This window comes from Hyla sarda, chromosome 6 (genome assembly GCF_029499605.1).
Source record: "Hyla sarda isolate aHylSar1 chromosome 6, aHylSar1.hap1, whole genome shotgun sequence".
In the NCBI taxonomy this organism is placed as follows: Eukaryota; Metazoa; Chordata; class Amphibia; order Anura; family Hylidae; genus Hyla; species Hyla sarda.
The window spans coordinates 246,187,906-246,332,084 of record NC_079194.1 but is presented as its reverse complement, the minus strand read 5'-3'; the positions used below and the strand labels follow the sequence as shown (position 1 = coordinate 246,332,084).

The 144,179-nt window shown below is 41.1% G+C and overlaps 1 protein-coding gene across 1 annotated transcript; it reads right to left on the bottom strand.

Moving 5' to 3' along the window:
• Nucleotides 1-26,025: 26,025 nt before the first annotated feature.
• Nucleotides 26,026-129,683, bottom strand: LOC130277494 (uncharacterized). The gene is made up of 40 exons (XM_056528169.1): nucleotides 129,597-129,683; nucleotides 114,993-115,034; nucleotides 113,485-113,529; nucleotides 107,741-108,002; nucleotides 106,996-107,110; nucleotides 105,394-105,484; nucleotides 103,926-104,032; nucleotides 102,483-102,699; nucleotides 100,836-100,961; nucleotides 99,347-99,464; nucleotides 98,514-98,652; nucleotides 96,778-96,888; nucleotides 94,053-94,122; nucleotides 93,377-93,514; nucleotides 92,821-92,985; nucleotides 90,311-90,405; nucleotides 88,977-89,103; nucleotides 87,142-87,397; nucleotides 83,623-83,672; nucleotides 80,641-80,741; nucleotides 77,182-77,333; nucleotides 75,890-76,028; nucleotides 75,689-75,799; nucleotides 75,394-75,573; nucleotides 72,273-72,512; nucleotides 71,267-71,423; nucleotides 69,975-70,103; nucleotides 68,484-68,634; nucleotides 64,702-64,742; nucleotides 58,849-59,088; nucleotides 44,573-56,713; nucleotides 37,494-37,862; nucleotides 37,277-37,375; nucleotides 37,008-37,048; nucleotides 35,085-35,213; nucleotides 33,194-33,889; nucleotides 32,805-32,933; nucleotides 31,347-31,401; nucleotides 28,664-28,796; nucleotides 26,026-26,581 (listed from the first exon to the last, which is right to left on the bottom strand). The coding sequence occupies exons 2-40, from the start codon at nucleotides 115,027-115,029 to the stop codon at nucleotides 26,410-26,412; spliced, it is 17,874 nt and encodes a 5,957-aa protein (XP_056384144.1). The 5' UTR covers nucleotides 115,030-115,034; nucleotides 129,597-129,683; the 3' UTR covers nucleotides 26,026-26,409.
• Nucleotides 129,684-144,179: the final 14,496 nt, after the last annotated feature.

Sequence of the window (144,179 nt, the reverse complement as noted above, 5' to 3'; positions counted from 1 at the left end):
AATGGTATTGCTCCCAAAAATGTTGTATGTTTTTACAAATCTCCCTCTCAAGATCTCACCAGATAAGATAAAGAAACTACAGTCTATATTATTGAAATTAATTTCCAATAATAAGCCAACTAGAGTAGCAGCTAAAACTCTCTATAGACCTCTAACAGAAGGGGGCCTTGGATGCCCAGAGTTATTAAAATACTACCAAGCTGTCACGATGCCGGCTGGCAGGTAGTGGATCCTCTGTGCCAGAGAGGGATTGGCGTGGACCGTGCTAGTGGACCGGTTCTAAGCCACTACTGGTTTTCACCAGAGCCCGCCGCAAAGCGGGATGGTCTTGCTGCGGCGGTAGTGACCAGGTCGTATCCACTAGCAACGGCTCACCTCTCTGGCTGCTGAAGATAGGCGCGGTACAAGGGAGTAGGCAAAAGCAAGGTCGGACGTAGCAGAAGGTCGGGGCAGGCAGCAAGGATCGTAGTCAGGGGCAACGGCAGAAGGTCTGGAAACACAGGCAAGGAACACACAAGGAACGCTTTCACTGGCACTAAGGCAACAAGATCCGGCAAGGGAGTGCAGGGGAAGTGAGGTGATATAGGGAAGTGCACAGGTGAACACACTGATTGGAACCACTGCGCCAATCAGCGGCGCAGTGGCCCTTTAAATCGCAGAGACCCGGCGCGCGCGCGCCCTAGGGAGCGGGGCCGCGCGCGCCGGGACAGAACAGACGGAGAGCGAGTCAGGTAGGGGAGCCGGGGTGCGCATCGCGAGCGGGCGCTACCCGCATCGCGAATCGCATCCCGGCTGGCAGCGGAATCGCAGCGCCCCGGGTCAGAGGACGTGACCGGAGCGCTGCCGCGGGGAGAGTGAAGCGAGCGCTCCGGGGAGGAGCGGGGACCCGGAGCGCTCGGCGTAACAGTACCCCCCCCCTTGGGTCTCCCCCTCTTCTTAGAGCCTGAGAACCTGAGGAGCAGACTTTTGTCTAGGATGTTGTCCTCAGGTTCCCAGGATCTCTCTTCAGGACCACAACCCTCCCAGTCCACTAAAAAAAAATTTTTCCCTCTGACCTTTTTGGCAGCTAAAATTTCTTTGACCGAGAAGATGTCCGAGGAGCCGGAAACAGGAGTGGGAGGAACAGATTTGGGAGAAAAACGGTTGAGGATGAGTGGTTTGAGAAGAGAGACGTGAAAGGCATTAGGGATACGAAGAGAGGGAGGAAGAAGAAGTTTATAAGAGACAGGATTAATTTGACACAAAATTTTGAAAGGACCAAGATAGCGTGGTCCCAACTTGTAGCTAGGGACACGGAAGCGGACATATTTAGCGGAGAGCCATACCTTGTCTCCAGGGGAAAAAACGGGGGGAGCTCTTCTTTTCTTATCCGCGAACTTCTTCATGCGTGATGAAGCCTGTAAGAGAGAATTTTGGGTCTCTCTCCATATGATGGAAAGGTCACGAGAAATTTCATCCACAGCGGGCAGACCAGAGGGCAAGGGAGTAGGGAGGGGGGGAAGAGGGTGACGGCCGTACACCACGAAAAATGGGGATTTGGAGGAAGACTCAGAGACCCTGAAGTTATACGAGAATTCGGCCCATGGGAGGAGATCTGCCCAGTCATCCTGGCGGGAGGAAACAAAATGTCGCAAATAATCACCCAAGATCTGGTTAATGCTTTCTACTTGTCCATTGGACTGGGGATGATATGCAGAAGAAAAATTTAATTTAATCTTGAGTTGTTTACAGAGAGCCCTCCAGAATTTAGACACGAATTGGACGCCTCTATCCGAGACAATCTGCGTAGGCAACCCGTGAAGACGAAAAATGTGTACAAAAAATTGTTTAGCCAACTGAGGCGCAGAAGGAAGACCAGGAAGAGGGATGAAATGTGCCATTTTGGAGAATCGATCAACGACCACCCAAATAACAGTGTTGCCACGGGAAGGGGGTAAATCAGTAATAAAATCCATACCAATCAGAGACCAAGGCTGTTCGGGGACAGGCAGAGGATGAAGAAAACCAGCGGGCTTCTGGCGAGGAGTCTTATCCCGGGCACAGATAGTGCAGGCTCGCACAAAGTCCACAACATCCGTCTCCAGAGTCGGCCACCAATAGAAGCGGGAGATGAGTTGCACAGATTTCTTGATACCCGCATGACCTGCGAGATGGGAGGAGTGACCCCATTTGAGGATTCCGAGGCGTTGGCGAGGAGAAACAAAGGTCTTTCCTGGAGGAGTCTGCCTGATGGAGGCAGGAGAAGTGGAGATCAGGCAGTCAGGTGGAATGATGTGTTGCGGAGAGAGTTCAACTTCTGAGGCATCCGAGGAACGAGAGAGAGCATCGGCCCTAATGTTCTTATCGGCAGGACGAAAGTGAATCTCAAAATTAAATCGGGCAAAGAACAGAGACCACCGGGCCTGGCGAGGATTCAGCCGTTGGGCAGACTGGAGGTAGGAGAGGTTCTTGTGGTCGGTGTAGATAATAACAGGAGAACTTGATCCCTCCAGCAGATGCCTCCATTCCTCAAGTGCTAATTTAATGGCTAGAAGCTCTCGATCCCCGATGGAGTAGTTCCTCTCCGCTGGAGAGAAGGTCCTAGAGAAAAAACCACAAGTGACAGCATGCCCGGAAGAATTTTTTTGTAGAAGAACAGCTCCAGCTCCCACTGAGGAGGCATCAACCTCCAATAGGAAGGGTTTGGAAGGGTCAGGTCTGGAGAGGACGGGAGCCGAAGAAAAGGCAGACTTGAGTCGTTTAAAGGCGTCTTCTGCTTGAGGGGGCCAGGACTTGGGATCAGCATTTTTTTTGGTTAAAGCCACGATAGGAGCCACAATGGTAGAAAAATGTGGAATAAATTGCCTGTAATAATTGGCGAACCCCAAAAAGCGTTGGATAGCACGGAGTCCGGAGGGGCGTGGCCAATCTAAGACGGCAGAGAGTTTGTCTGGATCCATCTGTAGTCCCTGGCCAGAGACCAAATATCCTAGAAAAGGAAGAGCTTGGCATTCAAACAGACATTTCTCAATTTTGGCATAGAGTTGGTTGTCACGAAGTCTCTGAAGAACCATACGGACATGCTGGCGGTGTTCTTCTAGATTGGCAGAAAAAATTAGGATATCGTCCAGATATACAACAACACAGGAGTATAACAGATCACGAAAAATTTCATTGACAAAGTCTTGGAAGACGGCAGGGGCGTTGCACAGTCCAAAGGGCATGACCAGATACTCAAAGTGTCCATCTCTGGTGTTAAATGCCGTTTTCCACTCGTCCCCCTCTCTGATGCGGATGAGGTTATAGGCGCCTCTTAAGTCCAATTTAGTGAAGATGTGGGCACCTTGGAGGCGATCAAAGAGTTCAGAGATGAGGGGTAAGGGGTAGCGGTTCTTAACCGTGATTTTATTAAGACCGCGGTAGTCAATGCATGGACGTAGGGAGCCATCTTTTTTGGACACAAAGAAAAATCCGGCTCCGGCAGGAGAGGAGGATTTACGGATAAAGCCCTTTTTTAGATTCTCCTGGACGTATTCGGACATGGCAAGAGTCTCTGGGGCAGAGAGAGGATAAATTCTGCCCCGGGGTGGAGTAGTGCCCGGGAGGAGGTCGATAGGGCAATCATAAGGCCTGTGAGGAGGTAGAGTCTCAGCTTGTTTTTTGCAGAAAACATCCGCGAAGTCCATATAGGCCTTAGGGAGACCGGTTACTGGAGGAACCACAGAGTTACGGCAAGGGTTACTGGGAACCGGTTTTAGACAGTTCTTGGAACAAGAGGACCCCCAACTCTTGATCTCCCCAGTGGACCAATCCAGGGTAGGGGAATGAAGTTGAAGCCAGGGAAGTCCAAGGAGAATTTCCGAGGTGCAATTGGGGAGGACCAAAAGTTCAATCCTCTCATGATGAGATCCGATGCTCATAAGAAGGGGCTCCGTGCGGAAACGTATGGTACAGTCCAATCTTTCATTATTTACACAATTGATGTAGAGGGGTCTGGCGAGACTGGTCACCGGGATGTTGAACCTGTTGACGAGAGAGGCCAAAATAAAATTTCCTGCAGATCCAGAGTCCAAGAAGGCCACTGTAGAGAAGGAGAAGGCAGAGGCAGACATCCGCACAGGCACAGTAAGACGTGGAGAAGCAGAGTAGACATCAAGGACTGTCTCATCTTTGTGCGGAGTCAGCGTACGTCTTTCCAGGCGGGGAGGACGGATAGGACAATCTCTCAGGAAGTGTTCGGTACTAGCACAGTACAGGCAGAGGTTCTCCATACGGCGTCGTGTCCTCTCTTGAGGTGTCAGGCGAGACCGGTCGACCTGCATAGCCTCCACGGCGGGAGGCACAGGAACAGATTGCAGGGGACCAGAGGAGAGAGGAGCCGAGGAGAAGAAACGCCTCGTGCGAACAGAGTCCATATCTTGGCGGAGTTCCTGACGCCTTTCGGAAAAACGCATGTCAATGCGAGTGGCTAGGTGAATAAGTTCATGTAGATTAGCAGGAATTTCTCGTGCGGCCAGAACATCTTTAATGTTGCTGGATAGGCCTTTTTTGAAGGTCGCGCAGAGGGCCTCATTATTCCAGGACAATTCTGAAGCAAGAGTACGGAATTGTACGGCATACTCGCCAACGGAAGAATTACCCTGGACCAGGTTCAACAGGGCAGTCTCAGCAGAAGAGGCTCGGGCAGGTTCCTCAAAGACACTTCGGATTTCCGAGAAGAAGGAGTGTACAGAGGCAGTGACGGGGTCATTGCGGTCCCAGAGCGGTGTGGCCCATGACAGGGCTTTTCCGGACAGAAGGCTGACTACGAAAGCCACCTTAGACCTTTCAGTGGGAAACAGGTCCGACATCATCTCCAGATGCAGGGAACATTGGGAAAGAAAGCCACGGCAAAACTTAGAGTCCCCATCAAATTTATCCGGCAAGGATAAGCGTATCCCAGGAGCGGCCACTCGCTGCGGAGGAGGTGCAGGAGCTGGCGGAGGAGATGACTGCTGAAGCTGTGGTAGTAACTGTTGTAGCATAACGGTCAGTTGAGACAGCTGTTGGCCTTGTTGCGCTATCTGTTGTGACTGCTGGGCGACCACCGTGGTGAGGTCAGCGACAACTGGCAGAGGAACTTCAGCGGGATCCATGGCCGGATCTACTGTCACGATGCCGGCTGGCAGGTAGTGGATCCTCTGTGCCAGAGAGGGATTGGCGTGGACCGTGCTAGTGGACCGGTTCTAAGCCACTACTGGTTTTCACCAGAGCCCGCCGCAAAGCGGGATGGTCTTGCTGCGGCGGTAGTGACCAGGTCGTATCCACTAGCAACGGCTCACCTCTCTGGCTGCTGAAGATAGGCGCGGTACAAGGGAGTAGGCAAAAGCAAGGTCGGACGTAGCAGAAGGTCGGGGCAGGCAGCAAGGATCGTAGTCAGGGGCAACGGCAGAAGGTCTGGAAACACAGGCAAGGAACACACAAGGAACGCTTTCACTGGCACTAAGGCAACAAGATCCGGCAAGGGAGTGCAGGGGAAGTGAGGTGATATAGGGAAGTGCACAGGTGAACACACTGATTGGAACCACTGCGCCAATCAGCGGCGCAGTGGCCCTTTAAATCGCAGAGACCCGGCGCGCGCGCGCCCTAGGGAGCGGGGCCGCGCGCGCCGGGACAGAACAGACGGAGAGCGAGTCAGGTAGGGGAGCCGGGGTGCGCATCGCGAGCGGGCGCTACCCGCATCGCGAATCGCATCCCGGCTGGCAGCGGAATCGCAGCGCCCCGGGTCAGAGGACGTGACCGGAGCGCTGCCGCGGGGAGAGTGAAGCGAGCGCTCCGGGGAGGAGCGGGGACCCGGAGCGCTCGGCGTAACACAAGCCACACATCTAAATCAACTCCAAAGATGGTGGCATAACAACTCTAAATTAAAATGGGTTGAGGCGGAGTGTTCTATGTACAAGATGCCATCACTAAATATTGTCCTTTGGGTCGCTTTTCTCCAGGGTAAACCTCCTCCCACGATCAGTCCAATGGCTGCAGCAGGCATAGAGGTATGGTTAAGGTCTAATATTATTGAGACATTGGGATGTCTTAGCTATAAGAAAATCCCAATGGAAGTTATTCAATATTTGCTTCCTGAGACAGATTTCTCGGGCTGGATAGGGAGGGGGATAGAGGTTATGGGGGACATTGCGCAGGGGAACTCCCTAATCCCGTTTGATATAATTTGTGCAAAATATAACCTTTTGAATAAAGATTTTTTTAAGTTTTTACAACTACGCCATCTGGTGGCAAACTTTAAATTTAAGAAGAAAACGGTGAACCCCCGATATGAGAATTTCTTTTCAAATCCGGTCAGGAACAAAGGGGGAACATCGTTATCATATAAAGCTTTGCAAACTATAGAGCAAATAGCATCACCGACATTTATAAAGGATTGGGAACGGGACCTTGGAGTCACTGTCCCCCAGGAGCTTTGGATACCATCTTTTTCCCTCCCCACAATCCTTTCAGGGTGTGTTTCCCATTTTGAACTGGCACATAAATTATTGTATAGGTGGTATTTTACACCTTTGCGAATGGCAGAGTTTGGACCCAGAGTGTCAACTATGTGTTGGAGATGCGGAGGGGAACAATGTTCCCTCCTGCAAATATGGTGGAACTGTAGGATTATTGCCAAGGCATGGCAGAATGTTCTTTTACTACTAAACAAACTGGTAGGGAATATACCTTGGGGACCGGAAGTAGCTTTACTGACACTGGGTCTAAATAGGTTACCATTATCAAAGCGAATAATTGTCTTTCATACAGTATCAGCTACTAGAATAGCGATAGCTAAAAGATGGAAGTCTATAGAGATCCCATCCAACTCACTTAAATCTGTTTACATTATGGAGTCGCTGAGATTGGCCAGAACAATAAATCCTACTAAACATAAAGTAGAATTGCAGATTTGGGAAGATTTCAAACTTAAACTAGAGGAGAATAGGTAGTAGGGAGCTGGGTTAGAAGGGATAGTTGTTTTTTTTCTGTATAACTACAGGGGAAACTACTAGACTAGACCAGAAGTTAGTAGTTAGAATTTTCTTTTCTTTTTCTTTTTTCTTTTCTTTTCTGTTTGTTTCTTTCCCTATTGTATTTTGCATGTATCTGCATATATTGTTAACATGGTGATAATTGTTAAATGGCATTTAACTTAATAAAGTATTTAGAAAAAAAAATTGATGATCTATCTAAAATACGGATTTGGTTAAAAGATTTATCTAAAATACTTTTTGGCTAGTTTTTTTCCCAAGAATTTATCAGTGAGAATTTGTGCTTCTTCTTCAAATTTAGTCTGTGAAGTACAATTTCTTTTTAGCCTGCGGTACTGGCCCATTGGAACATTTAAAAGCCACTGGGGTAGATGGCAACTATTAAAAAGGATAAAACTGTTTTAGCTACAGGCTTGTGGTACGTACTACAGGTTAATTTATATATGTCTATAGTGATTAAAAGATCAAGGAATTCTAAAGTGCCTGTGCTTATATGGGGGGTAACATTTTGATTCAAATTATTAATATTAATTTCTTGGATAAAATCTTCCAACAAGCATTTGGGGCCTTTCCAGATAAAAACAATATCGTCGATGTAGCGCCGCCATAGTACGAGATCCGCGCCAATCCTGGGAGTAATGCATTGTTCCTCCCAGGCTGCCATAAACATATTTGGGTAACTGTGCGCGAATCTCGTACCCATGGCGGTGCCGGTGGCCTGTAGATAAAATGTGTTTTCGAAATAAAAATAATTATGAGTTAAAATGAAATGAATGGCTTGAAGGATAAAACCTATCTGTTCTGGTAAAATGTCTGCTTTAGTAAAAAAATGTTGAACTGCTTCTAGGCCATCAGTATGTTTAATAATTGTGTACAGGGAACTCACATCTAAAGAAACTAGAATGATTTCAGGTTCCAATTTGATGTTTTCTAGTATCTGTATGGCTAGAAAACAGTCAATGAGTTGGGAGAGATTGGATGTTAATGAATTTATCCCTGACACAATGGGGCGACTAGGGGGGTTGATGGGGTCTTTGTGAATTTTGGGGAGACAGTATTCAAAGATTTTTGATTTCGATACTATTATTCCAAGAGGATTAAACGCAGAACTTGAAGTTTCCCGGTTCCTTTGATCTCATCTTGCGGTGTGGCTCTCCCTCACGACCTGTCACTGGCTGGCCGTTTACCGACCCAGTGACGGCTCCTGGGGGTGAGCCTCCACAAGAGCATCTACAGCCTTAGAAGACCATGTCTATGGACCTCTCCTTTGAGTGCCCCCCCAATTTTATTATATTATATTTATTTTACTTTTTATTCTCATTTTTATATACATATATCTATTCCCATTTTCATGAATATTCATAATTTTTATGAATCTTCATATTTTTCATCTTCATGATTCCCACTGCGGTTTAACTTAATACACACTTTTATTTATAGTACATTTACATACATATCTGATGAAACATATACCTCAATCCCATATATCTTTGTGTCACTCACATCATCACCAATACATTATTATATTTTTTATTGCAGTTGTTTTATCTTTATTATTCATCTTTATAAATATTCATAATTTTTATGAATTTGAATACTCATATTCTTCACTCTCATGATTCCCATTGTGGTTCAATTTAATTCACACTATTATCTATAGTACATCTATATACATATCCAATCAATACTTTTTTAATCCCATATATTTTATCTGATACCTATATTTACATACTTAATTCACCATCTTCATCTTCTTTTTTCTTCTATTCCTATCTTCTATTCTTCTTTTCTTCCATTTGGATCCATTACTTATTTTACAACACACCTAAAATTCCCAGTCTCCATATTTTACCTTTTTCCAATCAGCATTACATCACTGTATGGAGACTATATAAAAGTAGACTTCTCATCTTTTATTCATACCCATAGCTACTGAAGAAAAGTACTGTATCTGCTATATTTCATTTGCAACAGCTGGATGCCCGCGATTCCGGGACCACTGCTGCACGCACGCTGTTAGCGCTTCATTCACACGTGCAACCTGCACCACCTGTTTTCCGCATCTACTCACAGCCCTGGTCGGCAGAGTCCTTCCTGGACATCATCTCTTCCAAAGGCCGGACGTTTCCCGTGCCAGCCCAGGACACGCGGAGCCCCCGGGAGACTCAGCCACTCACCCAGCATACCACCCAGGCGGGTATAGCTATCTAAAGTGCCGGACGCAGCCGTGCCAGCCCGGACCTGAGGTTTCAGAAGGAGGGTGAGTGGTGCTGTGCACCGAGACCTTACACTTTCACCGCTGACAGTGTTTGCTACATTGTCTCCAGTATTAACTAAGTTACAACAAAGTGAAAACTTTGACAGGACATGAATCAGAAGCATATAATCGCTATTTATCATTGAACACTTGTCTATGAACTCTCTGATACAATTGGAGACTTGCTACTGTAGATACTGTTGCTACATTTGTTGCTATATTTGACCCAATGAACCTGAATTAATTGGGACTTTTACTCTGGATATACCTGAATTAATTGGGACTTATACTTTGTGGATTTTCTGTGGAATTATCTCTTGGGAGACATTGCCTATGAACTATATAAGGACTGAGAACGATTTCTTTTGATATGTACAGCAGATACTGACTATATATTTTTGGTGCTATTTATTTATTATATTTATTTTATTTTTATTGTGCTATTTATTTATTTTATTGATTTTATATTTTATTAAATACCCACTATATACCTTTCACCCTAAGCAAGGGCCCTGCTAGGTGATTGGCTATATATACCTATTTTCACATAATACCATTAATAAAGACCATTTATTGGATCCTATATTTACTAGTCTTTCTTTTCCTTCCTCCCCTGTGCTTTTGAGGACTGGTTCACATAAATATTCTATATTTATAAATTCTATACATTACTTTAGGCCTTTTGGGTGAAGGCAACACCTTTAACCTCAAGCACATTACTTCTATCCTAAGTGAGCTACACATATTCCATATTTTCTTGGTGGAAATTATAGGCAATTAGCAAGACACTCCCAATAAAGGAGTTGTTCTGCAGGCGGTTACCACAGACCTCTTCTCAGTTCCTATGTTTCCTGGCTGATGTTTTGGTCACTTTTGAATGCTGCCGGTGCTTTCACTCTAGTGGTAGCATGAGACAGAGTCTACAACCCACAAAAGTGGCTCAGGTAGTGCAGCTCATCCAGGATGGCACATCAATGTGAGCTGTGGCAAGAAGGTTTGCTGTGTCTGTCAGCCTGGTGTCCAGAGCATGGAGGCGCTGCCAGGAGACAGGCCAGTACATCAGGAGACGTGGAGGAGGCCATAGGAGGGCAACAACCCAGCAGCAGGACCGCTACCTCCGCCTTTGCGCAAGGAGGAGCAGGAAGAACCCAGCTGGAGCTCTGTGAAACGACCTCCTGCAGGCCACAAATGTGCATGTGTCCGCTCAAACGGTCAGAAACAGACTCCATGAGGGTGGTATGAGGGCCCGATATCCACAGGTGGGGGACATGCTTTCATCTCAACACTGTGCAGGATGTTTGGCAATTGTCAGAGAACACCAAGATTGGCAAATTTGCCACTGGCGCCCTGTGCACTACACAGATGAAAGCAGGTTCACACTGAGCACATGTGACAAATGTGACAGAGTCTGGTAATGCCATGGAGAACGTTCTGCGGCCTGCTACATCCTCCAGCATGATTGGTTTGGCGGTGGGTCAGTAATGGTGTCGGGTGGCATTTCTTTGGGGGGCCACAAAGCCCTCCATGTGCTTGCCAGAGGTAGCTTGACTGCCATTAGATACCGAGTTGAGATCCTCAGCAACCTTGTGAGACCATATGCTGGTGCGGTTGGCTCTGGGTTCCTCCTAATACAAGACAATGCTAGACCTCATGTGGCTGGAGTGTGTCAGCAGTTCCTACAAGAGGAAGGCATTGATGTTATGGACTGGCCTGCCCATTCCCTAGACCTGTTATTCACACAAACCCAGGGCCTAAGCCCGGGGCACTAAATCCCTTTAACTAAACCCCCCAATGATTAAAATATAACTTTTATTCAATGTAAAGTAAAATGATGATATGTCATTTAAAATTCCAGCTTCACAGTTCCAGATATATATTATAAGCTCTGGGATATACCCAGTAGTCTCATATCTTATGGGTCTGCAGTACCCAGATCAATTGGATTGCTGCGAACACTGATTAAAATCAAAACGTTTTGATTTTAATCAGTGTTCACCGCAATCCAATTGATCTGGTTACTGCCGACCCATAAAATATGAGACTACTGGGTATATCCCAGAGCTTATAATATATATCTGGAACTGTGAAGCTGGAATTTTAAATCACATATCATCATTTTACTTTACATTGAATAAAAGTTATATTTTAATCATTGGGGGGTTTAGTTAAAGGGATTTAGTGCCCCAGGCTTAGGCCCTGGGTTTGTGTGAATAATTTACTGGGATCCCTGACCTACCTAGGGGAATCTTTTTGTGATTAACTTCCCTAGACCTGAATCCGATTGAGCACATCTGGGACATCATGTCTCGCTCCATCCACCAATGCACCACAGACTGTCCAGGAGTTGGCGGATGCTTTAGTCCAGGTCTGGGAGGACATCCCTCAGGAGACCATCTGCCACCTCATCAGGAGCATGCCCAGGTGTTGTAGGGAGCTCATACGGGCATGGAGGCCACACACACAACTGAGCCTCATATTGACTTGTTTTAAGAACATTACATCAAGATTGGATCAGCCTGTAGTGTGGTTTTCCACTTTGATTTTGAGTGACTCCATATCCAGACCTCCATGAGTTGATAAATTTGATTTCCATTGAAAATTTTTGTGTGATTTTGTTGTCAGCACATTCAACTATGTAAAGATGAAAGTATTTAATATAATTAGTTCATTCCTTCAGATTTAGGATGTGTTATCTTAGTTTTACCTTTATTTTTTGAGCAGTGTAAATCTTTGTTGAGTCATGCAGCATTTTTTTTTACAAACTCCAAAATATTGTGAACATTTTAAAAAATGTTTTTACGGCATTCACTGTAAGGTAAAAATGTTGCTCTTTCTATTCTGTGTGTCAGTACGGTTATGGCAATTTAGATCTTTTTCCTTTTCTCAACAAAATCCTTTTTTTCCCCTTTTTTGCATTGTCATGTTGCCATAAATTTTTTATTTTTTGTCCAACGCCATCGTGTGAGGGCTGATTTTTTTTGCAGGACAAGCTGTTTTTTTTATTGGTACCATTTTTGTGATTCATGCTACGTTTTTGATCATTTTTATTCCACATTTTGGACCAAAATTTTAGTTTTACGGCTCACTGTACCCCTTGTTACATTCCTTGAGGGGTGTAGTTTCCAAAATAGTAGGCCATGTGGGGGATTTTTTGCTGTTCTGGCGTCATAGGGGCTTCCTAAATGCGACATGCCCCCCAAAAACCACTTCAGCAAAATTTGCTTTCCAAAAGCCAAATGGGACTCCTTTTCCTCTGAGCATTGTAGTGCGCTCGCAGTGCACTTGACGTCCACACATGGGGTATTTCCATACTCAGAAGAGATGGGGTTACAAATTTCGGGGGGCATTTTCACCTATTACCCCTTGCAAAATGTAAAATTTTGGGGAAAACCAGCATTTTAGTGAAAAAAAATTCATTTACATATCCAATTTTAAAGAAAAGTCGTCAAACACCTGTGGGGTGTTAAGGCTCACTGGACCCCTTGTTACGTTCCATGAGGGGTGTAGTTTCTAAAATAGTAGGCCATGTGTTTGTTTGTTTTTTGCTGTTCTGGCACCATAGGGGCTTCTTAAATGTAACATGCCCTTCAAAAACCATTTCAGAAAAACTCACTCTCCAAAATCCCACTGTCACTCCTTCCCTTCTGAGCCCTCTAGTGCACCCACAGAGCACTTGACATACACATATGAGGTATTTCCTTACTCGAGAGAAATTGGGTTACACATTTTTGGAAGATTTCTCTCCTTTTACCCCTTGTAAAAATTCAAAAACTGGGTCTACAAGAACATGCAAGTGTAAAAAGTGAAGATTCTGAATTTTCTCCTTGCTGCTATTCCTGTGAAACACCTAAAGGGTTAACAAGCCCTTCAAATCCACTTTAAAACTGAACTGGTCCCTGAAAAATGTCGATTTTGAAAATTTTGTGAAAAATTGGAAAATTGCTAAATATACAATATGCTAAAGTAGACATATTGTATATGTGAATCAATATATAATTTATTTGGAATATAAATTTTCCTTATTAGCAGAGAGCTTCAAATTTAAAAAAAAAAGCTACATTTTCAATTCTTTCATCAAATCTTGGAATTTTTCACCAAGAAATTATGCAAGTATTCACAAAATGTTACCACTAACATAAAGTAAGATATGTCACGAAAAAACATTCTTGGAATTAGAATAAAAGGTAAAAGCATCCCAGAGTTATTAATGCTTAAAGTGACAGTGGTCAGATGTGCAAAAAATGGCCAGGTCCTACAGTGAAAATTGCCTGGGTCCTTAAGGGGTTAAGGTGAAAATGGCCTGGGTCCTTAAATGGGCACTGTCAGATTTAAAAACTTTTGATATGTTGTAAAGCATGCTAAACCAATAGGTTTTCCAATTGCTTTTATTAGAAAAATTGTCAGTATTTCATACTAAAAAGCCAGTGAAACAACTGCCCCCCTGCCTGCTTGGACACATACTAGTCCTGCTGTGTCCATGGGTCATCACCTATGTCATGGACACACTTCCTTGATTGACAGCTGTGAGTGCAGAGCTCACAGCTGAAGGAAAAATCATCCCACTGTTAGCTTGTGTCCTGCTACTGTCAGTGAGGACAAGCTGGGAGTTGTAGTTTTGCTAATGCTAGGGAAGATTTGAGCAGACAGCATACTGAGGGAGGGGGCGGAGACCTGCACAGTGAGGCCACACCCCCTCCCTTTGAGAGGAATTCAGACTAGTGAGCTAAATTAAAAGTGTAATAAAAATAAATAAAGGTGCTAGACACATAAAAATTAGATGTAAATGGTCAGGATTAGGTACTGAGTGATATATATATATATATAAAAAAAAATGTTGATGGATCTGACGGGTACGCTTTAAGGGGTTAAAGGGGTACTCCACTGGAAAACATTTTTTTTTTAAATCAACTGGTGCCAGAAAGTTAAAGAGATTTGTAAATTACTTCAATAAAAAAAATCTTAATCCTTCCAGTACTTATCAACTGCTGTATACTCCACAAGAAGTTCTTTTCTTTTTAAATTTCCTTTCTGTCTGTCCACAGTTCTCTCTGCTGACAACTCTGTTCATGCCAGGAACTGTCCAGAGCAGGAGCAAATCCCCATAGCAAATAAATCCCATATTGGAGGAAGGAGGTGATGAACAGAGTGACAAATATGGGTAAACTAGCCTAGCGAGACATTTCATAGAAAAAAGACATCAGATCTGTGAATTAAGGTGGCTTGTGCTGGAAGAAATAGAAGGTGATGGTAAAGAACAGGTTAAAAAAGAGGTTTCAACGACTAGGAACGTTAACACTGAATGGCATTAATGAGAACTGTAATTTTAATGTATTTCTGTAGAAAGTTAGTACTATCTTGGTCAGATCTTTGCACTGTGTACACGGATATAAATTTTAGTATATATTATACAATTTTAAAGTTCCAGAAAGGAAGATCTTGCAAGAGTATAAATGTTTATATGTTGGTGATGGGTGCACGGAAGTTAGGTTGAGAAAGGGAGGCAACTCCTGAAACTGTTGATTGCATGCCAGTGAGCGCTTCCATCCAGCCCTCAGGAAGGAGGCTCTCAGCGGCCAGGAACGGACTGCCCCAGAAAGGGATGAAATTGCTTTGTAGATGCCGTGTTGAGCTCACTATCTGCTTTTTTCTGCACCAGGGGAATAGAATGTTCATGTCCTTTACTATTGCACTTTTGTATTAAGTGAATCTAACTTTTGAAAAGTGGACAATCAAATGCAATCCCTGTAGATGTGTCATTTTTCTCATTTGTGGATTGGTCTATGCGGCTTGAGATTATGGAGTCTTGAGCCAGACACAAGGGAGCCACCTGATGGTGCACTACTCCTGTTGTCTGTTGTGGTTTTGATTGTATTGAGTTTTATTATAACATAGCATTTTCCAGAATGTTTAGGAATCGGATAAAAAAAAAATGTTAACCAAAAATTATTTATGGTTAATCCTTTTTAAGACGACAATTCAAATTTGTGCAAAAAATGGTCTTATGAGGGACCTCTTAAAAAAAAGTATACTGACTGCAAGTCAGCAATTAAGTACAATTACAAATTCTGATCCCCAGCATGGTTCCCTGTCTTATTTCTGGTCTTGAGCATAATGTAAATCACCTCTCTATCCTAGTCCTAATTGTAAATCCTCTCTCAATCCTGCCCCCTGAATGGCTTTTCATCTCATATTCCTACTCCCCAGCATGGCTTCCCATTACATTCCTGGCCCCTGAAATGGCTCATGCTTTTGTTGCCAGTTCCCTAGCTTCCAATGGCATTCCTGGAACCCCAGCATGGCTCCCCTCTCAGTAATAGCCCACAACGTGGCTATCTAACTCCACTCTTATTCCTGGCCTCTGGAATAGTTGATGATATCATTCTTAGTCCCCAGCATGGCTCCCCATCACATTTCTGGTCCTCAGCATGGCTCCCATCTTATTCTTGGTCCTCAGCATAGCTACACTCTCATTTCTAGTTCCCAGCATAAGTGCCCTTTTATTCCTGCCCCTAAATGGCATCCATCTCATTCCTAGTCCCTAGCATTGCTCTCTCAATCACACTTCTAGTCCTCTACATTATTTCCCTGTAATTTCTGGTCACCAGTAGTGTTGAGCGTGAATATCCGAATAGCAAATTTTTATCGCGAATATCGTGACTTTGCAATTATTTAGAATATAGCGAAATATATTCATTATGACAAATATTCTTTTTTTGTTGTTGTTTTTTTTTTTTAAGTATGCAAATACTGTTGTCAGAAGTTAGCAACATCCCTAGCAACCAGTAGGAAAGTAGTTGGTTGAAAGATACAAACGCTGTTACATTATGCACTCCAGCCGCACACGCTGGCCGTGAGCGCATGGTCCCATTACTTGCTGCCGGCGGGGCTGGGACTCGCATCGCGGGATGCGCCCGCATGCGAGCCCTAGTCCGTCACTCACCTGGTGCTTCTCCAGCCCCAGCCTCTTTCTCTCTGCTCCAGCACGTGTGTCCCCGTCTCTTAGGGCATGTGGGCGCTGGAGCTTTAAGATTTAAAGGGCCAGTGCGCTCATTAGTGTAATTCACCTGCGGCTCATTGATAAATTCCTCCACCCTTCTCACTTCCCTGCCGGATCTTTGTTACCTTGTGCCTGAGAGAAAGCATTCCTGAGAGTTGCCTTACCATGTTTCTGATCCTTTGCTCTGTGACTTTGACCTTGCTCCTCTGCTGCCTGCCTACTGACCTCCTGCTACTTCCTGACTACGTTTCTTTGCCGCCTGCCTTGACCTTCTGCTATACTGACTACGAGCTGCCTCATCCCTCCTGTGCCTCGCATCTCCTCAGCCGCCTGTGTGGTCGAGCCATGCCAGGAATAGCGACCTGGGTGGCGCCTGCCGCAGCAAGTCCATCCCGCTTTGCGGCGGGCTCTGGTTAAAACCAGCGTCTCCACTCCCTGGTACGGTCCAAATCATCTGCCACACAGGTCCAGCGGATCCACATCCACCGGAGTTCCTGTCTTCTGAAACGTGAGTGTTACAATCGAGCATGCGCATTTTGAGAATTTCATTACGAATTTCACATTGAAAAAAAAAAGTTTACGAATATGTGAAGTCCATGAATATAGGATGAATATTTGTCCATATATTCGCAAAATATTGCAAATTCGAATATGGCCTATACCGCTCATCACTAGTCACCATAACTCATTCCTGGTCTCCAATATGGTTCTCTATCACAATTCTGGTTAGTACCATGGCTCCCCTCTCATTTTTATTTCCCAGCATGGTTCCCTTTCAAGCTTATTCGAGGGTATGACTGCCCTCTCATTCCTGGTTTCCAACATAGCCCCCCTCTCATTTTTAATCTTTAGCATGGCTCCACTCCATAGTGCAGCATGAAGTGGACTGTTCCCTCCCCTTCCTAGAAAGAATTCCTTCTCTTCTCCTGATACTTGAAATGCTTTTCCTCCTGCTTCGAAAATGAAGTGTGACTCTGGCGGCATCTCTCCCCTGATTCCCTTTTGCCAGTCTTCTTCTTGCTCTTGTTTGGAAATCAGGGATGTGCATACATAGGCTCCAAAGGGGGCTTGAGCCCCTGCCCTCTTACTGCACCTGCCCCTTCATTTAGACCTTAAGGACAGGCCAATATTATTTTAGCATTTTCGTTTTTTCCTCCTTGTCTTCTAAAATCCATAACTCTTTTATATTTCCATCTACAGACCCATCTAAGGGCTTGTTTTTTGTGTGACCAATTGTACTTTGTAATGAAAGGTTAATTTTACCAAAATCATGTATGACAAACCCAAAGAATATTTTTTTTAGGGAGGAAATTTAAATGAAAACCACAATTTAGCACACTTTGGACGGTTTCTTTTTCACACTGTACACTTTACGGTAAAAATGACATGTGTTCTTTATTCTGTGGATCAATATGATTAAAATGATACCCATGGCTAGATACTTTTCTATTTTTGTACCGTTTAAAAAAATCTTAAACTTTTTGTACAAAATCAGTAATATAAATTTGCCCTATTTTGACCACCTATAAAACTTTTTAATCTTTCCATATATGGGCGTTATGAGGGCTCCTTTTTTTGTGCCGTCATCTGTACTTTTTATTGATACCACATTTGCATATATAAAACTTTTAGATCACTTTTTATAAAAAAAAAATTTGGAATAAAACCTGACACAAAGCAGCATTTTTGGACTTATTTTATTTTTTACGTTTACGCAGTTCACCTTACGGGATCATTAACATTATATTCATCCTCAGCAAGAAAAAAAGTGCAACGTTTCGGTATTCTCACATCACCATCTTCAGACATAGTGCAATGAACAAACACTAGCTCTTAAATACATCGCTTAATTGGTACACTCAATTAATAAAGTAATAATTTACATAAATTCATAAAGATATAAGTGCATACATATAATCGGAAAGCAATATATAAATAAAAGTGTTCAAATATTACAAATCCTGTCCATAACTTTTTAATTTTTCCGTATATGAGCCAGTATGAGGGCTCCTTTTTTGCGCCATCATCTGTGATACCACATTTGCATACATAAAACTTTTAGATCACTTTTTATTAAAAAAACAAATTTTGGAATAAAATGTGACAAAAAAGCTGCATTTTTGGACTTATTTTATTTTTTACTTTAACGCCTTTCACCGTACGGGATTATTAATATTATATTTTGATAGTTCAGATATTTACGCACACAGCAATATCAAATATATTTATAATAAAATGTTTATGATTTTTGGGGGTAAAATGGGAAAAAGGAACAATTTTCGTTTTTATTGAGGGAAGAGAATTTTTCACTTTTTCTTACTTTTTTTTTTTTACATTTTTGAACTTTTTTTTTTAACACTTTTTATGTCCCCATAGGGGACTATCAATAGCAATCAGTTGATTGCTAATACTGTTCAGTGCTATGCATAGGGCAAAGCACTGATCAGTATTATTGGTCATCTTCTGCTCTGGTTTGCTCAATCTCGGCCTAGAGCAGAAGACGTCATGAAGGAGGCAGGTGAGGGGACCTCCGACCACCATTACAGATGATCAGATCCCCGTGGCAGCGCTGTGGGTGATCCCATCATCTATTTTAACATGCGCATTCCCGCAGATGCTGTGATCTGTATTGATCACGGCATCTGAGGGGTTAATGGCGGACATCTGTGCGATCGCGGATGTCGGTCATTACCGGAGGGTCCCCTGCTGCTGATAGCAGCCGGGATTTGTAGTGTATGACACGAACACCGCTACGATGCTCGCGGTCATACACAGGATGTAAATGTACATCCTGGTGCGCTAAGTACCGCTGCACCAGGATGTACATTTATGTCCATGGTCGTTAAGGGGTTAATGCCCTCAAAAAAGGAGCTGCAGACTCAGGGTGACAGCTGCAGTAAGAGAATCCATTGCTGGGGATTTGTATGTGCATTTAATGGAGGGTGCTGTGCCCTCCAAGAAGGAAGGGGGCACCACTTACACTATCATTACCTGCCATTCTTTTGCTCCTCTCCCCATGGAGGAGACAGGAGCAGAAAAGGCAGAGAGAAGCTCTGCCCATAGTCTGTCCTGGTCAGAAACTTGGATAGGGCCCTTACTGTAAGTGACTATGTGTATATTTGAGTGAATGTATGTCTGCAGGGCTGGCGTTAGGGCAGGGCAATCCCCATGGGGCCCCCCTTGGGCTGCTCAGTGGTGGATCCTCAGTGGTAACTGACCAGCGGCATGTCATGTTCAGTGTTTTGACCACCACTCCTCCGGTCCCGGGACCTACTATACTACACCTAATGTGGGGGGAACTATACTGCACCTAATGTGGGGGGAACTATACTGCACTTAATGTGGGGGAGCTATACTGCATTAATGTGGGGGAACTATACTGCACTTAATGTGGGGGAGCTATGCTGCACCTAATGTGGGGGAACTATACAGCATCTAATGTGGGGGAACTATACTGCACCTAATGTGGGGGAACTATATTGCACCCAACGTGGGGGGAACTATACTGTACCTAATGTGGAAGAACTATACTGCACCTAACGTGGGGGGAACTATACTGCACTTAATGTGGGGGAACTATACTGCACCTAATGTGGGGGAACTACAACCTAATGTGGGGAACTGTACTGTACCTAATGTGGGGGAACTATACTGCACCTAATGTGGCGGAACTATAGTGCACTTAATGTGGGGGAACTATACTGCACCTAATGTGGGGGAACTGTACTGCATGTAATGTGGGGGAACTATACTGCACCTAATGTGGGGAACTGTACTGTACCTAATGTGGGGGAACTACAACCTTAGTTGGGAAACTATACTGCACCTAACGGAGTAACGAATGTGCAGGTAAAAGGACACCTGGGAAATAGTGATCATAATATAATACATTAGAACAATAAACACAAGAGAAAATTCACTTTGGGAGTGGTCTCTAGTTCAAAGCATATATGATGAAGACTCCAATTGGTTTACTAGCAAAAAGACTTACACTTTGTGAGTGGCCAAAGGAGAAATGATCACTCACTGTTATAATCAAGCGTATCTCACTGGAGGTTATTGCGTATCCGCTTTTCTTTCTCCTGGGGAATCCACAGAATTCACCAGCTGGCAAAACTACAAAGAAAAAGAAAAAACTCCGACAGCGGACACACCTCCCTATTCAAAACTGATTGTCCTGGAGGGAAGTTTGAATAGGGAGGTGTGTCCGCTGTCGGAGTTTTTTCTTTTTCTTTGTAATATAATACATTAGAACTTTTTCTTCAATAAGGGAATCTCTCGAGGGGCCACAAAAACAATGAACTTTAGGAAGGTAAAGTTTGATCAGCTCAGAGAAGCCCTTAACAATATAAAATGGGATATTGTCCTCAAAAACAAGAATACTGACACTAAATGGGAGACTTTTAAAGATATCTTAAATTATCACTGTAATAAATATATAACTTATGGGAATAAAAGGGGCAGAAATAAAAGAAAACCAATATGGATGAATAAAAACATTAAAGGGGCAATAAAGGACAAAAATAAAGCATTTAAAATACTAAAACAGGACAGCAGTGAAGAAGCTTTAAAAAGCTAACCTAACTGGGAGGGAACTATACTGAACCTAATGTGAGGGTAACTATACTGCACCTAATGTGGGGGGAACTATACTGCACTTAATGTGGGGGGAGCTATACTGCATTAATGTGGGGGAACTATACTGCACCTAATGTGGGGATACTATACTGCACGTAATGTGGGGGAACTATACTATAGAAGGAAGTTAAGGCCTCAATTGTATAATTGTCTTGAGGATGAAGACACAATTAAAAGGGGCTATGCCCAGGGATTCAGGCCCAAATGGTTACATTGCAATGCTGAAGCAGAGGTTAGGGGCATACTTATACATCATAGGGCCCTAGAGCAAATAGAATTTGGCCTTCCCCAAAAGTATAAAGAATGGAGAACATTTACTACATTTAGATACAAAAGTGTCTAAAGACTATAATAAATGTGGTACAAATCATATACGTAATTTTTTTAAGGTTTTTATTACGCAAATTCCTCCTACTACTGTCAAGTTTCCCATATTCCAATAGTGCCAGACACAATTCCACCCTTTATTTTGTGCTAGCCATGCCGACCAACTAGTGCCATCCAACAGAAGATACAACAACAACAAAAGGAAAGATGACTTACATTGCCCAGCTTTGCTCCTAGCGCTTCCTGATTGGAGCAAAGCTGGGCAATGTAAGGGGCCTGCTATATAGGGGCAAGGTGAGATGACCTGCTATATGGAGTCAATGTGAGCTTGCCTGCTATATGGGTGTCCCTGCTATATGGGGAAATGTAAGGTGGCGCAAAGTGGGCAGCATTACTGTATAGAGTAATAAACATGACTAGTTTGTATAGAGGTGAGAATTGTGCTGGAATGAGGAGTTTAAAATGTTTGTCCAGCACATTTCACGAAGATGGTCGTGGCTGGAGAATTCTTCATGATGCTCTGGGTCAGATGAAGAAGAAAAAGAAAAATGAAATGTCTCCGATCAGAGAACACGTCACCCTTGTCAGCTCTGTTAAACCTACCAGCTCTGAATCAACTGCAAATTAGAGATGAAGCCTGTAGAGAAGAAATCTGCCACAAAAATACCATAAACAAGTTATATATAGTGATTAGCGGCATTGCCCATATTCGAATTCGCGATATTTTGCGAATATATAGACGAATATTCGTCCTATATTCGCAAATTTAGCATATTCGTAATATTCGCATATGTGAATATTCGCATATTCACATATGTAAATATTTGCATATTCGCGTATTCGAGGAAGAAAAAAGTGAGGGGGTGGGCAACTTTACTATTGGTTGCTAGGGATGTTGTTGATAACCTCTGACAAGTGTATTTGCATCATTCTAATTGGCCCACAAGTGAAAAGAAGGAATATGTGAATATTCACATATGCGCATATGCGGAAAAAAGGGTGAATATTCACAATTTCAAATATATAGCGAATATATTCGCAATATTCGCGAATTTGCGATATTCGCGATAAAAATTTTGAAATGCAAATATTCGCGCCCAACACTAGTTATATAATGGCCAGAAATTCTGAGACCCACTCTGATTGCTTTACTCCCTGGATCGGTGCTCAATGCAGGAAATGGGCTTTATAGACTATAACTTACAATTGGTGGGGTTCTCCTGACCTTGGATGATTTTACATTTTGACATGTTTGTGTGACACTTTAGCAAGTGAGCTCATGTTGGTAGGATATGACATCACTGACTGATTGATGGGATTATTTCCCTATAGGGTAGATGGGATTAATTCCCTATGCAGCAGGTTGCCTGTAATTCTAATGTTTGGAAGAAATACCAAAGGAAATCTTGGTCCCTTTGTTTTCTGGATCCCAGGGTTTCAATCCCTAACAATCAAGCAATTTTGTCCTCTTCAGCTATATGTCACCAACAACTGGGAGGTCTAAGTTGAACCCCTTAAGGGCCATAACTCTTTTACTTTTTAAACTACAGAGGGCTTGTTTTTTGCACCACCAATTGTACTTTCTAATGATATCACTCATTTTACAACAAAACCTGGAGTGAAACCCACCCAAAAATGATTTATGAGATGAAATTAAAAATAAGAAAGCTTTAAATGGTCTTTCCAAAATACCTGATAGATAGATTAAATTGAAAATAGCTTTACATGGTCTTTCCAAAATGCCTGATATACACCATTGGGATACATTGGGAGGAAGCTTTTGGAGCATTTCTTCTGTCATCTCAAACCTTTTTTCTGTCTTTGACCTTTAGACACATTTATCTTCAGCTTTTGCACCATTAATTTTTTTGCAACTTTTTCCCATGCATGTCATTTTTGAAAACGTTGTTTAATCTTTAGGTATAGGTAGTTTGAAATCCACATAACAAAGAAGTGCATAAAAAAAAATTTGCTAATTGATCATACATTGCTCTACAATATGATAAATCTTTGGCAACTAAAACTGCCATAAGGAAGAAAGTACAAGCTTGAAAAATGGGGGTGAAAAAGTCGCAAATGATAAATTCCCCCAATGAATATTCATAGACTTTTTTGTCCATGGCAGCGCGAGATGGGCAGGCATATCGGTGTAGAAAGGATGGCGGCAGGAAAGCTGGAAATGCCATGTCCGCCTCAATTACGCAAGATCGGCTATTTCCAGATAAACAATGCCAGCTAATACACCTTGTATCTCCTTAACCGGACCATGGATCCGTGTAAGTGATACTTAATTGTAATAGGGTTTACCTGCACTATAACTGCGTGTACAGTGGTCCCTCAACATATGATGGTAATCCGTTCCAAACGGACCATCGTTTGTTGAAACCATCGCATGTTGAGGGATCCGTGAAATGTAAAGTATAGGACAGTGGTCTACAACCTGCGGTCCTCCAGATGTTGCAAACTACAACACCCAGCATGCCCGGACAGCCAACGGCTGTCCAGGCATGCTGGGAGTTGTAGTTTTGCAACATCTGGAGGGCAGCAGGTTGAAGACCACTGGTAGAGGAAGTTGTACTCACCTGTCCGCGCCGCTCCGGACCGTCACTGCTCGCCACTGCTGCCCGGGATGTCGCCGTCCATCGCCTTCACCGCGTCCCCGAGGTGTCCCCGATGCTCCGGCAAGGCCTCTGCTTCCCCTGCATCCGCGCTCTCCGTCGCCGCCATCACGTCGCTACGCACGCCGCTCCTATTGGATGACGTGATGACGTCGATGTAGAGCGCCGACGATGCAGGGGATCCTGAAGAGGACGCGCCAGATCGTCACCGGGGCACACGGGGCACCGTAAACGGCTATCTGGTGGCAGCTGAAGCAGTCAGCGCTGCCGGATAGCCGTTTATGCGATAGCTCCGACATACAAAAGCATTATATGTTGATGCTGCCTTCAACATGCGATGGCCATCGCATATTGAAATTATCGTATGTTGGGGCCATCGTAGGTCGAGGGGTCACTGTATTGGCTTTCCTTTTAACGCAGAATTACAGTAAGGATTGAAGTAGACACAGAATAAGGTGAGGTGGGTAATATATATTGGTATAAGGATCAGACACTTACTATCTCTATGAAAACTGCTATTGCTTTCATTAGTGGTTGTCATCTGTACTCTTCTAGGAGCCCAAATATCTTAAAAATATTTCAAGGCAATGCCTGCATTTTATTGGGACACACATTTTAAGGTGCATATCTATTGAACAGGTTGTAATTAACTATTTAAGAACCTATTTTATATAAGGAATTGCTTTAAACTGAATGACCCTAAGTTTGTTAACTTGTCTTGGTACTTCAGTACCCGCTCCAGTTTAGCCTAAGTTAGTTAAGTCCTTCTTATATACAGGTGCCCAAAATTCGACACAATATTTCTTGTGAGGTCTTAGTAGTGTGAGTTGGACAGAGATAAAACTATTGTAACACCGAGCGCTCCGGGTCCCGCTGTCCCTCCGGATCGCTGTGTCCGTGCCGGTGGGGAAGCGATCCGCGTGGCGGATTATGTCCGCTCTCGGATCGCGCCCCATTCTACTCACCCTCCTCCGGTGTCAGTCTCGTCCCAGCGCGCGCGGCCCCGCTCCCTAGGGTGCGCGCGCACCGGCTTTCTAAGATTTAAAGGGCCAGTGCACCGTTAATTGGTGTCTGGCCCAATCAGTGTAATCACCACCAAGCGGTACATAAACCCACTTTCCCTTCCTGTCCACGCCGGATCTTGTTGCCTTGTGCCCTGAGAAAGCGTTTAGTGTGTTCCCTTGCCTGTGTATCCAGATCTTCTGCCGTTGCCCCTGACTACGAACCTTGCCGCCTGCCCTGACCTTCTGCTACGTTTGACCTAGCCTCTGTCTAGTCCTTGGCGGGATCTGGTGAATACCAGTAACTACTTAGAACCGATCCCCCAATACGACACACGCCATCGCCTCTCTGGTCCAGAGGATCCACCTCCAGTGTCTTCACTAGTGTTGCTCGCGAATATTCGCAATTCGAATATTATTCGCGAATATCGCATATTCGCGAATTCGCGAATTTCGCGAATATAGCGCTATATATTCGTAATTACGAATATTCGTTTTTTTTTTTCTCTTCACAGTACACATCACCGTGATCACCCCTCTCTGCTTCCAGCTTGTGTGGTGTAAAGAAGGCTGTAATACTACTGTGTGAGACTGGCGTGCGAAAATTCGCATATGTGAAAATTAGCATATGCTAATTTTCGCATATGCGAATTTTGTATTTGCTAATATTTACATACGCTAATTTTCGCATACGCGAATATTCGCATATGCGAAATAAAACGAGAATATAACGAATATGCGAATATTCGCGAATATATGACGAATATTCGTCCATATATTCGCGAATATTCGCGAATTCGAATATGGCCTATGCCGCTCAACACTAGTCTTCACCAGCTGCCAGTCCGGATCCTGACAACTATGTTCTTGTCCGGAGCATCTATGCCTCTGTTTCTCATGTTTTTATTTGCCTTGGCACTGGTTAATAAAATTAAGTTACTGTTTACCAATGTTTTATCCAGTGTTTTACTATTCACTAAATAATTGTAAATAATTGCAGCACTTGTTTTCTCGGCCCAAGTACATTACCTTACTCTTATCCAGATGATACTTACTGTAATTTGCTAATGATTGCTAAAGGTACCCTAATAGGGTGTGTGAAAATGGGTTTTCTAAAACAGACCACCCCTTTAAATCCCTTTATATCTTATTATTTTTCAGTAAAATGAATGAGTCATGTAGACATAAATGCTTTTCACTCTGAAGTTTATTACTCTCTATAATAACAATTAAAAAAATTACAAAATGTGGCAACATTCACTAAATATTCATCTGCATTAACATGCCAGTGAAAAATTGTTTGCACAGTATCAGCAAGAGTCCGGGGCTTTGGGACACTATGCCTGAAATGAGTGTACCATACTGTTGATACAGTTGTGTTCGTGTTGTGCCCAGTGATTCTCCCTCTAATGACTAAACGCTATTCTAAAGTCAAGTCTGAGACTAAAATTACTATTTATAATTAGCTGACATGGACTACAACATAAATACTTAGCGAAGTCCACAATTATACATTTAGACAGTTGAGTATGTGACTTTGTATTAGCTTTTCTGTTGGCTTATAGTACATTCTTCCTTATTACACAGATGGCTGGCAGAATGCTCCAACACAACCACAGCTGATCGCGTCGATGTAGGTATAGCTCTTGTATGTGCCATCTTTGCACAACAGTTGGACAGTCTTTTTCTGTGCTTCCACCTCTGAGCAGCATGTACATTTATGATTCATTGCTTGTAGTCCCATGGAATACCTGGAAAGAATGACACACTAACATCAGAATCATACGGCTATTTAAATTGGTGTATAGCTCTACTAAAAGCAATTCCATCGTAGAGGCACTTTTACATTGATGCAGTAGATAGATACTTGCAGGAGTTCCAGACAGAAAGGAAGCCACAATACTTGGCATGTGCCACATTTTCAGAGGCTCTTGTGTGATTGACAAGAAAGATGCACATGACAAGTAATTTGGTTCCCTTTCTGAGGCTCCTGTAAGGATTGGCAGCAGAAAAGATGTCAACTCTACAATTTTTTCACTTGAACAGTATAAAAGATTACAGCAAAAAACAGCAGCATTAGTAAAATTATAAAGTCTTTTTTAACTTATCCATACAATGTTGAGCATAGGAATGTTCTCGATGAGGAAAGGTGAACAAGCCAATGTCATACACCTCTGTATGTTGCTAAGCCTCTGTAAGAGTAAAGGATCCAACATGTTGAAATGCCAGTGTTTATCTGAAGTGTCTACAAACCATTGGATATATTAAATATAAAACCTTTATGAAATGTCACATTGTGGCTTGTGTGATGTGTCCTTGATAGATATTGCCCTCAAACAGCAACGTATAAGCCAGGGCCTTTTTGAGAAACCTTAGGGTTAATCTGGTCAGATGAGAAGTTTGTCAAATAGGGTCCATACCCCTTCTATAAGTGTTAGTAGTTGTTTCAAAATCTACTGTACTCCTACAGGCCCACCCATGTGTATGCATGTGCTTTCAGTGGGGAGTGGGGAATAAGAGATGATCCTTTTTTTCCTCATCATCATTGGGACAGTTGGGATGCTCAAATACACATAGGTTAGTTTGTAGGTCCTGCCACAATCAGTAGGCTTATTGATGTTTCTTTCATTTATATCAACAGTATTGATGAGCAAATTGTTTGAGTGGATTGAATTTGTCCAAAATTTACAGAAAAAAGAGTCAGAATTAGAATTTTAAATCAGTCAAAATTTGCCAGAATCTGAACTTGTTAGTATTTTCTTTGTGTTTCACTAAGTTGGCCAAGTATTCACTGTAGCCCTGCCTTCCAAGCCTTAGGTGGTGCGGTGTGCACTTTAATATACTTACTGGCTTCTCGCTTTTGTCTATAGCCTTGCCAAACTGGAGTCTTCCTCTTTGGGCTCTCATCATTTAGTGATCGCTTAGTAAGCACTAGAGACTGTAGAGTTCGCCTCTGCAGCACTTTAGTGACCTTTAAAGACTAAATGAAAACGTGGTCCAGGCCTGAACACAGGTAAGTATGTTTACTGTACCCAGCAAAGAAGTGGGTACTCCTGACATTTTGACAGGTGTCTCCATTTCTCTACATTAAGCAGAGATGCTATGCAACTGTGTTGAGTGTTTTTAGTAGGAGATAAGTGACAAAGCTATTCAGCACCACTTAACTCCTTACAGTGAGCTGGAGGTAAACAGCATATGTCTTCTTTTCAGTATGCAGTTTCCGTGGTGCCCTAGCTTAGTGTGCCGTTAAAGCTACATACAAGAGCCTTCTTTTGTTATTTTCACAATATTCCCTGGTCTTATATAGTTAAGAGCTCTATGGTAAGTAGCAATGCCAGGCCTTGCTACTTAACTGATGAAAGCCTATGGACCAGACACTGGTGAAACCTTACCCAGTGTGTGTAGGGCCAACACTAAATTTGTTGTCAAAGAATTTGACAGCCAATTCTACTGTAGTAAAACCTCTAGGGATCTTTGCTTATCATTGATCAATGGATATCTTCTAATAGCATTGACAATCTAGTCTTTCGCTTTGTCCATTGTCTATTTTGGTACCAGTCCTTGGTACCAGCAAGAGTGGCAGCATTTCCAGAAGCCTTTGTATAGATCCATTATGCAATCTGCTCCACAAAACAATACAATTATCTCATCATCAGTCATTTCGCACTAAGCAATTCCAGACGTGTCAATAAAAATACACATTTCAGGCTGCTTGGTTACATGTCCTCAGCTACAAAAGTTTTAAAGATTCTTTACAAAATAGGAAAAATATTTTTGCCATCTTTCATTTTCCACTCTAGATTTGTATTCTTTTAAGATAGTCAGTGACTTACACAGAAGATCCCATGCATGGCCCTCCGCAGTATGTAAGTTCCACAAGCAGTTCGCAGTCTTCATCCTTCAAGACTGTCTCATTCTTTTGAGCTTTGCAATTGTCTACTACAGTGGTTACGTTTACTACTTTAACTGCACAGATAAAAAAAAAGGTAAAATATTGAAAATATAAAATATGTAGTTGCATTTGAAATTAAAAGTTAATTACAGATATAATTCAGAACTCAAATTAGTTTCTTGCATTGGATGGATCCTACAATTTCAATTCTTTACCTAAAACTCCTTAAAGGGGTACTCCGGCGCTAAGACATCTTATCCCCGATCCAAAGTATCGGGGATAAGATGCCTGATCGCGGGGGTCCCGCCGCTGGGGACCCCCGTGATCTTCCACACCGCAACCCGTTAGCACCAGCCCCCGGAGCGTGCTCGCCCCGGGTCTGATTACTAGCGATCACAGGGACGTGACTCCCCCTCCGTAGGCTTGCATTGAGGGGGCGTAGTGTGACGTCACACGGGGCGGGAGCTGTGATGTCACTATGCTCCGTCCCTGTGATCGCTAGTAATCAGACCCGGAGCGGCGTGGAAGATCCCGGGGGTCCCCAGAGGTGGGACCCCCGTGGTCAGCCATCTTATCCCCTATCCTTTGGATAGGGGATAAGATGTCTTAGTGCCGGAGAACCCCTTTAATATAATAGTTTAAATGCAAATGAATACATTTGTAAAAAGCAACAGAATAAATCCAGAAAACCTCTATATACAGATGACGTGTGAGGAGTTGTATGGATTGGCTAAATAATCACATTTTCCACTAAGGAGATTAAGGGAACTAAATAGTTGATGAGTTGTCAGAAATTATTCAACCAGAACTGTTTAATTTGGCAAATGTGTTAAAGGGGTACTCCAGGGAAATGTGATATATATATATATATATATATATATATAGAGAGAGAGAGAGAGAGAGAGAGAGAGAGAGAGAGAGAGAGAGAGAGAGAGAGAGAGAGAGAGAGAGAGAAAAGTCCAATGGCGCAGCACTCCAATAAAAAAGGTACAAATTTATTCACATATATCTCATAACAGCAACGTTTCTGCTCCTATGGAGCCATTTTCAAGCCTAGGCTTGAAAATGGCTCCATAGGAGCAGAAACGTTGCTGTTATGAGATATATGTGAATAAATTTGCACCTTTTTTATTGGAGTGCAGCGCCATTGGACTTTTTTCTATAGTATTGAAGCCCTGATCAAGCTTTTTGGTCGCTGGCACCACCGTTTGTGGAATAGAGCTGTGCTGCAATCTTCTTCCATTTATATATATATATATATATATATATATATATATATATATATAAAAGCTCCAAAGCCATTACACTACCTGGATATGTTCTCTGTAAACCAACCTGCCTGATATGCATGGCTCCTGTGGCCTCTGTTGTCTTCTCGCGTAATATTCTTTGCTATCCTTTTCTTCCCTTGCCTAAATCTCCCAGCAATCAATGCAGTTCTGCTCTGTCAGCCAGCTTACTCTCCGAAAGAAGCCCCCACCCTCCTGATTTGAGCAGCAGAGAGAGCTTCAGTGTCTGATTGGCTGAAGCTGCACACACCTCACAGTTCTCAGCACTAAATGAAGCATGACTCATCAGTGCAGGGCAGAAACCATGTGGTCTCTCAGGAGGGTGGCGGCGGCTTTCAGAGAGGGATTTGGACAGAGTGGATACCTGGATGATGTCATTTCCTTACTTAATGCATGTAAGTGGCAACCAAAGAGGGCAAACTGCTCTACATAGCTAATTAATTATAATTAGACAATTAAATAGGTTGATGAGAAGGAAAGGACTGACTATAGGTTTAGTTCCCCGCAGTACCCTTTTAAGTTAAACCCAGTAAGTTTATTGAATTTATTAAGATTTATTATCACATTTGCCTTCTTTGATACACAACATGTCACTGTCTAAAAAAGGTATTTTTCAAATCAACTGGCAACAGAAAGATATAAAAATTAGCAAAATAATTTAATTAACAAAATCTTAAGCTTTCCAGTACTTGTCAGCGGCTATATACACTGGAGGAAGTTGTGTAGTCTTTCCAACCAGTCATGCTGCAGCTCTGTCCGTGTCAGGAACTGTCCAGACCAGGATAAGTTTGCTATTGGGATGTGCACCTGCTCTGGACAGTTCTTGACAAGGACAGAGGTGGCAGCAGAGAGCAATGTGTATGACTAAAAAAAAACTACACAACTTCCTCCATGGCATACAGCAGCTATTAAGTACTGGAAGGCTTAAGGTTTTTTTTAATCACATCATATTCACCCCACTTTAAAAAACTTAGGTAAATGGTGTAAATGATTTATAAATATATTTCCATTTTGAAGTAAAAACACATAACAAAGCTACAAAGTTGACACAAACTTTCTGCCTGTCTATCATGGCTCTCTCACTTAGCAGTCACTCTACATAGAAATTCAAGAACTTCTCAGTAATGTTTGTGAAATGTAATGTTATGTACTGCCAGTAATGGAAGTCAAATTATTAAGATTGTAGTTTTTTTTATTTATTTCCATTTGTATAATTATAAAAATAACAATAATGATGATAATAACAACAACATAACTATTATTATTAGTAGTATTAGTAGTAGTAGTACTTTTTATTATTATTATTTTTTATATAGGGGAATATTGTATTCTTACCTTGCTTGGGAGTACATGTTTGACAACATCCATCAGCTTCAAATGTAACAGTACCCTGTAAAAGATAGTCTATGCATTAAAGTGGAGTATAGTATAATGTTACACCAGATATATTACATAACAGTAAACTTTTCATTAAAGGAAATTGAATAAAAAAAAGGGAAAAAAATGTTCTGCTTTTTTCTCCAGCAACAGTGCCACAGACTGTTCCTGGTACTGACTTCAATGAAGTTGAGCCAAAATACCACACACAGGCCCAGGTGTAGCACTGTTGCTACAGAGCTACAGACAGTGGGACAGATTGACTATTGCAAATGAGCTAGAATTCTCACACAATTTTCACAGAAAAAAGCTGGAATGCATGCCCTGCACCCCATTTACCATATGTTTTTAAGACAAAGATATGTGATTTTGCTCCTAGACAAGGAAATGGCTTGTTGTGTACAGGCATGGTTTGGTTTAAATTTTGGGCTAGATTAAAGGGGTTATCCACCATAAGGTGATTTTAGTACGTGCCTGTGTAATGGACATGCTTAGGAAGGATCTGTGCTTGTCTTGGGGCTAAATGGCTATGTTGAGAGATTACCATAACACTGTGGCTAGCTTTTTGTGAACTGGTATTTCCTGTTGGGGTTTTCTTCTTTTGCCTACAAATCCCATAATTCCATTTTCCTCTCTCCTACACATCAGCCACCCCACCCATTGAAACATAAATGAGCTGCATCCATTCAAATCAGTGTGGTTTTCAATCAGGGTGCCTACAGCTGTTGCAGATTGATCTCTCTCCCACCAAGCAATTCCTCCACCCGTTGAAGCAGACAGGCTCCCTGTCATCAGCTGACTACTGAGGTCAGGTCTCGGCCGCATTGCAAGCTGGGAAAAATCTGAGACAACAGTCATTTTGTATGCTGGTAAAAATAAATATTGGAGTGAAAATCACAGAAGAATTGTGAGAAAACTGTCACACACAGGTACAGACACTATATTCTGAACTAAACTAACTTTACAGCCCCTGTAAAAAAAAAAATCCTGGATTACCCCTTTAAGCCAACTAGTAGGAGGTATACATTTAGACACCAGTATCTAAAGATGCCCCAATTTTAACAAACAAACTGAGCCACTGTTAAAGTTTACATTACGTATTGAACCATTTCGTACATTTGCTTCAGTGTTTTCTTTGTTTTGGTTTTACAGTTTTTTTGGTCTCTTACTTGCTAATGCCTCAAAATTTCAGGACAGACCTTTAGTCAGTAAGTTATACATTTACTTTTTCCTCAGCAGTTTCTGTCCAGAGTTGTCAATGTTTGCAACAGTCTTACCATCTTCACAAAGTGAAGATCTTCACCTCTGACACCATTTCTACACTCAGCTAAAAGAATGCTAGTTTCTTAAGATTGTAACCCCTTGAATAAGTTTGTATGTAAGTGAATGGATAAGTATGCATTAAAAAAAACATACCGGTTCACAAGTAGTTAGATCCAGTGTCTGGCAGACTTTCTGAACTTTGGTCAATACAGGCACTCCATTTTCCTCATTGCATTCGTAGTAGACACAGGTGTTGTTCGGCACATGATAAATAGTTCCAACCTATAAAATGCAAAACGCAAAACTGTAACACAACATTTTGATTTTTAGTAGATTTCTTTTAGCTGTCCAAGATAAATGATAGTTATACAGTATGTCCATTGTGGCACCTAAGGTAAATCCATTTCTGACACTTCAGTACATTAATATACTACAGTATAGTACATTTACTGTGAATTAGATTGTTTAGTAGTTGCTACAATTAGCAATTTTATTATGACTTTGTATTCAGTAGGCTGCTATCTATACTGTGGTTTACTTACTGGAATGGTAATGGTGCTCTCAGGTGGAGTGCTAGTTGAGCTTCCTGATGTGTTGCTGCTTGAACCACCAGTTGATCCACTTGATGAGCCACTAGTTGATCCACTTGATGAGCCACCAGTTGATCCACTTGATGAGCCATTAGTTGATCCATTTGATGAGCCACTTGATGAATTACTTGGTGATCCACTTGATGAGCCACTTGTTGATCCACTTGATGAGCCACTTGATGAATTACTTGGTGATCCACTTGATATGTTACTTGGACTGGATGCTGAGCCACTTGATGAATTACTTGGTGATCCATTTTCAGAGCCACTTGCTGAACTACTTGGACTGGATGTTGAGGTACTTTGTGAATTAACTTCAAATCCACTTGTAGAACCATTTGGACTGGGTGTTGAGTCACTTGTTAACTCACTTGGTGATCCACCTGATGAACCACTTGTTGAGCCACCAGATGAGCCACTTGTTGAGCCACCAGATGAACCACTTGGTGATCCACCCGATGAACCACTTGTTGAGCCACCGGATGAACCACTTGTTGAGCCACCTGATGATCCACTTGTTGAGCCACCCGTTGAACTGTCTGTGGAGCCACTTGTTGATCCTTGACTGCTACTGCTTATGGTCATAGTGCACTGTAGTGGAACACATTCTCCACAGCATTCTCCATCTCTTGCCTTATACATGTATCCCTAAATTGAAATATGAATTACTGTATAGCTTCTAAATACTGCAAACTGTATTCAATAAGATATATTGTTCACATCTTCTTATGTAATGCATAGGCTAATATGAAAACAATTATGTGCAGTTTTAGTTAGTTTATAGGAAATTCAGATAGATAGGGGGGACAGAATAATAAAAGCAGTGATGTGGCAGCTGGGGGAGGTTCAGTACAGAAGAAACACAAACAAAATCTACAGTTCAATCATATGTGCCTCCACTTCAGCCCACCCAAAAATAGCTCCCGTTTGACGTGGAAAAAAAGTATGAAATACCAGAAAAATCTAGAATCTGACAAATAAAAGATAGGAAACATTGTCAATGCAGATTTATCAAGCTTTCAAAACACAATGGCCCAGATTTATCAAACTGTGTGAGAGAAAAAGTGGAGGGATTTTTCCACAGAAACCAGTGAAAGCTGAGCTATGATTGGTTGCTGTGGAAAAATCCCTTCACTTTTTCTCTCACACAGTTTGATATATCTGGGCCAATGTCCACAATGGCCCTGATTTGCTAAGAGTGGAGTGGAGTTTTCTTTTTTGGGTATTTTTCCATGGTATTTACTAAGGTTTCCCTACATTTTGCACTTTTCCCTACATGCTCTGATCTGTATAGTTTTCCTGAGTTCAAATCCACAAATTTTTTTGTGGAAACCTTAGTAAATATGTTGGGAATTTTTGCAAAATGTGGGGACATGCCCCCTTTTTGGTGACTACACCCCTTTCCCCTGCAGCCACCCCCCTTTTCCAGGTTTTCTCAGTAAAATGGACAGTTGGTCAGGTTTAAAAATTTTTTGCTCAAAGTCTGGCGCAGACACAATTTGTGGCACAATGCAGTGAATTTAGGCGCACAAACTGACAAAACATGTTAGGTTTACAATAGCAAATCAAGGCCAATGGCTTTACATTTATTGGACAACTTTCATTGATCTAAGATTTAACCCTTTATTAATTATTATAAAAACTCAGACTGTGGCCTCTGTGTAGGAGGACCTACTGTCAAAAACGGTTACTCTGAGGGCCGTTATATATATATATATATATATATATATATATATATATATATATATATTATTGTTTTTTAATCAATTTTGTTTTGCAGTGAGACTGTGAGACTGGCTCTTGAGACATTGTTTAACACCATTGAGAAAGGCAATATACTTACACTCTGACAAGTTGTCTGACATACGATTGGCTCACAATTAACAGCATAAAACTGGGAATTGCTGTCCATGTTGTAAGAACATCTGCATCTCTGGCAGGAACCTTTCGGTTGTGGAATAACTGAGCCACGCTAAGGAGAGAAATCATTATAATATTATTAGGCTGCTGCATGGTATTCTTTCATTTAATCATTATATTGTGTGTATGGGACCAGTCTGGCAAAGCAGTATATAAATATATATCTTCTAATACTGTGATATACAACTAATTTACTTATAAAGAGCTTATGTTTTGTGAGTGATGTATCAGTATATATAGGACATTGGTTCCTATCGTTGGTGCCCTAGACATGGCCCGGATTACAGGCCCGCATGACACAGGGCCATTCATCATTCTGTGAAGTAGTTGGCTCAGTCTATTAGGGGGTGGAAGCACCTTGCCAATCAGCTGCAGTTTACTAGATAAGTAGCCCCTTGCTTTTGGTCTAATTTTGCACTGGACTGCCCTCTCCATTTTTTACTTTCTGCCTTGCCCCTGGTTAACTCTTTGTCTGCTGATTTTGTGCTGTTCTGCCAGTCTATTTGTGTATTTCTAACCTGGCCTTGTACCCTTAGTCCAGTGTAGGCCCTGTTTCCCAGTTAGGGTCTACTCTTTAGGGCAGAGCATCCCAGTAGGAAGACACAGTGGTTTGGGGCAAGCTCAGATCTGCACTTCTCTGTACCTGGCATAACACATATGCTCCTTATACTTCAACCTTAGCATAATGCCATTCCGTCCACTATTTAAAAGAACATATTGCCAAATGAAGATAATTCAGTTCGTGTTATTTGTAAACATAGCGAAAAAACCTATAGGTAGGTTGGTAGGTAGGTAGGTAGATGTAATGACTGGATCTGTTTGCACCCGTAGGGTTAATTCTGCATAGCTCTGTTGTTTATGTTGGTTACTGGGACAATGCCCTGAGTAGTGTTGAGCGGAATAGCCCATATTCGAATTTGCGATATTTTGCCAATATATGGACGAATATATTAGCATATGCGAAAATTAGCATATAAAAAAATTTGCATAAGCGAAGATTTGCATATGCTAATTTCCGCATATGCAAAAATTCGCACACCAGTCTCACACAGTAGTATTAGAGCCTTCTTTACACCACACAAGCTGGAAGCAGAGAGGGGTGATCACTGTGATGTGTACTGTGAAAAAAATATATATATTCGTAATTACGAATATACAGTGCTATATTCGCGAATATTCACAAATTCACGAATATGCGATATTCGCGAATAAAATTTGCATTGCGAATATTCGCGAGCAACACTAGCCCTGAGCTGCTTTGGTGTGGATGGAGTATTTTTTCCAGTCTTTCTGTACTTGTAATCAGGATTCTCATTTCACTTACACTCTCATATATAAGGAAGTCACTTTCTCTTGTGCTTTGCTTGTGAAAGTTACCTGTTGACTAAAACTAGCACTCCTTATAACTCTATTGTCCATTTTGGTACTCTGATCTTTTGGCTTGGTTCTTGACTCCTTTTCTGGAATTTGCATTGTTACTTCGCTATCTCTTGGCTAGACTGACTACGTTTTGATTGTGTGTTTGTCTTAGTGTATCTTTGTTAGTTTGTGTGCCTCCTGCTGTTCCCGACTCCTACTGTTTTTGTAGTTTATTATTTTGACTCTGTCTGTCCCTGCAAGTGGTAGGAAGGGAACCTCCTCGTGGTTGTGGACCCGTTGTTTAGGAGAGGTACGCAAGTAGGCAGGGACAGAGGGTGTGGGAAAGATTAGGGCTCAACTCAATCCCTGCCCAACATGAAATTGATACTTGCAGGAGTTCCATACAGAAAGGAAGGCCCAATACTTGAAATGATAGATAACATATAGATAGATAGATAGATATAGATTTCAAGCACAGAAATATTACCTGATACACATCATTTCCTACCACGCAAACAGATTCAGGGACTAAAAGAAAAAACATACGTGTATTACTTACAAGATGCATTAGCAAATTTGTATAGCTAAATTTACTTTGTTGCAACTATTCACAATAATTGAGTTTGTAAGTGTTTGTATAAGTATTTTTTTAGTTTAATGAATGAATGCATTAATTACATATTTTAATCATTTTAGTTTCTTGTTACTCAAAGTTTTGCATGACATAAAAGCCATTGATAAATAAATTGTCCTTACCGCAAGTGATGTTTGGACAGCAGGCACCTGGTGGGGTAAAGGTAGCCACTTTAAAACCTGGCTCACATTTGGGCATTTGGCACTCACATATTCCACATGCTGTTGAAAAGAAAGGATAGCTTTAATTGATGTGCTGTAGGTTTTTCCATTACTTTACTCTTTATAATTATTATATAGCAGTGTCTTATATTTCCTGACTTGAATGAATTAAACCTACGTGTGGTGCTGGAAATATTTAAAGTTGTTGATGGGATTGAAGTAGACACAATTGTTGACAGAGTAGTTCCAGTTGTTGTCGTTTCAGTGGAAACCAGGGTTGTAAGGTTTACAGTTATTGGTGATGATGGTGTTGGAGATGTTCCTGTTGTTGAAGACAATGTAAACGGAGTGGATCCAGAAGTTGTTGTGGTTGCTGGGGTTGTTGAAGTGGTTTCTGAGATAGGTGTAGTCGTTGTGGTATTGGAAGATGTTGTTGGGCTATAAGGTGTTGAACAAGGTCCAGCATATCTTTCTGTGACACATGCAGCATTGCAGAGGGCGTAATATTCACATCCATCAGCATCCTCAGTTCTATAGATAATTTGACCTGGAGTTTAAGGTATAATATTTAGAACAATTAATAATACGATAATTTGGTCATGATCTCTGTAGGTTACATTATAAGAAAAATATCTTATGTAGAAAACACATTGCAATTTATTGCCACATTTTCTGAATAGGCATGGCTTCACATTAAGGGATGTGGCTTCATCAGAAGGGGCGTAGTCACCCAGCTAGTGGAATTTATGGCAGTTTACCTTTGCTTGCAAAGGTAAACTGCAGATGAAATCTCTACCAGCAAGCTGGCAGAGATTTCTGGTAGAAAGCACAGGCAGCCTCCGATGCACAGGTATTTATGTAGAAACGTGATATTTATAATATATACTGTCCTATGAAATAAATATTTGAAATGGGAAATAATAAGCAAAAAAATGGGAGACTTGTTCTAGGGTCTAAAGACATTATGTATTTTATTTTCTTATTCAAAGAATAAGTGGGGGGTGAGCGTAGGATGCTTTCAATTAAAATGATCAGAAAATTTCAGCAATTTTCATTTTAGATGCATTCAGGCAATGAAAGCAATTGTTTAAAGATTACATAACATAAAGCTATTGTTTGCTTGCATTTTCTAAACTATTAACCTCTTAAGGATGCAGCCCATTTTGCACAAAAAAACCTTCACCAATGCCACCACAGGGGAACAATTCCACCTAAAAAACTTTCATGAACCGTCACTTGAGCTCTGTGGTACACTTAATCCAATGCCTATACGGTAAACAATATGTGGGACATACCACACAGGAGCTGCATTTCAGACTCAACAAGCACAGAAATATAATCAAGAAGGGCTTAAGATTGCACAGTGTGTCTAGACACTGTTACAAAAACCCTCTCAACATACCATAACCATTTGCTTGATTGATCACATCCCAAACCCTGTCTTTGTTGTTCCATATCCCAAACCCTGCCACTAAGGTTTAAAACACTCAAAAAATGAGAAATGTTTTGGATTTATCATTTGGGTACATTGCCGCTGACTGTGCTAAACAAGGCTGACTGTGCTAAACAAGGCCACATAAACTGATCATTTACTCCCTAGGCTCAACCTAAATAGTAGATTACATTATCCACAGCACTCGGAGGTGTATGTTGCTGGTAACACAGTTCCTTTATTGCTCCATATCAGAATAATACAGCAGGATTGCTATGAAACAATAAAGAAATAGTTGCCTCCCAGTGCGCTGCGTTCTTTGGAAGTAAGTGTCCTGCATTTCTGTCTTTGTGCTCTCACGTGGCAACGGAGGATTTTGCTACAGTGTTTGGTGTCTGTCTCTGCATTACCTCCTGGAGAGATTGCTGTCAGCATGGCGCAGATCATGTCTCTGTGTTTCTAGATATAATTGTATTATCATAACTTTTGCTACAACTTACAGAATCTACACCCAAGTTATGGTGGATTTTACACACCAAGTTGTACTACTATTACCCATCCCCTATTGCCATCTATTGATCCACGTAAGCAACTTAAATACAGTAAAAATGCTGAGTTAAGTCCTCTGTTGGTTTTCTCCTGTGTAATCACAACTGTCTGTCTATTTATTGCCAATTGACCTACTTTCTTTCATCACCCCAACCACCAATTAACCAAGACGTGTCAATCTCTCTACCCCGCTAAGAATTGAACTCAGGACTGTCCCATGCAGTCTCCCATACACCACCTTACCTAATTCTTGCCTACTGATCTTCATTACTGCCCTTGAGCACTTCCTCATACACTTTGCTGGGCTAATGCTTTTCAGTTGTCGAAATTTTGCATATCTATGTAACCACCACCTACATCTTTGCACTGAGCACCTCCTTGAACTGTCATCACGATCTGCAGCACTACTAGTACTACACTACACTAATCTCTACACTGACATTGCAGGTATCCACACCTCCCTCGACACACCATAATGACGATGTGCCCTACACAGAAGCTTATCCCTGAGCTTCCACATAGGTCCATATAATCCTATTTGAAAAACTTTGCAACCCCTTTCGATATCCCATATCCATTCTATCTTCCAAGTAAAAGTATGGTTCAACAATCCTGCATACAAACTAATGTAAAAGGACACCAGAGCTAGATTGTGAAGTCATCCCGCTCCAACTAAAAGTCTGCTGCAGCAATCGCTACTGCAAGGCTATTAACCCTTTAGATCCCACAACCAAAGGTGATGAATAATTACAGGACCTTACTGGTTTGTTGCTAAGGGTGACAGCCTCCGTGCTGTCTGATCTTCTTTATGCTGCTCTAGCATTTAGCCTTTTGGAGGCTTGAGCAACAGAGCACAGATAACATTGATCAGTGCTGTGAAATAACACAGCATTGAATAGTGTTAAGAATCGAAAGATTCCATATAATAGTCCCCTATATGGACTACAAAATTGTAAAAAAATTACATAATAATAAGTAATAAATGTATATAACCCCTCCCCCTAATACAAGTTTGAATAACCCATTCTCAAAAGTAAACATAAGCGCTATTGTTGCATTAAATGTCCGAGCTATTTAAATATAACTTTAAAATTAACCACGCAATGGTGTAAATGTAAAAAATGGTGTAAAAGTCCAAAAGTGCTCATATTTTGGTCACTTCATATAGCAGAAAAAGTTAATAAAAAGTGAGCAAAAAGTCCCATGAAAACAAAAATGGTACCGCTGAAAACTACAGATCACAGGCCAAAAATGAGCCCTCATAAAGCTCAGAAGAGGACAATTTTAAGCATACTCATTTTCTTACATAGTTTAAAAAAAATTCAACTAGTAAAATAAAACAAAACCTATATAAATTGGGTATAATTGTAATCGTATGAACCTATAGAATAAAGATATGGTGCAAAGAAAGAAAAATTGTCCGCACTCACCATGCCAATCAGATGTGTTCACTTTATTGAGAACTTGCAGGTTCCATAAAAAGCCAATATCAAAAGACACCCGAGTGTAGGGAGGGGGAGCTGCTCCGGGCAAGGAGTCTAGGAGCGGCTGTCAGGAACAACACCGCTGTTTCACGTTATCCACGCATCTTCCGGTTCCTCGGTTCCTTGAGGAACCGGAAGATGCGTGGATAACGTGAAACAGTGCTGTTGTTCCTGACAGCCGCTCCTAGACTCCTTGCCCGGAGCAGCTCCCCCTCCCTACACTCGGGTGTCTTTTGATATTGGCTTTTTATGGAACCTGCAAGTTCTCAATAAAGCGAACACGTCTGATTGGCATGGTGAGTGCGGACAATTTTTCTTTCTTTGCACCATATATACAAGAGACTGTCTTTCCTGCATGTCCAGCACCGCCTATCAAGCCGCACACCCGAGACTGCAACATTGTGTCAGCCGTATAGTGGTTCTCTAGCAGTGCCCACCCTATTTTTCTCTCCAGATATATATAGAATAAAGATGTTTAATTACTGCAGAACAGGGGTCTCAAACTCCTGGCCCGCGGGCCATTTGCAGCCCATGGAACGAAAGTTTGTGGCCCGCACCAGGTAATTTGTATTGCCCGATGCCTGGGACATGCAGTTCCGGGAGACGGGCCGGTAACTTCTTCAGGCATTTAGCCCTGCTTCGGGCAAGCAGCGCTAAATGCCAGAAGGCTTTACTTACCCCGCCCTCCTCCCCCGCATCTCCGGTTGGCCGGCCAGCCCGAGTCTGATGAGGGACATCGCGCATGTGACGTCCCTCCGCAGACCCGCACAGGAAGACGTCAGTGGCGCCACTCGTCAGGCCGCCGCTGGAGAGGAGAAGCGCAGCGCAGGACAGGTAAGTGTGTCTATGTGTGTGTGCATGTTTGAGTGTCTGTCGGGGGGAGGGGGAAACGGCAATGCTACTTAATGTGGGGAACCTGCTACTACCTAATGTGGGGAACCTGCTACTACCTAATCCTAATGTGAGGAACCTGCTTCTACCAAATGTGGGGAAGCTGCTGCTACCTAATGTGGGGAACCTGCTGCCTACCTAATATGGAGAACTTGCTTCCTACCCAATGTGGGGAACCTGTTTCTACCTAATGTGTGGAACCTGCTACTACCTAATGTGGTGAACCTGCTTCTACCTAATGTGGGGAACCTGCTGCTACCCAATGTGGGGAACCTGCTACTACCTAATGTGGGAAACCTGCTACTACCTAATGTGGGGAACCTGCTTCTACCTAATATGGGGAACTTGCTGCCTACCCAATGTGGGGAACCTGCTACTACCTAACGTGGGGAACCTGCTACTACCTAATGCGGAGAACCTGCTACTACCTAATGTGGAGAACCTGCTACTACCTAATGTGGGGAACCTGCTACTAACTCATGTGAGGAACCTGCTACTACCTAATGTGGGGAACCTGCTACTACCTAATGTGGGGAACCTGCTACTACCTCATGTGAGGAACCTGCTACTACTTAATGTGGGGAACCTGCTGCCTAACTAATATGGAGAACTTGCTGCCTACCTAATGTGGGGAACCTGCTTCTACCTAATGTGGAGAACCTGATTCTACCTAATGTGGGGAACCTGCTTCTACCTAATGTGGGGAACTTGCTACTACCTAATGTGGGGAACCTGCTTCTACCTAATGTGGGGAACCTGTTTCTACCTAATGTGGGGAACCTGCTACTACCTAATGTGGGGAACCTGCTTCTACCTAATGTGGGGAACTTGCTACTACCCAATGTGGGGAACCTGCTACTACCTAATGTGGGGAACCTGTTACTATCTAATGTGGGGAACCTACTTCTACCTAATTTGGGGAACCTGCTACTACCCAATGTGGGGAACCTGCTACTACCTAATGTGGAGAACCTGCTTCTACCTAATGTAGGGAACCTGCCACTACCTAATGTGGGGAACCTGCTACTACCTAATGTGGGGAACCTGCTGCCTACCTAATATGGAGAACTTGCTGCCTACCTAATGTGGGGAACCTGCTTCTACCTAATGTGGGGAACCTGATTCTACCTAATGTGTGGAACCTGCTACTACCTAATGTGAGGAACCTGCTTCTACCTAATGTGGGGAACCTGCTTCTACCTAATGTGGGGAACTTGCTACTACATAATGTGGGGAACCTGCTTCTACCTAATGTGGGGAACCTGTTTCTACCTAATGTGGGGAACCTGCTACTACTCAATGTGGGGAACCTGCTTCTACCTAATGTGGGGAACTTGCTACTACCCAATGTGGGGAACCTGCTACTACCTAATGTGGGGAACCTGCTACTACCTAATGTGGGGAACCTACTTCTACCTAATTTGGGGAACCTGCTACTACCCAATGTGGGGAACCTGCTACTACCTAATGTGGGGAACCTGCTACTACCTAATGTGGGGCACCTGCTACTACCTAATGTGGGGAACCTGCCGCCTACCTAATATGGAGAACTTGCTGCCTACCTAATATGGAGAACTTGCTGCCCACCTAATGTGGGGAACCTGCTGTCTACCTAATGTGAGGAAACCCCAGAAGTAGCACCCCCATCATCCGTCAGCCCATGCTATTACCACACGGGGTAGGGGGAATGGGGGGTGTTGCTGGTGGGTGATGGAGGTGCTACTGCTGGTGGGGGGTGTTGCTGGTGGATGATGAGGGGCACATGATGGGGGGCATTATATGTAAGGGGCGCATGTAGCCCAGCCTCACCCAGCTGCTACCTCCAGTGGCCCCCAGATAATTTGAGTTTGAGACCCCTGGCATAGAAAGTACACCCACTAACATTTGTATAGCAATAGTTTTGTCAATTTCACCTCAGAATTTTCTTTTTTTGCCTTTACCTTAGATTTTGTGGTAAAATTGGTAATATTACAAAGAACAACTAGTTCCGCAAACAACAAGCCCTATAGATGAAAAATTTATTGAAAATTGGGTGTGTTATGGATTTTAAAGGCGAGGAAAAATAAAAAATGAAAAATAAAAAAATTGCTGTGTCATTAGGGGTTCATTTTTTTTATTAGGAGAGGGGTTTATTCACATTAAATATTTTATTATTATGCCTACAGGGGACTTTTCACTGCAAAGCATTGGTATAGCATTGATCAGTGATCTTAGCAATCCACTTGTACAGCCTGCCAGAAGGACGACCATACAAGTGGATGGCAGTAGAGTGTCACAGATCAAGTAACGAGACCTCAGGCTGCCATCTTGAATCACAGAACCCCGCAAACGCATGGCTGGTGGTTTGATCCATCAAACAAAGCCCCCATAATGCTTAAGATGCCATGATCAGTATTGATCACTACATCTGAAGTGTTAATGGTAGGCATCAGCATGATCACTGATAACAGCCCGAATCCTCTATCTATGAAGCTAGCACAACCCCCACGCATGCTTTTTAGCTCAAACACGCTGCAGGGTGTAAAGTTATGTTTTAGTGAGCTAAGTGCTAGGAAGCAAGGGAGTACAGTTATGCCTTGCATCATCTAGAAGTTAAAAAGGCTATAAATGCAGTTTTCTTAAAAACAGTGTCACACTTATCTAAAGTTTTATGCGGTATAGCAGTTCAGCCCAATTCATGGCAGTGGTGTTGAGCTGCAATAGCAGACAGAGGATGTCGATAGTTGGAATGCTGATTCTGGGCCTGCATTGAATTTTCCTAATCGTGTCTAACATTTTTTTAAATCACTAATTAAGGACTTTTAGTGTACCTGTATCTTCCTACTTATTGGGTTTACATTAAACCTTTACTGCGTACATTTTGGCAAATGTTACTTGTTTATAGATTAAGTCTCTACTTACCAGGAGTGAATAGCTGATCGTTCACTTTACAGAAACAGGATGTAGTGCTGGTTGTGGAAGTTTCTGATAAAGTTGAAGATGAAGGTGTTGTGGTTTCAGTTGGTGGAGAAACGGTTGTTGTCAGTGTTGTGCTGCTTGTAGTCGCTGATGTAGAAGATGTTAAAATTGTTTTAGTAGGAGTTATTGATACTGTAGTTCCAGATGTTGATGTAACAGTAACAGTATAAGTAGATGTTATAGTAGCAGAAGTAGTAATAGCAGTGTCGGTAGAAGTTTTTTCGGTCACAGTATATGGAGTAGATGTTGATGTAGTAGTTGAGACAGTGGTGGTGGGAGTAGTTGTCTCTGTTACAGTCTGAGTGGTTGACATAGAGCTAGTAGGAGTTTTAGTTTCGGTTACAGTATATGGAGTAGATGTTGAAGTAGTTGTCTCTGTTACAGTCTGAGTTGTTGATACCGAGCTAGTAGGAGTTTTAGTTTCAGTCACAGTATATGGAGTACTTGTTGAAGTAGTTGAGCCAGTGGTGGTGGGAGTACTTTTCTCCGTCACAGTCTGAGTTGTTGACACGGAGCTAGTAGGAGTTTTAGTTTCGGTCAAAGTATAAGGAGTAGTTGTTGAAAAAGTTGAGACAGTGGAGGTTGGAGTAGTTGTCTCTGTTACAGTCTGAGTTGTTGACACAGAGCTAGTAGGAGTTTTAGTTTCGGTTACGGTATATGGAGTAGATGTTGAAGTAGTTGTCTCTGTTACAGTCTGAGTTGTTGACACAGAGCTAGTAGGAGTTCTAGTTTCAGTCACAGTATAAGGAGTAGTTGTTGAAGAAGTTGAGACAGTGGAGGTTGGAGTAGTTGTCTCTGTTACAGTCTGAGTTGTTGATACCGAGCTAGTAGGAGTTTTAGTTTCTGTTACAGTATATGGAGTAGATGTTGAAGAAGTTGTCTCTGTTACAGTCTGAGTTGTTGACACAGAGCTAGTAGGAGTTTTAGTTTCGGTTACGGTATATGGAGTAGATGTTGAAGTAGTTGTCTCTGTTACAGTCTGAGTTGTTGACACAGAGCTAGTAGGAGTTCTAGTTTCAGTCACAGTATAAGGAGTAGTTGTTGAAGAAAGTGAGACAGTGGAGGTTGGAGTAGTTGTCTCTGTTACAGTCTGAGTTGTTGATACCGAGCTAGTAGGAGTTTTAGTTTCAGTCACAGTATAAGGAGTAGTTGTTGAAGTAGTTGAGACAGTGGTGGTGGGAGTAGTTGTCTCTGTTATAGTCTGAGTTGTTGAAACAGAGCTTGTAGGAGTTTCAGTTTCGGTCAGAGTAAATGGAGTACTTGTTGAAGTAGTTGAGACAGTGGTGGTGGGAGTAGTTGTCTCTGTTAGTGTCTGGGTTGTTGATACAGAGCTAGTGGGAGTTTTAGTTTCGGTCACAGTATATGGAGTTGTTAAAGTAGTTGAGACAATGGTGGTGGGAGTAGTTGTCTCTGTGACAGTCTGAGTTGTTGAAACAGAGCTAGTAGGAGTTTTAGTTTCGGTTACAGTATATGGAGTAGATGTTGAAGTAGTTGTCTCTGTTACAGTCTGAGTTGTTGATACCGAGCTAGTAGGAGTTTTAGTTTCTGTTACAGTAAATGGAGTAGATGTTGATGTAGTAGTTGTCTCTGTTACAGTCTGAGTTGTTGACACGGAGCTAGTAGGAGTTTTAGTTTCGGTCACAGTATAAGGAGTAGTTGTTGAAGAAGTTGAGACAGTGGAGGTTGGAGTATTTGTCTCTGTTACAGTCTGAGTTGTTGACGCAGAGCTAGTAGGAGTTTTAGTTTCGGTTACAGTATATGGAGTAGATGTTGAAGTAGTTGTCTCTGTTACAGTCTGAGTTGTTGATACCGAGCTAGTAGGAGTTTTAGTTTCTGTTACAGTATATTGAGTAGATGTTGAAGTAGTTGTCTCTGTTGCAGTCTGAGTTGTTGACACAGAGCTAGTAGGAGTTTTAGTTTCAGTCACAGTGTAAGGAGTAGTTGTTGAAGTAGTTGAGACAGTGGTGGTGGGAGTAGTTGTCTCTGTTATAGTCTGAGTTGTTGAAACAGAGCTAGTAGGAGTTTCACTTTCGGTCACAGTAAATGGAGTACTGGTTGAAGATGTTGAGAAAGTGGTGATGGGAGTAGTTGTCTCTGTTAGTGTCTGGGTTGTTGATACAGAGCTAGTGGGAGTTTTAGTTTCGGTCACAGTATGTGGAGTTGTTGAAGTAGTTGAGACAATGGTGGTGGGAGTAGTTGTCTCTGTTACAGTCTGAGTTGTTGACACAGAGCTAGTAGGAGTTTTAATTTCGGTTACAGTATATGGAGTAGATGTTGAAGTAGTTGTCTCTGTTACAGTCTGAGTTGTTGACACAGAGCTAGTAGGAGTTTTAGTTTCTGTTACAGTATATGGAGTAGATGTTGATGTAGAAGTTGTCTCTGTTACAGTCTGAGTTGTTGACACAGAGCTAGTAGGAGTTTTAGTTTCGGTCACAGTATATAGAGTACTTGTTGAAGTAGTTGAGCCAGTGGTGGTGGGAGTAGTTGTCTCCGTTACAGTCTGAGTTGTTGACACGGAGCTAGTAGGAGTTTTAGTTTCGGTCACAGTATAAGGAGTAGTTGTTGAAGAAGTTGAGACAGTGGAGGATGGAGTAGTTGCCTCTGTTACAGTCTGAGTTGTTGACACAGAGCTAGTAGGAGTTTCAGTTTCGGTCACAGTATATAGAGTACTTGTTGAAGTAGTTGAGCCAGTGGTGGTGGGAGAAATTGTCTCCGTTACAGTCTGAGTTGTTGACACAGAGCTAGTAGGAGTTTTAGTTTCGGTCACAGTATAAGGAGTAGTTGTTGAAGAAGTTGAGACAGTGGAGAATGGAGTAGTTGCCTCTGTTACAGTCTGAGATGTTGACACAGAGCTAGTGGGAGTTTTAGTTTCAGTTACAGTATATGGAGTAGATGTTGATGTAGTAGTTGTCTCTGTTACAGTCTGAGTTGTTGACACAGAGCTAGTAGGAGTTTTAGTTTCGGTCACAGTATATGGAGTACTTGTTGAAGTAGTTGAGCCAGTGGTGGTGGGAGTACCTGTCTCCGTTACAGTCTGAGTGGTTGACACGGAGCTAGAAGGAGTTTTAGTTTCAGTCACAGTATAAGGAGTAGTGGTTGAAGAAGTTGAGACAGTGGAGGTTGGAGTAGTTGTCTCTGTTACAGTCTGAGTTGTTGACACAGAGCTAGTAGGAGTTTTAGTTTCTGTTACAGTATATGGAGTAGATGTTGAAGTAGTTGTCTCTGTTACAGTCTGAGTTGTTGACACAGAGCTAGTAGGAGTTTTAGTTTCAGTCACAGTATATGGAGTACTTGTTGAAGTAGTTGAGCCAGTGGTGGTGGGAGTACCTGTCTCCGTTACAGTCTGAGTTGTTGACACGGAGCTAGTAGGAGTTTTAGTTTCGGTCACAGTATAAGGAGTAGTTGTTGAAGAAGTTGAGACAGTGGAGGTTGGAGTAGTTGTCTCTGTTACAGTCTGAGTTGTTGACACAGAGCTAGTAGGAGTTTTAGTTTCGGTTACAGTATATGGAGTAGATGTTGAAGTAGTTGTCTCTGTTACAGTCTGAGTTGTTGACACAGAGCTAGTGGGAGTTTTTGTTTCAGTTACAGTATATGGAGTTGTTGTTGAAGAAGTTAAGACAGTGGTTGTGGGAGTAATTGTCTCTGTTACAGTCTGAGTTGTTGACACAGAGCTGGTAGGAGTTTTAGTTTCTGTTACAGTATATGGAGTAGATGTTGAAGTAGTTGTCTCTGTTACAGTCTGAGTTGTTGACACAGAGCTAGTGGGAGTTTTTGTTTCAGTTACAGTATATGGAGTAGTTGTTGAAGAAGTTAAGACAGTGGTTGTGGGAGTAATTGTCTCTGTTATAGTCTGAGTTGTTGACACAAAGCTAGTAGGAGTTTTAGTTTCGGTCACAGTATATGGAGTACTTGTTGAAGTAGTTGAGACAGTGCTTGTGGGAGTGGTTGTCGCTGTTACTGTCTGAGTTGTTGACAAAGAGCTAGGAGGTGTTTTAGTTTCGGTCACAGTATATGGAGTAGTTGTTGATGTAGTAGTTGAAACAGTGGTGGTGGGAGTAGTTGTCTCTGTTACAGTCTGAGTTGTTGACACAGAGCTAGTAGGAGTTTTAGTTTCGGTCAAAGTATAAGGAGTAGTTGTTGAAGAAGTTGAGACAGTGGAGGTTGGAGTAGTTGTCTCTGTTACAGTCTGAGTTGTTGACACAGAGCTAGTAGGAGTTTTAGTTTCTGTCACAGTGTATGGAGTAGAAGTTGGAGAGGTTGAAACAGTGGTGGAGGGAGTAGTTGTCTCTGTTACAGTCTGAGTTGTTGAAACAGAGCTTGTAGGAATTTCAGTTTCGGTCACTGTAAATGGAGTAGTTGAAGTAGTTGAGACAGTGCTTGTGGGAGTAGTTGTCTCTGTTACAGTATGAGTTGTTGACACAGAGCTAGTAGGAGTTTTAGTTTCAGTCACAGTATATTGAGTAGTTGTTGAGAAAGTTGGGGTGGGAGTAGTTGTCTCTGTTATAGTCTGAGTTGTTGACACAGAGCTAGTAGGAGTTTCGGTCACAGTATATGGAGTAGAAGTTGAAGTGGTTGTCTCTGTTACAGTCTGAGTTGTTGACACAGAGCTAGTAGGAGTTTTAGTTTCGGTCACAGTATATGGAGTAGAAGTTGAAGTGGTCGAGACAGTGGTGGTTGGAGTAGTTGTCTCTGTTACAGTCTGAGTTGTTGACACAGAGCTAGAAGAAGTTCTAGTTTCGGTTACTGTATATGGAGTAGTTGTTGAAGAAGTGGAGACGGTGGTGGTGGGAGTAGTTGTCTCTGTTACAGTCTGAGTTGTTGATACAGAGCTAGTAGGAGTTCTAGTTTCGGTTACTGTATATGGAGTAGTTGTTGATGTAGTAGTTGATACGGTGGTGGTGGGAGTAGTTGTCTCTGTTAAAGTCTGAGTTGTTGACACAGAGCTAGTAGGAGTTCTAGTTTCGGTTACTGTATACGGAGTAGTTGTTGAAGAAGTTGAGATTGGGGTGGTGGGAGTAGTTGTCTCTGTTACAGTCTTAATTGTTGACAAAGAGCTAGTAGGAGTTTTAGATTCAGTCGCAGTATATGGAGTAGTTGTTGAAGCAGTTGATAAAGTGGTGGTGGAAGAAGTTGTCTCTGTTACAGTCTGAGTTGTTGACACGGAACTAGTAGGAGTTATAGTTTCGGTTACAGTATAAGGAGTGGATGTTGAAGAAGTTGAGACTGCGATGGTGGGAGTAGTTGTCTCTGTGACAGTCTGAGTTGTTGACACAGAGCTTGTAGGAGTTTTAGTTTCAGTTACAGTATATGGAGTAGTTGTTGATCTAGTTGAGACAGTAGTGGTGGGAGTTGTTGTCTCTGTTACAGTCTGAGTTGTTGACACAGAGCTAGTAGGAGTTTTAGTTTCTGTTACTGTATATGGAGGTGAAGTTGAAATGGTTGAGACAGTGGTTGTGGGAGTAGTTGTCTCTGTTACAGTCTGAGTTGTTGACACAAAGCTAGTAGGAGTTTTAGTTTCGGTTACAGTATATGGAGTAGATGTTGAAGCAGTTGATACAGTGGTGGTGGGAGTAGTTGTCTCTGTTACAGTCTGAGTTGTTGTCACAGAGCTAGTAGGAGTTTTAGTTTCGGTTACAGTATATGGAGTAGTTGTTGAAGAAGTTGAGACAGTGGAGGTTGGAGTAGTTGTCTCTGTTACAGTCTGAGTTGTTGACACAGAGCTAGTAGGAGTTTTAGTTTCTGTTACAGTATATGGAGTAGTTGTTGAAGACGTTGATACAGTGGTGGTGGGAGTAGTTGTCTCTGTTACAGTCTGAGTTGTTGACACGGAGCTAGTAGGAGTTTTAGTTTCTGTTACAGTATATGGAGTAGTTGTTGAAGACGTTGATACAGTGGTGGTGGGAGTAGTTGTCTCTGTTACAGTCTGAGTTGTTGACACGGAGCTAGTAGGAGTTTTAGTTTCGGTTACAGTATATGGAGTAGATGTTGAAGCGGTTGATACAGTGGTGGTGGGAGTAGTTGTCTCTGTTACAGTCTGAGTTGTTGTCACAGAGCTAGTAGGAGTTTTAGTTTCGGTTACAGTATATGGAGTAGTTGTTGAAGAAGTTGAGACAGTGGAGGTTGGAGTAGTTGTCCCTGTTACAGTCTGAGTTGTTGACACAGAGCTAGTAGGAGTTTTAGTTTCTGTTACAGTATATGGAGTAGTTGTTGAAGACGTTGATACAGTGGTGGTGGGAGTAGTTGTCTCTGTTACAGTCTGAGTTGTTGACACAGAGCTAGTAGGAGTTTTAGTTTCAGTCACAGTATATGGAGTAGTTGTTGAAGAAGTTGAGACAGTGGAGGTTGGAGTAGTTGTCTCTGTTACAGTCTGAGTTGTTGACACAGAGCTAGTAGGAGTTTTAGTTTCGGTTACAGTATATGGAGTAGATGTTGAAGCGGTTGATACAGTGGTGGTGGGAGTAGTTGTCTCTGTTACAGTCTGAGTTGTTGTCACAGAGCTAGTAGGAGTTTTAGTTTCGGTTACAGTATATGGAGTAGATGTTGAAGCGGTTGATACAGTGGTGGTGGGAGTAGTTGTCTCTGTTACAGTCTGAGTTGTTGTCACAGAGCTAGTAGGAGTTTTAGTTTCGGTTACAGTATATGGAGTAGTTGTTAAAGAAGTTGAGACAGTGGAGGTTGGAGTAGTTGTCTCTGTTACAGTCTGAGTTGTTGACACAGAGCTAGTAGAAGTTTTAGTTTCTGTTACAGTATATGGAGTAGTTGTTGAAGACGTTGATACAGTGGTGGTGGGAGTACTTGTCTCTGTTACAGTCTGAGTTGTTGACACGGAGCTAGTAGGAGTTCTTGATTCGGTTACCGTATATGGAGTAGTTGTTGAAGAAGTTGAGACTGTGGTGGTGGGAGTAGTTGTCTCTGTTACAGTCTGAGTTGTTGACACAGAGCTAGTAGGAGTTTTAGTTTCGGTTACAGTATATGGAGTAGATGTTGAAGCGGTTGATACAGTGGTGGTGGGAGTAGTTGTCTCTGTTACAGTCTGAGTTGTTGTCACAGAGCTAGTAGGAGATTTAGTTTCGGTTACAGTATATGGAGTAGTTGTTGAAGAAGTTGAGACAGTGGAGGTTGGAGTAGTTGTCTCTGTTACAGTCTGAGTTGTTGACACAGAGCTAGTAGGAGTTTTAGTTTCTGTAACAGTATATGGAGTAGTTGTTGAAGAAGTTGATACAGTGGTGGTGGGAGTAGTTGTCTCTGTTATAGTCTGAGTTGTTGACACAGAGCTAGTAGGAGTTTTAGTTTCGGTTACGGTATATGGAGTAGATGTTGAAGCGGTTGAGACAGTAGTGGTGAGAGTAGATGTCTCTGTTACAGTCTGAGTTGTTGACACAGAGCTAGTAGGAGTTTTAGTTTCGGTTACAGTATATGGAGTAGATGTTGAAGCGGTTGATACAGTGGTGGTGGGAGTAGTTGTCTCTGTTACAGTCTGAGTTGTTGTCACAGAGCTAGTAGGAGTTTTAGTTTCGGTTACAGTATATGGAGTAGTTGTTGAAGAAGTTGAGACAGTGGAGGTTGGAGTAGTTGTCTCTGTTACAGTCTGAGTTGTTGACACAGAGCTAGTAGGAGTTTTAGTTTCTGTTACAGTATATGGAGTAGTTGTTGAAGACGTTGATACAGTGGTGGTGGGAGTAGTTGTCTCTGTTACAGTCTGAGTTGTTGACACAGAGCTAGTAGGAGTTTTAGTTTCGGTTACAGTATATGGAGTAGATGTTGAAGCGGTTGAGACAGTAGTGGTGAGAGTAGATGTCTCTGTTACAGTCTGAGTTGTTGACACAGAGCTAGTAGGAGTTTTAGTTTCGGTTACAGTATATGGAGTAGATGTTGAAGCAGTTGATACAGTGGTGGTGGGAGTAGTTGTCTCTGTTACAGTCTGAGTTGTTGTCACAGAGCTAGTAGGAGTTTTAGTTTCGGTTACAGTATATGGAGTAGTTGTTGAAGAAGTTGAGACAGTGGAGGTTGGAGTAGTTGTCTCTGTTACAGTCTGAGTTGTTGACACAGAGCTAGTAGGAGTTTTAGTTTCTGTTACAGTATATGGAGTAGTTGTTGAAGACGTTGATACAGTGGTGGTGGGAGTATTTGTCTCTGTTACAGTCTGAGTTGTTGACACGGAGCTAGTAGGAGTTTTAGTTTCGGTTACAGTATATGGAGTAGGTGTTGAAGCGGTTGATACAGTGGTGGTGGGAGTAGTTGGCTCTGTTACAGTCTGAGTTGTTGACACAGAGCTAGTAGGAGTTTTAGTTTCGGTTACAGTATATGGAGTAGTTGTTGAAGAAGTTGAGACAGTGGAGGTTGGAGTAGTTGTCTCTGTTACAGTCTGAGTTGTTGACACAGAGCTAGTAGGAGTTTTAGTTTCTGTTACAGTATATGGAGTAGTTGTTGAAGACGTTGATACAGTGGTGGTGGGAGTAGTTGTCTCTGTTACAGTCTGAGTTGTTGACACAGAGCTAGTAGGAGTTTTAGTTTCAGTCACAGTATATGGAGTAGTTGTTGAAGAAGTTGAGACAGTGGAGGTTGGAGTAGTTGTCTCTGTTACAGTCTGAGTTGTTGACACAGAGCTAGTAGGAGTTTTAGTTTCGGTTACAGTATATGGAGTAGATGTTGAAGCGGTTGATACAGTGGTGGTGGGAGTAGTTGTCTCTGTTACAGTCTGAGTTGTTGTCACAGAGCTAGTAGGAGTTTTAGTTTCGGTTACAGTATATGGAGTAGATGTTGAAGCGGTTGAGACAGTAGTGGTGAGAGTAGATGTCTCTGTTACAGTCTGAGTTGTTGACACAGAGCTAGTAGGAGTTTTAGTTTCGGTTACAGTATCTGGAGTAGATGTTGAAGCGGTTGATACAGTGGTGGTGGGAGTAGTTGTCTCTGTTACAGTCTGAGTTGTTGTCACAGAGCTAGTAGGAGTTTTAGTTTCGGTTACAGTATATGGAGTAGTTGTTGAAGAAGTTGAGACAGTGGAGGTTGGAGTAGTTGTCTCTGTTACAGTCTGAGTTGTTGACACAGAGCTAGTAGGAGTTTTAGTTTCTGTTACAGTATATGGAGTAGTTGTTGAAGACGTTGATACAGTGGTGGTGGGAGTACTTGTCTCTGTTACAGTCTGAGTTGTTGACACGGAGCTAGTAGGAGTTCTTGATTCGGTTACCGTATATGGAGTAGTTGTTGAAGAAGTTGAGACTGTGGTGGTGGGAGTAGTTGTCTCTGTTACAGTCTGAGTTGTTGACACAGAGCTAGTAGGAGTTTTAGTTTCGGTTACAGTATATGGAGTAGATGTTGAAGCGGTTGATACAGTGGTGGTGGGAGTAGTTGTCTCTGTTACAGTCTGAGTTGTTGTCACAGAGCTAGTAGGAGATTTAGTTTCGGTTACAGTATATGGAGTAGTTGTTGAAGAAGTTGAGACAGTGGAGGTTGGAGTAGTTGTCTCTGTTACAGTCTGAGTTGTTGACACAGAGCTAGTAGGAGTTTTAGTTTCTGTTACAGTATATGGAGTAGTTGTTGAAGACGTTGATACAGTGGTGGTGGGAGTACTTGTCTCTGTTACAGTCTGAGTTGTTGACACAGAGCTAGTAGGAGTTTCAGTTTGGGTCACAGTATATGGAGTAGTTGTTGAAGAAGTTGTCTCTGTTACAGTCTGAGTTGTTGACACAAAGCTAGTAGGAGTTTTAGTTTCAGTCACAGTATATGGAGTATTTGTTAAAGAAGTTGAGACAGTGGATGTTGGAGTAATTGTCTCTGTTACAGTCTGAGTTGTTGACACAGAGCTAGTAGGAGATTTAGTTTCTGTTGCAGTATATAGAGTAGTTGTTGAAGACGTTGATACAGTGGTGGTGGGAGTAGTTGTCTCTGTTACAGTCTGAGTTGTTGACACAGAGCTAGTAGGAGTTTCAGTTTCGGTCACAGTATATGGAGTAGTTGTTGAAGAAGTTGGGACAGTGGAGGTTGGAGTAGTTGTCTCTGTTACAGTCTGAGTTGTTGACACAGAGCTAGTAGGAGTTTTAGTTTCGGTTACAGTATATGGAGTAGATGTTGAAGCGGTTGATATAGTGGTGGTGGGAGTAGTTGTCTCTGTTACAGTCTGAGTTGTTGACACAGAGCTTGTAGGAGTTTTACTTTCGGTCACAGTATATGGAGTAGTTGTTGAAGAAGTTGAGACAGTGGTGGTGGGAGTAGTTGTCTCTGTTACAGTCTGAGTTGTTGACACAGAGCTAGTAGGAGTTTTAGTTTCAGTCACATTATATGGAGTAGTTGTTGAAGAAGTTGAGACAGTGGAGGTTGGAGTAGTTGTCTCTGTTACAGTCTGAGTTGTTGACACAGAGCTAGTAGGAGTTTTAGTTTCTGTTACAGTATATGGAGTAGTTGTTGAAGACGTTGATACAGTGGTGGTGGGAGTAGTTGTCTCTGTTACAGTCTGAGTTGTTGACACAGAGCTAGTAGGAGTTTTAGTTTCAGTCACATTATATGGAGTAGTTGTTGAAGAAGTTGAGACAGTGGAGGTTGGAGTAGTTGTCTCTGTTACAGTCTGAGTTGTTGACACAGAGCTTGTAGGAGTTTCAGTTTCGGTCACAGTATATGGAGTAGTTGTTGAAGAAGTTGGGACTGTGGAGGTTGGAGTAGTTGTCTCTGTTACAGTCTGAGTTGTTGACACAGAGCTAGTAGGAGTTTTAGTTTCTGTTACAGTATATGGAGTAGTTGTTGAAGACGTTGATACAGTGGTGGTGGGAGTAGTTGTCTCTGTTACAGTCTGAGTTGTTGACACAGAGCTAGTAGGAGTTTCAGTTTCGGTCACAGTATATGGAGTAGTTGTTGAAGAAGTTGGGACAGTGGAGGTTGGAGTAGTTGTCTCTGTTACAGTCTGAGTTGTTGACACAGAGCTTGTAGGAGTTTCAGTTTCGGTCACAGTATATGGAGTAGTTGTTGAAGAAGTTGGGACTGTGGAGGTTGGAGTAGTTGTCTCTGTTACAGTCTGAGTTGTTGACACAGAGCTTGTAGGAGTTTTAGTTTCGGTCACAGTATATGGAGTAGTTGTTGAAGAAGTTGAGACAGTAGTGGTGGGAGTACTTGTCTCTGTTACAGTCTGAGTTGTTGACACAGAGCTAGTAGGAGTTTTAGTTTCAGTCACAGTATATGGAGTAGATGTTGAAGTGCTTGAAAAAGTACTGGTGCCTGTAGATGTCTCTGTTACGGTCTGAGTTGTTGATACAGAGCTAGTAGGAGTTTTTGTTTCGGTCACTGTTAATGGAGTGGATGTTGATGGAGTAGTTGAGACTGTGCTGGTGGGAGAAGTTGTTGTCTCTGTTCCAGTAGTTGTTATTGTCGAAGTGGTTGTGTATGGAGTTGTCTTTTCACAAAACCTTGAACAACACTCAAACTGAACTCTGTAATTGTAGCAAATTTGCGATCCAGTTTGGTTAGAATTGTTACATATTAGACCATGTTCAAGGTCACATTGATATGTTTGGTTTGATGCATTACTGTTTGCTCCCCCATATACTATAGCCTCGCACTGGATGTTTGTTACAATTTCATCAGTGCTGCAAACCTGATAACCTTTTGACTTAATTTCTTGCAGGCTTTCCTTATCACCATCATTAATATTTGAGGTCGGTGCATGCAAATCAAACCATTGGGTGTATCTACATTGCATTTTTGTGCACTGGGGAGCTGATGGTGGTGGTGTAGATATTTCAGGAGTTGAGGTAGAAAGGCTGGTTGTTGGACTTTGTGTAGTTGTGGTACCGCATGTTGTTAAAGAATCACAGCATTGGATACTTATCTCATAGTTGTAGCAAACTGGGAAGTTATACGAGTTATAGCATAATAAACCAATATCCTTGCTGCAGGTTACATTTTGTCGTAATTCTTGAAGATCACTGTCTGGAAATGCTTTTGCACGACATCTGACATTGAGTGGTGATTCACATACGCTATATCCAGCTTTTCTGATGTTATCAAAGGTTTCAAAGTCCCCAGTGTCAGTTTTGCCTGGATGATACACTGGATATGAAACATCATACCACTGTGACCACGTGCATTTTGCACACACTGAAAAGAAAAATAATCAGTTAGAAAATTGTATAGAAATTATCTAAAAAAAAATGGTATAAAAAAATTATAGATTTATTATTAAAAGTGAACCTACACTTTCAATACCAGTTGGCTGAATGTTCATGCGCTGACAGTTATCTCTCCTGACTTCCCCATACACATGAATGTTTGCAACAGCTGAGGGGAGAGGTGAACTGCAACCAGACTGTTCTGATGCTGGCTTATCCCACCCAGAATAATAGGGCGAGGCATTAAAATTCCAACCTGCCCGACCCTTCTCTTCACTGATATAATCTGTCAGTGGAGGTCAGTAGGCGACCATACACCTTAGTCAGTTGGCCACACTCACTGGCAGCAGGTTCAACCGACTCTAATCTAAGGTGTATGGGTACCTTTAGGCTGGGTTCACACAACAGAATTTCCGCCTGCAATTCTGCTTTGAAATTGCAGGTGGAAATTCCGCTTACTAAAATGTATAGTATAGTGAATGGGTTTCCGTACACAAATTCACACTTCGATGCTCATTCTTCAGGCAGAAATACTCACGGAACACATGGCAGTCTATTGGAGACTGCAGTGTCCGCGCGGTCCAAGCGCCGACTGTTTCAGTCGGCTCTGGCCGCACTCAGAATCTCCAGGCAGAAATTTTCTGCCCGGAGATTTTGCAGTGTGACCCTAGCCTTACTCTTAAATACTGAGAAAAGGAGAAGGTGATCCGAAATAATTCAGCAGGGAAAGCTATTTTCTTTAATAGAAAAAGCATCAAATTCCCTGCATATAGATATTTTTACATACAGTATCAGGAACATGCAGCAACCACCATGAGGGGGTGGGGTCTTAGTAGCTCTCTGCATACATTCTTATGCATTGAACTTTATAATAAAACAAATTGTAGTATTTTCACAAATTCCTTCACGCTACGATCAAAGTCTAAAATTGCACATTTTTGGTCACTTCATAAACCATAAATATTTTTTTATAAAAAAGCGCTCAAAAAGTCCTGTCAAAACAAAAATGGTACTGATAAAAACTACAGACCAATAATGAGCCCTCATATAGCCCCGTGTGCGGAAAAATAAAAAAGTTAGAGGGGTCAGAAAGGACAATTTTAAACATACTAATTTTGGTGCATGTAGTTATAATCCTTGTTAAGTAGTAAATTAAAATAAAACCTACATAGGTGTCCTTTTTACTGAAAAGTGCACTGCGTAGAAACTGGAGCCCCCAAATTTACAAAATGGCTTTGTTTGTTTCGATGCAGATTTTGTGATAAAATCAACTAAATTATGTTACTATAAAGTACGATTGGTGGCTCAAAAAACAAGCCCTTATACGGGTCTGTAGGTGCAAAATTTAAAGTGTAAAAAAATTGGGCAGGTCTTTAAGGCCAAAATGAGCTGAGTCCTTAAGGGGTTAGGGGAGCCACAGAATCAAGGAAGATAGGACGATCCTCTAAATAGGAATCTCTGAGATTATGCAGAATGGAGGTACTGAGTAACAAAGTAGACTTGGTCTACATGAATTTCAATGTACAGTAAACTCCAAGATATGATTACCTCAACCCAGAGACAAATCAGGCAGCTGCCTAAGGCCTCATGCTTGAGGGGGGGGGGGGGCTCACAACCACCTAACTCACCTCCTTAAGTTAGTGGCAATGCGTACAATGTTGGATCTTTTTCTATTAAATATCAGTCGTTGCCCCCCCCCCCCCCCCACACACACAAAAATAAATAAATAAATCCTTTTTATTGTGCTCTCCACAATAATGACAAGTTATCACCTAACCACAGGATAGGTGATGGATGTCTATTTAGTGGGTGTATGAGATATGGGACCCCACACTCACACACACAAAAATGGGGGTCCTGAGTGCAACCATACTCTTGATCAGTGGAGGTCCCAGAGGTCAGATACCCCCTAGTTAGACACCTATCTGGTGGTTAAGTGATAAGCTGTCATAAGAAAACATTTGTAGTGCAATTTACACACAGTTATAGAGAAACATTATCCTTCAATGGGCTTGTAACATAAAATAGTTTCAACATACAATGGTTTTCCTAGAACCAATCAATATTATATTTTGAAGGACTACTATACAGTAAATCCAACACATTAAAGAAAGCATAACGTACCTGTTGTCACTGTGGTGGTACTCAGGGTGGTAACTGTTGGGGTAGTAGAACTGACTGTAGTGACTGGTGATGTAGTTGAGAAATGGAAAGTTGTAGTAGGTGGTGTTGTACTACAAGGCTCATTTATTCTTGTGATATTTCCATTGTAACATATGGCTGTGATGCAACCTCCAATGCCATCAGTAGTGTTGTAGATTGTGTCTGTATTTTTAAACATCTTTCCAGAATACATGCAGCAATCTGTTGACAAATAGATACATGTTTTAATCATCCTGAGTAACATTATGTTTTTAAAAAAAAATGTAATACTGTCCTCCAGAAGGAAGCTAGTGAAATACTTGTGTAACTTCTAGTGCTACTGCCATTACTTTAAGCAACAGGCAGAAGGACCAGTCTTGTATTTTCTTCTATATTACAACCTTAGAGAAAGCCCAATGGAGTCTATACTACAGATACAGACACTTAATTGATGGACATTAAGAGGAAAAAATACTTCATAACCATAGTTCAATTGCTGTGACCCACAACATTGTTAACAATCTGTAAAGACCAAGAGAGCATTTATCATGGCTGCACTTGGAGAAAAATGTCAAAAGTCACATCATTTTTTGGCAAGCACCCATTTGACTTTTTGACATTCTCCTATGCACTTTCTGAGTGGGTGGGGAATGCAAAAGATGGGGCGTAATTTAACATAAGGAAGCGTGGTCTCTAGCCTAGATTTATATTATGAATTAATCTTGAAATCTTGCAGTTGCCAGTCAGCCACTAGGCCTAATATTCAGTTTGATACATATTGGTCATCACAGACAGGAGCAAAATGAAAGGTGACAGCAGTCATAAGACAAAGCATAACACAATAGCTCATGAGAGCAGGCTCTTTTCCCTGTTAAATGACCTCTGCAAAGTACACACAGCATGCCCAGAATCCTTTCCCATTCATGTGATTAGGGTCTGGGCTCGTCTATTGTGTCTACGTCCATGGGGCTGTAAAATGTACCGTATTTTTCGCCGTATAAGAAGCACTTTTTCTTCCCCAAAACTGGGGGGAAAAAGTTGGTGCGTTTTATACGGCGAATACACCCCTATCGCGGCGGTCCCTGCGGCCATCAACGGCCGGGACCCGCGGCTAATACAGGACATCACTGATCGAGGTTGATGCCCTGTATTAACCCTTCAGACGCGGCGATCAAAGCTGACTGCCGCGTCTGAAGGGAAAGTGACACTAACCCGGCTGTTCAGTCGGGCTGTTCGGGACCGCCGCGATTTCACCGCGACAGTCCCGAACAGCCCGACTGAGTAGCCGGGTTAGTGCTTATAGGACACCGGGAGGGACCTTACCTGCCTCCTCGGTGTCTTCTCTATTCAGGGATCCCCTGTATGGCCGACGCTCTCCTTCCTCGTCATCACGTCGTTGCGTATGTACGTCGTGCGACGTGATGACGGCAACGGAGAGCGAGGATACCCGGCCGGCAGCAGAGACATTCCGGAGCGGCGGGGACACGGCGACAGTGATGGAGCGACATCCAGGGCAGCGGTGACGGGTCCGGAACGGCGGGGACACGTGAGTATTACCTCCTATGCAGTGGTCTTCAATCTGCGGACCTCAAGATGTTGCAAAACTACAACTCCCAGCATGCCCGGACAGCCAACGGCTGTCCGGGCATGCTGGGAGTTGTAGTTCTGCAACATCTGGAGGTCCACAGGTTGAAGACCACTATTGGGTTCAAAATCTTAAATTTTTTTAGATTTTTTTTAGAATTCGTCCTATAGGGCGAAAAATACGGTAAATTCTCTAAATGCTGGTAAAAAAAGCAAACAGCTCTGGTAAAAATGAAATCAAAATTACAGAAAATAGAAACAAGTCAGAAAAAAGAAAATGTTTTGGTATCTGGCTGTAACCAGTACATTAAATAAATAAACAAATAAGGAAACACAGTCCCTAAAGGGAATGTATCACCTACATTTTTTTTTTTTTTTTGATGAATAAAGAAAGATATTGAAAACTGTTCATTTTTCCCTTTTTACTTTCCATATTCTGATTTTATTTCCTATACATTATTATGAAAGCTGCCATCTTACCTGAGCAATTTTTAACAAAATTTAGATATATGCTTTACAGCAGGACCCATGGACATAATTCTATTAGACCCTATTAGGGTACCCTATTAATTTCAATAGGATAATTTTCTAGGCATGCTCTTTGATATTGTGCAGGGAAGGTGGAGGCTGATCTCTGACCGTCTTTTATGAATGTTTCCATCTTATCTATATACAATCCTGCCTGTGATGAAATAGAGGAAACTGCCTAAAGGTTTTCCCTACAGAACAGGAAGTAGTCAGATTATTATTTGGTTTAGAGGCCACAATGAAAACTGCAACATTTTAACAGTATCTTATAATATAGATAGTAAAACAATTCTGTGTCAAACATGACAGGAAGCGGTTGTCAACACGCTCCCTCCCTGCATCTTTATTGGAGAGCTGGAGATACACAAACGCTGTATCTCTGGCTCTCACATTGAGATGCATGATGGGGGGGTGTAAGCCACAGCTGCATGCTGTAGTCGACACAAGAGAGCTGGGGCAACAGGCAGGAGATCGCGGGGGGTCCCAGCAGTCGGACCCTCCGCGATCTGACATTTAACCCTTAACCTGTGGTATGGGATACATTTTTTGATAGTGGATAACTCCTTTAATTAACATTCCAAAAAGAAGCAGCACATCCAGTTAAATAAGACAAATGTGTAGGGGTGCCAGCATATCCGGAACCTGGGTCCACCGACTCCACAATCCAAACAGACAAAATAGATGCAGCACACCACGGAGTAGAATAAAGTAGTGGATTTATTCCAAAATGTGCAGACTACGTTTCACCAGTCTCACACTGGCTTTCTCAATCCAGTGTGAGACTGGTGAAATGTAGTCTGCCCATTTTGGAAAAAATCCACTACTTTATTCTACTGCATCTATTTTATCTATCTATCTATATTTGATGGTGAACATCTAGTCCAATACAGGTCTGGATAGTGATCCGTCCCTAGTGCTGCAAGGTATAACCTGATATATGTGATGACCATTGTGGGTCGTGAGCTTTATCCCCCTGAATTTCGCTACCTTTTTTTACTTTACTTTTTTTTATTTTATTTTCATTTTTAAATGTATTTACATAATTTTTGTTTTCATTGTTATTTCATTAATATTCTTATTTTTTATTACCATGTTCTAATTTTTTTTTTCTTTTTGTTTTTTCTTTCTCTACCTGCTCTTCCCTACCGGTGTAGGAAGGGGTTAAATGGTGACATCTCTATTGGGTTATCTTACACATGCCAATGTTCAGTTACTGTTCACATTCTGCGGTTATATTGAGCTGAGACTCAGTTCACAGCTTTATTTGTAATTATCTGAGGTTTGGGGGCTCCTTGTGCATCCTACCCTCCCATGCCTCGCCGCACTTTTGGCATCGGTGGTTGCCGGGGTGACTGGACGGGTGCACGCGGGTGCCGCTTGTCTCCTCTCTGAGACACGGTTTTGATTTCACAGTGTGCCCTTGTTCAGATTACGTGCGGTTCCATGCGCGTCCTGCCCTGGGATCCCCGGGCACTACCTCACTTGATACGTTCAATGTAGCAGAGGTGGATGGTGCACAGTGATATATCCTTTAAAGGTGGTGGGTGCCAGACCTCAAGCTCGGCCACGGCTGATAATCCAATATAAACACATAGGAAGACGGCACTCCGACTGATGTCCAAAATAAGTGGGTTTTATTAGTCCCAAAACATACAATACATGCATCACTTGTATGTTTTGGGACTAATAAAACCCACTTATTTTGGACACCAGTCGGAGTGCCGTCTTCCTATGTGTTTATATCGCTTGATACGTTGGTGGTTGCCACTGTGATGGGTCAGGTGCGCATCGGAGTCACATGACTCTGATCATGTTCCCAGAAGTTCACATGTGAAGTTTGAATAGGTATGCATTGCTAGGTATTTGCCCACGTTCACAGCGCCATTACATAGAGGTATGTGGTGTCTCCTTTCTTACCCATAAGTATTTAATGTTTTCTAATTAATCCAGGTACACATGTGTTTACAATATGTAATATTGGAGTAATTAATGTACTTTATATTTTTCAAGCAAGTTTTTAATCTTTGTATGAATTTTTCACATCTATGCACTACCTCACTTTCACAACATTGAAGCACTTTATTTTTTATACGGATACACTACAGTATTTACACTGAATTATTTGAATTTTGTTAATTGTCACAATGTGAATTGATGTTTGCACTTAAAGAGATGTATGGGCATATAAGCCCTCTTTGCTGTGGGTGTCACTATGCTTGAAATGGCTTCAGGAGTAGTTGAAACGTTGTAATGCGCCCTGTTCTGGCTTTGGATGAACTTTGATCGAGTCTCTTTGAGCGCTGGCACCAGCCATACCTTCAATGGATAAGTAGTGCTGCATTTTCTTTTTTGGTTTACTATATATATATATATATATATATATATATATATATATATATCCATCTTTAACATACAGTAATCCCCGGTGAGTACATTCTGCCATCACCATTGCCCTCCTCATGCATTATTATATTTAATTACTAATTGAGCATAATCTGATGTTTTTAACCTTGCACTTGGTTTGTCACATTTGTACTTTTAACACCTTAATTATTGGCAATCTGCCTTGCCTCCTATTGTATGCACTTTAATATCTATGCATTTATAACCAATTTTTACTGTATTTTCAATTAATTGTATTGGCTGACATATTTATACCACTGAATTTGGTCACTTTGCATGATTGAGAAAGTCTGGATACGGAATAAAGCTACCTGATTTTTTTTTCCACAAGTTCTAAGTGCTGCGGTCAATTGCTTTCTATATATATATGTATACATATATATATATATATATATATATATATATATATATATATATATACATATTTTCATATATACAGATGGTCATTTTGGGTAAGCAGTCTTCAGTTCGTCATGCTGATCATGATAGTTCCTGCTGTTGGAAGCATTATTTTTGCTGAGAACCAAAATCACAGTAAAAATTGCACATTTTACAGATATCAGCAATATTTGTATAATAGCTGTGAAACATGTTATTTTACCGAATGCAGCAAAAAAGACGCAGTAATTAGCTTGGGCAGCTGCAGCGTGTAAACATTGCCTCACGATTAGCTCGCACTAATATAATGTTTCCAGATCCATCTAATAGAATGACTGAGACCTATTGTTTAAGGAGTTTTTCTCTCATGGATCTGGTTATAGAAGTTTGAGCTTGGCATACATTATCCAAATGTAGTATTACCTGCAAATAAATAGTAGGCATTGTAAGGCCAGGTTCACACTTCAGAAGCTCCAGACGTAAAATTTCCGACCGGAGCTTTCAAGCGCGGCCAGGACCGACTGAGTCAGTTGGCGCTAGAACCACACAGACACTGCCGTCTCCATAGCCGGCAATGTCTGTGGAGCAGATCCTGACAGAACATTGAGCAGGTTCAATGTTCTGTTAGAATATTTTGATCAGAATCTTCTCTCCGAAATTCCAACCAGAAGATTCTGAGCAGAATTCCGGTCTGAAATTCGGTCTAATACTGGCAATACTACATGGCCCACATGTTGCATTTGGAAAAGGGATGTCTAACCAGCCATCTGCTGATCACAAGCTTGGCATTTCCGACCTGCATGTAACAACTGACAAATGATTGTCTATGCAATACAAGAATGAATCGAGTATGGGAGCAGCATCTCTTATAGACTCAGCATTTATAAAGTATACTAACAGAGTTGTTAGAAAATCTGTAAGATGCTATAAATGTCTTCTTACCATTGATTTCATAACATGTTTTGCCTTCAGTTGTACAGTTGCTGGATAAGAAAGAAAATGAAAAAAAAAAAAAAAAATGAATTATAAACCAGATTGAAAGTGGTATGTTTTTATGCAGGACTTGATTAATAATGAAATACATAAAGCCTTAGCACTAAACTATCCTAAGCATTTTATGTCATTGCAAGTTAAATCTACTACTACTACAAAAAGATTTGACCTAGTCATTTTTGGAAACACTAACGTTATGGTCAGTAGTTCCTAAAAATCTCCAAATATATGTAAGTAAATAGGTAAGTTAAACACAAAACCATCACCGCCAGTATCAGCTTTATACCCCAAAGCCATTAGGCTCAGACTGTCTGGCATCTTAGACCTAGCACACCTAATAGTGCACAAAGGGGTTATCCAGGAAAAAAAAAAACGTTTTTATATATATCAACTGGCTCCGAAAAGTTAAACATATTTGTAAATTACTTCTATTAAAAAATCTTAATCCTTTCAGTATTTATGAGCTTCTGAAGTTAAGGTTGTTCTTTTCTGTCTAAATCCTCTCTGATGACACCTGTCTCGGGAAACGCCCAGTGTAGAAGCAAATCCCCATAGCAAACCTCTTCTAAACTGGGCGTTTCCCGAGACAGGTGTCATCAGAGAGGATTTAGACAGAAAAGAACAACCTTAACTTCAGAAGCTCATAAGTACTGAAAGGATTAAGATTTTTTAATAGAAGTAATTTACAAATCCGGTCCCGGTCAATAAAGTCAACCTGCATTCAAGGTCTGGTGAGTGCTCCGCTTCTTTCTCCTATTGGATATCAATTTACAAATCTGTTTAACTTTCTGGAGCCAGTTGATATATATAAAAATGTTTTTTCCTGGAATATCCCTTTAAGGTCAAGTATGGCATGAAAAGTCTGCTGAGCATTGGGCTGCATTTCTTGCAACGTTTAGCACCCTTTGTAGCATTTTCTATGTTCCTCCATGTGTTTCCTCCTCTGATCCGTACAGCACTGTGACTGCATAACATATTCCTATTCACTGTAATAGTGTATACATTTCTTTGTGAGCATGCTCCTAACTCAGGGCCACTCATAGACACAGGCCTAAAGTTCTGGTAGTTAAAGGAGAACTATCGTGCATAAAAATGGATTGTCTATCCAAAGGATAGGGAATAAGATTAAGATCATGGGTGTTCGACTGCTGGGACTCCCCGCATTCTCCTGCATGGGACCCCAGCTCTCTCCGGGAATGAAGCATGTCGACCCCCGCTCAAAGCCCCCTCCATGCATCTCTAAGGGAGAGCCAGAGATAACTGAACTCTGTATCTCAAAGCTGGCGTCCCGTGCAGGAGATCACGGGGGGGGGGGGGGGGTTCAGCCTTTGGATAAGGGATACATTTCTGTGCACAATAGCTCTCCTTTGCAGCTTTCGCCACAACTCACATTATTAAAAAGTCACTAAGTAGTCACATCATAGTTCTTCTTGTTTTATTATGCAGTTAAAGGGGTACTCCGGTGGTCAACGTGTTTTTCCATTTTTGACTTACCCTATTTGTTTTGTTTCATTTCTATTCTTGTTGTTTAGCCTACTCTATTTCCGTTCTTTGTTGTCTTTTTATCCCCCACTTTGTTTTCCTATCTTTGCTTCTATTTCCTGTTTCTTGCTGTGCTGAAAACTACAAAGCCCAGCATGTCACATGCCTTGCTGGTTTGGGGCAGCTCCTTTTTTTTCGTTTGTTTGTTCCGCCCTTTACCCATCCTTCTATTTTCCCGGGTCAGCCCCCTTATACACAGCACACTAATATAATCAGCCCTGTTTGGGATACACTGTCATACACACACACAAAAGGGACTACAACTCCCAGCATGTGTCATTCAGGAGTCTTCAGTCTGTGGTATAACACCAGCTTGCTGTCTCTGTAGTCTCCTGGGGGTTGTAGTTCACCACACCTCTGTAGGGCATACACCAGTGTTTCCCAACCAGGGTGCCTCCAGGTGTTGCAAAACTACAACTCCCAGCATGCCCTGACAGCCTTTGAGCATGCTAGGAGTTGTAGTTTTGCAACAGCTGGAGGCACACTGGTTGGGAAACACTGGTGTTACATGATGTGTATGCTGAATAGGCTAGAACAGTGTTTCCCAACCAGTGTACCTCCAGCTGTTGCAAATCTACAACTCCCAGCATGCCCAAAGTCTGTCAAGGCACACTGGAGGCACACTGGTTTGTAAACACTAGCATACACACACACAACAGGGACTACAACTCCCAGCATGTGTCATTCAGGAATCCCCCCTCCCCCTTCACATATAGGGGGAGATTTATCAAAACCTGTGCAGAGGAAAACTTGCCCAGTTGCCCATAGCAACCAATCAGCTTGCTGCTTACATTTTTATTAAGGCCTGTGAAAAATGAAAGAAGCGATCTGATTGGTTGCTATGGGCAACTGGGCAAGTTTTCCTCTGCACAGGTTTTGATAAATCTCCCCCATAGAGATCATTCCCAGTATGAGATTTATTCTCCTGCAGTCCATACATCCCCAGCCCGTGCACCTTCTCATCCTCCCCTTCAGATAACACTTATCTTCTCTGTGAGGTCCTACTCTTGTGCAGACCTGCGTCCTTAGAATACAGAGCATGGGGAGGGGAGGAGCTGTGTACTCAGCTGGATGCGATAAGGGGGCGTGGCTTATTTATCCTCATGCAGACAGAGAGAGAGAGAAAAAAAAAAGATGTGACATCTTGTCCACAACAGACTCAGAACTGTGGACAACAGTAAAAGAAAACCCTCTGAACTACAGAACTTCCTGCCCAACTAACAGGTAAGAAAAACACACACATGCTGCCAAAACATATAACACATGTATATTGCAAAAAAACTAAACTTACAAAGAAGATGCCATATAGTCCAAAACATTTACCACCGGAGTACCCCTTTAAACTTCATCCATACAGATCTAGGCAAGGGTCTCAGAAAAAGGAAATTCTGGCATTTAGAGCAGATGTAGAAGAACTCACTGGGCATATAAGGGTATCCAAACCCTTTTTGTTGTTATTAGGATGTGAAACAAAGTGCTGGCTAGACTTCCTCGAAAAGAACTGTGGTTGCTGCACATTTGTAAAAGGGCGTTCCCAGGGCAAAATAGCAGTTTCAGCAGATTTTGGGGACTTCATGGACCCTGACACATGGACATAAATCTATGATACAATGCAGAGACCTGTCCGAAAGCAGAAGTTCTCTCCTGTAGTTTGGCCCTGAGCTGAACTCCCCATTTTTACAGCCACCTCCTAATAAATCCTTCCTCTAAACACTCTAGCGGCAGTGCTGGAATTCATTAGTAGTGTTGCTCTCGAATATTCGCAATGCAAATTTTATTCGCGAATATCGCATATTCGCGAATTCGCGAATATTCGCGAATATAGCACTATATATTCGTAATTACGAATATTCTTTTTTTTTTCACAGTACACATCACAGTGATCATCCCTCTCTGCTTCCAGCTTGTGTGATGTAAAGAAGGCTCTAATACTACTGTGTGAGACTGGCGTACGAATTTTCGCATATGTGAAAATTTGCATATGCTAATTTTACGCGAATATATGACGAATATTCGTCCATATATTCGCGAAATATCTCGAATTTGAATATGGCCTTTGCCGCTCAACACTATTCATTAGAAGGTCTTGCCTTACTCTAGGCTCATCATTCTTTTAACTAATTGTCTGTTCCTATCATCAAGCTTCTATGTGTAAACCAAAAAATGTCCTGCACATGCAGAATACTCACCAGACTGTGCAAGTTGTATTATCATTAGATGGCATAATAGATCCTATGATATATTTGTTGTCATAGTCATCATAACAGTCACAAGCCGGCACACATTTCCTTGTCTCTTCATCGTAGTACGGAGCTTCTGTAGGACAACTAGGATAACATCCTATGCAGATGGAAAATAGACAAATTCAGCAGTCGAAATATACATTTTGTATCACAGACAATGTCATCTGTTATGGGTATATTTTTATTATAAGTGTATTTTATACAATTTGTTTAGCAATAGTACAGTTTTTAGCGCAAACAATTGCCAAGGCATGTTATTGTTTTACCACAGCTGGAGAATGGCAGGTTACAGATGTCAGATTGATAGTATAAAAGTATAGCTGACAATTATCTTTACATGCAACTTCTGCATATTAAAAGTGCTTAAGTAAATATTGTATGATTCAGTAGGGGAAGTATTTCTTCATGTCTTATGTTCCTGGTGACATACTACAGAGGAAGCAGGTCAAGAATACCCCCAAAATCTCCACACTATGGTTGATCAACTATCACCATATCTTTATTCTGTAATATGTCTGGAAGTCTTTATGGTTAAAGGGGTATTCCAGGCAAAAACATTTTATCCCCTATCCAAAGGATAGGGGATAAGATGTCTGATTGCAGGGGGCCCGCTGCTAACCCTCCCTGCAGCACCCACATTCTATGCAGGTGCTGAATCTCCATTTTCGGAAACCTCCGGGTTTCCGGGACTGGGGACGTGACGTCACGCCATGCCCCCTCCATTCATGTCTATGGGAGGGGGCGTGACAGCCGTCACGCCCCCTCCCATAGACATGAATGGAGGGGGCGTGGCGTGACGTAACATCCCCAGTCCCGGAAACCCAGAGGTTTCTGGAGATTCAGCACCCGCATAGAATGCGGTTGCTGAAGGGTGATCGCGAGGGGTCTCAGCAGCGGGCTCCCCGCGATCAGACATCTTATTCCCTATCCAAAGGATAAAATGCTTTTGCCTGGAATACCCCTTTAAAGACCATTGGGGGAAAGTTATCAAATTGTTTACACTGATTTTTTTTGTCTGAATTTGTTGCATAAACTGTCGTAGCTGTTCCAGAACAACTTTTTATTTAGTGCGTTTTAGAACCATAACGTGCTGTGGACTGCTTTAGAAGAGCTTTTGCAGTGGTTAGTGATTTAACAAGTGCAACTTTTTGCAAAAAAGTCGCAAATTTGTCGCACATGGCTTCTTTTACACACAAACTCAGACTAACTCCCACCAGCCCTATAAAAGGATCTAAACAGAATTATGAAGTGCCTTGCAACATTTGATGAAGTTGTCCCATGCAGGTCAAAATCACTGCAACATTGGTGTTCTAAATCCCTTTTATGTGGACTTTACATTACCAATTACACCAAAATAGCCACTGTCATATTTAACCATGTAAATACTATCATAAATACCAAATAAATTTTCAACTCATATTTAGGTCAATTTCTCACCTTCTAAGCCAGCAAGATTGTGGTAACAGACTCCATTTGGGTTCCTGCAGGTTTTCATACAATGAGCACCGCAGGCTTTGTAGTGCCACTCACAGTGCCCTTCTTGGTTGTAGAAATCACAGAACAGTGCTGTTTTGAGAATGATATTGAAAATCATTAACAACAGGAAGCAGGTGGCCACTTATGGTATGGCACCATCACTCACATCTGCCTTACTGACACCTTAAGGGGATAGTACTTGATGTAAATGGTATAACAAATGTATTACAAATAAGAAAACCAAGAGATTGGCTAAAAAGGGGGGACAGCAGAAAGTAATTAAATTAATAAGTATCTATCACATCAAACTTTAAGCCAACAGGCTTCACGACTGTATGGTGGCTTCACGACTCTCCTCCCAACAGATTATGTCTAGGATCTCTCCCTAGATAGCTGATGGATGTGTATGGACAGTTTTCAGGATTAAAGGGGTACTCTGGTGGAAAACATTTTTTTTTTAAAATGAACTGGTGCCAGAAAGTTAAACAGATTTGTAAATTACTTCTATTACAAAATCTTAATTATTTCGGTACTTTTTAGCAGCTGTCTACTACAGAGGAAAATCGTTATTTTTTTAATTACTTTTTTGTGTTGTCCACAGTGCTCTCTGCTGACACCTGATGGTCATATCAGGAACTGTCCAGAGCAGGAGAAAATCCCCATAGCAAACCTATGCTGCTCTGAAAAGTTCCTGACACAGACAGAGGTGTCAGCAGAGAGCACTGTGGACAACACAAAAAAGAAATTCAAAAAGTAAAGAATTTCCTCTGTAGCATACAGCTGCTAAAAAGAACTAAAAAGATTAAGATTTTTTAATAGAAGTCATTTACAAATCTGTTTACCTTTCTGGCACCAGTTCATTTGAAAAAAAAGTTTTCCACCGGAGTACCCCTTTAAGGCTGGAGTGAAGCATATCTTGAAACCTCTTCAAAGGCATTAAGACAGTCAGTCCCATGCCTTATTATTTTTAACTTTTATCATTATTATTATTAAAGGAACAGTCTCAGGAGGACCTTTTTTGTAATGAAAGCAACCCAGCAATCAGCTGACCCCCAATTATTTGGATTCTAAAGCCAGTCGCTGTAGGGAGCATAAATGTAAAAGTAAAGACGTAAGAACATATTTTAGGCTCGTTATCTTCTACATGTCCTAATAGCACAAATTGGAAATGGTTGTTCTATTAAGAAAATCTGTTAATTCTAATGAACTTTAATCTTTGCAGGTGACCTACAAAAGGGAGAGATAAAACTCACGGCACAATGTTGGGGTTCTCCAGCTTGTACAAATTCCAGCATCACTACAAGCTTGGGCATATGATGCCACTGCAGTACAGAAGCACTCACAATCTCCACCAGTGTCACAAGCGCAAGCATCACTGACACAAGCGTCATAATACTTCACAGGATCCACCTAAAACAAAGAAAATGATGGAAGGGAAAGAGGAAGAGGCTCTTATGAAATGTTTTAATAGTGGACACGACCTCATCCCGTCAACAAAAAATCAAGAATTCTTTCACAAATAAGGAGTAAGATATCTCATAATGGCGACTACATTTTGGTTTAAAGTTTATGTTTTATCTGTTTTTTTCTATTTTGTAGGAGGCTGTAGCTAAGACTTTTGTTACTTTTAGTATAGAAGGTGTCATTTTTATATTTTACAAGAGGCAAGTGCATTTTTCTGTCCAGTTAGGACCCCTGTCATGTTGATCATACGGCAATGGATATTTGGCTTCAGAAGAATCCGTCTCACGGCGCTGATCAACTAAAAAAGGTAGATTGACTAAAAGAGGATTTATTGATCAAAATGCAACGCGTTTCGCTGCGCATGCGCAGCGAAACGCATTGCATTCTGGTCAATAAATCCTCTTTTAGTCAATCTACCTGTTTGGTCGATCAGCGCCGTGAGAAGGATTATTCTGAAGCCAAATATCCATTGCCGTATATATCCCGGAGGGCAGCAGACGACCTACTTTATACACCTTTTCCATTGTTGTGTATGGGACTTCACAACCACCCAGGGTGAGCAGTTAATTTATATGTCCATCTCACTCTTTGGGTCTAAACAATATTATTCTATGGAGCGCTTACTTCCTTATCTCTAATGTTGATCATGCGGTCTACCTGGGAATAATGTTATTGGGAAAGACTAATATAAAGCTTTTTAGTGGACTCTAAAGACAAATATTTTTACAGTTTTACATACCCTTTGTTACTATTCAATTGTTTTTTATCGAAAAAATTTACTTCTGAAAGACTTACCAGAGCATGACATGAACTAAATGTGGAGCTAGTGATGATGCTACATTGTCTTTGTGCCCAGGATTTCCTGTAGGGGTTCAGGGAACAAGGATCCTTGAGTGTAGCTGCATCTAGGCAGCTTGGAGATAGCTTCCAGCTGTTTCCAAACTCAACCACGCTTCCTACCACTGACAGACTTCTAGTGGTGAAATCATTTACTGCATTCCCATCATAGTTACCACACAATCCGCACACTGCACCCTATGGAAAATACAAGTGATGTCATGAATCTCCAACAACTGAAATCATTTTATTATGATACCTACATTTGTCATTATGTCTCTGGTTTTGCAAAGTAAGAGGGTGGAGTCTCATCACTGCAGTTCACCTAATGAGATTACCTGATGATTTATTCACCTGACTGAACTCCAGCAGCCAGCAGCCTCAATTGCCAAAACGCATAACTGGGTTTGGTTCAGTTCACATTAGGGGAAGTATCAATGTGTTTTCTTATTTAAAGTGTGTATTTAACCGGTTGCCATCTAAGGACAAGCCGGCTCGTTCTGAGACAGCAAGCGGTGTATGGCACGGGCTCCTTACTCGAGCCTGCACCATACTGGATGGCCCCCAGCTTATTCTTGTAGCTATGGGCCGCAGTTAAAGGAAAACGGTCACATGTTCACCCGCACTATAACCTGATACACCAGGTTATATTGCGAGTGAACAGGAGACCGATGTGGGGTCTTGGACTGCTATACCTACCTGCAGTCAGAAACCCTGATTCTCCAAATGTCCCCCTCTTTCAGCGCTGACGTGCGCTCTGGAGGCGGGCCCGCCAGCTGGATTTAAACATTCCTAAGCGCTGGTCCCGTGAGCGCTCGTGCTTCCATATTAAAAGTTTGAATCACCCCTCTTTTCCCAAATTCCATATAAAGAATATGTAAATATAATAAAAATAAACATATGTGGTACTGCCGCATGCATAAATGTCAAACTATAAAAATATAATGTTAATTAAATCGCACAGTCAATGGCGTACACGTAAAAAAAAAAATTATATGTATAAAAAGAGACAAAACAAAAATGGTACTGATAAAAAACTTCAGATCACGGCGCCAAAAATTAGCCCTCAAACATCCCTGTATATGGAAAAATAAAAAAAATGTATAGGGTCAGAAGATGACAATTTTACACATACTAATTTTGGTGCATGTAATTTTTTTAAGTAGTAAAATAAAATAAAACCTATATAAATTAGGTATTCTTGTAACCGTATGGACCTACAGAATAAAGAGATGGTGTCATGTTTACTGAAAAGTGTACTGCATAGAATAGGAAGCCCCCAAAAGTTACAAAATGTATGCGTTTTTTTTTCCAATTTTGCCCCGCAAATATTTTTTTCTGGTTTCGCCGTAAATTTTGTGGTGAAATGATTGATGTCAATATAAAGTACAATTGGTGGCGCAAAAAAAAAAAAAAAAGTCTTCATATCAGTCTGTATGTGCAAAATTAAAAGCATTATGATTTTTAGAAGGTGATGAGGAAAAAAACAAAAGTGAAAAAACTGAAAAACCCTGCGTCCTTAAGGGGTCAAATGGGCACTTTCAGATCCAAAAACTTTTTATATGTTGTTAAAGATGAAAAATGTAATACCTGTTGTAATATGTTTTTTTTTTTTGAGTTTCATGGATTTCTATCTTTAGTCTAGATAATAATGGGGATGCACCTACATTTATTCAGAACCCTGCGATAATTGTATTTTCCTTGGTTTCTTCTTTGTCACCTGTTTCATTCTGACTGTTTTGTTAAACAACATATAATTTTGTCTAAATGCATATGTTGGGGATTCACCCATTCAAATGTCTTTTTGTATTATGTTACTAAAAAATAATAAAAAGGCTCCTGAAAATCCACCACTAGGGGTCCCCATACCTACTGGGACTCTAACCAGTTCTGCAGCAGCATCAGCTTTTCCGTGAGTCGTGGACAAAAGATGACTCATGGACAAGGCTACATGAGCAGACACATCGATCACCTCCCACCACCACAAAGGGGGACACGCTGCCTTCCCCTGAGTGGATTTTTTAACACTGTGAGGTATTTTATAACAAATATATAAGATAGAGACATAACAATTATATTTACATGATCAAGATTAGGTACTGAGTAACATATCATTTTTTTTATTTGTTGTGGGATCTGCCATGAAGCGAAAGGGATTTGACCTATAATCCCGATTGAGAGATTTTACGAACATCTAAAGTCGTCAGGTCATGTTCACACGTTGAATCTAGAGATGAGCGAATTTACAGTAAATTCGATTTGTCACAAACTTCTCGGCTCGGCAGTTGATGACTTTTCCTGCATAAATTAGTTCAGCTTTCAGGTGCTCCTGTGGGATGGAAAAGGTGGATACATTCCTAGGAAAATCTTTCCTAGTACTGTATCCACCTTTTCCAGCCCTCCGGAGCACCTGAAAGCTGAACTAATTTATGCAGGATAAGTCATCAACTGCCGAGCCGAGAAGTTCGTGAAGAATCGAATTTACTGTAAATTCACTCATCTCTAGTTGCATCTTTTTTTTTTTTTTTTTACCTTTTTTGCTGTGTTTTTCCTGCAATGTTCGAAAATGCCAATATTAATTACTAATTATTAATATTAATGAATTTATATTAAAAATTATTAACTTATAATTTGGGGAGAAAACCAGCAAAAACACAACACGTGAACTTGTGAACTTAGTCTCAGTAGAAATTGTATAACCTCTAGAAATCCTGATCCCGAAGAGATAGCAGCAGCAGCATACAGATCTGATGGGGGGGGGGGGGGGGGGCGCTTTGTGAGCAGCCAGAAGAGATCTGATAGGTGATGATGACATCATATAGTTCAGGGGAAGTCAGCTGACCTAAGGACAGACCACTTGCTCTGACACTGTGATTTTTTGTGGGTCTGACTGCTGATCACATGACCCAGGTACAGCAATGAAATGTGTGGCTGCAGCTGTGGTGGAATAAAACAGATGGACAGATGGCACTGTAGGACTAATGACCGAAAGTTTGAATAAAATGGGTGGGAAAAAACTGGAGTTCTTCTTTTAGTCTGACATGCTGCTTTTACATTTTACAATGGTCTTGTGAAATACCTGAAAAGTTGGTTCCAACTTGACAAAAATGGTGGTCTTTGTATCCCATATTAAAACCAATCCATTGAGGGCTTCAATGACCATGTAGATGCCCATCTGCCGCACCTTGTATGGGACATACACTCCAACATCAAGCTTTACAACCTCAAATTTCTCATTGCTCAATATAAGTTGATAATTCTAAAGAAACAAGAAATAAGGTTACAGAAGACATTTTAACTTCAACCCAGTTATCTTGCACCTAAAATGAATTCCACAAGATGTGACCAACTCAATGTATAAAAGTGTCACTTACGCCAAGGAAGACCTTGATGGATTTGGAGCAGGTAGTACCTGTGGATCCACATGGCACATTCTCAGTGATAATACGGAATGTTCCATTGGAGGGGTCACTGCTACAGTAGTCCTGGATTATTAATAAAAGAAAAGTCAGTCATAAGTACCATATTATGAGATGGACTATTTTGCATATATATAGCATTTAGGGATTATTTACTTGAGCCAATGTGTATCCACAGTCTCCACTAAAGCTGTATCTCTTGGTGTCAAAGGTGATGTAGTTACCATCGCCATATACAGTGCAGGTTCCCATACATTGCTCACTAGTGCATTGCCAGTTTCTGTTTACACAAGTACTGCAGGGAAACATAGTAAGTGGCATTAGAACTATATTAAGCATCAACTTGAAACAAGAAATATAGAAGTCATGTACTGTAGATAGTAAATTGTATGCGTGTTATCAATTGTGTACTTATCAATGGCATACACAGAGTGGAGAGAAAATAAAATAGGTGCCCCTGCTGGTACTGAATCGTACTAAAAGTCTGAGACAAGAGGGTGTTGCTAAATATTGGGACATGGTTATAACGAAAAAACTGTTATACATAATGTATCTGGTATCAAGGCATCATTGGATGACCAGGTGGTACCTCTCTAGGTTCCGCTGGGGACCCCCGCAAAATAGCATGCGGCACCCGCTTGTTTCTGCTCCGGAAGCGCTGGAGGGTCTGGGTCCCGACCCCCGGAACGGAAGTCTGTGGCATCACGACTCCGCCCCCGTGGGACATCACGCCCCATCCCCTCAATGCAAGTCTATGGGAGGGGGCGTGACGGCCGTGCCTCATGCTATATTGTGGGGGTCCTCAGTGGCGGGACCCCCGCTATCAGACATCTTATCCCCTATCCAAATGATAGGGGATAAGATGTCTAGGGGTGGAGTACCCCTTTAAGAATTACAGGAAATGTTATAGAAACCACAAAAAGAAAAGCTTCTTAATATATAAAACAGACAGTAAAGAGTTACATTGTCAATGTCATTGTCAAGACTTACTATCCAAAATATATAAAAGGTCAATGCCATTATTCACATTGAGAAAGATGTGTACATGTATTAAGAGATTGGCTGTAAATGTTGCAAAAATGATATAGTGTTATAGCAGAGATTCTGGCTTGGCATATAATCCCCAGTCATGTTTCAAGGCTCTTTGAGAGTCAAACATTTATTTAAGGAAATTCTACCTCCAATATGTGGCAGTGAGAAGCAAACTCTTATCTGGAGGAGAGCTACTTTGCATATATTTCCCATAAAGTACTGCCTGGCTTATAAGAATTTGTTGACCTGTTTAGTGGTCTCATCAAAAAAAACACAGTACCCCCTCAGTCCCTCAATTTTATCAGTTTACTTCAACATAACTAATATATGCTTTACTTCAGCATAACTAATCTATGGAGAAAATCATATTAACATTTGCTTTCCTAACATTTTCATGAAAGGTTAGAAGCACTCACCAGGTGTTGCAGAGCACTTTAATATTTGAGCCTGGAGTGTAGACTTTATTGTTGTGTATACATGGACACTCCTCTTCTGTTACACATCTTCCATTTCCATCAGATATAAGTCCATAAGGACAAACACAGCCAGATATACACTGTGTGCTGTACTGTAAAAGACATGCAGAAGAAATAAGGTAAAATTATATTTATAGTCACAAGTAAAATTTAGCTGTACATCAAACTTTAAAGATCCTACTGTTTCCCAACTCTACATGAAACAGCAAAAATGTCATAATAGTACAAGCAGACAAATGAGAAAAATGTCCAGCGCTGACTCTTGAATAAGGAACTTCTTTATTGAATAAAACATCATGGTTGCCATGGGATACAGCAAGGGATCATGTAGTGTGACACGTTTCGGCCCGTAGGGCCGAAACGCGACACGCTACATGAACCCTTGCTGTATCCCATGGCAAACCATGATGTTTTAATCAATAAAGAAGTTCCTTGTTCAAGAGTCAGCGCTGGATATTTTTCTCTTTTGTCTGCTGTTCACGTGGATTTGTCCAAATCCAGTCCGGGCGCACGCAACAGGAGCGAGCTGGTATCCCTTGTTCTTTGGATAATAGTACAAGCTAGCAGAGAGAAGAAGAGCATTCAAGCTGAACTGTTATGGGTATTTACCATCTACTGTACAAACAATTTTTTGAGTATCTATGAGTGATCCTTAGGCCATCCATGTAGACATAAGAAAAGGAGATTTGCAAATGGAAATATTATACTTCATCAAGTGTTGATTCTAAAGTAAGCATTCAAGGGGAAAAAAATGTCTGCAGCATGGTGCTTCTTTAGTGACACCTTGGGGTGCTTAAAGGGGTTATCCAGGAAAAAAACTTTTTTTTATATATCAACTGGCTCCAGAAAGTTAAACAGATTTGTAAATTGCTTCTATTAAAAAATCTTAATCCTTTCAGTACTTATGAGCTTCTGAAGTTAAGGTTATTCTTTTCTGTCTAAGTACTCTCTGATGAAACATGTCTCGGGAACCGTCCAGTTATGAAGAGGTTTGCTATGGGGATTTGCTTCTAAACTGGGCGGTTCCCGAGACACGTGTCATCAGAGAGCACTTAGGCAGAAATGAACAACCTTAACTTCAGAAGCTCATAAGAACTGAAAGGATTAAAAAATTTTAATAGAAGTAATTTTCAAATCTGTTTAACTTTCTGGAGCCAGTTGATATATAAAAATAGTTTTTTCCTGGAATACCCCTTTAAATAGTATCAACCACTAAAAAAACTATAGTTGTATTTATTTTTCACCAGCACAGAATTGAAGAACATACTCACATTAACCTTTTTACTGACAAAATGTGTGGCAAAGATAAAGATTAATTGCACAAAAAACAACATAGGCACAAGAAAAGTACCACTATGGGCATCACAACTACAATTATTCTAACTATGTCCACAATCAAAAGTACCACCAGTTCATACGTGATCACCAATCCAACTACAAGTCTCACAACAAAAGTTCATAGTTGACAACAGAACAACAAAACTACTACAACTATGTCAATTACAAACAAAAGATAGAAAATAAACAAATAAAAACAGGCAGTTTAGACTACAACAAAAAACTGTTATTTCAGGCACAACTGCACAAAAGTGTATGATAACATTATATATGACTTCCACAAACTAACTCAGACCTACCCTCTACCCTATCATCACCTAATAGTCATCAAGACTATACAAATACTAATGGAAGAAAAAACATTCCATCAACATCATCTACAATAAAAGTAAAGGTTCATACTGTATATGATCCCTGCTTAACTATATCATTACATACAAGAATGGAATAAACGCAGCCACTTTGTAATCAGTTTTTCGTTGCATTTTATATAATTCATGGGTAAAAAACAACATTTTTCTATTGGTTTTATGTAAAAAAAAAAAGTTAACACTTTCTTTTCCTGCAGCTTGCATATATTCAATCACATTGTAAGATGCTCATTGCCACTTGCCAGTGGCAATTCTATCGGACAGACTCTATATGTACAATACAATTCCTATAAATTACCCACCTATACAGTTATGCTACCAAGCAATATGAAAATCCTATAAAAACATGGTAGACTTAGGTGCCACAAAATTACATTAAATCTTTATTTAATACATATGAAACAAAGACATGCCTTAAAAAACTTCATTAAATATAGGAATGCACAAAGAACAGCAAGGAGGATCACACAAAGTAGTTCATGTTAGAATCCCAGTAAACAACCAAAAAAAGTTTTGAGCTGCAGCAAATAAATAAATTTGTATAAGGGAGATTAAAAAGTGTATGTATCAAAATTATATAAGGATTAAGGTGCTAATACAATAGATACAAAAACAAATAAAGGAAATGGAGTAAAAAAGTAGCAGCTACAATAAATATTGCACATAAAGAAAAAAAGTGTCCTCCAATTCCCTGCATAAATAAAGCTACATATACAGCACATTCCGTGGACCTTAAAAAGTATAGAGCCCACACATTAAAGCGTACCTCTCATCAAAAAAACTTTTGATATATTATAGATTAATGTATGCAGAATAATTTTACAATTGCATGTTATTAAAAAAATATGCTTCTTTCTATTTAATTTTCCACTTTGAAGAAATTACCACTAGGGGTCTCCCTACCAGTCCTGGCAGCAAGCATTTCAGACTCATGCTGGAGTCCTAAACACTACGAGCTGCCAGGCTGCTTTGTTCACAAAGGAGAACACTCAGAGTTACCAGCCTGCTTTGTTCACAGCCTGTTTGGCTGTGAACAAAGCAGGCTGGCAGCTCTGAGTATTTAGGACTCCAGCATGAGTCAGAAATGCTTGCTGACAGGACTGATCGGGAAAAATACAATAGAAAGAAGCATATTTTTCATTAACATGCTATTGGAAAGTTATTCAACATTCATTAATCTAAAATATATCAAAAGTTTATTTGATGAGAGGTACCCTTTAAGCTTAATAGCCCACCGGGACCCAATGAATTACCTGTGGCTGATACTTATCACCTCCCTAATCTGCGTTTCGCATTCGCTGGGTCACAACCAGTTCTCAAAGTACTAGAAGCAGAACTAAATACATAGGACTTTCTTGTTTACTCCCACAACTAAAACAATTGTAGCCAACAGGATGGAATCACATATTGGTTGCAATTGTTGATGACATTTTTGGGGCCAAACACAAGAATGGATACCAAAGACAATCAAGGTTATAGTAGGATAGGTTTCCACAAAGGTTAGTTTTCAGTTTGTTTTTTTTTTGTTTTTTTTAAACTGCATTAACCTGTGAGGAAACCTAGGCTTAGACATACCTGATTTTAATGACTGCACAACAGCCAAGTCAAGTCAATAAGGGATTGAGGTTTTTACAGCAATTTAAATTTTAGATTGTTTAGCACATTATTATTTAAAATAAAAATAACTTACACACTGCATGTCTAAAGTCTGACAACTTTTCTGACATTCTACCCCCGTAGTGCTTGCTGTCTTGTTTCTACAGTCAAAGTATACCTGAGGAGCAGTACACACTATAACACATAAAAAATATATATATTAGTTTGTGAAAAACAGCCAACAATTGTAAGAATAGAAACTGGATTTTAATACATATTAATTTTTAATTAAAGGTTATTAGATCCAAATCTAGGACCTTAACAAGTAGATATGAGTAATAGCTTGAGTTGGTTGGGAGCCTCCTTTGATGATTTATGCTCTGCACATTTTCCCTGCAAGTCTATGTCCTGAGAGTCTATACTGCTAAGTGGCAATACAGTAAGGTTATGTTCACACATGTGTTTATAGCCTTATGAACTTCAATCGGACTCCGCAGTTCCCATCAAACTGCAGAATTTACACATCATTAGTGTGGCCCTCTACTTCTTTAACCCCTTCATGATCAAACATGTTTTGGGCTTTCATGACAAAAATAGGAATTCACATTTTGGAACGCTGCCTTCGAATAGTTTCTTTTTTATTTTTAGTTAGACACATTGGGCTTTCTAAGTGTTTAAAGGGGTATTCCAGGCCAAAACTTTTTTTTATATATCAACTGGCTCCGGAAAGTTAAACAGATTTGTAAATTACTTCTATTAAAAAATCTTAATCCTTCCAATAGTTATTAGCTTCTGAAGTTGAGTTGTTGTTTTCTGTCTAACTGCTCTCTGATGACTCACGTCCCAGGAGCTGTGCAGTTCCTATGGGGATATTCTCCCATCACGCACAGCTCCCGGGACGTGACATTATCATTGAGCAGTTAGACAGAAAACTTCAGAAGCTAATAACTATTGGAAGGATTAAGATTTTTTAATAGAAGTAATTTACAAATCTGTTTAACTTTCCGGAGCCAGTTGATATATATAAAAAAAGGTTTTGCCTGGAATACCCCTTTATCATTAGAACAGATATCAAGTCATTTTGAATTTTTTATAGGGAAAAAAAGATCAAATACAATTTTTCCAGATGTTTTAATGCAGTCTATTAATTTAATAATATTTACCCCAAAAATTAATTGTCTACTTCTCCTGTCTAAAGTGATGCCAAATATGTGTACATTGTACAATGTATAACATCATTATAGCTCCAATAAAAAGGCCCTATATTAGCATTAAAAGCAACCTCTGTACATGGGTGATATTCACCAGGTAATGAACATTTTTAACAAAAGTGCAAAAGCAGGATCGGGAAAGAATAAACTGAATTTGTCAGCCGGGGATGATGATTTTATTTTTCACATAGTGTGCATCCTGCGTGACATGAAGGAAATCAATGCCTCAGCACCTTAAGCCCATGCAAAATGCGTTTGTATTGTGCAGTATGATGAAAATTGCTGCATGTGCAGTTCAACAACAAGAAGAAAAAACGTGGTCTCAAAAAGCAGGAGGTGCTCAACCCTAAATGCAGTTGTGTATTTATGTTGGGGGAGCAGATCCTGTGCTTGTGGTCCATTGCTAAGGGTGGTCCCCAGCATAAAAATGCATACAATGGGGGATGCCTGCAACAGACTACAAGTGCCACAATGGCATCCTACACCCAATGAAAAGTGTGAATGTGTAACATAGAATAATAAATACATTTTAATTTAGGTGCACTACTGTGGTAGATGTAAACAGTGACATATGGCTAACCCTAAAACAGATGTTAAAATTGAGGCATTAGCCAGTATATCCCTGTATGAAGGACATACCTGAGCCCGCACACCAACGCCAAGGTTTCTCAAGTGGCACAGAACCTAACACTAACCTACCTGTGCCGTATGGGTAATACCAGGGGCCAGTGGGCAATTACTGCAGCATTAGGTCCGACGCACTGGAGTGAACTGGGAGAAGGCTGTGAGTTGGACCTAATGCCGTTGTAATTGCCCACTGGCCCCTGGTATTGCCCATATGGCACAGGTAGGTTTAGTGTTAGGTCCCGTGCCACTTGAGAAACCTTGGCATTGGTGTGCGGGCTCAGGTATGTCCTTCATATAATGATATATTGGCTAATGTCTCAATTTTAACATCATTTTGATGGTTAGCCATATGTCATTGTTACATCTACCACAGTAGTGCACTTAAACTTATGCATTACTGCATGTGCAGTTGCAAAAGTTTATACTATCTCTGGGGGGGGGATTTATTTTTATTTTTTGTACTTTTTTGTTTTTATTAGTTTCTTATTGTAATATTTTATTTATTTATTTTAACATTTTTATCAGTACATTTTATTTTATTTTATTCATTTATTATGGGGGACAGGTTAGCCAGGAACCTGTGTTCTATGTATTCCCCGCTGTCCCATGTACAGATGATAACAAGGATCTAATGATAACAGCCCATTATATGACTATTACCAGGGATCTCTACAGGTAGGTATAGAAAGAAAAGACGCAGATGGCTTCTTCTCTGCATGCTCCTGGGTAATCATCTACTTTGAGGCATGTCACCAACGCTGTAGTTCAGCAATCCTTTAGGTCATTAACAAAAAAACAAAAAAATGTTGTGGATAAATTGAAAGGCAGCAAGAGTTTTTGTGATATTCATTCCCGTTACAGTAGAAGCCTAAGCTAAACTTCACTCTCACCTAATATAAAGGCAAGACCACCAAGCCCTGTCAAATTGTAAAAAGCAATGTTAATAGGATCCTTCTCTATACTGAAGTAGTGCCTGACAATCTACAATTGGGATTGAGTGCACATTCCTAATATATGGTATACCCCTAAAAAAAAGTAGGTTATGCACTTCTTGGCATAATGTATGAGTATTTTGATGGATTTTTTTTATAGTACATTTATTTTTTATTCCACTTTCAGCCTCTGGGACCCTATTTCATTCTGCTGTAGAATGAATATACATTCCTTCGACCTCTCTTTAACACTAAAGTCTTCTGTTTATTTTTCACTCTTTCTAGGAAACAAATGAGAATACACACCTGTTGTGTCTACTTTTCCAATGCAGTCTAATTTTCCAGAAGAGCAGGTGCTGAAAAATAATAAGTAAACATGAGTATGCAACAAGTCGTCTAAAGGACAATGCAGACCTAGAGGCTGGGATCACACGAACTGACCTTTATTTTGTTGCGTGGCAAATTTCCACAGTTTTGTGGGGTATTTTTGACTGCACCAACCGCAAACCAACAGATGAATATAAAAGAAGGAACACCCACGACAACCATATTGTGTATGTCATTTTGAATAGAGTTAGGCAAACTTACAGTAAATTGGCTAATAGCGAACCTTGTGGCTCGGCCATCGATTACTTTAGTCTGCATAAATTAGTTCAGCTTGCTCTGGTTGCCTGGAAAAGGTGGATACAGTCCTAGAAGACCTAACACTGTCATCCTGGACTTTTTCAGGCAACCAGAGAACTTGGAAAGCTGAACTAATTTATGCAGACTAAAATAATCAACGGCCGAGCCAATTTACTGTAAGTTCTCTCAACTTTAATTTTGAGCATAAAAAAATTACTGTAACCAAATTTCCAGCCTTTTAGCCTTGCAAATAAAATACTGCATGTACCAAACTGGTTACTAAAAAAAGACTTTCAGGGTGGCATAGGAGGACATTATGTCATCAAAGACCAACTGAATTGTACCATTAAAGGAGTCGTGTATTGTCTGAAAGACCAGTATCTATGTGCAATAATAGAATAACAGGATAACATTTGCCTTAGCAATACATATTATGGGGGGAGATTTATCAAAACCTGGCCAGAAGAAACATTGCTGAGTTGCCCATAGCAACCAATAAGATTGCTTCTTTCATTTTGCAGAGGCCTTGTTAAAAATGAAAGAAGCAATCTGATTGGTTGCTAAGGGTAACTGGGCAACTTTTCCTTTGCACAGGTTTTGATAAATCTCCTTCAAGCATTAATGCTAGTTTGGTGATGTTTTGGTACAATTTCTAACTTTGTCTATAGTGTCAGTTTTGTGTCCATTTCTGTAACCTTAATGGCACCATGTGGAGTATATAAGGATATACACCATTAAACTTATTTTCTCGAACACAGAATCAACAACTGTTCTTGATAGGTTTAGGACTCAAACTAGCTATGACCCAATATAACCCACCTAGGCATGGATGGACATTGATCCAGGAAGAAGTTGGCTAGTCTAGTGAAATACATGTATTTGTCCTAAGCCCTTGTTTAGTTGCCCACTGCCTGTGAGTAGTGATATAAGCCTCTAAGTAGTAAATACTTGGTCAGGCAGAGAAGGCAAAGTAATAATACCTCAGTCTCTATATATACAGCCAGACACTGCACAATCTTACAATTACAAGGGAATTGCAGCCCAGACTTAAAGGGTTACTCCGCTATCCAGCGTCCAGAATATTGAGTTCCAAACGCTGTGTGCGGGCTTCCCTGTTCATGCCTGCCCCCTCGTGACGTCACGCCCCATCATGTGACGTCACGTCCCGCCCCCTCAATGCAAGTCTATAGACTTTCATTGAGGAGGCAGGCCGTGATGTCACGAGAGGGCGGGCATGAACACGGAAGCCCGCACACCTTGTTTGGAACTCAATGTTCTGGATGCTGGAGAACAGAGTAACCCTTTAATGCCTAGCTGAATAGGCTCCTATTCTCGTGCCTAAGATCACCAATATTTTTTGGCTCTCATGTGCTGTATAGTCCCACTGGTGCCCAGCATACACAACTATGCACATGGTTCTCAGAGCCCAGTGTAACCTGTAATACTGACAGTGCTGTGTATCTTGATAACCAGGGTAAGAAGTGGTGGCAAATATGACAGCAGCCATTAGAATCCTTTTGACAGGTCCTGCAATTCTTATAATTTGCCGTGTGCTATCAACAGTGCATCCCTGTCCAGCAGAGATTTCCAATGTGCAACCATTAAAGCTGGCATTATAGAGCTAAAATTGATGTGAACAGGGAATCACTATTGAGTAGGGGTACCTGATAGCTCTGCAGAGCTGTTGATAGCATGCGGTCATATGGTGCTGCTGCCAGGACTCATATACCATGCCCTCTGTATGTAAATCACCACCCCCAGCATTCTCAGTACACACATATTGTAATGAATAATTATAATGATTCCCTAAATCATCAGACAAGCAGACAAAAACATAATATCCGGGAACCGGTATTGATAAACTGTAAACACCGCTAAACACATGTTTTCATATGCGGTACTTATTTAAAGCTCTGTCTATTTTCACTGCACTGGATATAATACTAGGTGCATGCCCCACTGGAAATCCAGCAGATCTGTGGTTGCCCCCTTGGTGTCTCATAAATCCTATATTTTTGCACAAGAATTTTTTCATGAAATATTCCACCCGTGCAGCTTAGTAAATCTCACCCAATATATTTGGAGAGTCTACAGGTCTTCTTTAACCTACACAATGGTACACAAAATTTTGGGTTGTGTTTGACCAGATACCATGTCTGAAGAAATAACAGCACGGAATGAGTACACCTTTTTGCATACACCAGGCTTAGTTACATTGCTTGTACTAAATATGCTACTGCCCACTGGTGTCACTTTTCTGCTGCCTGGGGACAAGATAAATGATGCAACAGACAAGGTGCATAAAGTAAAGGACCAGATGACATGATTTTAATGCAATCTATTGTAAAAATTAATACAACACTTCTTAACCTATGAAAGTAAATGTTAAGGGGGAAATTTATCAAACCTTGTGCAGATTCCAAATGTTGTTTTGAAAAAGGCCTTGGAAAAATGAAAGCTGGTATCTGATTGGTTTCTATGGACAACTGCACCACTGTTCCTCTGCACAAGTTGTGATAAATCTTCTCCTACATTTAAAGTAAATCTCACTCCTTTTCCCTATCTCTCCCTCCACTCCAAGTATAAAATTTAAGACCGAGCAAGCAACACTTAGGCCATGTTCACACGGACCGGTTGCCCGTGAGTTTTCCACCAGGGGTTTGAACCAAGGGGGATTTTCCGCAGTAGAATTTCCGCTCTGGAAAATCCACTGCAGTTCTAACCTGCAAATGGTAATTCACCAGTGTGAATGTACCCCTAGTAAGGTTTTTACTAACAAATTTGCCACACTACTGCTGCATGGGAACACAAGAAAAAGGGTTGTGCAGTAGTTCAAAAAGAGACATCTGCTTTTATTGTCAGAAAACAGCTTCATGCATGAATTGTGTTTGGTATTACAGAACACCGTAGCCGCAATAACTAGAATAAGGCAGAGCTGCAACAACGGATGCAGCCCAACAAGCAGAGCTTGTTTTACAAAAGCCTTTTATAAAGCTTAAATAACAGTTCACAGCATTGTGTTTTTTGTTATTTTTTTTTATTTAGTGATGATGTAATTTTGGGTAACACACCTTCATAGATTTCTTCATACATACCATCGAGCCAGCTGGAGAAATGCATAAGACTAAACTGCACTCAGAGGATGTCTTGTGCATCATGATAGCATTTTTACTTATTTAAAAAAAAAAAAAAGGCACTTACCATATAGCACCATTGTCATGAACTACTTCTCCAGGTGGCACTGCTGTACCCTTGTGGTAGCAAGAACAGGAAGATGGAAGAACACATCTACCACTGTCATCCAGGTAGGTTCCATTCTGACAAATACATCCATCAACCGGGACAAAGGCGATATCACAAGTAATGTCATGGCTACTGAGAGATCGGCAAGTGGGTTGACAGGTGCTTACTGAATAACTGTATGTCAAGGATGCAGGACAAGTGGTTGTATATGAACCTGGGGTATCAATAAAGACAATGTCACCAAATCTTTTAAGGATAATTCTAATAGGACAAAGAAAATGTATAGTGCTCTCCAATCTCTAAAGACTATATAACACAGCTCAACCTCTTCCTGATATCTGCCCCCTGAGGAAGCCATGTTGCGAAAAGTACGTAGGGGTTGGTGGTGCTGCAATCCAGATGGCATGCATGTTAGTTGGTGTTATTTATTGTATGTTCATTCATTTTTTTCATGCTTATGCTTTGTGGCTAGCCTAGCCTATATGTGGGATTATCCCTATGCTGCTATGGTTTATGCTTTCATGTGATTCTTTTCTCTCTGACACATCATGCATATTGTCTCCTTGACGCCATTTTATATGTAGATGTGACAGCATCTCCTCTTTTCTATGTCTGTATAATCTTAGTACTATCCTCTCTTATTTTCTCATGCAATTTGTCTGTTTTTATTACTGTATATACAAGATTATAAGCCGACCCGAATATAAGCCGAGGCCCCTAATTTCACCTCAAAAACCCAGGAAAAGTTATTGACTCGACTATAAGCCTAGGGTGGGAAATACATCATCTCCCCCATGTCATCATCCAGACCCCCGTCATTTTCACCCCCGTCATCATCACCCTGTCATCATCCCCCTCGTCATCATCACCCTGTCATCATCCCCCTCGTCATCATCCCCCCCCCTTCATCCTCACCGCCTGTCAATCCCTTCATCAGTGGTCTTCAACCTGTGGACCCCGGACTAGTGACGTTGCCTTGACGACGACGCACAGGGACGTTCATGCACAGGGATATCTGCTGCGCACGGACGTCCCTGTGCGTCGTCATCACGTCACTAGGCCAGGGCCGGCCCGGAGCGGAGAAGAGGGCCCCCCTGTGAAAATGGACAGCCCAGAACGACTAACCCTCCCCACCGGACGGTCCCTCCAGCATAGATGGCCCAGACCAGCTCACCCTTCCTTCCCACCGAGGGGAGGTGAGTAGAAAACTAAAGGGGGGGTCTGGATGATGACGAAGGCCGCAGTGGTCTTCAACCTGCGAACCTCCAGATGTTTCAAAACTACAACTCCCAGCATGCCCGGACAGCCTATGGCTGTCCGGGCATGCTGGGAGTTGTGGTTTTGCAACATCTGGAGGTCTGCAGGTTGAAGACCACTGAGAAGGAATTAACAGGCGGAGAGTTCACTCGAGTATAAGCCGAGGGGGGTATTTTCAGCAGGAAAAATTGTGCTGAAAAACTCAGCTTATACTCGAGTATATACGGTAATATTGTAAACAATAAAGCATTAATATCCTTTCTAATAGTGACTGGTGAACTGGTGAACTGTTGTAACAGGTAGCAGAAAGCTAGGCTGGAAATCCAGTAGATACTTTCAATCTCTCTATGATTTGTTTACAGCATGGATCTAAATGTGTGTTAAATCACAGTTATAAGTTTACTTTATGTAAAAAAGTTGTTCGTTCATTAAGCAGCTGTTTTTATAAAATGTTTTACTGAAATGGTAATGGAATTAATCATGTAAATATTGTATACTTGTCTTTATGTGATGTGTGGGGACAGCAGTTCACTTACTGCAGACACTTTGACGCCAGCCCTTTAGAATGATTCCCTTCAATGCACAGGCGTGCACGTAGGAGGACAGCGCGGCACACATGCACTCCTCACTCTTGGCACAGTTACATGAATCAAACATACAGTTCTAGAGAAAATATGAGAGAAATAAAAAAAGACTGTGAACAATACAGAACCTTTTCAATCTGCAGCATATAATCAATACACCATTTTCCTTATGTCGATTTAGTACTAATTATATTTTGTATGGTTCTCACGTCTTCATCATGCCAAGTGTAATGGCTGCTGCACAGTAAGATTACTCATGTCAAGCAGTCATTGCTAATCTTACTAGCAGGAGGCAGAACCCCCTTCCTGCATAAACATAGAAGCGGTAACTTAACACTAAAGCTGTGATAGGGAACCCTTAGGCTGGGTTCACACCACGTTTTGTTAACTACGGTTCCCGTATACGGCTGGGAGGAGGGGGCGGGGCTTAATCGCGGCTCCCGCACTCAGCCGTATTCCGGGACCTTATTTAATGCATGTCTATGAGCCGACCGGAGTGAGCCGCAGCCTCCGGCCGTTTTCGGCTTCGGCCGTATGCGGTTTCCCGACCGCAAGCAAAAACGCGGTCGACCACATTTTTGCCTGCGGTCAGGAAACCGCATATGGCCGAAAACGAAGCCGAATGGAGGCTGCGGTTCACTCCGGTCGGCTCATAGACATGCATTAAATACGGTTCCCGAATAAGGCTGAGTGCGGGCGCCGTGATTAAGCCACGCCCCCCTCCTCCCAGCCGTATACGGGAACCGTAGTTAACAAAACGTGGTGTGAACCCAGCCTTACAGAGGTGTGATGTGGCACTAAACAGTGCAAATATGACACTCAGTGGGCACTGCTGGCACTATCTGACTCTGTGTGGGCACACAATGATGCTATATGGGCACTGAGGGTGTCTATGCATCCAAAATAACTATCTAGTCACACTTATACAATACATTAGGTCTCGTTTAAATGGCTATTCCGCCCCTAGACATCATATCCCCTATCCATAGGATTGGGGATAAGATGTCTGATCGTGGGGGTCTCCCGTGATCTCGGCTGCGGCACCCCAGAAATCTGGTGCACAGAGCGAGCTTTGCTCTGTGCCGGATGACTGGTGATATGGGGTCAGGACCCCCGTGATCAGACATCTTATAAGGGATAAGATGACTAGGGGAGTACCCCTTTAAGGCTTGACAATGCATGATTGTGTAATGCACGGACCCCACAGCTCATGCACAAGGTATAGTTCAACTTAGATTTTATGTCTGGTTTACATGAATATTCTATTGGTAATGAATGAATTCTACCTGGGTGTAAACATCTGGATTAACTTTAGAGTTACATTCTGCAAACGGTCCTGCAGGATCAGTTAGCATTGAGCACCAATGTTTAGCGTACAGTTCTAGGAAAGAAAATATATTTTGTCACAACTGAGCCAATGTACTGATCTATGGACACATATATGGAAATTAAATCATGAATATATATATAGAAACAGGGTATATATAAGGGTATATATAAGAAAAAAATAGTGGGTTTTCTTTAATCAACTTAAAGTCTTCAGTATTCACAACAAAGTCATCACATGGTAAATAGTAAATAGTACCTTTATACCCCAGTTTCAAATTCTAAATCTAAAAATTCTGCTGTTCACTTTTTGTTTTTGTGTGTGTGTGTGTTTTTTTAATGCAAAAATATGATTAAAGCAATGCTGCCGTCTAGTGGTCAGCTGGAAAATTGCCTTTTCTCCAAAACTTTGTATAAGGCTAGGATTCCACTGTCAGGATTTCACTGTGCAATTTCCTGCGTCTGACGTTTTTTTCTGGCTTGTTTGCATTTCAGAATTTGAGTTGAAATTGCATTTTTGGCCCCTTTGGCATTTTTTTCAAAATGTGTTGGGTACCAAAAAAAAATTAATGAGGATGCAGTAGGGATGGGAAGAAATTTATTTAAGGAAATTTTTATTTTTTATAATGAACTTTTAATTAATTTTTAATAAATTGTGTATGTGTGTTTCATTTTTTTCTCTCTATTTTTTTCTTAAATTTTTTAGGTAGTACTACTACTCCCAGCATGGAACCGATGGTACAGGATCTGTACTAATGGACATATCGCCCCGGGTGCTAATCCTGACACCCGATGTGACAGTCCATAATATAGCAGAGATGCGGAGCGGCTCTATACAGCGCTCGCATCTCTGCACTATACTCCGGCCAGTGATGTGAATGAAACATCACTCATTCATATTTCTGCCCAGATTGGGGATTGGCCGGATGGTGGCATGAATGAACGATGTTCTATTCACATTACTGGCCGGGAGTATAGTGCAGAGATGCGAGCGCTGTATAGAGCCATTCCGCATCTCCACAATAGATAGGAAGATTGCAGCGGGTGTCAGGAGTGACACCCACTGTCATCTGTCCTTAACTGCAGGCACTAATATTCCCAACATGGAGCACACTCTACAGGTTAAGGAAATATCACAGCGAATGTCACTCCTGACACCCGCTGTGATCTTCCTGTATAATGTATAGATGTGGCCGGCTGCTCTTCTATGGTCCCCTGCACTGCCGTAAAGATACACCTATTCATATTTCCCACAGGGAGTTGTGATTGGCTGCAACCATCTATCCAATCTTAGCTCTCTGCGGGAAATATGAATATGTGTATATATACGTCAGTGCAGGGTATCCATAGAAGAGCAGCCGCCGCATCTATACATTATACAGGAGAATAGCAACGGACACGGGGTGATCTGTCAATTTGTACAGGTACTACTACTCCCATTATGGAACAGTGTGTATTCCATGCTGGGAGTAGTAGTACCACCTAAAAAATAAAGAATAAAAAGTGAAAAACACACACACACTAAATTTTTATTATTGTCGGTGACATTTTTAGTGCCCTGCCCGCACACATAAATTGATCCCTGTTTAAAAATTAATAAAAGTGTTTTTTATATATATTTTTTTAAGGGTACCCTACGAAATTTTATTTAAAAAAATGCATCTCCATCACTTTTTTGGATAGCTAAAGTCCAAAAAAAGAATAAAAATCGCCGGCAAAAACGCCAATGTTAAAACCCACATGGCTTATTAATTGGCGTTTTTATACTCTCATAGACTTCTATGGACGAAAAACACCACAATTTCAGGGAAAAAACACCATAGGATTCAACTTGCTGCGATTTTGCAAAATCGCCAAGGAGCTGCAAAACGCCAAAAAAGAGTGAAAAAACACCAAAAGGATAAAACAAAACGCCAAACTGAAAAACACCGAGTGGAAAAAGAATTTTGCGATTTCTCATTGATTTACAGCTATCATCTGGCCGCAGCATTTTTTGGCCGAAAAAACGCCATGCGACAGAATTGGCGTTTTTCTTGGTATTTTACCCAAAAAAAAAAACAAGTGGAATTCCAGCCTAAGTGTATGGTTACATGTGACTGATAAGATGCTGCAGATTTGTTGTGGATTTTGATGGTCTAAAGAAATAGGAGAAAAAATGTTGACTACATTGTTGTATAAGTTACTCTTATACATTTTCATTCTTTTCATTTTATATGTCCTAGTATTGGAATATATATTTATTTATACACACACACACACATATATATGTATATATATATATATGTATATATATATATTTTTTTTATGTGTATATATACCGTATATATATATATATATATATTTTATGTGTGTCTATGTGTGTATATATATATATATATATATATATATATATATATATTACTAAATTACTTTGCCAGCTCCAAAGCTTTACATTCCCGCACTCTAGCTCTCTTGGCCGTGAGTACCTTACCATTTTCAATGCTGAGGGCACAAGGATCCTCAAAGCTGTTTGAAACAATGGGGCAGTCAGCCTGAGTCATCCAAGTGTTGGCAAAAGAAGAGGCTGTTCCTTCAATGACACCACTCAGAACTTTGAAGTCGTCGGCCTGTATGTTGTTAAAGTTTCCACAAAGGCCTGTGAATCAGATATTCAGGGAGAAAATGTTATTTTCTTCTTGCAGCTAAAATTGCTTATGTTAGAGGATAAGACAGTAAGAAATGATCAGCATGAACAAACAAAAACAAACAAACAAAAAAACAAAACAGAACTAAAACTCAAAAGTTTATCCAAAAAGGAAGCAATGGGCTACACATCCAAATGTAAATAATAAAGTAGGTACCTTTGTAAGAATGGTAGAAAGAAGGTCAAACAGTGAAGACTATAGGATGATTCACAGAATATAATTAGAAAATAGATGGGGAGCTGCACACTATAAGTGTATATATAAGTAATGTTCCCATGCATGAACAATTTAAATCTTTTCATTGCCTTTAGGAATTGCATAGAATACTTCACAAATATTTACCACAAAGTTTATTTGCATAAGATGGATCCAAATTAATGTAGAGCTGCATAGTGGGCACCAGCTGGATCTGTAATTGTAACCCAAATGTGGTCTGCACAATGATGAAGAATGAGGAAGGCTTGAAGATGGTAACACTGGCTGCGGATTAAACAAATACAAATTTTTGTTAATATGGTAACCGGATTATACACCATCCATAGTGTGCTGTGATGGAATAGCATACACGGTAGAGGATTCATTACAATGAAAGACATGGACATCAGCAGCACCTACTGGAACTATACGGTACTGTGAAAGCTGTACTTCTGTTTTACTGAAATAAATAGCTATAATTCTTTAAAATGGTAGTGACTGGACCTACAGAATGCTGGATTATTCAACCCAAAGTGCTAATAGAAAAAAAATTAAAATTTGTGCCAAATGAAAAATCTAAAATATCCCTGAAAACGATTGGCTCAGGACGTGTGTTGCAAGAAGTCCAGCCATTGAGAATCTGACTTCTGATGATCATAAGGCCAACTGAAAAATGCCATGCAGAGCCAACAGGAGATTTATAAAAAAAAAAAAATGATATATATATATTGTTCTACTTTCTTTTAGCTATCAATGGGGGTTACAGTGTTTGCCCCCTGCCTGACACTATGATACCTTACATTGAGGAAGATGCCCAACTTACCTGATGAGACTGGCACCTGGGTGTAGAGTGAATTCACATATATACTGCCACAAGGTTTCACAAAGATCAACTGTAACAACAGAATATCAAGGTTAATGCAAAAAATATATACTTAATAACAACCTTGGGGCAGTTCATATAGTTTTTTTGGCATTCATATTATTTGTACCTTCATGGCATGGATCCAGTAGGAGAAGCTCCAAATTGTGTGCAGACAAATCTTGGCCAGGAGAGTGTTTTCTCCTTGATACATCATAACTGGTATCTGTACAAGCCTCACTAAAATACCATGATGATAGTATTGTAACAAATGTCAAAACCCACTCTGGACATTTTGGAATCCGGTCACATCAGTTTGAACTGCCTCGATCATAGGGCAGAGTCAAAAACGCTGAGCAAACGCCTCCTCTGCTATGCGTCAAGCATGAGGAAGAGCAGATGTGACATAACCACTCACAGGAGCGGATACGACGGCAGACGCCGATCGTGATGGTCAGCGAGCCAGTTGATATATATAAAAAAGGTTTTGCCTGGAATACCCCTTTAATTGAGGAGCCCAGGAACCTGCCGTCTAGGCTCCCTGCTAGACGGCAGGTTCCTGGGCTCCTCAATTAAAGGGGTATTCCAGGCAAAACCTTTTTTATATATATCAACTGGCTCCGGATAGTTAAACAGATTGGTAAATTACTTCTATTAAAAAATCTTAATCCTTCCAATAGTTATTAGCTTCTGAAGTTTTCTGTCTAACTGCTCAATGATGATGTCACATCCCGGGAGCTGTGCATGATGGGAGAATATCCCCATAGGAACTGCACAGCTCCCGGGACGTCAATCATCAGAGAGCAGTTAGACAGAAAACATCACCTCAACTTCAGAAACTAATAACTATTGGAAGGATTTAGATTTTTTTTAATAGAAGTAGTTTACAAATCTGTTTAACCATCTGGAGCCAGTTGATATCTAAAAAAAAGTTTTGACCTGGAATATCCGTTTAATGCTGTGTAACAATTGCTTGATCATCTAACAGTGAGTACTGGCATAGCCAGAAATGGTATAGCCGCCAATCCGGGGATGAAGAATAGCCAAATGGCCATTGTTACTTTGTTCTAGGTGAACCTATGGATGATCGGGCAGAGTGGTTTATTTATAGCCTATTAAACCTTTTAAAATAATATTAAGGGTTTTGTATATGGAGGTTTTTCTCTTTTATGTGTAGAATGATGTAATATGTGATCCAACTGCTATGCCCCACTGATGAAGTTGCTATATACTGGGCAATAGAAACGCGTATGGTGCAATAGTTGGTCTCCTACCCTCAATATACTGTTTGTTGCAATATATTTCCACATAACCTTACAAACTCCTTTTGAGCTAAGCACATTTAGTGTGCAGATACTCGAGGTTCAATCGGTTCTATTTGTAGGTTACTCCTACTATAGAAAATATTTTAACACACAATTTTCACATATTTTTAGATGATCTAATAAAAGCTATATTTTAAAGTAAGGCACATATCCTAGCACTTATTCTTTGTAATAGTGATAATAATTTTCCCAGAAGAGTTCCCGCTCCTATTCAATCCAATGACCCATATGAAGTCCCCTAGATTGAAAATGTTTTCAGTCTGAGCCGAAAGTCGGATACGGTCAAAAACAGGAACCAAACAGAGCCACTAGGGGACTCAGTTTGGGTCATTGGGGGAGATTAACAATACATGTGTGTAGGTGGAGTGGAACAGTTGTCCATAGCAACCAATCAGATTGCTTCTTTAATTTTTCAGAGGCCTTTTTAAAAATGAAAGTAGGAATCTTCCTGGCTGCCATGGGCAATGGCACCACTCTTCCTCAACACAGGTTTTGTTAAATATTCCCCACTGAGTTGAATGGTCAGCACAGACACGTCGATGGGCAGTTTTGAGTTTCTCCTGCAGGATTTGTGTCACGGAGACACAAAACATGGTAGGAATCCACTCTAACGTATACGTCACATATCTTGCATATACTGTACATCATATCTACTACACACATGTTAGACTTAGCCTGTGATGGATGTCTAGCAGTGGGATTTATCATCCATAGACTTGTATAGTAGGGGATCCATTTAATTGATATATTGTGAGTTTATCATGGCATATCTGTTAAATAGGGGCCATTAGATGCCATTAAATAGATGCCATTGAATCTATCACCCATAAGATATAATGGCATTTAACAAATATATCATGCCACAGCTGCTAAAAAGCACACAACAAATGTGATGACTGAAGCAAAATACATAAATAAATAAATAAATAAATAAATACAAAAGTGTTAATGTTATTGACTCATTAGAACTACATTAAAATCAATGTTTTGGGCTTTTAAATATCATTCCGTGACTTATTTCTAGTGTTTTTAAACTGTATACTGATTCTTTTTAATGTCATGTTCTTATGGATAAATGTAATATTAAGGGTGTACTGGATTCCAGTTCTGTTTTTTGTTTATTGAACTCCTGTGACAGGCATTGTCCACAGGCTAATATAGTATTAGAATTTTTTGTTAAACCTCCATTTTTGTGTTATATTGATGTATACCGTCCAGTGGCCAATAGAGTGTCCTAAGGAAATGCAAGTCTATATACGTGTTGAGTAATGTACATCAATAGCATTCTTCATATACAGCACAAACATGATGACATTCACTGTGAATTTGAGCTATTATTATAGAGAGCAGCTAAAACTTACATCTTTCCCATCATTTAAGACAAGGGTCACACTCTTCAGGCAGGTCTCCGTGCTTGTCAAACCACATCGGCGGAGTTCTCCCAGCACGCTGAATGTGGTGTTATAACATGTCTAGTGAAAGAGAAATATACAAAGCATTGAAGGCAAAGAAATAGAGAAAATAGACAAGAATTTGGTCACTAACAATAATTCATTGTCTGGAAAAATGTTTTTCCCGAAACATTTGTCGGGTCAAGTGCGCCTTTGGCTTCCCGATACTGGTATACAGTGATCCCTCAACTTACAATGGCCTCAACATACTATAGTTTCAACATACAATGGTCTTTTCTGGACCATTGTAAGTTGAAACCAGACTCAACATACAATGACAATCTGCACTGACTGATGTCTGGTAGCGCCCCCTACAGTACAGAGAGGTATTACATATTCTGTACTTCTCTTTACCTGTATTACTGAAGTGTATGCACTGACTGATGTCTGGTAGCGCCCCCTACAGTACAGAGAGGTATTACATGTTCTGCACTACTCTTTACCTGTATTACTGAAGTGTATGCACTGACTGATGTCTGGTAGCTCCCCTTACAGTACAGAGAGGTACTACATGTTCTGTACTACTCTTTACCTGTATTACTGAAGTGTATGCACTAACTGATGTCTGGTAGCGCCCCCTACAGTACAGAGAGGTACTACATGTTCTGTACTACTCTTTACCTGTATTACTGAAGTGTATGCACTGACTGATGTCTGGTAGCGCCCCCCTACAGTACAGAGAGGTATTACCTGTTCTGTACTACTCTTTACCTGTATTACTGAAGTGTATGCACTAACAGATGTCTGGTAGCGCCCCCTACAGTACAGGGAGGTATTACATGTTCTGTACTCTTTACCTGTACCAGGGTTACCTGCTCCTTTGGACACCAGGTGAGGGCGGCTTCATGTTACTTTTTTAGGAAATTGCGTGTTCTATACAGGACCCTGAAGAAGCTCCTGTCCTCTACATAGACCAGTGTTTCCCAAGCAGGGTGCCCCCAGCTGTTGCAAAACTACAACTCCCAGCTTACCCGGACAGCCTTTGGCTGTTCGGGCATGCTGGGAGTTGTAGTTTTGCAACAGCTGGAGACTCCCTGCTTGGAAAATACTGACATAGACAGTGATTTACAGCTCCCAGCAGATCTTTCTTACTTTTATATGTAAGGACTTGCTTTATCTATCTTAGTTATCTACTTATTATTTTTTTTTATTCTAACTTTTTCCTATTTTTTGGATGACATATTGGGGCTTTAGAACCAATTACCAGGTTTCCATAGAGTTCTGGTCTCAACATACAATGGTTTCAACATACAATGGTTGTCCCGGAACCAATTAATATTGTAACTTGAGGGACCACTGTACATTGTAATGCATTATTATGTTCCCTGTTATGTTATATTCTTGCTCTTACCTATTATGTTGTCAGTAGGGAGTTGTGCAATAGTCTAGATAAGTGTACTGAATACTATCTGTTTGCTCTACAGGATACCTTGGTATACAGTATTTACTGTGTATACATTTTTCCCATACTATTTGTTTGATGCCTCTGGGTGCCTCCTCTGCCAATTGCTGATATCTGTCCAATTTTTATGCCAGTGTGTGAACTTCCATACGTTACATACTCATACACATTCATAGATCACAAGGAAAAACGGTTTTCAATGACAGCAATGCAGTTACTCGAATATAGATGATTTTGTATATACCTTTGACAGGACATAGCTGCAGTCTCCATGGAATGTGTAACGTGTTAGATCAAAGGAGGTGATATGAGATCCTCCCTCAATAGCACAGGATCCTGGACAAGCCTGATCTACACAGCTCCATTTACCAGATGAACAAGTGCTGATGGAAAAGGGGCATCGTTTATACATTGAACTGAAATTTAACACCCTAAAGGTGAATGTCCACCTTTTTTTTTATTATTTCAATTTTAGAGAATTCTGCATTGAGCCCATTTTTTATCTATAATATACAGTAAAAAGATTTGAAAGAAAATCTGGTCATTACCTACAACAACCACTAGAGGGAGAAGTGCAATATATAACAGTATGTTGGAAACTCCCTCTAGTGGTAGCTGCAGGTTGTCAGGAAATTTTGAGGGAAATTTTGAGCTCTGTATTACAAAAGCTAAGCTCTAGCAGCCGAAAAGATAAAAAAAAAAAAAAATTATTCAGCACAATATTTTTTTACTTATTTTACAAAAAAATAAATTCAAGGATGAATAATATTCACTTAAAAAAGAAATAAATATTAATAATAATGATGTTAGTTTCTTGAAAAATAGTTTCTCCAAAACACGAGCGACTGAGGATGCAAAGTTACTAGCTAGGTAAAAATCTGTACATTATTACTAATAATATTATTACAATTTTTTTTTCTTATTTGAGCAATATGCAGTTGCCATTAGTGGACAGGTTGTTACCCAGCTATTTAAGAGACAACCTTGATTCATGGGTGAAAGACAACAGTGGGAATCAAAAATGGGTCTATACTTTAATGAAGATGATGGGACGACATTTACCCAAAGCTGACTTACCAAGTGCCACAGTGGGCTGAGTATCCAGTGCCAGGGGTGTAAACCTGCCCATTGTAAGTACAGGAACATTGCTGTACAGGAACACATCCAGAGTTGTTGATGTCATCAAAAACAGTCCCTTCAACAGAAGATCAAGATTTGATTTGCTTGAGCATTTTAGAATTTCAATGGGGGACATTTATCAAAGCATTTAGTAGTTTTTTTTTTTGCTTAAAATTGTCGCAAAATTGTCACACGTGCATCTACTCTCTTTTTTCTGCGACTTTTTGCTTGTTCAGTGTCCTAAGTAAAAAATAAAAATCTTGCTTACCAAAGCAAAAAGTGATTTTTGACTTGCAGTGGTCAGAGATTTATCAAGTGCGACAGTCGCACAAAAAAGCATCGCATGAAAAAAGCCACTAAATTTACTCCAGCTCAGACATGGAGCAGAAAAAGCCACTACCAAAGCAAAAAAAGAAAAATTGCTTACGTGAAAGAAATTTATCAACAGGATGAAAGCAGTTGATAAATATGTCTCACATAAGCAAAAAAATTGTAAGAAAAAAATAACTAAAAAAAAGGACTACATAAGCAAACATTGATAAATGTCCCCCAATATTCACAGACTAGAAAAAGGTCTTAAAGAATTAGTTGGGACTTTGATGGCCTATTCATAGATTTTTGGGATTCTACTTTCCACACTCCCACCAATCAGTTGTACAAAGAGGCTTAAATTGATGAAACTGTAGTAAGCTTAAATACCAGGCCTAGCCGCTACTAAGAATACAGAGCTGGGCCTAGTGCATTTGTAGCTGGAGCACCCCAAGTCCTTCTGATGCACATAGTTGTCGAGAGTGGGACCCCATATTTGAAATGGGTACTCTCATAAAAAAAAAGTTTTATTAAATAGATCATGTAAAAACAAAAATGTTTCTAATATATTTTATTTAAAAAAAATTATGTTATATGTGATTTTTTTTTTACATTTCAAAACCTGGCCACCAGGTGTCACCCTATATGGCTCAGGATTACTTTCCCCCCCCTGACGTTCAGCACGTTTGGACCAACGCTGGCCGGGCAGCGTGGCACAGCGGGGTCCAGAATATATGTATAATGTATAGGAAACAGGCAGAGAGCGAGCACAGCGCTTGTGCGCGTGCGGCGCACAAAATTTAAATTTCCCTGCCCCCTCCCTCTCCTCATTCATTGCAGTGCGCGAGCTGCAGTCTCAGGAGAGAGAGGAGACGGGCACACGCAGCATACAGGAAGACGGGCGGAAGCGAGCCCCGGCCAGGCTTCAGATGACGTTGCCCACTTCCTGCCCTCACCAGAGAGCTCTGAGCTCCTGCAGAAGTTAAAAAAATGTATTTTTATGGGGATTTGGGGAGAAATAAAGACAGGGATAGATGTAGTTAGTGTCAGGGACAGATGGGGAGGGGGAATAGGGAAATTTAATTTACTGATAGCTACTCTTTAATAGTAAATCCCTTAAAATCAAATGTGAATATACCTGCTGGGCAGAAGCATCCATCTGTACAATGACTGTCACAAACCAATGACCGGTCAGGATTGGTGCAAGTATTAGGGCAGGCACTTCCACATTCCTTGTACTCCATGTTGTAGGAACAGGACAATGCTGTGAGAAAAAATTATAATCAGATTGAATGATATTCATCATGATAAAGCTTAATTCCTCCCAAAAAAACTTTCTCTATCTAAGAATCCCCCTTAACCGAATGCCATTCACTAGTCTATGCCATTATTACTGCCTGTGTTTTGGACTTGTGTATCTTTGGAGTATAGACAAAGACATTTTTTTCAATGGCATATTTCATGAGCTCCAACTATTGTGTTCTTTCTTAGTTGTATTTTTTGTGGCATCACCATTGTTTGAATTTTAGCTCTTTAGCTTGTTGTAAAATAAAAAGTTAACATTATAACAAAATCAATAAGTTAACTTTACTGTACAGATTGTCTGCACTGTACGAAATCATGAATTTATTTATTCCTTATTTAATTTTCACATGCTGCTTTGAAGTACATAGCATCTCAAGGCATTTTAGCATTTTGCCTGTTAGTGTTACAATGCTTAACAGGCAGATTCTCATGGCAAACCTGGGGTCCTCTGTTAGGCTGCCATAGTATTTATTTCCAGTAACCGCATTATGGGCCACTAATGGGCTGAAAGAAGGAGTCCCCTCCCTCTGTCAAAAACCTCTGATCACCAATTACTGCCCAGTCTAAGCATCAAGATTGTCCAGCACATGGAGCTACAATTTGTGTCTGAATGCTGCTGTATCATGATGAGTCCCCTAAATTAAGGGATAAAGGCGTACTCTTGTTTGTAAAACCTATGTGTGTGATAGCAGTGGGTCCAACTGCTGGGAACCTCTGTGATTTCCAATCCAGCCCCCACCTTTCAAGACAAACTGGTCTTGGGAGTGATGGCCGATCACTGACTAAGGTGGGACATTGCGGCAGCCGGTGATTAACGGAGCGGGCCATCACTTTAAGAGCAGTTTGTCTCAGAGGTTGAGGCCAGAGCACTTCAAAGTAAGAGACAGGCCCTGTTCTGACCGCAGGGGTTCCCATTGGTCAAACCCCCCACAATCACACATTTATTGCCTATCCTGTGGATAGGGGATAAGTTCAACAAAACTTCCCTGCCTTATACCTGTTATAATTATTTACTGTGGCCATAAGAGTAGGTTCTTTCAGGAGCTGGGGCTGTTGCATGACATTTTATATCTGTTCTCAATTTTTTATAGCCATAAACAAATACTAATATTCGTAATGCTTCTCCTTTAAATTGACTTTATATCTAGAGCAGTGGTTCTCATCTAGTGGTTTGGAAGTACCTTTGGCTTGTGGCCTCCATTTGTGTGCCTCAATATCAAAACCCAGCACAATTAACCATATTTATTGGTTACACTACAGCATCTACATTGGTTATATTGCAGTATTATTCTAACTTCTGAACTATTAATTTAAATTATACAAATAATATCAGTTTTAAATTATGTCATCACTTATTGTTTCTCTATGCTTAAAATATCTCTTTTTGTCTTTTTTTTTTTAATGGATTGCGGCCCCTGACCCTCACTCAAAGAATACACAATTACGGACCTTTGATTTAGAGAATGCATATGGCACTTACGACAAAGTTGAGAAGTTCTCCAGTTTTCTGGAATTCCACCGGCATGAGTACATTGGCGAGAATACTCAGTAAAGGTGTTGCACAAGCAAAAGCCTATGGCATCTTTTCCACATCTACACAGGTCTTGGACGCAGGCATTGATATACTGAGCTGGATCCACCAAAGTGTTACATTGTGAAAAGGCTCTGCCCGTCAAGACCAACTCACATATTTTATTCTGTTGAAAACAATAGAGATACAATTAGATCATTTTTAACAGGTACAATATAATACTTTTTTTTTCCTGTACAATCTAGTCACTGTGACTCCATATTCCTAAAATGGTCTTTAGTTATTCCTCAGCACTATGTGGAAACGATGAGATGGGTTTTATAGAAGTATAATATTGTCTGGAGATATGTCCCCCCAAAGATCCTTTGCCGGCTTAATTTACATATTCATTGCCTGTGACTCCATGTCCTAGTGACACACATGAGCGCTGCAAAGAGCAGAGTGCCCATGTGACCAGAGAGTCTCAGATAATGAATATGTAAATAAAGCCAGCAGGGCCCCACCTCCAGTGCGCAAGTCTCGGAATATAGAAGAGGATCTTCAGGGGAACTAAAGTACGCATTTTAGTCAGACTCCTGTTTACCCACACTATAACCCAATGTATTGGGTTTAGAGTGGGCTAACAGGCTGACAGTTTTCCTTTAAAGGGGTACTCCGGTGGAAAACTTTTTTTTTTTATCAACTGGTGCCAGAAAGTTAAGCAGATTTGTAAATTACTGTAAATTTAGGGGGCAATTATTATTTTTTTTTTTTTACATAGGGCCACTGAGGTTGTGAACTTTTTTCCCATAAGAAATTAAATGATTACTTGAAAAATGCATTTTGTGTTTACTTGGGTTATCTATGTATAATATTAACATTTGTTTGATCTTAAACATTTCAGTGTGACAAATAAAATATATATAATAAAAAAAACAAGAATGGGGAAATTGATGTTTGTTGTTTAAAAAAAGAAAAAAAGAAAGTTAAAAAAGAAAAAAAGAAAAAAAACTCTCCCTTTTCTCTCCCCTTCTGTCTGTATGTTATGTTGTCAGCCATCTGCTGGTGAGAAGTGAATATCCCACATGTAATATTCACCTTTCTCCAATAGATGGCAGATGATATTACATACAGGCTATCTCAGTGTTTCCTAATCGGTGTGTCTCCAGCTGTTGCAAATGTACAACTTTCAGCAGGCCCGCTCCCAGCTGGGAGATGTAGTTTTGAAAGCTGGAGCCACACCGGTTGGGAAACACTGGTCTATTTAACTTACAATAGCTTTACTTGGGGGGGGGGGGGGAGGGGTCAGGTGGATGATACCAGAAGAATGAGGCGGAGGCACAACAAAGTGGGTTTAACCCCATAATTCCACCTTGTTTATCAGGGATGACACATTCAGTTGTGTTTACTTACAGCGTCTGTGCAGTTGCTCAAAGCAATTTCTGTGACATCTTGGCACATTTCCTTTGGTCCGTTTAGCTTCTGCATATTTCCATACTGATTTGGAGACACTTGTACATCTGTAAAGTAGTTTTGAAACAGTGGAGGAGATTTATCAAAGGATACATGAGTTAACAAAGTGGTTAAAATGTGCAAATATATCAAATTGTTGCACATTCATTCATTCCTTATAACACCTCAACGCTAGTATACACGAACGCCAATATTGTGTCCCTTAAAGGGGTACTCCGCCCCTAGACATCTTATCCCCTATCCAAAGGTGTTCGTTTAGAGCGTCAGGTGCAGCGTCGGAGGCTTGTGACATCACGCCCTCCCCCATAGACTTGCATAGAGCGGGCGTGGCCATGATGTCACAAGCGGGGTGTTGCCGTGACATCAAAAGCCTCCGGCGCTGCACCTGTCGATCTAAACAAACACCAGGTGCAGCAGGGAGACATTGAATAGGGGATAAGATGTCTAGGGGCGGAATACCTTGAGGTTTTTCTTTTTTTGCCTCCTTGGCTTTCAAAGTACAATTTTGAAAACTTTACTTGTATAATTTATTTTAATACTTAGTTATTGCAGTCAACTGTCAAACTTCTTTTTAAAGCCTGCTTATGGCCTTCAGAAGGCCTCCTGCTGCCATGATAAGTGATCGACACCCTATCAATGCATTTCCATGAAGGGAAGTGATAGGACCACACAAGTAAGACTTCTTTCACACTGCCATTGTGCCCCGTCATGAACGGTCATCAAACTCTCTTTTTTTTCTGTTTGACGGCCGTCATTTCAACAGGGCGCAATGGGCAACAGCGGGTCCTGATGGACCCCATTATAGGCAGCGGGGAATCGGGAGAAAAAAATGTTGCAAGCTGTATTTTTTCTCCCGGCCATCACACTACTGTTTTACAATGGTTGTGTGAAAGAGGCCTAATTGGCATGCAACTTCAAACTCCCAAGATGCTGCCATCGCTGACTTTAAGGGGGTTATATGACTGACATTGGTGACCACAGTGCACAGCTGCAAATAACAGCTGGCAGCCACAGGGTATTTTGTGTATAAGGGCTCGTTCACACAGGAGGATTTAATTGCAAATATGCAGCGTGTCTCCTGTTGTGAGTTTAAATAGTGGTAAAAAATCTGCTGTGAACAATGCACCACGGACCCCATTGATTTTAATTGTGATGCAGTGGATTTTCTGCTGTGGAAATTTTGTTGCAGAAAATCTAGCCTAGATACAAACTCTCAGCAGGAAACTTGCTGCGAGTTTGCAATAAAATCCTCCCATGTGAACAAGCCGTAAGAGTACATTCACATGGGAGGATGCTTTACAAGTTTTTAGCTGGTGACAGTTTTCTGGAGCAGAAATTTTTCTCTGTAAATATCCCTCAATGTTTGGTTGACACAATTTATCTAACCTGTTAGCTACTGATTACTTACTATTGGTGATGAACTCATTATAAATTGGAATTCCATTAAAATCTCCACAAAGACCACATGTCTGGTTGGCGAATTTTGGATCCAGTTCCAACTACAAAAAAAAGTTGAATTTAACAAAATCATTTAATAAAATTACATTTTAGGCTGACTGTTTCTCTGGAGAATATAAACATAGAACAGGTTCTGGGACCTTTCTTAAGAATTCCACTGACAGTCTGATAGTGGCATTGTTCAAGAACACCAGAGGCAAAAACAAAATTTATAAGGAGGGGGGTTTCTGAATGTGTAGATGCCTTTGACAAAATAGCAAAGTTCACTTTCTTCCTCTATTATCTCTAACTATATTCACTTTTACCAGGGGTAAATTACATTTCTCTTATACAGAGCTTCAAGCCCTTGCTTCCTTGCACACAAACCAGTTCAATGATATAGAAGGTTTATATTTCTGACTAGCAGAGTAATCGGTATTGCCCGGTCTTCCTACCTAAACCTTGTGGGAGAGGAAAAGCAACAACTACGCTTTCGTCCTCATATGCCCCTCATCTGCACCTGCCTGCCAGACAGTTAAATCATACTTTACAATCACGTTGGCAGATAGTCGTGGGCAATTTCTGCAGGCAGAGAATAACACAATCAGGAAATGTACCGAAAGTCCCATACACTTGAATCACCCCCACATTCGCATAGAGGAGTTGGTTAAGGTTGATTTAACTCCTCTATTTTTAGTGGTCATATAACTAATATGTGTACCAAGTTTTATCAAAATATCTCTAGCCATTTGGAAATTATGTTGGAACATGCATACATACATTACGTTTTATATAAAGGTAGAGATTGAGCTCAACAATAAACATGTATGTGCAGTGAGTTCCCCCCTTAAGCTCACTAAATGTTTTTCTCAGCTGCTCAGGTAGTAGGAATTCCCCTTATGTTTGCCTGGAAAACAAATCTTATCACTGACATCCCTTATCACTGATCTCCTGCACAATCACAGCCAGGGTCCCGCCGCAGCTACCGTGATTGGGATTGAGCTGGTCTAAGCAGCACTAACCCCATTGATGCCGTGATCGGTGCTACAGTTATTGCCTGTGTGTCTCTTTGAGAAGACCAAATACAAGTGTCGGTACTTGTACTCAGTGTACAGAGCCCTGCTTGTCCTCAGTGTACAGAGCCCTGCTTGTCCTCAGTGTACAGAGCCCTGCTTGTCCTCAGTGTACAGAGCCCTGCTTGTCCTCAGTGTACAGAGCCCTGCTTGTCCTCAGTGTACAGAGCCCTGCTTGTCCTCAGTGTACAGAGCCCTGCTTGTCCTCAGTGTACAGAGCCCTGCTTGTCCTCAGTGTACAGAGCCCTGCTTGTCCTGTCCTCACTTCCTGTATTTGGTCTCCTCACAGAGACACACAGGCAATAGCTGCAGGGACTAAAATATACACATTTATTAACCTATGTATATTAAAAATATACATATAAAGTTATTTTATCTACATTATATAAAATGTTTTTGCCAATGACAGGTAGACTTTAAAATCATTGGGCAATGCACGGATAACTTTTATTATAAGCCTATCTGTATCTGTTGTATTAAATTTATTTTTAGAAAATTACCAAGAGAGCATCATCTTCATTCCACATAAACTGGAGACCTAAACGTGCAACAATCTTAATATACATCCCGGACCTGCCGACCTGAACTCCAGAATAGCTGTAGGGAATTTCCACCCTGTACAAGACATAAATTATAAGTTATTAAATGCATAATTTGAAGAATACATCACTAAAGAATATACCTTACCCTTCCCTGACTTATAGGAGTTGTGTGTTTGTATATATATATATATATATATATATATATATATATATATACATTTTAATAAAGATTGTTTGAAAATAAATTTGCATTGTAATATAAAAATAGATTAATTTACCGGTACTTTAATTTACATTTAATTTATTGAATATAAAATAATTGTTTTAATAAAAACAAATTTTTAAATGCCCTTAAGTTTTTTGTTTTCTGTAATTGAAAAACAAAAAAACAGTAATATACAACAATGAATTGACACACACACCATTCCTTGCAGGCATAGCTGCCACACAAAAAAAGAAACATAACAGATTGAAATAAACGGCTCCTTTGTACAATGAGGAAACAATTTGTGTAAAAGATCAACTTAGATCCTTCTTTAAACCCTATATCCTATACAACAGAGTAGAAATAAACTGAATCACAGATTCTTTTTACATAGAAAACACATATGAGATTTTATCTTTAGAGTATGTCAAAGGATCTTAAAAACAGGTTAAACAGGTTTGTAAAACTGTATAATAAAATATGAGTTAAATAACTCACGATTGTCCATTAAATGTTATTGTGCCACTCTGTAATTCTATGTAAACTCCATCGAGCTTTACGGTGATGTGGCTGATAGATGGCAGGTTATTTACAATGGACCGCCTTATCTGAATGTTAAAGTCTTCATAGTTGCTCTTGCAATCTGATGCATACAGATAGTTGCACGTTCCAGGGAAATAGAATATATCATTGTCAAAGGTCTTGAAGTAGTAATTGCCCCAAGTGCTGCAAACTTGTCCATTGTGAGCTGAAACAGCACCTGTTAAAGATACAATAAATAATCTTCATCTGACATTTACTGTATATGGATATACTGCACTGTACAACCATTTTATAATGAATCAACATAGTTTCCTAAAAGTATAATCTAAAGAATCAAAGGTTTGATTAAATTGTATATAAATAAGTGAACAACTGCTTGTTTTTTTCCATTCCAACAATGCTATGATATATTTAAATAGCAAGACTACTATCATCTGCATCACCAATGTGATTCGTCAAGATTCATTGTGACTTAAAATAACACTATGATACCGGTTACAACACCACAATGACACCATGATTGTATTGTGACCGAAACTACATCATATTACTTAAAGCATAGCTCTAGTCACAGTCCGGCAGCAGGATATCTGTTTTAATTTTTACAGAAGTTTTTTGGCCGAAGTCCGTCGAATTCACATCTTGTAACTATAGTCCTCCTGACCTTGAAAAGTTTAAACAGATATCCAGGTGCCAGAACATGACATGAGTTAGACTTTATGCTTTCCTAAGGTCTTTTTTTTTGCTCTATAATCATTGTAATTGTCTTGATTTTAAAGAGTTAGAGATTTTAAAGCAAATTGTGCAAAATAATTTAAGACATAATTTTGAATCACATTTCTACAATAAATAACATGGCGGGCAGGCACCAAAAATTGAAAACATCTTTTTATGTTCTATTGGAATCAATTAGTGTAATAATTGCTCTAATGTAGTCACATCCAGGATATACCTGTCCCTTTGCATTGTGTAAGTACATGTATATTTCTAAATATTAATCTTTGACTCTGTTTAAGTGTTTACATTTCATTGTTTTTTATTACATATTCTTTTCATTGTTTATTGGGTTGTTTCTTGTTTTTTCTTGGTTTCCTTTTTTTGTTTTAACTGCTTTGCCTTTCATCAACAGTACATGTGTTGTTGTATAATGTGCTTTATATTTACTTATCAGTTTGGATTTGGGGACCTTCTATGAATCTTTGAATTTTATGTTTGATTGGAAACCCTAAAATGTATACATAGTGGCAAACAATTACTTTTGTCCTGCTTCTAATCCTCCCATGTGTAATATTATTTTTTGTTTTAGAGAGGACATTATGTTCTCTGTCTTTAAATAATAATAACAAAATGTATTATTATTATTATTATTAATATTATTATTAAAGGGGTAGTCCAGTGGTGAAAAACTTATCCCCTATCCTAAGGATAGGGGATAAGTTTGAGATCGCGGGGGGTCCGACCGCTGGGGCCCCCTGCGATCTCTCTATACGGGGCCCCGGCTCTCTGCCGAGATAGCGGGTGTCGACCCCCGCACGAGGCGGCGGCCGACACGCCCCCTCAATACATCTCTATGGCAGAGCCGGAGATTGCCGAAGGCAGCGCTTCGGCTCTGCCATAGAGTTGTATTGAGGGGGCGTGTCGGCCGCCGCCTCGTGCGGAGGTCGACACGCCCCCTTCCAGCGGGCTGTCGGGGCTCCGTACAGGAGATCGCGGGGGGCCCCAGGGGTCGGACCCCCCGCGATCTGCAACTTATCCCCTATCCTTAGGATAGGGGATAAGTTGCTCACCACTGAATCACCACTGGACTACTCCTTTAATAATAATACCATATAAATATGACAAAAATATGCAAAATCTTAAAAGAAAACAACTGTTTCTCAGAATCTACCCCAATATTTTAGGCTTGTAGAATTCTATACATAATTATTTCCGTTTTCTTACTTAATCGTATATATCCCATATTTACAGTTGTCTTAAAACCTTCACAGTTAGTATAGGGCTTTAGGCTGAGATAGCAATACAATATTTAAATTTCCTAAAAAAAATTCCAGAAATCAAACTTGACATTCTAAAAATTAAATGAAAAAAAAACCTTAACTAAAGAAATTTTTTATCTGAGTTTGATATTGTGCATATAACAAAAACAAAAAACAAAAACACTGTATACCTATTTATTACAAGCCTAAAGTGAACCAGTACCTCAGAGCCTTTAATGATATAGATGATTTTGGTATATTTGTGCTCAGTGGGATGTAAAGGTTAGAATTTGATGCAACATTTTAAAGTATTTGTTACTTAAAATAATTTTGAATATAAGAGTGTTGTCTCAAGAAGAATATTATTTTAATCTACACTTATTCCAGATGCAAACATTTATTAACCCCTTAAGGACTCAGCGTTTTTCCGTTTTTGCATTTTCATTTTTTCCTCATCACCTTCTAAAAATCATAATTCTTTCAATTTTGCACATAAAATTCCATATGATGGCTTATTTTTTGCACCACCAATTTTAATTTGTAATGAGATCAGTCATTTTACCCAAAAATCTACAACGAAACAGAAAAAAATATATAATTGTGCGACACAATTTAAGAAAAAACGCCATTTTGTAAATTTTGGGGGCTTACGTTTCTATTTTTCAGTAAAAATAACACCTTAACTTTATTCTGTAGGTCCAGACGATTAAAATTAAAATGATACCCTATTTATATAGGTTTGATTTTGATGTACTTCTGGAAAAAAATCATAACTACATGAAAGAAAATTTATATGTTTAAAATTGTCATCTTCTGACCCCTATAACTTTTTATTTTACCATGTATGGGGCGGTATGAGGGCTCATTTTTTGCGCCATGATCTGAAGTTTTTAGCGATACTATGTTTGTATTGATCGGACTTTTTGACAGCTTTTTATTCATTTTTTCATGATATAAAAAGTGACCAAAAATACTCTATTCTGGACTTTGGAATTTTTTGTGCGCACGCCATTGACCATGTGGTTTAATTAATGATATATTTTTATAATTCAGAAATTTCTGCACACAGCGATACACCATATGTTTATTTTTATTTTAATTTACACTGGGTTTTTTTTAATGGGAAAAGGGGGGGTGATTCAAACTTTTAGTAGGGAAGGGGTTAAATGATCTTTATTCACTTTTTTTTCACTTTTTTTTTTGAGGTTATAGCCCCCTCTAGTGGCTACAAAACTGCATGCCCTGATCTCTTACATTGTTCAATGGTTTCTAATAGGAAACCATTGATCAATGATTCTGCCGCTTGACTGCTCATGTCTGGATATCAGGCACTGAGCAGTCATTCAGCTATCGGACACCAGGAGGCAAGGTAGGAGACCCTCCTCGTGTCTTACAGCTGTTCGGGATGCCACGATTTTGCAGCTGCGATCCGGGACAGCCCCCTGAGCTAACTGGCAACATTTTAATTTCACTTTAGACGCGGCATTCAACTTTGCTGTGGCCCCGCATTATAGAACGGGAGCGGACTGAGGATGTACAGGTACGCCCTGAGTCCTTAAGGGGAGTACCTGTCACCCAAAAAACTTTACATATACAACTTTCTAATACCATGTGACTAATAAACATGTATCTTTATATATTTTTTACTTTGAAAAACTGACCACTAGTGGTCTCCCTACATGTCCCGGCCTAGTGATTTCAGACTCATGCCAGCCTGGCTGCATGAGTCCGGTCTCGCAGTGCAGCCGGGACACTAAAAAGCACAGTGCAGCTCCCCGCCTTATTAATCAGACAAGCGGGAGCAGCATTGTGCATGGCAGGCAGGACGCAGAGCCTGTCAGCCCCCCCCCCCCCTCCCCGGGATTATAAACACAGCAGCAACAGGATTATGGTGCTGAAAGCACCCCCCCCCCCTCTTACTGGATTACAAGCAGGATCCAGATTAAAAGCAGGCCGCAGAAGATGGGAGGAAGTGAGAAAAAAAAGGTAGAATTAGAGTCAGGAAGAGTCAGGGAAAGATGGGGGGAGGAATTAGGGACAGATGAGTTCATGATAGGTACTCTTCAAGGGGTTAAAGGGGTGGAAAACTATTTTTTTTAATATCAAGTGGCTCCAGGAAGTTAAACAGATTTGTAAGTGACTTCTATTAAAATATCTTAATCTTTCCAGTACTTATTAGCTGCTGTATACTACAGAGGAAGTTAAGTTGTTCTTTTCTGTGTGACCACAGTGATCACTGCTGACACCTTTGTCCATGTCAGGAACTGGCCAGAGTAGGAGCAAATCCCCATAGCAAACCTTTCCTGCTCTGGACGGTTACTGAAATGGACAGAGGTGTCAGCAGAGGGCACTGTGGTCAGACTGAAAAGAACCACTCAACTTCCTCTGTAGTATACAGCAGCTGATAAGTACTGGAAGGATTACAATTTTTTTAATAGAATTGTTTTCCACCAGAGAACCCCTTTAAGCAGACATGTACGCATAGTGCTCTATTACACTGACTGATTTCCACCGAACAGGCTGATATTGTCCTGTGTAATAGGGTGAGCTATCAGCCAACCAACAAGCAATTGCTTGTTCTTCTGCTAATCGTATTGTTTTCCCCTTCTTAAAAATCCTGATTCGTCAGCTGACATCTTCTTGTGTACTAGAGAATGTGTGGGTGATGAATAATGGAAGCAAACGGCTGAACAAAAGATCCAATGATTGTTCATGTGTCCCTCCTAGCACAATAGTCAGGCCTATTAATAGAATCAACGCTTATTTACAGAATATGTCAGGGCATTTAATATAGCCCATAGTCTCGCTTTTCTATATTTTCTTAGTGTTTGCCTCAGAAGTTGCAGCATCTTCTCTGCTTGGCAGAGGAGATGGCAAGCAAGCACATTTGCAATCTTTTCCTCTGCCCAGCAGGATGATGCTGCAGCAGATCAAACCAGAGATTCTCTATAAACCCAGTGGAGAAGAGAAAAAAACAATTCTATGCATTTGTGTCAGGCTCAGTACATTGAATGAGGTTAACACAGTGAAGATATTAATAAAAATAAAAAAAACAGGTTGAGCTATATTAACATTATTACTATGAAAACTTGTGAAATTCCTATGGAATTTTTATTATTATTATTATTATTATTTATAATTATTATTTACAGATATCCAGAAAATTCAGCGGATGATTAAAGAATTGATTTTCAATAACTTTTTTTCAAAAAATGTATTGTCCAAAATAAACAGTTTTTTCAGGATCAATCGATCTCCGAAAATGCATTTATGTTGGACAATAAATTTTTGCTGTACATTTTATCACATTCCATGTTTGGGGTTCAATTTGGTGCAATTAGGAGATATAATTTTGGTTTTTATTTGCCATTATTATGTTTACATCCATTTTTGCATGGAAGTTGCAAGGTGTCGAACCCTCTTCCTCCCCCCGTAGTTGAATTGATAAATTTTTATCGGTGTTGTGGCTTCTCCACAACCCTTCCATATGAGCACCCTGTTGCTATATGACTGATCTAGATTTATGACTGCTTTTACAGTATTACCCCATGGGGGTGCTCTGTATTTTCACTATATTACACTTATTTGGAATATAAGAAATAAAAAGAATGTCTTCTGAATTGTCAAGACCATTTTGTTTGCTTTATATATGTTGCTTCTTTCTTTAGTTGTATATTTAGTAAAACAAATTTTAACATATTTAATTAGGCATTGTGCACTTACTTCTTATAATCGGAGTTGGAGTTCCAATGAAAGTCAGTTGGGAGTCTACAGAAAGTAGAAGACATTACTTAGAATTATAAACTAACAAAGACTAGTATCCCACATATGATATAATTTAATAGAAATCTAAGAAAGAAATCAGAAAATAAAAATCCATTGATCTGAAATCTTCTAAATTTAAAATATTCAATGATGATGTTTTGTATACGTATAGTAAGGATATGGTCCAATTTTTATCTAGAAGATCCTTTAAGATTTCTCATATTTTTGGTACCAAAAATAGTGCCATCTGAAGAGCTATTCTTGCCATAAACAAAATATTGGAACTCTTATCTTGTTCCCTTATCTAAAAAATCTGGAAAATGAATCTGGCATAGCTGTCATGGCCCTATTATAACTGATCAGGATGAACATTATGATTTTTATTACTGATCAATATATATAAAAAATAGATGTATAGGCTAATGTTAATCAAGTGCTGCAGAAAAACATTATCCTTATGAGACATATCAGCTTGCTATTTGCTTGTAACTAAGATGAAGACCTTGGGACAATGCCCAAAGATGCAAGGTAAAGAAGATTTACAATATCCAAAAAAAAGAAGTTGGAAAGAACATCTAAGAAATATATGCAGACATCTGTAATTTTCTGTTATAAAACTTACTCATTATACAGACACACATACTTAAATGACCAATCACAAAATAACACGATGATTTTGATGTGATAACTAACTTCCCCTGTTTGTCAACTGTAAAAAAACAATGTATTTCCGTAAAATAAACAGAATTCCATAGGACAGCTCCTGAGCCAGTGTGAGATAATCTTCTGCTGAGAAGGAGATTTATACCAACTCTTTGTCTGGTGTTTATTTCTTGTGTGGACACTCAGCAGATACTAATTTGGACAGCGGCAGTCACACACACTTCAAGGCCTCACCAGCAGCCAACCCTTAACATAAGCAGAAGCCTTAACAGTTTATTGGATACATTTTGGAAAAAAATTTGGGAGAAAATAAGGTGACTTTCTAGAATTTGTAAATAGTTTTTATTTCCAAAAGAGAATCAACCCAAAATTGAGAATAAGAATTAGTTACAACTTATGAATAGTGGACTGTTAGAGTACAATGTCAATAAGCTATAATTTGTTATCTTTATTGTAAACACTTTGTTTTGTCAGCATAGAGCTGTGTGAACCGAAGTGTTCTGTATACTTCTACTGTTATGTTTTGTTGAATCAGGGATGTTGAACTAAGTAAGTTGATATTTGTTCTTTCTTTGGAATGTCAATAAGAGCTACAGTACATATTTTTTTGTATGAAATATGAGGCAATAACTTGAGTTCGATTAATAGCTTTGCATAAAACATTATAAAAGCCCATTATAATCAACTGGATTTGATAATTATTGTCAATACATTTTTGTGAATTTTCTAAGTAGACGCCATGTCAACTATGTCAGACTTTGGGAATTATATTTATATCATTTTCTTTGTAAAAATATTCTTACCAGATATCTGTTGTGTTGAATAGTCAGATGACATCATATTTGCTAAAAAAATAAAGAATTATTTCAAACAATTGAAAAAGTATTTAAAAATTAATCATAATGACAAAATACATATTTAACCATTGAATATTTATCTTTTTTATTATCTAGTTTATTTTTATTTTTTTACATACTAACAATCGCTGAGCATGTTTTGAAAATAACTTATGTATACAAATGGTCAATGTCATCCTGAATTTTTAACCAAACTTGAAGCTAGGAGGGCAGGCAAGTGCACAGTGCCAATAAGCCCCTCTGCCTTGGCTAGGATATAATTATTCATAACTAGCACACTGTTTTATCTTGGGTTAAGAAAGGCCTATACTAGTCTAGCTTTCCTTTACCTGGAACCTAAATGGCAATATATATATATATACTCACCTTGCACACTAAAATGAGCTAGCAATGCTAAGATGGAGCAAGTTGCTAACCCCTTATCCCTCCAAGTACCCATTGCTGTTGAGTTCAGTCACCTCACCACCTTAGGCACTTGACTATATTCAGAGGCGGTGACGCTCCTCAATGCCTAGCTGTGCCTTTTATAGAAAAAAAAATACTCCAGCCTATCTCAAGTTTACATCACAGAGGATGTGAAAACATTGTGGGTGGAATTTTGTGTGGACGAAGATGATTAAACTTGTTTCTCACCCTATGTGAACATGGAGAATTCTGATCCAGGATGTTTGCTTTTTGGCGGGTGGATGAAGTTTACTTTCACAAGGAAAGTCATGGAGGTGATAGTGGGTCAGTGAGATTGTTCAAGACAAGCATAACAAATGTCCACCCTATGTTTAGCTTCCCTTTTGTAAAAATCCCAATTCTTTTTTTTTTTTTTAACCAGCTTTTAGAAGTGATTAAAGTCAATAAATAGTCAATAAATAAGAGGTTCTAGGGCTATCCACATAACATGAGTTGTGAATACCTCTTTGTGACTAGTATATTTATTAAAATTAGGAGTTGGTTTAATTAGTGGCCAAGATTTTGGACAGTGTTTATCCCTATCACACTGAGAAACCACTGGGAGGAATTTTCAAAGACTTGTGAAATCAGTGCTGTTTTATTAGCACCACTAATTAGTGGTTTTTAGTGCCACATAATTTAATACCAGGTTAACTTGGTATTCACTGTGACATTTTTATACATCAGAAGTGGTGCTAAACCTTAGAAAATATGATGAGAATGGCACACAAAGCCTAGTCAAGAATTGGCTAACAGGGTGCTAAATCTGGTATAACATCTAGATATGTGATGATAATAGTGTGCACCATATTTTAAGCAAATGTAGCACAGCTAAAGCAGAATTGGCGCTAAATTCTTGGAATATCCCCCCACTGTTTAAACATTTCTCAGTGTAATAGTAGAAGACTTCTAAGGTTCCTTTTAACCTATCTACCTGAATTGTTTTTCCCCCCAATATACTGTTGTAATGATTATACGAGTGTACAAATGTATCTTTTCTATTTTAGATTACATGATAACATCATCCCGTGGATTTCCTGGTATAATTTTAATTTAATGTCTTTCACCCTTGTCACCACTATTCATTGTATCTATGGACTGGGCCACAAACAGCCCCTGATATTCACTCTGTTCTGTTCACTGCTAAATGCTTTTTTATGTTTCCATGCCTTTAATGTAGGACAAGCAGTCATTAAACCTTGACAATTCCTATATTGTTAATTTTTAGTTCTTTCTTTTTAAAGATTTTAATTAAGGTTTTATATAAACATCAAAATACAGAACATGGACAGTAGTTTGTGGTGAAACAAAGTACAATCTAAATTCAAGATCAAAAAGAGAGGTAGTAATCAGGAGGGAATCAAAGTCCCTGAGCAATCATCATAAAAACAACAAAAGGGCCACCCCCGGGTCCAGAGATTGTAGCATCAAAATATATCAGAGTAAGATAATGATGCCTCTAGGTTTGGTGATTAAAGAGCAAAAACAAAAGTTCAATAAAACCATCAAGCAAAGTGCATTTAGGAAATGTAGACTCCCGGGTATTCTAGGAGAAAGCAAGACAAACAAAGACCAACAAATAAGGGAGGGGGAGAAGTAAAGGTCCTAAAATTGTGATAAGTCAATATCAGATTAAGAGAGAAGCAGGGCCTAAGCAGAAATTCTTACAGTGGGGAGAACCAGTATTTGATACAGTGCCGATTTTGCAGGTTTTCCTACTTACAAAGCATGCAGAGGTCTGTAATTTTTATCATAGATACTCTTCAATTGTAAGAGATTGAATCTAAAGCAAAAATTAAGAAAATCACATTGTATGATTTAAAAAATATATATTTTTACATTTTATTGCATGACATACCGTATTTATCGGCGTATAACACGCACTTTTTAGGCTAAAATTTTTAGCCTAAAGTCTGTGTGCGTGTTATACGCCGATACACCCCCAGGAAAGGCAGGGGGAGAGAGGCCGTCGCTGCCCGCTTCTCTCCCCCTGCCTTTCCTGGGGTCTAGAGCGCTGCTGTCAGCCCTTTTCACCCCCTGGATAGCCAGGGAGAGAGAAGCGGCGCCGACAGCCAGGTGGAGAGAAGGGGCAGCGGCACCCATTGCCGGCGCCGCTGCCTGTTGCCTCCCCCCATCCCCGGTGGCATAATTACCTGAGTCGGGTCCGCGCTGCTCCAGGCCTCCGTCATGCGTCCCCGGCGTCGTTGCTATGCGCTGAACGGCGCGGCGCATGACGTCAGAGCGCCGCGCCGTGCATAGCAACGACGCTGGGAACGCACGACGGAGGCCCGGAGCAGCGCGGATCCGACTCAGGTAATTATGCCACCGGGGATGGGGGGAGGCAACGGGGCAGCGGCGCCGGCAATGGGTGCCGCTGCCCCCTCTCTCCCCCTGGCTGTCGGCGCCGCTTCTCTCCCCCTGGCTATCGGCGCCGGCACCGATAGTCAGGGGGACAGAACGGGCAGTGGTGCCGATAACCAGGGGGTGAAAAGGGCCGACAGCAGCGCTCTAGACCCCAGGAAAGGCAGGGGGAGAGAAGCGGGCAGCGACGGCCTCTCTCCCCCTGCCTTTCCTGGGGGTATATCGGGGTATACACGTGCACACACGCACCCTCATTTTATCATGGATATTTGGGTAAAAAACTTTTTTACCCAAATATCCTTGGTAAAATGAGGGTACGTGTTATAGGCCGGTGCGTGGTATACCCCGATAAATACGGTAAGTATTTGATACATCAGAAAAGCATAACTTAATATTTGGTACAGAAATCTTTCTTTGCAATTACAGGGATCAAACGTTTCCTGTAGTTCTTGACCAGGTTTGCACACACTGCAGCAGGGATTTTGGCCCTCTCCTCCATACAGACCTTCTCCAGATCCTTCAGGTTTCGGGCTGTTGCTGGCCAATACAGACTTTCAGCTCCCTTCAAAGGTTTGTTTTTGGGTTCAGGTCTGTGTGTTTCGAGTCATTGTCATGCTTGAAGATCTAGCCACAACCCATCTTCAATGCTCTTACTGAGGGAAGGAGGTCGTTGGCCAATATCTCATGATACATGGCCCCATCCATCCTCCCCTCAATATGGTGCAGTCGTCCTGTACGCTTTGCAGAAAAGCTGCCCAAAGAATGATTTTTTCTCTTCTATGCTTCATGGTTGGGATTGTGTTCTTGGGTTGTACTCATCCTTCTTCCTCCTCCAAACATAGCGAGTGGAGTTTAGACCAGAAAGCTCTCTTTTTGTCTCATCAGACCACATAACTGTCTCCCATTCCTCCACTGGATCATCAAGATGGTCATTGGCAAACTTTAGACGGGCCTGGACATGCACTGGCTTGAGCAGGGGGACCTTGCATTATGACATAGTGTGTTACTAATTGTTTTCTTGGAGACTGTGGTCCTAGCTTTCTTCAGGTCATTGACCAGGTGCTGCCATGTAGTTCTGGGTTGATCCCTCACCTTCCTCATGATCATTGATGCCCCAGGAGGAGAATCTTGCATGAAGCCCCAGTCCAAGGGAGATTGACCGTCATCTTAAACGTCTTCCATTTTCTAATAATTGCTCCAAGAGTTGTTGCCTTTCCACCAAGCTGCTTGCCTATTATCCTGTAGCCCATCTCAGCCTTGTGCTGTGGACAGGTGATTTTTATACAGGTAACGAGTTCAAACAGGTGCAGTTAATACAGGAATGAGTGGAGAACAGGAGGGCTTCTTAAAGAAAAAAATAACAGGCCTGTGAGAGACAGAATTCTTACTGATTGGTAGGTTATCAAATACTTATGTAATTAAATAAAATGCAAATTCATAAAAAAAAAAATCATACATTGTGATTTTCTGGATTTTTGCTTTAGATTCCGTCTCTCACAGTTTAAGAGTAGCTATGATAAAAATTACAGACCTCTACATGCTTTGTAAGTAGGAAAACCTGCAAAATTGTCAGTGTATCAAATACTTGTTCTCCCCACTGTAAATACTCCATCCACGGCTGCCAGGTGGCACCAAAATCCAGGAGGATGCTTGTCTATTTGTCATTGGCTATAATCCAATTTCATTTGGAGATAACCAGCTGTTGCAATTTTGGCAGCAAGAAAGATGAGGTAGATAAGTTTCTGCTTTATCTATGGGATATCAGGTATTGGGGCATTCAATAAAGCCTGTTCCAGGCTCTTCCAAAAATGTACTTCCGTAACAGAGAAAATGAGGGGGTATATGCGGATCAAAAACGCCTTACTTGAGGGCACTCCCACCCAATATTAAACATAGTGCCTCAATACTGGCATTTGCGAAAACACAGAGGAGAGGCTGAGGGAAACATATTGGTAATCCTCGGTGGGACAATGTACCATCTCAATAATACCTTCCAGCCTGCCTCCTGCAAGGCAACATTAATAGAGAGTTTAGCGGTAACTGCTGCCTTTTAACCCCATTCCCTAGACTTGAACAGCCCAGGTCCTTTTCCCAGGTCACAACTTTTAGTTTTTTTTAAACATTATCATAAATTGTTTGGTCTCTAGGAGACAACCTACTCCACCTGACCCTTTCCCTTCTCTACAACATACCAACCTTAAAAAATCTGCCCTGGTGTCCTGGAACAGCATTTTGTCCATAGCAGCCATAGAGAGTACAATCAGGTGATGTTTCCATGCTATTTTATTTCACTTTTTAATAGTCCAACAAGGGGACGTTGACAAGTGATCTCCTGATTGCTGGTATAATCAACTACATTACTTCTTTAGTGAAGTGTATCATGCTTGTTTTTATAAGGGTGCATGCACACCACGTTTTTGCAATACATTTCCTGTATCAAGTTTTTGATGAAAAACGGATTTCTCAAAACCTGACTAAACTGTATCAAAACATGTGTACAAATGCAACTGGAAAAATTATGTCCAGTTGCATCCATTTTTTAAGAAAAAAAAGTATACGTTTTTAACTTTTTACTCCATTTTGAATAAAGTTTTGCTTGTTTGATTGAAATTCCAAGAAAAAAAAATGGTGCAAAATCAAACACCGTATGGTGAAAATCGGATGGAACCGTACACACATACGGTTCTGCATGGTTCCCATTGACTCCCATGTTAAAAAAAACGGTTTAATACGGTTTTTCCCTCGGACCAAAAAACGTGGTAAACTACGGTTTTGGGTATGGGTAAAAAAACAGACAAAACCGTATAAGACGCAAAAAGGACTAAACCGGATGATGTGTTTGACATACGGTTTACAATGCTAAGTCAATGCATTCGGTTTTCTATACGGTTCCGTACGGTTTTTAACTTGAAACCATATACGGGAACTGTATAGCAAAAATGTAGCGTGCATGCACCCTAACACTGACAGGCAAGCTCCTCAGCCATGCTGTACTCACACTTCTATGGCAGGTCTGGGGACATTCATGGGGACCATGTAAACCTATTTGCACCCAGTGATGAGAGAGCTACTGAAACTGCTTACATGGTGCCTTCAAGATTTGAACACAGAATTTAAGGGGTTAAAGTATCAGTAGTGTTTCATGCTGCCCCCAGTTTGGGTGGCATAATACAGGTGACGGGTTCCTTTTACAGACTAAAAATGAAATGATGTGAAATTACATAAAATCACATTATATATCAATGTGGTTGTGTTTGCCACCTCTATGAAATGCTGCTCATACATAGGACAGCATAATCCTGCAGACCGACCCCCTTTAATGACAGACTGCTTTTCCGTTTCTCACTATAAGTTTACACTGTTGGAAACCATCCAAGGCAAATCATAGAGATGCTATCTTTCCATAAACAAACTATTCTTGCACGAAATGAGAAATTTTCCACTGGAATATAGTTAACATGAGACAGCATAAAATCTTTAAAGCTTTAGTCTGGTGCCTTTATATAGCCTTTTAGTCAATACCATCTTTCACCAAGGGCAGTGATTCTTGGTGATGGTATTACTTTCCAATTTGTTTAAAGGAGGCATACAGGAACTGTGCTTCTGAAAATAAAGGACAGACCATCAATATCTGATCAGTGGGATACAATGATACAACAACCGATCAGCCTACTGAACAGAGTTGAGCAAACCTTTCAAAACTTTGGCTCGCCAAACTTTTCAAGAAAGTTCAATTTGTGGCAAACAGGTTCTCCACAAACCAGCAATGAAATAAGCCTTGTAACAAGTGTATAACACTGCCGAAGAGCTCTAAAGCAGAGCATAAGGGCTAGAGTATAATACTAGTAAAATAAAAACAGCAAAAAAATTGCGTGCAGCTCACAACAAAAGTATAAAAGATTAACTGTTGACACCAAACCCCCCCAAAAAGTGTAACAATGTGAAAATCAAAGAAAGAAGATATATTCACAGTTCTCAGTACACCCTCCAATCCATAGATCGGTTGTATATGGATATTATGGTCAATCAATTCAGATACAGGTGTAAGATCTCTAAAATAATAAAAATGTATTAACCCCTTTCTGACCCATGACATACATGTATGTCATGGGTCAGGTGAGTGGACATGATGGGAGTATGTGGGTCTTGTCCATGTCATAACAGGGAGATGCTGGCTGCTAGCTGCAGCTGACATCTGCTGGTAATGACGAGCATTGAAGATCATTCCGATGTCCATCATTAAACTGATCTATACAGATCAATGTCAATATTCCCTGAAGTCTAGTTGTCCCAGAGAAGCCTGAGGCTTTATCTTGTCCTCGGCATCTTCCCTGGCTCTGAGATTGCTTAGGGCTCCCTTTGGCAGCCCTTTGCAATCGAATACAGATTTCATGGATCAATGTAATGCAAAGCATTACATTGATCTATGTAAGCCATCTAATGATGGCTTATTATAGGCCCCTAGGGGGATCAAAAACAAAAAAAAAGTAAAAAAAAATAAAAAATGATTCTAATCACCCCCCCTTTTCTCATTTTTTAAATAAAACACTGTACAAAAAAGAAAAAATACACATATTTTGTGTTGTCGTGATTATAATTGTCTAAAATATTTCATTATTATGTTTCTGATCCTGTGCAGTGAACAACGTAAATGTAAAAAAATTTCAAATGTCAAAATTGCGGATTTTTGGTTACATTACATCCCCCCCCCCCCCCAAAAAAAAAAAAAAAAAAAAATTAAAAGTGATCAAAAAACCAGAACTACACCAAAGTAGTACAGTTAAAAACTACAGCTCATGGCACAATAATCAAACCCAAAAGCTCCATAGGTGGAAAAATAAAAAAGTTATATGGGTGAGAACATGGTAATGAACAAAGTTTTTTTTTCTTTTTTAAAGTTTTTAATTCTTTTTTAACCATAAAACAAAACAATAGTTATTCGAGTTTGGTATCAAGATGAACAAGATACAGGACAGCACAGGACCAACCACCGTGCCTGTGGTCATCCGGAGAGCCACTCCTGCATCACCGAAATAACCAAGTAACAGGCCACAGCACCAAAAGGATGGAAGACTCCTCACATTCATATAAGAGCAGTGATTTCTTGGTTCCCATATGCAACATTTCAGCTCAATGTTAGCTTGAGATGCTTGAGAAAGGCCAATATTGAGCCGAAACTGTGCATATGGGGAACCAAGAAAGCACTGCTCTTATATGAATGCGAGGAGTCTTCCATCCTTTTGATGCTGTGGCCTGTTATAAGTTTGGTATCAGGTATCAGGTATGATACCCATAGAATAAAGATAGCATGTCAAATTTACCATATTTTTAACTCCAGAAAAATATTTTGCCCTACTTAATTGTCCAATTTCATATTTTTTTTTATTTTTTCTTTTGCCCTACATATAATTTTTTTCTGGCTTTGTAATACCTTGTATGATAAAAAAAAAAAAGAGTATCAGTGGAAAGTAGCGTTCCTCTGACAGGAGGGATCACAACTAGCATGAAATTGAGTACCACAAATTTCGGCTTGATTCAATATCGGTATATAATGCTTGGTGTGAACATGGATCACAAGGTGTGATTTTGGCAGAATGGCATTAAATAGCGCTGTCTGCATCATGTGCTCTGGCCAGGCCTGAATAGAAGAGGCCAGAGCAACGGAGCAGCGTGGGACCTCAGACAAGGTGCCAGTGAGTACAGTAATTGTATTCCCCCACACCTGTGACTCTCCATTTGTATTACTACAACTCCCATCATGGTCTTCTGTCTGTGCATGATGGGAGTTGTAGTTTGCAACAGCTGGAGAGTCACAGTGGCAAAGTTCATGTGGGGGCACAGTGGCATCATTAATTGTGGGGGACGGTGGCATCATTAATTGTGGGGGACAGTGGCATCATTAATTGTGGGGGACAGTGGCATCATTAATCCTGGGGGCACAGGGGGATAATTAATTCTGGAGCACAGCTGCATCATTAATTCTGGGGGCACAGCGGTATCATTAATTCTGGGGGCACAGCGGCATTGTCAATTCTGGGGGCACAGCAGCATTGTTAATTCTGGGGGACAGTGGCATAATTAATTCTGGGGGCACAGCAGAATAATTAATTCTGGGGGCACAACGGCATAATTCATTCTGGGGCATAGCGGCATCATTAATTCTGCCGGCACAGCGGCATCATTAATTCTGGGGCACAGTGGCATCATTAATTCTGGGAGCACGGTGGCAGCAATAATTCTTTCAGGCACAATTAGTCGGTACAGGGCACAGTGTGGCATGGGGCAGTAATATTGCAGAGGAATAGCGTGTTGCAGTAATATACCAGGGACATAGTATGTGGCAGTAATATACCAAGGGCCCAGTGTGTGGCAGTATTATATTCAGGGAGTACAGTGTGTGGCAGAATTATTTTTAGGGGCACAGTGGGTGGCAGTAATATATTCAGGGGTACAGTACAGCAGTATACCAGGGGCACAGTGTGTGCCAGTTTTATATTCACTGCCACAGTGCGTGGTAGTATTATATTCAGGGATACAGTGTGTGGCAGTATTATATTTAGGGTGTACAGTGTGTGGTAGAATTATATTTAGGGGCACAGTGTGTGGCAATATCATATTCAGTGGGTACAGTGTGTGGCAGTATTATATTCAGTGGGTAAAGTGTGTGGTAGTATTATATTCAGGGGTACAGTGTGCGGCAGTATTATATTCAGGGGTACAGTGTGTGGCAGTATTATATTCAGGGGTACAGTGTGCGTCAGTACAGTGATTCCTCAACATACGATGGTAATTCGTTTTAAATGAACCATCGTTACTTGAATCCATCGTATGTTGAGGGATCCGTGCATTAATAATATAGAAAGTTATACTCACGTGTCCCCGCCACTCCAGACCGTCACAGCTGCCTTGGATTGCTGCTCTCCATCACAGTCATCACGTCCCCGGAGTGTCCTCGCCGCTCTGGACCGTCACCGCTGCCCTGGATCATTGCTCTCCATCGCCGTCATCACGTCCCAGGGGTGTCCCCACCGCTCCAGACCGTCACTGCTGCCCTGGATTGTCGCTCTCCATCGCAGTCATCATGTCGCTGTGCATGCCGATTCTATTGGATAAGGGACGGCGTGTGCTGCAATGTGATGACGGCGAAGGAGAGCGACGGCCATGCAGCGGAGCATAAAGAGAACGGTCTGGATCGTCGGGGACAGGTGAGAGACACTCACTGGAGCACAAGGGGTACATTAAATGGCTATCTGGTGGCAGCTGAAGCAGTCTGCGCTGCTGGATAGCCGTTTATGTGATGGCCCCGACATATAAAAGCATTGTATGTTGATGATGACATCAACATACAATGGCCTCTGAGAGGCCATGGTATGTTGAAATTATCATATGTTGGGGCCATTGTAAGTCGGGGGATCACTGTATTATATTCAGGGGTACAGTGTGTGGCAGTATTATATTTAGGGGTACAGTGTGGCAGTATTCGGGTTATACATCCTCCACACTTCAGTCGCTTGTTTGCTATTTCCTTCATGGCACTGAGGCCGCTAGGTGTGAACCAGGCCTTAGCGTTCAGCTCGGACCTTAACCGGATGGCAGACCTGGATAAGCAGACCCTCACTAAAAATAGTTGAGTAGAGTACCCCTGGTATAGTGTATACTTCGCCACTCACCAGGGAGCATGCTGAATTGTATCATAGGTAGGGGTTTAAATAAAAGAAAAACTCCACACCAGGACAACCTATTACTACTGCAATGGCCAAATAATACCATCAAACTGTTAAAATAAGAGCCACCATACAGAGACCAATATCACCAGTAACACCACTACACAATGAATAAATAACTCTGCCAACCCATAACCATTACCATAGTGACTGGATAATACAACCATACTGATACAGAATAAGAACCACTATACAATCATTAATAACACCACTATACAAGAGACAAATAATTTTGCCACACTATGACCACGTCATTTACACTGCATATTGAATGGATAATATCACTATACTGATGATGAATAAAAAACATTGTACACAGACTAATATCCCCTAACTGTGCCCATATAGTGACACTGCAGACTGTTTAAAAGGGGGTAAATAAAGATTAACAAATAATAATCAACAAAAATTATACAAATCCTATTTACTCTCTCACTGATCATGCAATGAGACTGGGCCCTCTGCATTCTCCGTTTAGGGTTCTGTCCCTCGGAGGAGCCTAAGAACATTTCCTGCAGGCTGCGCGTGGTGACATGATGTCATTGCACGTGGCCTGAAGCATAAGCCTGCACCTCGGTGACCACATATTTACACAGAAAACACACACTAGATAGCTATAACATGCATAAAGTCACATATATGCACATTCCTACCGAAAGAAATAGCTACTTATTTTGCTGCTGCTGAAGCCTGGAAAACACATGAAGTAACATGACAGGGAGCAGGTGTGGAGATCACTTCATCTTTATGTAAGGACCTGTCCCTGTGTAGATCATGGCAATGCATGGGGATGCAGGATAGTATTGGGTTAACTTCTCCCATCCATTCATACTCCTCACTTATAGTTTCTGCTGCAGTCAGGACTGACACGATGAGGATTTTATCACCGGTAATTGTTGGCCAGAAGGGAGTCACAATGCTGGTGCTGCCCACCTCACTGATGTACACTTACTGGGGGAAGTGGAGTCAGTGCAGCCAGGCATCCAGCACTACTAGAGAGGCAGGCATTCTCTAGTGCCTGAGGTTTGACTGTGCTGACTTCTCCCCCTCAGTAAGTGTAGGCAGCACAACAGTGAGTACAGGATGTTAGTGTAGGCAGCACAGCAGAGAGTACAGGCTGTAAGTGTAGGCAGCACAGCAGTGAGTACAGCAGAGAATACAGACTGTAAGTGCAGACAGTACAGCAGAAAATACAGGATGTAAGTGCAGGCAGCACAGCATAGAGTACTGATTGTAAGTGCAGATAGTACAGCAGAAAATACAGGATGTAAGTGCAGGCAGCACAGCAGAGAGTACTGATTGTAAGTGCAGACAGTACAGCAGAGAATACAGGATGTAAGTGTAGGCAGCACAACAGAGAGTACAGACTGTAAGTGCAGACAGTACAGCAGAGAATACAGGATGTAAGTGTAGGCAGCACAACAGAGAGTACAGACTGTAAGTGCAGACAGTACAGCAGAGAATACAGACTGTAAGTGTGGGCTGTAAGTCTAAGCAGTACAGCAGTGAGTACTGGTGGTAAGTGTATGTTAGTGCAGTGGCCCTGTACAGTACAGCATGACTTAAACTTACAGTAAGTTACATGACTAGGGGAGAGTAAAGGTAAGCTTCCCTTGTACCCTGCTCCACTTTAATATCCCTCCCAAGAAACACAGACTCCTTAGTATGGTGCAAAGGCCAAAGTGGACCAACATTTTATTATCAAACAAGTAACAAAATATAACATCTTAAATTCTCTCTTTATAAATAATATAACCAAAATATAAATAACAAAATATAACAATTATAACCATTATTCAGGGGTAACATAACCTTCCCTTTAAATAACCTTTGCATAGTGCAAATGACCCTACTCCTTGCTAGCAACAGGCTGGAAGGGGACCTGAAGGCCCCTTCTTGTCCTGACTCTCTCTCCTACTTTGCCCTTGGTCAACCATCACCTGACCCAAGGGCACCACCTTCGGAGACCACTCTGTCCCTTCCGTTAGGGACCCCCATAAATAGCTGGCTACCAACCCAGCTCCCCCTGTGGCCATAATGACCAGGCCTCTACCGTCCTTCCAGCATGCCTCCAAATCCCCCTCCAGCTCCCGCCGCTGTGACAAAAAACACTACAACCAATCCCACCCAAAGTCCCCAGCAGCACACCTGATTCCTAGGGCGGGCGGGACACGCTTTCTCCACGCCGAATGGCTCCTCCCCTTCCTGTTCCACTGCTTCCCGTCTCTCTGACGGCCTCCTCGCTCCTCCCCTCTCTTAAACCCTTGCTACCCTTTACATACCCTACATGATTTAACCCTTTATGCCCGCTTCCTACACCCCTATCATGTGCCCCCTCTCATGCTGTCAACTCTGGGGGCTTTCTGAGCTGTGAATTGTGGGAAGGCACCCACGGGTGGCACTTCTGATTATAGCAATCACACTCCTATTACCACCAGTCAGTGCAGCTCTGGAGATGACTGAGGTATAAGACAGCAGAATAGTAAGTATAGCTCTAGAGGTGACAGAAGACTTGATGTAACACCAGAATATTGACTCTAGGGTGACCACGTGTCCCGGATCGCCCGGGACAGTCCCGCATTTGGAGAGTCTGTCCCGAGTCCCGGTCACCCTCATTCCGGGACAATACAGTGTCCTGGAATGATCTGAGCCCGTGAGCCGGTGTCCGCCGACCGTTGCTGTGCTGCGAGTCACAACACAGCAGCGGACGGCGGCTCCAGGGGGGGGGGGCAATGGGGCAATTACCCCCCCCCCCCGAGATTGTTGCCCCTCCTCCTGTACTTAGTGTACTATAGCATGGTGGAGCGGGTGCTGTCGGCTGTCCCGCTCCACCACCCTTTTCTCACACCCGTCACTTTTCTATCACACGCTGCAACTGCTCCAATCCTGCAGTCAGTGAGAGCCAATCACGGCAGGCCGGCACGTTGACATCACATCATCGCGCCGGCGCCCGGAGATCACGTCCCCGCAGCTCTCACTGACTGCAGGAATGGAGCAGCCGCAGCGTGTGAGAAAGGGGAGGGGAGTGAGAAAGGGGAGGGGGGAGCAAATTATAAGTGAGAGGGGCAAATTATAAGTGAGGGACACATGTCAGGGGGGCATTATATGTGGGGGCACATGACAGGACCCCCCACTGTCATGTGCCCCTCATATATAATACCCCATGTCCTGTGCCCCTCACATATAATGCCCCCCTGACATGTGCCCCACACATATAATGCCCTCTGTCCTGCCCCCTCAGGGGGCATTATATGTGAGGGGCACATGTCATGGGGGCATTATATATGAGGGGCACAGGCCATAGGGCATTATATGTGAGGGGCACAGGACAGGGGGCATTATAAGTCAGGGTCACATGTCAGGGGGGCATTGTGAGGGGCACATGACAGGGGGGCATTATATGTGAGGGTCACATGTCAGGGGGCATTATATGTGGGAGCACATGACAGGGCCCCCCCTGTCATGTGCCCATATAATGCACAAATAATGCCCCCCTGACATTTGCTGCTTACTTATAATGCCCAAAGTCATGTGCCCATCACTTATAATACCCCCTGTCCTGTGCCCCTCATATATAATACCCCATGTCCTGTGCCCCCCCCCCTCAGGGGGCATTATATGTGGGGGGCACAGGACACGGGGCATTATATGTGACCGGCAAAGGACGGGGAGCATTATAAGTCAGGGACATATGTCGGGGGGGGGGGGCCGTCCTGTGCCTCCACATATAATGCCCAATGCCAGTCTCACATATAAGTTTGACGAAATGCACTTGTGGAAGTAAGTGTCCCTGAATGGCAGTTAGGAGATGTGGTCACCCTAATTGACTCCTGCTCTGAGGTGGCCTGAGTATAATGCCCCCTGACATGTGCCCCCACATATAATGCCCCCTGACATGTGCCCCTCACATATAATGCATGATGTCACATCAGAGTAGTGCCTGCAGCTGGAGATGACAGGAGGATAAGACATGATGTAACTGCAGAATGGTGAATACATAGAATCACAAACACACACACACCTTACTTCTCTGTCATCTTCCTTGGTGCAGTGAAGCTTAAGGACCTGCGGGTCATGTGACTCGGGTCCTTTAGCATTCTCATACATGGATGGTGAAGAGGGGAAGTTCCTGCACTCAAGTAAGATAATGATGATGCCCCCCCCCCTGTCCTATCTCCCCCTAGGAACATATCCCCCGCTTACTATCTTCCTGCATTAGCTGTTAGAAGATCAGGGAGCACATAAGCTGAAGGTCTCTATATATCCAGTTGGCATGCTCCCTGAAGTAGGGGTTTACATTGTGTTAGCAGTCTCTGTTTACTACATGTAACTTAGTTTCCCACTAGTTTCCCTCTACTAAAGCGAAAAGTCTGTAATTTCGGCCTCTGTTCAAGTGGCATACATTGGGTTTAATATTTATTTGCTGTATTCCAAAAAAGGCATACAGTGGAAAATAACAATGTATACTGAGTGGTGTCCTTTTTTTTTGCATTGGAGCCTATGTATGACAACTGCCAGGTATCTGTCAGACATATAGGGGAAGATTTATCAAAACCTGTCCAGAGGAAAAGTTCTCCAGTTGCCCATAGCAACCAATCAGATCGCCTCTTTCACTCTTCACAGGCCTCTTTAAAAATGAAAGAAGTGAGCTGATTGGTTGCTATGCGCAACTTCTCCACTCTTCCTGTGCACAGGTTTTGATAAATCTCCCCCATACTGTATATTGGGGAATCCCTCTGAGATATACCTCTGATGGACACTGCAAAACGCCTAATATTTGGTTCAGCGCATTTTGCATGTGTGTTATACATGTTTTCATGGTTTGGACTACACCAAAAACAGAGAATTGTCACCTACCAGGAAACATGCAAGACAATGACCCAGATTTATAAAACTGTGTGAAAGAAAAAGTGGAGAGATTTTCCCACAGCAACCAATCACAGCTTAGCCAATGAGCTCTGGTAAAGTGAAAGCTGAGCTGTGATTGGTTGCTGTGGGAAAATCTCTCCACTTTTTCTTTCACACAGTTAGATAAATCTGAGTCATTAATGGCCTTGATTTACTATTGTAAACCCGACCTGTTTTGTAGGATTGTGCGCTAGACTCTGGCGCTTGTCTGCGCCAGAATTTGCACCAGTTTTTTGCTCCAAAATTAAAATAAAAACCAACTCTCCATTTTACTTAGAAAACCAGAAAAAGACCAGGGTGTGGTCTTTGGGGCGTGTTCCCGACATTTTCACAAAAACCCAAAATATTTACTAGGGTCTCCATAGAAAAAGTGGTGAATTTGAGCTGAGGAAAACCCTACAGATCAGAGCATATGTAAAAAAAAAAAAAGCAAAGTGTAGGGAAAAAATGCAAAATGTAGGGAAACCTTAGTAAATACTGTGGAAAAAATTGTAAAACCCACAAAGAAAAATACACAACACTCAGGGCCAATGTTAGCCATTTGTGATAAAAGTATGCATGGTTACATACCGCCCAAGGGTCCATCTTTTGACGGTTATGGCTATAGTGAAAAAAGAACAGCAGAGCGCCTCATAGTGCAATACATTTGTGGCAAGATGTAAAATCAGTACATCTTACCTTATGTAGTTGTGTTAAAGACATGTGGTATTTCATACGTTACTGTGGTAGCCCTTGGGGAGTGTATGGTAGTTGGGGTGTTGTTTCGGTAAATGAGGGGTTAATTCTCCGGCCTATCGCCGCCCTTCCCAGTAACGATAGGTGCATATATAAAATGACTGAAGGTCCACAAGGTACTTGAACTTGAACAAACTTTACTGAAAGGCTTGCGGCACATCCAATGCACAACAACAGTCCCAGGAATACAGTCTCTATATAGTGCAATGACTGACAGTTGTTGCGGACCTTGACTTTTAGATACAGTCTCTCAATTTAGGGTAATATTTGCAGATCCGTCCGGATTTAGGGGTTAGATAAGGTCCGGTGATCATGCAGAGTGCTTAGGGATTGATACACTCTCAATTTAGAATCAATCAGTCGTTGCCGCAAGGCTCGGGCCTAACTCACTGTGGGAGATAGTTGTATAGAGCTTTCCTCGTCAGGAGCGCAGGAGCAAAGAGAGAGAGCAATGGCTGCTGCTCCCTTATATGAGAAGTGGCAGGGCCATTTTGGATTAATCCCAGTAACTGTCACTCACCGTTACAAGGAGTGATGGGTAGAATACGTCACAGGGACCTCCAAAGGTCCTAAAGCAGAAACCATAGAGTTTTTCCGATCACGTGACCCGCAGGTCCTGCTACGCTGTATGCAGGTAATTAACTATTTATAGACATTAATACCATCATATTTACATGCATCCTAAATAAACTATTAGCTCAATTACTATCTAGATGAGAGGTGACCAGGGGTGAACTAGACAATGGGGACCCCGACGTCCTAGGGACTCTGGCTAAGGGGACCCACACGCAGGTGCCGGATAGGATACGATACCGGGATACCATATTACCTTGTGGTGAAATTCTGACCAATGGCAGCGCAGGACAGTGGGTTGCCATGGAAACCCCCGTTCTGCCCACCCCTGGATGTCGGGCAGAACGGGGCGGGGGGGGGGGGGGGGGCGGGGGGAGAAGTTGGAGATCGGGTACCTGCAAAGAAGATGGCGTGGGGATCGCCCATCATCAGAGACATCAGCGGAGATCACGGTGCAGGTAGGGAAGCGACGGTGGGGGGGGGGGGTTGGGAAGGAAAGTTGCAGTAAAGCGATCTTTACTGTGGCAACCACTGGGAAGGCCGATCTGCAACTTCCAGCATGCCCAGACAGCCAAAGGCTGTCTGGGCATGCTGGGAGTTGTAGTTTTGCAACATCTGGAGGGTCACAGTTTGCAGACCACTGTTACAGTGGTGCCCAAACGGTAGCCCTCCAGATGTTGCCGAACTACAACTCTCAGCATGCCTAGACTGCCCAGGCATGCTGGGAGTTGTAGTTCTGTAACATCTGTCCCTTCAGATTTTGCAATTTTCATGACGTTTTTGAAAATTGCTGCTCTACTTTGAAGCCCTCTAAAGTTTTCAAAAAGTAAAAATATGTCCACTTTATGATGCCAACATGAAGTAGACATATTGTATATGTGAATCAATATATAATTTATTTGGAATATCCATTTTCCTTACAAGTAGAGAGCTTAAAGGTTAGAAAAATGCAACATTTTCTAAATTTTCATGAAATTTGGGGATTTTTCACAAAAAAAGGATGCAAGTAACAACAAAAATGTACCACTAAAATAAATTAGAATATGTCACGAAAAAACTATCTCAGAATCAGAGTATTCCGTAAAAGCGTTTTAGAGTTATTAATGCGTAAAGTGACAGTGGTCAGAATTGCGAAAAATGAGTCAGTCCTTAAGGGGTTAAAGCGCAACTGTCACCAAGAATATGCTTGTGAAGCTGCACACACCGTGCTCTAGGGCTTCACAAGCATATTCTAGCCATATATTTATATTTATGCCCAGCCTCTTTATACTTACAAATTTCAGCTTTAAAAGCCCTTGGGGGAGTGAGGCCGATGATCGAAGAGGTGGAGCTCCGTGTCCCCTCTGCTCCTGGGTCGCTCCGACTCTTTCTGTTTACATCACGTAGTTGATTGACAGGCAGGGCTTGCATTCAGCAGAACTACACAGGGCCACTGTAGGCAGGCGAGCCCTGCCTGTCAATCAACTACGCAATGTAAACAGAAAGAGGCCGTGCGATTCTGGAGCAGAGCAGAACAGATCTACGTGACCAGCGCCCATGAATATTCAATTTCACTGGAGAGAGCATCGTGGACAGACAGAAAAGAAATTCAAAAAGAAAATAACTTCCTTTGTATTATACAGCAGCTGATAAGTACTGGAAACAGTCATTCACAAATCTGTTTGACTTTCTGGCACCTGTTAATTAAAAAAAATAAAAATCCCACCGGAGTACCCCTTTAAGTTTCCCTCTAAAGATTTGGGAAGTATGTGGTTATGTAACTTTCAACCACATATTTACTAAAATACTGTCTGTAACATGTATTATATAAATGCATCCTCTTTATTCTGCACAGGCCTAGAATGCCAAATAATGAGGTTTTTAATGGTAACATTCAGTGTTTGTGAAGCATAGACGGCTGCTGTTACCTGTCTCTGACTTCCAGCTACTCTTTATCAGCCATGATGACTGCCAGCTCTGTCAGTGGGCCATGCTCAGAACCTAAATGTCTCTCCTTGTTCTGCCTATGTGGCATGCTCAGAGCCTACATGTTTCTCCCTTTTCTGTCTATAGGGCATGCTGAGAGCATACATGTCTCTCCCTTTTCTCTCTATGGGGCATGCTCAGAGCCTGCATGCCTCTCCCTTCTCTGTCTATAGGCCATGCTCAGAGCCTACATGTATCTCCCTTCTCTATCTATGGGCAATGCTCAGAGCCTATATCTATCTATGGGCCATGCTCAGAGCCTACATGTCTCTCCCTTCTCTGCTTATGGGTCATGCTCAGAGCCTACATGTCTCTCCTTTCTCTGTCTATGGGCCAGGCTCAGAGCCTAAGTCTCTCTCAGCTCTGTCTATGGGCCATGCTCAGAGCCTACATGTCTCTTCTCTCTCTGTCTATGAGCCATGCTCAGAGCCTACATGTCTCTTCCTTCTCTGTCTATGAGCCATGCTCAGAGCCTACATGTCTCTTCTCTCTCTGTCTATGAGCCATGCTCAGAGCCTACATGTCTCTTCCTTCTCTGTCTATGAGCCATGCTCAGAGCCTACATGTCTCTTCCCTCTCTGTCTATGAGCCATGTTTAGAGCCTACACGTCTCCCTCAGCTCTGTCTATGGCACATGCTCAGTCAGCTACATGTCCCTCCCTTCAGCCAGTCACTGGCATGTCTCCCTCCTTCTCTCATTACACCTTTTTTTAATGCATGGCTTCATAATTCTATCATGCAGAGCTCAGGGCTGTGTACAATTCACATACAGTCCCAACTACATAGGTAAGACCTTACACAATTATGTGTTCTCAATGTGATCAAACCCTTTGTGTGCAGTTATATAAAATACCATTAATAGGAATGCATGTGCTTTATACATTTACTCACATTACTGGATTGTAAACTCCAAGGGAAGCTGCAGACTGTCACTATGTGACAGTACCGTACCAGGTTTACAAGAGTGCAGATGATATCCTGGCATAGAAATATTGGCACTTATTACCGTGAGCATTAATGTTACATATGCCTAGGGGTTTCATCTAGACATTATAGGTAATGTAGTTTAGTGGGAAAGATACTGCTTGTAAATGGTTTAGACTTCTGCTACACCACCTACAGAAATGTTATCAGTGCCCAAGCTGTCTGGGCATCCTGGGAGTTGTAGTTTTGCAACAGCTAGGGGCACCCTGGTTGGGAAACATTGCTTTAGGGTAGAGTAACTTGTGTCATTTTTGCTGAGTATTTTGCAGCTGCGAATTTTCTCACTTATTGAAGGGAATGGGTAGCCAAATCTGCTGCAGAAAATATGCAGCAAAATATGGCACCTTTGACCCTACCCTTAACCCCTTAAGAACCAAGCCCATTATCACCTTAAGGACCAGAGCATTTCTTGCACATCTGACCACTGTCACTTTAAGCATTAATAACTCTGGAATGCTTTTACTTATGAATTTGATTCTGAGATTGTTTTTTGTGACATATTCTACTTTAACATAGTGGTACATTTTTGTTGATACATAATTTCTCGGTGAAAAATTCCAAAATGTTATGAAAAATTTTGAAAGTTTAGCATTTTTCTAACATTGATGCTCTCTGCTTGTAAGGAAAATGGATATTCCAAATAAATTATATATTGATTCACATATACCATAGCCTAAATTTATCAAACTGTGTGAGAGAAAAAGTGGATTGATTTTCCAACAGCAGCCAATCACAGCTCAGCTTTAACTTTACCAGAACTTATTTGCTGAGCTGTGATTGATTGTGGTGGGAAAATCCCTCCATTTTTTCTCTCACACAGTTTGATAAATCTGGGATGTCTACTTAATGTTTGCAACATAAAGTTGACATGTTTTTACTTTTGGAAGACATTAGAGGGCTTCAAAGTATAGCAGCAATTTTCCACAAATCTGAATTTTTCAGGGACCAGTTCAGTTTTGAAGTGGATTTGGGGGGGCCTTCATTTTAGAAATACCCCATAAATGACCCCATTATAAACACTGCACCTCTCAAAGTATTCAAAATGACATTCAGAAAGTTGATTAATCCTTTAGGTGTTTCACAGGAATAGCAGCAAGGTGAAGTAGAAAATTCAAAATCTCAATTTTTTAAACTAACATGTTCTTGTAGACCCAGTACAAGGGGTAAAAGAAGAAAAAGCCCCACAAAATGTGTAACACAATTTCTCTCGAGGGAGGAAATACCTAATTTGTGAACGTAAAGTGTTCCGCGGGCACAGTAGAGGGCTCAGAAGGGAAGGAGCAACAATGGGATTTTGGAGAGTGAATTTTGCTGAAATGGTTTTTGGGGGGCATGTCACATTTAGGAAGCCCCTCATTTAGGAAGCCCCATAACAGCAAAAAAAAAAAAAAAAAACCCACATGGCATACTATTTTGGAAACTACACCACTTATGGCATGTAACAAGGGGTAGAGTGAGCCTTAACACCCCATAGGTTTTTGACGACTTTTCGGTAAAGTCGGATGTGTAAATGAAATTTTTTTTTCACTAAAATGCAGTTTTCCCCCAAATTTACCATTTTTACAAGAGGAAATAAAAGAAATTTCCCCCCAAAATGTACAACCCCATTTCTTCTGAGTATGGAAATACCCGATGTGTGGACATAAAGTGCTCTGCGGGTGCACTACAATGCTCAGAAGAGAAGGAGCCACTTTGGCTTTTTGAAAGCAAATTTTGTTGAAAAGGTTTTTGGGGGGGGCATGTCACATTTAGGAATTCCTATGGTGCCATCACAGCAAAAGAAAAAACCCAGATGGCATACTATTTTGGAAACGACACCCCTCAAGGCATGTAACAAAGGGTACAGTGAGCCTTAACACCCCACAGGTGTTTGACAACTTTTCGTTGAAGTCGGATGCGTAAATTATTTTTTTTTTCACTAAAATGCAGTTTTTTCCCCCCCAAATTTACCATTTTTGCAAGAGGTAATAGGAAAAAATGCCCCCCCAAAATTTGTAACCCCATTTCTTTTGAGTATGGAGATATCCCATGTGTGGATGTAAAGTGCTCTGCGGGTGAACTACAATGCTCAGAAGAGAAGGAGCTCCATTGAGCTTTTGGAGAGAGAAATTGTTTGGAATGGAAGTTGGGGGCTATTTGCATTTACAAAGCCCCCATGGGGCCAGAACAGTGGACCCCCCATATGTGACCCCATTTTGGAAGCTACACCCCTCATGGAATGTAATAAGGGGTGCAGTGAGCCCACTGGCGTTTGACAGACTTGGAACAGTGGGCTGTGCAAATGAATTTTTTTTCTTTCATTTTCATGGAACCACTGTTCAGTAAAGGCCCACTGCACCCTTATTACATTCAGTGAGGGGTGAAGTTTTCAAAATGAGGTTACATGTTGGGGGAGGGGCCCACTGTTCTGGCACCATGGGGGCTTTGTAAATGCACATGGCCTTCAATTCCAGCCAAATTTTCTCTCCAAAAGCCCAATGGCGCTCCTTATCTTCCGAGCCCTGTAGTGTGCGAGCAGAACACTTTACATCCACACATGGGGCATTTATATACTCAGAAGAAATGTTGTTACAAATTATGGGGGGGCTTTTTTCCTATTACCCCTTGTGAAAATGAAATTTGGGAGAACACGAGTATTTTAGTGAAAAAATAAAATAATTTTATTTTCACGTCCAACATTAACGAAAATTCTTCAAACACCTGTGGGGTGTTAATGCTCACTATACCCCTTGTTACGTTCTGTGAGGGGTGTCATTTCCAAAATGGGGTCACATGTTTATTTTATTTTTTTCATTTATTTCAGAATCGCTGTAACGATCAGCCACCTCTGTGCAAATCACCTCAAATATACATGGCACTCTCACTCCTGAGCCTTGATTTGCGCCCGCAGAGCATTTTACATCCACATATGAGTTATTTATGTACTTAGGAGAAATTGCGTTACAAATTTTGGGGGTCTTTTTTCCTTTTTACCTCTTGTGAAAATTAAAAGTGTAGGGCAACACCAGCATGTTAGTGTAAAAAAAATATTTTTTTTTTACAATAACATGCTGGAGTGGACCCCATCTTTACCTTTTCATAAGGTATAAAAGGAGAAAAAGCCCCCCAAAATTTGTTAGGCAATTTCTCCCGAGTATGGAAATACCCCATATGTGACCCTAAACTGTTGCCTTGAAATACGTCAGGGCTCTGAAGTGAGAGAGCGCCATGCACATTTGAGGCCTAAATTAGGGATTTGCATAAGAACGGACCCAGATGCAAGAATTCCACTTGCATAAAATTACCCTACGGCAGTGTTTCCCAAACAGGGTGCCTCCAGCTGTTGCAAAACTCCCAGCATGCCTGGACAGTCAATGGCTGTCCAGTAATACTGGGAGTTGTTGTATTTCAACAGCTGGAGGCTCAGTTTTGGAAACAGTGCCGTACCAGACTGGGGTCAAGCCTCCAGCTGTTGCAAAACTACAACTCCCAGCATGCCCTTTGGCTGTTCATGCATGCTGGGGGTTGTAGTTATGCAACAGTTGGATGCACACTGATTGCAAAACACTGAGAGTTTGTTACTTAACTCAGTGTTTTGCAACTAGTGTGCCTACAACACTAAAACTCCCAGCATGTATGGTCTATCAGTGCATGCTGGGAGTTGTAGTTTACAACAGTTGGAGGCACATTGGTTGCAAAACAAACTCAGTGTTTTGCAACAAGTGTGCCTTCAGCTGTTGCAAAAGCTACAACTCTCAGCATGCAGTGACAGCCGTAGGGCTTGCTGGGACTTGTAGTTATGCAATAGCTGGAGGCATGCTACGAAAACTCCAAGAATGCCCTTTGGCTGCCCATGCATGCTGGTGGTTGTAGTTATGCAACAGCTGGAGGCACACTGGTTGCAAAACACTATGAGTTTGTCACTTAACTCAGTGTTTCTCAACCAGTGTGCCTCCAGCTGTTGCAAAACTACAACTCCCGGCTTGTACTGTCTGTCAGTGCATGCTAGGAGTTATAGTTTGCAACAGCTGGAGACACACTGGTTGTGAAACACTGAGTTAGGTAACAAACTCTGTGTTTCGCATCCAATGTGCCTTCAGCTGTTGCAAAACTACAACTCTCAGCATGCACTTACAGCCAAAGGGCATGCTAGGACTTGTAGTTATGCAACAGCTGGAGGCACACTACTGCAACTCCCAGCATGCCCTTTGGTAGTTTGTGCATGCTGAGGGTTGTAGTTATGCAACAGCTGGAGGTACACGTTTTCTCCTGTGTCTCCAGCTGTTGCATAACTACAACCCCCAGCATGCACAAACTATCAAAGGGCATGCTGGGAGTTGTAGTTGTGCCTTCTGCAGTTGCATAACAACAACTCCCAGCATTCCCTTTTGTGCATGCTGGGAGTTGTTTCTAAGCAACAGCAGGAGGCCAGCCTTACCTCCTGCTGCTACGCCGCCATGGCCGCTGTCTCCATTTCTGATGCCGGGGATCGGGGGCCCCAGCCTCAGGTACATACTCCCGGTACCTTCGGAACAGAGGCGGAGTGGGTGCCGTTAGGAACACCCCCACAGCAGGACTCCTGACTGGCCGATGAATCAGGACGATCGTGAGGACCTGTTTGACCCGGAGTCGCTGCAAATTGCTGATCTGAATTGATTGGCGATTTGCGGTGATCGCCGGCATGGGGGGGGGGTCTTCTCAGGACCCCTCCAGGGGTTTGCACGGGGTGCCTGCTGAATGATTTCAGCAGGCGCGGACTGGCAAGTGATGTGGACCGGAATTCCACCGGGTGTACAGGTACGCCCTGTGTCCTTAAGTACCAGGACATCAGGGCATACCTGGATGCCCTGTGTCCTTAAGGGGTTAAGGCAATGTTCACACAGTCATGATGATCATTGGGAGAGATTTATCAAACCTTGTGTAGAGGAACAGTAGGGCAGTTGTCCATAGCAACCACTCAGATTCCAGCTTTCATTTTTCAGAGGCCTTGTTAAAAATGAAAGCTAGACTCTGGTTGCTATGGTCAACTGTTCCTCTGCATACATTTTGATAAACCTTCCTTTCACATCCAGGTTATAAAGTACAGACATTCCTAGATGTTTTTTTCAGGCATACACATCTTTTATGAGGTGTTTTACAAGTTTTTTTTTATTTTTTATTGAATTGGTGGGGATGGTTTAGAGTAGATGCATTTTTTTTAGAGTAAAAAATGCTTATTTTAGGTTGTCTCATTTATTTCCATTGAACTAAAAACACGTGAAGCAAGCAGAAACACCCATAAGAGATGACATGTCAATTCATTGGTGAAGCTAGATTTCCACTTTTTCTTCACCTGAAAAGTGCACCTGGTTTTTCCTGTGTTATTCAATTTTTCAGATGTTTTTTCAAATGTGTGAAAACAGACAACTTTGTAACCTCTGGCAGTTTTCACTTCCCCCAAGGTACCACACCGTGGGTCAGATGCAGAACGCCTCGCCCATACTGTGTAAAGAGGTAAGTAGTGATGCTTAGCATCATTACTTACCTCCACCGGCTGTTTAACATACAGCGGTACACAGTGCATCGCTGTATACTATACAGGAGTTGGAATTCTTGTCAAAAATGGTGCACCTGGGCCTAGGCGGTAACAGGCTGGCATTATTTAGGCTGAGGAGGGCCAATAGCAGTGGTTCCCACCCACCCTGGTATCGTCAGGCTGTTGCTGCTTGGTTGGTATCTTGCTGAGAATAAAAATATGGAGAAATACACATTTTCACCCCAAAATAAATAAATATAAATAAATTAAACATGTATTTTCATTAAGCTAATTCCTGCTGACAGCAGGGGGAGTATACATGGTTGCGTTATGCACCGATATATACTGTAAGTAGTGATACTATACATTACTATTACCTCGGATGTCAAAATTATGATGCATTTGCCTTAAAAAATGCCAAAATCTTAGCATGCTGTAATTTGGAAAACTGACACTGATCCCAAAATTGCAGTAAAATGTCTGAGATGAGGGGAAAAAACACCAAACTAAAAAACACAAGGTGAGCTTGTTTTTTTTATATTTCCCTATTGACTCCCTGCAAACATCTGGCCGCTGCATATTTTCCACTAAAAAATGCAATGCAGCAGTACTGGCATCTATTTGGGCATTATTGGCCTAAGAAACACAGTGAAAACTTAGCCTTAGGGCAGGGTCACATGTAACGTATCCACAGCGTAAAATCCGCTGATGACCCGACCCATATTGTGCCTCCAACTGTTGTCTAGCTTTCCTTTTATATATTACATAGAGATGGAGATTAGCAGTGTTTACAATCCCAGCGCTTGCGCTGTATCCTGTCGAATTCATGCTCTGCCCCACTTCCTGCATCTGGGCCACAGTGCGCATACTTAATAATTTACTTCCCAAGCATGTGCACTAAACCCCCGGTCACCTTCGGAGACCACATTTCCAATTAGAGCACACTGAGCAAGCGCACCATGCAAAGGATGCCATAGTTAAAGTGATACATATATTTAGCAGGGGAACATTTCTTAGAGTGGGTATTAGACTTGTTTTACTGTAACAGTATTACTGTAAAAATTTTCTATGGCCAAATATACAAACAAATCATGTAACTAAAACATATGTCAATATGTAATTACATTTATACACAATAACATATCACACAGTTATATTTTCCAATACCTATACAGTTGGTAATAATAATAATATTATTAATAGAGACAAAAAAAATCAGTGAAAAAAAAAATAAAAAAAAAAAAATATATATATATATATATATATATATATATATATATATATGTGCTGAAAAGAAATTAATGTGATTGTTGCAGTCTGTACATTTATAAGGTGCATATAGTCTTCAATAACAGCAGAAATACTTCATTTTAATATTTATAACAAGTATACTTACAACTCATACTAAAGTGACATGTGCCTATTAAGTATATACATTGATTGACAAATACATGTGCATTATTAATCCCCCACTACCCCATATTACAGCGTACCTGTCATATCCCACAAAAACTGGAAAAAATTAAGTTATGTTACTTAGTACCTAATCCTGATCATGTAAATATACTTTTTATGTGTGTAGGACCTATATTTTTCTCACAAATATCTTCTATCTGTTGCTCACTTGGTTTGTCATTCTGTGTTTTGGAGGGGGTGTGTCCTCACTCTGCATAACGCATCTTCCTCCCTGAGTGCTGGGTCTTTTCATCCAAACACTACAGGCTGCTCTATAACGCCCTCCTCTTTGCTGCAGTTTGATAGGGCAGGAGTGAGCACAGATGAGTTCTAGTCCCATCCTAACTTACTGGACTTTATCCATGCCTGTGGACAAAGATGATGCTGCATCCAGACAAGATTGCGTTCTGGATGGTATGTGATGTTTTTTTTATAAGCCATGATTTCTATAAAAAGGAAAGAAAAAAAGTCTTATGAAGTATATTAGAGAGGTTAGTGTTTTCCAAAGATGTGTGATATATAAAACATTGTTGTATCTGACAGTGACCATTTAATCCATACATTTACTGTAGCACAGATCCCACCCATCTTACATAGATTCCATATGGACTTGTTCTTCCTGCATATCTATCATTCACTCTTTATCACTTGGTTTTCAGATGCTAGATGTTCTTTCTTTTAGGTTATTAATACACATAGACATATTCTTAAAAATAATACAAAAAAAAATATATGTTAGGTATATGTAGTGATTATTAAAAGCTGCAAATGGATATGGATATTTCTTATAGAGAGGGTGAGAAACTCAATTGTTCAATTTAGACCATTTGGGACCATGGTCCCCAAAGAGACTATCCATCTGCACTTTAATTGCCACCCCTAATTCCTCTTTAGATTCTCCTCACTTGTAGACTTTTTGGATCACATCCATGTTCTTTTTTATGCTCAGGATATTGCAGGTCTAAAAACACTACCCCAACATTTTAATAAAGAACATGTAACTACTTATTGTCCCTAGCAACCAATCACAGCAAAGCTTTCATTTTGCATTCTGCGTTTATTATTTAGACCTTTTGTTTCCCAGTCATCATTTGAACATTATATCTGTCTTCCTGTCTGTCTGTCTATTAATGGAGTACTCCAGGGAACTAAAGCCATAGCCCATCCTTTCCCTCTCACCAACCTTTTTATTTGTCTAAATGTAATTTATTAGCTATACAGAGCAGTTTCCACCCTTTCAGCTGTAACTTACATTTAGGGAGTAAGAGAAAGACGTCATAATTAGATCCACCTTGTCATTGCGCAAAGCCCTCACTAAGAGTAGCCCCCGCCCTCCTGGAAGACAAACACCATGTGGTTTCTGTCTTGTCTAGGGGTCTGGCTTCACAGCCATTTCTCCCTTCTCCTCCCTGTGTGAAGATCTTGTTGCCAGAGAAACAGCTCAGCATCTCATGTGAAGATCCGCTGTCACAATTCAGCACATAAAGCTGCTCTTTGCCTGCTGTAGATCTACTCACTGACCATTCAAAACATAGCATGATTTATTGCTGGGAGAGGGATAGTTTGAAAGAGAAGACATGTGTAGTGTTTGCTGCTGACTGTGTTTACAACAATACAGCATACACACAGATAGTAATAGCATTTGGCTGGCAGCCATTACACAGAGCCGAACGCACTGACTGCGGGGAGTTGTAGTCTGGGCAAAGCAAGGGAAAAGAATATTCAGGAGACAACAGGGGATACAGTAGCTGGCAAAATAGCAAGGATAACGTACAGAGGACACAGAACAGGTATTTAGGTGGCTTTGGGGCATTTTTATTTTTCTCAAATTTCTCAGAGCACCCCTTTAACATTCACTTCTTTCAAATATTGGACACATCATGAAATCCTCGGCATAAAATCCTCAAGATCGGTACAGATTTTATGCAGAGAAAGCTCGCTGACTACACACTGCGGATTGTACCCTCGGATAGTGAAATCCACAGCATATACGTGTGAACATACTGTTATACTAGAAGTAGTTGAGCCAAACAGTAGTCAAAATACCTAATTATTTATTTTGTGCCCGGCTCTCCCATATAGATACATGGTTGGGGCGCTGTCATGGTTGGGGCGCTGATTCATGCGGGAGTCGACATGCCCTGCTCCCGAGGAGAGCTGGGGTCCCATGCAGGAGATCCTTTGGATAGGGAATGAATTTTTCTGCATGATAGTTCTCCTTTTTTCAACTATTTGCGCACCCCCCCTTCCCACAAAAGGGCACCTGCTACCTACTGTTCGCTCCTCGGTTAGCTCCGTGTAGGTTGTTTTATAGCTCCTCAAGACTGAAAAATACAATGGTTTCATCTCTTTTTTTCTGATTCTCTTCTTTTTATTTAATCCCACGAGTTCAAAGACAGTGAGGATTGGTACAGGCAGGTGACCGGCACCACTGTGGGTACGCCGGTCTCCTGCACTTATGCCAATTTATTTCCCAGTGTCCTTGAACGT

Excerpts from the sequence above, each read along its gene's own strand:
- LOC130277494 (XM_056528169.1), bottom strand. The coding sequence starts at position 115,029 with ATGATGTCATCTGACTATTCAACACAACAGATATCTG. Across the intron at positions 90,406-92,820 it reads TGCCCTCAGCATTGAAAATG|AACTGTACGCTAAACATTGG; the intron begins GTAAGGTACTCA and ends TTTCTTTCCTAG. Across the intron at positions 56,714-58,848 it reads TACCACCACAGTGACAACAG|TGTGTGCAAAATGCACGTGG; the intron begins GTACGTTATGCT and ends TTTTCTTTTCAG.